A 144,179-nucleotide genomic window follows, 5' to 3' on the forward strand; every position below is an offset into this window, starting at 1 on the left:
TACTGTGAATGATGTTGCAATGAACATGGCAGTGAAAATATTGGTATAAGGTCCAGATTTCATTTCCTTTGGGTATATGCTCAGCAGAATGATGTATATGTGGCTGCAACAATTTACATTCCCACTAACAATCTATAACAATGCTCTTTTCTGTATGATTTTGAACTACATTTTCTTGATGATTAGTGATACTGGGCACATCATCCTGTAACTATTGCCCATAATAGAAAAATGTCTATTTAGGTCATTGCCCATTTTTAAATTAGGTTATTTTCTTTTCTGTTTATTTGTTTTATTTATTTATCTGCTACTAAGTTGAGTTACTTACATATTTTGATTGTAAACCCTTCCTTAGATATATTATTTGTCGGTATTTTCTCCTGATCCATAGAATGATTTTTCATTTTGTTGATTGTTGTTTGTTGATCGCAGAAGACTTTTAGTATAGCTCCCTTGGTTTACGTTTGCTTTTGTTGCCTGAGATTTTATTATGATATCTAAAAGAGTCATTGCCAAGGCCAAAATCAAGGAGCTTTCCCTCTATGTTTTCTTTCAGGAATTTTATTCTTGTAGTTCTTATGTTTAGGTCTTCAATCCATTTCAGGTTAATTTTTTGTGCAGGATCTCATTTATATATGGAATGGTGTAAAACAGACATTCAATTTGATTCTTTTGTTTGTGGATATGTAGTTTTCCCAATAACATTTTTTAAATATCCTTTCAATCTATTGTGTTTTCTTGGTGACCTTGTTGAAAATTTATTGACCATAAATGATTGGGTTTATTTTTCAGTTTTTTTTTTTATTTAAACATTTATTACATTACATTAGTCTATGTGTCTCTATTAATTTCAGTGACATTCTGTTTTGATTAGTATAGTTTTATAATATAATTTGAAATCAGTAAATATAATGTCTACAACTTTGTTTTTGTTTCTCAAAATTGCTTTGGCTATTTGGGATTCAATATAAATTTTAGAACTGTTTTTTCTATTTCTTTGAAAAATATGATTGGCATGTTGACAGACTGCATTGAGTTTGTGCTTCTGCTTTGAATAGTATGGGCATTTTAACAATATTAATTCTTCCAATCTACAAACATGGATCTTTTCCCATGTATTTGTCTTCTTCAATTTTCTTTATCAATGCTCTTTAGCTTTCAGTGTGAAGATATCTACTCTCTTGCTAAATTTGTCTTCCTAAATACATAATTCTTTTTGGTGCTATTTTATTTTATTTTTGAATATTTATTTAGTTTTTTAGTTGTAGTTGGACACAATACCTTATTTTATTTATTTATTTTTATGTGGTGCTGAGAATCGAACCCAGGGCCTCGCACGTGTTAGACAAGCGCTGTACCACTGAGCCACAACCCCAGCCGTTTGGTGCTATTTTAAATGGGGTTATTTTCTTGAATTCTTTTTCATTCAGATCATTATTGCTACAAAGAAAGACAACTGATTTTTTGTATGTTGATTTTTTTATCTTGCTACTTTAAAATACTGCATGATCTCCTTTATATATGTAAACTTTTTTAAAAATTAATGCATATACCCTAATCTTCATCATGTGGAATTAAGCCCCAACTTCTTTAGCAAGACTCCTATGGCACAAGAATTAAAACCAAGAATCAATGGAATCAAACTAAAAAGTTTCCCTAAGCAAAATAAACAATCTGTGAGGTGAATAGAGAGCCTACATCTTGGGAGCAAATTTTTACCCCTCACACATCAGCTAGAGCACTAATCTCTAGAGTATATAAAGAACTCAAAAATCTAAGCACTAAAAAAACAAATAACCCAATCAATAAATGGGCCAAGGACCTGAACAGACACTTTTCAGAAGAGGATATACAATCAATCAACAAATATATGAAAAAAATGCTCATTATGTCTAGCAATCAGAGAAATGAAAATCAAAACTACTCTAAATAGCATCTCACTCCAGTCAGAATGGCAGCTATTATGAAGACAAACAACGATAAGTGTTGGTGAGGATGTGGGGGGAAAAGGCACACTCATACATTGCTGGTGAGACTGCAAATTGGTGCAGACAATATGGAAAGCAGTATGGAGATTCCTTGGAAAACAGGGAATGGAATCACCATTTGACCCAGCTATCCCTCTCCTTGGACAAAGGACTTACCCAAAGGACTTAAAAACAGCATACTACAGGGACACAGCCACATCAATGTTTATAGCAGCACAATTCACAATAGCTAAACTGTGGAGCCAACCTAGATGCCCTTCAGTAGATGAATGGGTACCAAAAAAATGTGGCATATATACACAATGGAATTTTACTCAGCAATAAAAGAGAATAAAATCATTGCATTTGCAGGTAGATGAATGGCATTGGAGAAGATAATACTAAGTGAAGTTAGCCAATCCAAAAAAAACAAATGATGAATGTTTTCTCTGATATAAGGAGGTTGATTCATAGTTGGGTAATAAGGGAGAGCATGGGAGGAATAGACGAACTCTAATAGAGCAGAGGAGCAGGAGGGGAAGGGAGGGAGCTGGTGGTTAGCAAGGATGGTGGAATGTGATGGACATTATTATTCAAAGTACATGTATGAAGACATGAATTGGTGTGAACATACTTTATATACAACCAGAGATATGAAAAATTGTGCTGTATATGTGTAATAAGAATTATAATGCATTCTTCTGTCATTTATTAAAAAAATAAAATCAATAAAAGACAAAAAGAAAAGAAAATGTAGCATATCAAAAGGCATGAAATACTGATCCACATGAAAAAAATTTTTTTAAATAAAATAAAATCAAATGCATATAAACACAGAGTAGAATAGTGGTTACCAGGAATGGGAATAAGGAGAAAATAGGGAGATGTATGTCAAAGCGTACAAACATGGAATTGTGTAAGATGAATAAATCTACAGCTCTGTTGCACAGAGATCTAATATACTTTGACATGCAGAGTATATCAAAACATCATGTTGTGTACATAAAAATAAAGAAAAATTTAGTAACAGCATTTCTTACTTTTACCAAAATAGTTTTAGTTACCACATGTGCTGCAATTTCAATGACTTTTAAAAAATGTTTTCAAATAATGTGGGATATCATTTGGTGTTAAATTTGATTTCTGTATAAAAGGCCAGCAAAGTATTATTAATTTTTGCCAAAAGAAGGCAATTCTCATTATCCTACTCACATTCATGAACAATCATGAGAATGCTAGGCATCACCATGTCAAAACTGAATAACAGGTATTCAGTTGTGGTGTGATAATATTTTTGGTTATATTCATATAGCCTGTTTTTTAGCATTCTATTTATATTTCAACATGGATACTTAGCATTATTGTTGATGTACATTTCATTTATTAAACATACTGAAAAATCTGCCAATTTCTATGCTAATTCTCATTCTTCAGTGGACTTTTCCTATTTCTGCAAAGTTAACAATGTAGACAAAACACAGAATAGTTTGTAGTAGAGTCAAATAATCTGACTTTAGTGATTAATTTGAATATTTGGAACAATTCACATGGAAAGAGTTTTAAAATCTTTCTCTCTCTGTAATGCCTTTCAGAAGTCTAAATTTTATATTGAGGTAGTTAAATTCCCAATCACTAACATTGCATAGTATTCAAATTACACAACTATATTTGGAAAGCAGCAGAAAGTATGCTGAGTTTAATAAATTTTCTATTTTATCTTTTATGAAATTATATAACATCCCTAATAAAATATTATGCAGAACTTCAAGAATGTGAGATATCTATATGTGTTAACATGGAACAATCCCCACGATTGTTATTAAGGAAGAGAGCAAGCTGTAGAATAATATGTATAGTTTGACTCAATTTATGTAAATATATTACAGCACATAAATACACATGTGAGTGCACAAAAATCATCTCAATAGACACAGCCTGAATGGATCATTATGATTACCCCTAAGGAGAGGCCTATGGCTACAGAAAGAAAAAGCAAAAGGGGATATTAGCTTAAATTACATGATTCTATATTATTTTAATTTTGACGAAACAAAACATGATGATACAACATGCAAAATTTTAAATTCATTATATAAAATGTATGTGATCAAAAGTAAAGCCTTTGGGTAGAAGTAAATTATGGCCTCAGAATTTGAAAAACACTTTGTTACCAACAGCAGTGTCTATTAATGAATTCATGGACCTGGTTGTAATATTTTTTCAGACATACATAATTGAAAAACATATGTTTTCAGTATGTAATTCACTCATTGATGAGGCGATATTTCTTTCAAACAACTCAAAGTTCATCCTCTCCTTGCTCCAATTCCAGTACCAATCTAAAGTTTGTTGCTAGCATAAGTCGCTGCCTAACAGATTTACAAATACATATATGAATCTTAGAAGTATGTATAGTTTGGTTATATATGGATAATTTTTCTTTAGATTGTTTAGGTAGGTATCAAGCACCTGCTCACTGGGTCCTCAAACAGCAGGAAATATATTTAGCCTCTCCAACTGGTCCTCTAATAGTCTCCCATTAAAGAAACAGTCTTTAATTTTGAACTGCAAATTTTTAACCCATTTATGCTTTTGAGTTGGCTAAAAGTCTCAACTTTGTGGATGATCCAGCCCTAACTTTGGCAATGTGGAAACCACTATCCATCTATAGCCTTGGGACTTTATTCAGAACTAAAAGAATGAGTTGCATTAATTTTAACATTCAGTTTGTTAAATTCCTTAAATTAATTACTTTTAATATGTGCATCCCCTATTAAACCACTTTGCTTAGCTCTCGGATTAGTTTTAAGACTGTTCAGTTATTTCTCTTGGAATTTTAATATAATATCAATTTTGCCACAAATGATAACTTTTCAATACTTAAGTGTCTTTTTTCTTCTTGTCTTAAGTCTTTTGATCAAAATCTCTGGTACAAAGCTTAGAGTCTCCATGACAGCAAACTTCCTTGTCTTTTTTCTAACTTAAGTAGAAATATGTCTAATGTTTCAACTTAGGTATGATGTCCACTCTAGATTGATGTTCTTTATTTTTTCATTAATTTAACAGAATTCAATCTATTCTATTACTAGATGACTAAAAGTGTTTATGACTTATGGGAGATTAATTTTTTTTTGAATTTTTAGCATCTATTTGAGATGATTGCAAGAGTCTTCTTTAATCAGCCTATTAATATACTGAATTACTTTGGTTACATTTTCTTATGTTGAGTCATTGTTGTATTCCTAGGAAACACCACTTAGTCATGTGCTTTATTCTTCTAATACCACATTTTTTGTGTTCTATTTGCTGATATATATATATATATATATATAAAGTTTTGCTCTATTTTTGTAAGTAAAAATGAGCTTTATTTTCCTTTCCCATTGATTCCCTTAGCAAACTTGTGAAGTCTGGTTAAATGAGTTATAGAGCCTTCCAAATTTTGAATATTCTGGAATAACTTATGTGCCATGGAGATAAGTCTCTTTAAGGTTGGTAGAATTCATCCATAGATCTCTCTTCCTGTTAGGTGTGTTTCAGGAAACATGGGTTTTCTTCTCATGGACTTGGTGTCCCTGTATCATAACACTACAGCTTTGTTTCTGTGATGGCACAACTTTAAAAATCCTTTTTTAAAATTATTCTAGTTTGTTCCAGAAATCAACATCTTGATTAAAGAAACTGCATCCTAAGGGCGTTTAGTGTATGTGAATTTGGCCAGGTAAGTTCACTACTCTATTTCTCAGTCTAGTTTGCACCTTGGAATCACCAAGACATTTCAAGAATACTGATACTTGCTATCACTTCCCAAGGTTCTGATGTGATCACTCTTTAGGATTGTCAGGGTTTCAAAACCCTCTAGGTAATTCTCAGGTCATCCAAGGTAAAGAATCACTGAACGAGATTCCTCTGGGAATCAAATCATGCTCTATTTGCTTTTTATTTCAAATATGTACATTTAGGTAGTAAGCTTTTTGTCATATGGTGAACCCACACTTAATCTGCTTTATTTTATTCTATAAAAGTATGGAGTCAACATAGTTTAGCTTTACAAGCACCCTAAAGATAAATTTATCCAATACATAACATTTTATAAATGATGAGACTGAAGAATTCCTGCTCTCCAGAATAATAATCACTAATTTTTTTTCCTATTTCACAATTCTCACCTGCCTGCTTGTCTCTGGTGTTTGACTTAACACAGCTTCAGGTATGTTTGCATCTAGGACCTTGCACATGCCCAGCTCTCCTGGCTTCAGCCATGTCCCAGGCTCTCAAGGCCAGCTCCTCTCACTCTGTCAACAACCATTCATCCCATAATAGGGATGTATCCCCTCTTAGAAGATGAACAATTGGATGCCCTACATGAGAACTTTAGGTACATTTATGATAGTAAAATTTTCTCTTTACACCTCTTAGGTTTTATTTCCATATTAACTATATGAAATTACAGTTGTAGCTAGTTGAATTCATTATTGAGTTAAAAGAGGGATGCACTTTTATTAGATTAAAATTCAAGTGCTTTTATTCTCAGAGAGGAAATGACATAAAATCATGAAATACTCTCTCCGGTAAATGCACTTTCTGATTAGGTTGCTAACATATTTTTTGAAGACATAGATAACCTCTCTTATGATTTGAATGTACATGTCCCTCCATAACTTTATATATTAAAATATAAACCACAATGGTCTATATATGTCTACTTATGTTTTTGTTACTATTGCACTGTAGCATAGTTTAAAGTCTGGTATTGTGATGCCTCCTGCTTCACTCTTCTTGCTAAGGATTACTTTGGCTCTTCTGGGCCTCTTATTTTTCCAAATGAATTTCATGACTGCTTTTTCTAATTCTATGAAGAATGTCATTGGTATTTTAATAGGAATTGCATTAAATCTGTATAACAGTTTTGGTAGTATGGCCATTTTGACAATATTAACTCTGCCTATCCAAGAGCATGGGAGATCTTTCCATCTTCTTCAATTTCCTTCTTTAGTGTTCTGTAATTTTCATTGTAGAGGCCTTTCATCTCTTTTGTTAGATTGATTCCCAAGTATTTTATATTTTTGAGGCTCTTTTGAATGGGGACGTTTCCAAATTTACATTGGAGAAAGGATAGCCTCTTGAGCAAATGGTGCTGGGAAAAAGGGAAATCCGTATGTAAAAAAATGAAATTAAACCTCTGTCTCTCACCATGTATAATACTCAACTCAAAGTGGATCAAGGACCTAGGAATTAGACCAGAGACCCTGCACTAATAGAAGAAGAAGTAGGCCCAAATATTCATCATGTTAGATTAGGCCCTAACTTCCTTAACAAGACTCCTAAAATGCAAGAAATTAAATCAAGAATCAATAAATGGGATAGATTCAAACTAAAAAGCTTCTTCTCAGCAAAAGAAAGAATCATTGAGGTGAACAGAGAGCCTACAGTATGGTAGCAAATTTTTATCACATGTACATCAGAGCACTAATCTCCAGGATATATAAAGAACTCAAAAAACTGAATACCAAAAAAAACAAACAACCCAATCAATAAATTGGCTAAGGAACTGAACAGATACTTCTCAGGAAAAGATATACAAGTGATCAACAAATTGGCTAAGGAACTGAACAGATACTTCTCAGAAAAAGATATACAAGTGATCAACAAATATATGAAAAAGTGTTCAACATCTTTAATAATTAGAGAAATGCAAATCAAAACTAAGATTTCATCTCGTCCCAGTCAGAATGGCAGTTATCAAGAATACAAACAATAGTAAGTGTTGGAGAGGATGTGGGGGAAAAGTTACACTCATACATTGCTGGTGGGACTGCACATTAGTGTAACCACTTTGGAAAACAGTGTGGAGATTCCTCAAAAAAATCTGGAATGGAACCACCATTTGACCCAGCTCTCCCAATCCCCAGTCTATACCCAAAGGACTTAAAAATAGCATACTATTGTGACAACACCACACCAATGTTTATAGCAGCTGAATTCACAATAACTAAACTGTGGAACCAACCTAGATGACCATCAATAGATGAATGGATAAAGAAACTGTGGTATATATACACAATGGAATATTACTCAGCATTAAAAGAGAAAAAAAAATCATGGCATTTGCAGGTAAATGGATGGAGTTGGAGAAAATTATACTAAGCAAAGTAAGCTCAATCCCAAAAAACTAAAGGCTAAATGTTTTCTCTGATTAATGGATGATGATCTATGATGGGGTGGGACATGGAAAAAATGGAGGAACTTTGAATTTGGCAAAGGAGAGGGTGGGAAGGAGTCATGGGGTTAGGAAAGATGGTGGAATGAGATGGACATCATTGCCCTAGGTATATGTATGATTGCATGAATGGGGAGACTCTACATCATGAACAACCAGAAATGTTGTTCTCCATTTGTGTACAATGAATTGAAATGCATTCTGCTTTCCTGTACAACTAAGTAGAACAAATAGAAGTATTCCCTAACCCCATCACAAGGTTCAGTGTGAATGTTTTAGTCTTCTTCCTCCCTTTCCTGGAACACTTTCTTCCTTGGTATGTATGCCATTTTACTTTCCTGTTTTCCCCCTTGTTTACTTGCTATTGATTGATTGATTGATTGTGGTGCTGGGGATAGAATCCAGAGCTTGCTAGGCTTCAGCTCTACCACTGAGTGACACCCGCAGCCCTCCACCTTACTTTCTAGGCATTTCTATTTAGTCTCTTTTGCTGGTTCACTCTCCTCTTTATAACTTTAAAGTTTTATCACTCCATTAGAGCATCCTTAATTATGTCATTCACAACTGTGTCAACAATCACCTTTTATATGCTGATTTCCAGAAAACATACTGTGAACTTAGAGCCCTCTGAGCTTCAGACCCCAATACTCAACTGCCAATCTCACATTCCTTTTGGAAGTCTTAAAAGCACTTCAAACTTAATAAACTTAAATGGGATATATTGTTTCATCTCAAACAAGGTCCTCTCCTAGAGGTTTCTATTTCCGTTAAGGATTCTTGCTCGCCTCCGCACACACACCAGTCACTTTAGTCTGAATTCTGGAAGTCACCTCTAATACATTCTCCACTCCAGATCGCTACCAAGCCTGGATGACTTTGATTCCTTCATATCAGTATCACTTGAATCTGTTCATCTCTCTACATCTGCACTGCTGCCATTCTAGTCCAGATCATTATCACCTCTGACCTAGATTCCTGTAACCACCCAGTCCTCTCAGGTAACTCAATCTGCTCTATGCAATGAAGCAAAGGCTGCTAATGACCTACCACAGTTTATTTTGCCCTTCACCCTTGAAAAAAAGAATGCTAATTTTATTTGAGACCCTACAGAAAAATCACACTTCCCAACCTCTTGGAGCTACCTATGCTTTTATAGGCTGATATCCAGATAACATCCTGTCACATTTCACTAGCTAATTCCTAGCCAGTGGAAATGATTTGTGGGATGGACATAAAGGAGGATTTTTAAAAGAGAAATGTCTCAGTTGGAAAACGTATCGCCTACCATTCTCCCTTTCACCCTTCCTGATGTCTGGAACTCAGGGGAGTGCTCCATGTTCCAAAAGCATTCCTGAGATTCTGTGTCAGAATTGGTACTGAGCTGAACCCCTCAAAAAACCACGACTTATAATACAAAGTAATTGCTTTCTTTGAAGCCACTAGTTTTGGGGGTGATTTTTATTCAGCAAGAGATGACTGGAACATCCACTGATTAGATGTAGAGCATTTGTTTTTTGTTTTTTTTTTTAAGAGAGAGAGAGAATTTTTTAATGTTTATTTTTTAGTTTTCTGCAGACACAACATCTTTGTTTGTATGTGGTGCTGAGGATCGAACCGGGCCGCACGAATGCCAGGCGAGCACGCTACCGCTTGAGCCACATCCCCAGCCCAGATGTGGGGCATTTTGAACCGGCATATGTTATCCCTTCAAGAAGATCGCAATGTCATCTGCACTGGAATTCTCTCGAAACTTAGGGTACTTATTTTCCTCCTCCTTTTCAGAAATCAACAGAGGAAGAATCAAGGGGCCCAACATCGTCCCACTAATTTTAGGACCCACTAACTTTAAGCTTTCACTGCCTCCTCTCCTGATCTCTTGATCACGATGATGCTATTCCCTTTTTGCTGAAACCAATTCTTACATCACTGGGAAGGTTCATTCTAATCTATCATGAATAGAGAAACTTTGTGCTCCCTTCCTTCAGGTTTTGAGTTGATATTTCCAGGCAAAAGTCCTTTGTTTTCTCAAGTCTGTGGCCCTTTCAATTAAAAGCCATGGCTTTCCCAGCTCTCAACTCTGCTGTTTACTTACAAAAGGCAAAGCAATTAAAAATGGTTAAGATTCTAAATTTTATATGTTTCTAACCTCAATAATTAAAATAATTCGTTAGAACAATTAAAAAGTCAACACAGGGGCTCAAAAAAACAGGATCTGAAATCTTTCTTCTCTGTATATTAAACCACCAAGAAGAGGGCATATAGAAAAGTTCAAGTATAGAATAAAAAAAAAACTGAAATATAATTAGCTGTTGTTCTCTTTAAATAAATTAGCATTGCAATTAGAATGAAATTCAAAATATTTAACCTAACCTATCAAACCCTGCATGTTTATCACCTTTTTTTTTTTTTTTTTTGATCTTTGAGTTCCTTAAGGACAGTGGGCCAAGTCCGTCCTGCTTACCACTGTATTTCCAATCCCTATTACCAATATATTTTACCCAGTAACAAATGAATAGTTATAGAGCAAGTAAAGCATATTGATGAAGGAATTAGTAGGTTACTTCTTAGGTTTGGGATCATATCAGAGTTGGATTTCAGGATGTCTAACATCCATACTAATTCTAAAATCATATGTTCAGGAAATTCTATTTCTTTTGTGGTAAGGACCATCTGTCAACCAACTTAGCCCATGTGTGTAGCAGTGCCAGTTCAGGCCCAGGTAAAATTTATGTTGTATGGATGTTCTTACCAATAGTTGTTTTACAGATGCTTGATTGATGCCATGACTACAAATACAGCAAGAGATTGAGTGCAAGATTGAGATGTTCAGCCATACTGTCCAATAGGCTCCACCCCTAAGGCAACATAGTAATGGGGATCCAAAGGCCATGGGCAGGTGGGGTGGCCAAAACCTCTTTCCAAGAGTGCTATTAGAAAGCTTGGATTTATGTGACTATCAGAGTTGTGACATATTTTAGGCTTTTTTTATCAAGTAAACTGGAGACCTAAAATAGTGCCTGAAACAGAGTACTATTCAAAACTTGATGAGTGAATGAGCAGCCTGCTGCTAATGAGCATGCAACATGCAGACCAGTCAAATGTTTATAACCAATCACCCTCACTTTGCCTACCACTAAGGCTATATGATCCATGGGTCTCCGGAAATGCTGGATGCCTTGCTCAAGTGAAATTGCTTCAGGAAAATGTATTGACCCAGCTGAAAAATCTCTCCAGTTAAGAGATTTGGCAGAATTGTCAGCTATCGAGCTTAAAGGGACCCAGGGTACATAGGTGCAACATTTGTACCTGGTTAACTTCAGAAGTAGGGGGTCTAATGCTGAGCTTTTCAAAATGGGTTACTTGATGTTAAAAGAGAATCAAAGTGGAGAGGCAGTGGAAAGAAGGTTCCGGGAGATTAAGTGGCCTAGCACGTCCTCAAATTCTACCATTTGAAAATAAGCCTTAATTAGAGTCCCTTTTAGAGTGTAATTCCTAAGTGGAGTAATAATACTCTTTGAGTAGTCAATGGGGAGTGGGCTGGCAACAGCCATTTTTTTCACACAACTCAAGTAACTAGAGGGACCAAGTGCAAATTCTAACACTCAAAATATTACATGGACCATAGCCAGTTCTTCATGGATTTGATTCCATAAAAATGAGTTTTGGCAGTTCAGGACAGTGAAATATTGCTTCCTTATTCTTAAAGGAGATTATTTCAAGGGAAACCTCCTTTTCTTCTCCCACCAACTTCCTTAAATTAAAACCTCTCACATACCCAATGAAGAAATGCCTGCACAGATTTGTGCTAAAACTCAGGAGTCTCAGTTCCATGGATTTCATTTTTCTAATGGGATGACAATAAGCAACCCTGTACTTAAGCAAAAAGTTCAGGTTTTCTAAGATTGGCTGATCCATCATAATAATTATGTGGCATCCCAGAGCTCATGCCAGAAACTGAATAAATTTCAGAGGCATCTTGGGGACTCCATAATCCAGGACCTCATGGATCCTGCTGGGCTCTGGGAATGAAAAAGCAGGTGAAGACCAACTGACTTCCCTGGAGAAAGAGAGACGTTTACATAAGAGAAAAGTTGAGGCCCCAGGACATGCACTAGATGGATATGAAACATAAGATCCTGAAGACCAAAAGAGATACAAAAAGAAAAATGTAAATTAACACACAGGCCAAATTCTGAATAGAGCAGTAAGAAAAAGAGAGAGAGACTAACTGTAACTGAATAAAATGTAAAAAGTTACCAGGACCCAGAGAAATCTCTGGAAAGCCCAGATGCATTATCTCAGAAGCAGAATCTGAAACAATTCCTCCAAAGAGGGACAGAGTCCAGGTAACAGTTGTGATTCCAGGCCACAAGTAACAAGTCCAAGGTAAAAGCAACCAGAGAACTTCTGATGAAGGCCGGAAGAGCTGTATTAAGTGGTTAAAGAGAATCTAGACAGATTTCAGAAGAGGAGGAGAGGAAGACTAGTGAAGAATATTCAAAGCATGATTTGTGAGTTTCAGGGTACACAGCCATTATAGGCAGAGATAAAGGTATTGCCTAAACTCTAAGGGAAGCTTTCCCAAAAGTCATGGAGTTAGATTCTAAAGAAAAGTTTATCGGAGATGAGCCACAGAAAAGCAGAACCAGGCAGGACAATGGCAGGTCCGGACCTGACCTGGGTTGAGCATTTGTCTTGCAGTCAGGAGAATATCTCCAGTGACCCCTGTGCTCAGGGATGTCCTAAAGCTTTCATTGATTGCACATAGAGCAAAAGCCACACCCTCAGATGTGCCTACATCTGTCCACACCCCCACCTCTCTGCTTCATTTCCTACCTCACTCCGCCCTGGCATATGCCACGCCCCTCAGCCTCCTTGTATATCTGCACACTCTAAGTATAGCGTTTTCTCTTGTGGGGCCCCTTTACACTGAAGACCTTTCCCCAGATAGATATATGTAGAGCTTTTCCTTTACCTCCTGAGATCTCTTCCTAAGTGTCTCCTTTTCAGCTAGGCCTTTCTTGACCACCTGTTTTAAGGTAAAATACCTGCACATAATTCCCAGGCACTTCCTGGGTCCCTCTCTGCTTTTATTTTTCTTCGTGGCATTTTTCATGATCTAATAATACATACATTTTACCAGTAAGTAGTCTGTTTCTGGTCTATCTCCCACCAATGGGATAGAAGCTATTCAATGACATGGGGTATTTGCCTATTCACTGCATTAATTTACCCAAGACAAAGATAAATGTCTAGGACTTTGTAGATGCTCCAAATGTACTCATTGATTATATTGAAAGTTTTTTTTTTAAGTAATGGGTGCATTTATCATACCTGGAATTGATTCATACACTGCTTTCACTGTGGGAGGCTCCATCTGTCAGTATCTAAAGGAATATGGGGGGGCGGCGGGGAGCAAAGGCAAAAAAAGAAAGACATTCTCTCCCAGCACTGTGGACAGTAGAGAAGAAAAGGTTTCACTGTTAGAACTTCTATAAAGTCTTGCTAGAGAAAGAAGGGACCTACAGATGGAAAGGAAAGGTTGCAGGCATATTCCCAGGTTTCAGGAAAAGATGTGACAGAAAGTTTCCTCCAGATCTGAAATATTCAAAAGTCAAGGAAAACAAGATCATGCATGAGTTAATAATCACTGAAATCCTTTAATGGGTAGGTGAGAGATTTATTATATTCATCAACATTCTTTTATATATGTTTGAAATTTCCACCAAAGGATGACATTTTTTAAAAAGCACAGGAAGAACTAGAAGCCACCAACTTTTTAGGAACACAGTCTGCATGAACAGTGACTAGGGATGAAGTAGGCTTGACAGAATCGCCTCCCATGAGGCAGGTGTTACAGAATGAATAATCCTGTAGCACCAGCCAGGGTAGCTCTCTGGAGGGTGTGTTTGCTGAGTCACTTTGCCTGGACCTCAGAGTGTAATGCCCAACCAGGATGCAGAAACTGAGTCTTGATGAAAGCCAAAATAATAAAGAATTTTAGAATGTTGGTCAAAATACAACGGAAGAAACAATACACCACTTAAGATCTGGTGACTGGGACTGAATTCCCTGAAAACTTCTAAGCATTGATAAGGTCAGTTATGCCTCAAAGGCTACAATCTGAGAGAAGAGACCATGCCCATAGGGTAAAAGACCCTCCACCCCATGTACAGTCCTTGCCTTTCAGGAGATGTTTGCCCCATGTGCGTTGGCAGACCTAGATTCTAGATGAGTGTCTGTTGGTCTCTGAGACAGCTGAATTGTGTTTTTGTTTTTGGTTTTTGTTTGTTTGTTTGCTTTTTTCTCCAGTAACATTTCTTCTTCAATTTGCCATTAGCACTTGGTTCTGGCAACATGATTCTGCCTGGGTTAACTGGTTTGAGGACTGAAAATTATTTTGTTTCCTGACTATGGTGGGTATGAGGCCCCTGCTATGGTCAACTTGCCTGTCCTTGAATTCTTTTCAAAGGAAAGTCATGTAGAGACTTGGTGTTGAACTAGTGCAGCTTTAGAGGTCCTGAAGGAACTCTGCCTGCTCGGGGGAGAGACATCCAGCCCAGGCAGCATTTGCTGAAAGAGTTCCAGCTGAGCCCCAACCCTGCCCAGCTAGCAAATAAAAACCCCTCCTTTGAGAGCAGAATAAGAAATTGGGCAGGGTAAGTTTAAATTACTCCTTATTTGATGTTGCTCTTAATTTCTTTGAACATGAATGTTTTGGGTCTTCAACTTGCAAGAGGAATTAGTTTGAATTTAATTACTCCCAGGACAACTGATAATAAGAGAGCTTTTAATCTTAAAAATTGGGACACTTCTAACATTGTATTGTTAATATAAATTTATGCATTTTAATATTGGAGTATCTTAGTCTTTCATTTAATCCTATGGCAGGATTTATAATTGCCTATATTTTACACATGGATGGAAATAATTTGGGAAGAAAATAAGTAATGTTTTAGCCTTGAGAAGAGTGTGGCATTGACGTGCATTGAAATAATGCTCTGTTTGGATCCATTTTACAACTTTCTGAGAAAAAAAAAAATCACACTGCTCTAGAAAGATCTTTCAAAGGAGGACCATGACCTCACATTTCTATCCTCCTTTCGGGGGGGCGGGGGAAGCCACACTCTTGTCTATCACACATTCAATAGGCAAGCTCAAGGGGTAAAGAAAATTAAAACCTGGAGGAGCTTGATGAAAAAAGTTCATTCCCCACACCTCCTTTTCATGAAAAAGGATTTCCTTTAACATTCCCCACAGAGATGGAGTGAGCTCCCAGGAGACAGTCAGGCAACTGGTCACAATTCTTGACTAGTCGAGATAATCCATCCAGGATCCTGACCATGGGAAACTTGCTTTCCCCTTCTCCTTCCAGTGAGATGCAATGACCTGGCTTAGAGTGTTTGCTCTGCAGATTCCAACTTCACGTTAGGTTTTTCCAAGGTCTAGCTAGGAAACTAGAATGACTATCTGGTTATGGTTCTAAGCTACATCCACTAATATTACCCTCATCAGTAATAACTGTTATGATTTTTTACTCCAAATTTTCTCAGGCAGAGAAGTTTGCCTTACATTGGGCCCTGGGTTCTCTGGGCAAAGCATGAAATGATGCAGGTAAAGCTCCTATATTCGTGCCTGAGCACTTTTAAATGCTCAAAACTGACAGCATTTCTAACGATTCCTATGTAGTAACATCCTATGTGTCATGGTTTCTAACCTTTCGTGTGCTAAGTAACCATTTCTTGCTTTGTTTCCAATTACCTGTATTTGTGTCAGAAGTGATAACTGTCTGGAGGTCAAGGAGCATATTATTTTAGTCCCCTTTGTATCACCTCAAGCACCTACAATAAAACCTCGAATGAAGAGAGTGCTGAATAAATTATTACTAAAAAACTAGATGAGCAAAGAGTAGCCCAATGTCTAACGTTCACTATAAACCTAGGTTTTCATATTTAAATAACCTCACCAAGTACATCAGTAATTCTTTGTGTTCTGAGTTGCCTCTTAGATAAAATTCTGAACAAGAGGCAAATGTGCAGTTTAACATCTGGGTCAACCAGCCACTGAAAACAAAACCAGGTCTCCAGGGAACTGACATGGCTGTTTTCTTCAGGGAGGCAAAAGGCACTTTACAATCAGCACAATGTCCAGGCTCAGAGCAGCCTGGGGAGTAGCTATATGATCCTTTCTAGCTTCCTAAACACATTCATGCAATACATTTCCCCCTTTGAGATCTTTCCTTCAGTGCTGGAAACCATATAGATGATTAATAAATATTATTAGGAAAAACAATAATATTTATTTGAGGTCCCACAGTGAAGGTAAGAAACTGAATCCAGCTAAGGGTCATATCAGAACCTGCACTCTCCCTTGACCAAACAGGGGAACTTTTGGGCTCCATAATCACTATGCCAGGCAGTCAATAGGGTTTTCTAAGTGTTGCTCCGACGGGTAACCCTCTGCCACAGACTGGAGAAGGAATAAAGAAAAAATACTGAGAAAGATATGATTCTTGGCCTTGGATTGTTCTCTATCAAAAGGAAATAAACTCTTCCAAAAATAACACTCTATATTGTCAAAATATGTGCAGGTGCATAAAACCACTTGGTTGCATATAGTTATAAGACTATACGGTAAAGAGAGCTTTCAGGCTTAGGGAATATGTGTTTGACTGTACTCCATAAAGACGTACAATTATTATGTGTTAATTAAAACTTTTTAATATTTAAGGAAATGAAAATGTTAACTACTTGGACTTGCTTATTCCACGTTGTATACTTGTATTGAATTATCACATTGTATCCCATAAATGTGTACAATTGACATAATAATTTTAAAAAGAAAAGATGTGCGTGACCCTCACTTTGCTTTTACCTAATTAATGTAGTTTTGATGTTTCAATCGTGGCTTTATCACTTGCAGCTGTGTAATCAGAGGTTTAATCTCTTAGTATCAGTACTAGTATATGTAAAATGAGAATAAATATAATACTAATTCAATAAAATTATGTTGAGGATTAAATAAAACACCTATGTAAAATGCTCAGCACAGTACATGATATAGGAAGTTCTCAAAATTGCTATTATTTATTTCTTTTTGCATATGTCATAAATCTGTGTATCCTAGTTTGCATGCTGATTATAAAAGTATTATATAGTCATTGTAGAAATGTTAGCAAATGCAGAAAAATACAATTGGGAAAATAGGTCACCCATAATTCTACCATGGACTGATTTAAAAAAACTATTAGCATTGTAATAAGAATTCCATGTTCTAATTTCTGACGGTAGGAATCATATTGTTTCATCTGTGCAAATTGCCTGGCATATAATAAGTGCTTAATGAATACATGTTGAAAGATCCTGTCATCAGGAAAAAGTGTAGGACAGTACGGTTGTATAAACATATGTTTCATTAGCTTTATTTGTCCCTATGATCAAAATACCTGACAAGAACAACTTTGAGGAGAAAAAGTTTATTTGAGGCTCAAGGTTTTGGATGTCTCAGTCCACAGTTAGCTGGCTCCATTGCCCTGGGCCCAAGGTGAGACAGCACATAACACAGGAAGGGCCCAGCAGAGGAAAGCTGGCAGGATCTGGCAGCAGAGAGAGGGGAGGAGGAAGGGCACGGGAAAGAGGAACCCTTCCAGAGCTCACTCTGTGACCCACCTCCTCTAGCCATGCCCCACTTGCTTACAGTTACCACCCAGTTCATTCAAACTAGAATGGATCAATTAGGTTACAGTTCTCATCGTCTAATCATTTCATCTCTGAATATTCCTGCATTAACAGGAGCTTTGGGGGAACAACTCACCACCTATTCCAGACAACTGGCTTATCCTGACCGGGAAGGGATAATTTTAAATCTGGCAAAGAGTGTTGGGGACAACCCCATTTGTTATTAGTTGTTCCCACTTAAGCTCTTCCACCATATCAAAAGCATCTGTTGAGAAACTAGGTGGCTTAGGCTGAGATTCCCAAAATCCCCTTTGCTGGCTTTTGGTGACTGTTCTGTGGCAATCTGCTTCTCAATCAAGGTAGCATTAAAAAAAATGTAGCTTTTGGAGCCTCACCACCTGAATTCAAATCCAGAATCCACTGCCTACCACTTAGTGTTGAGCAAAATAACCCCTCTAAGCCTGTTTTGTCACGTGCCTGGCACATGGCACACATTAAGTGAATATAAATTACCACTGTTAGGAGTAGCAGAAGTAGTAATCAGATCAGCCCCAGTGATTGGTGACCTAGCAATGTCCCAGGCAATATCAGTACTGCCATGAATCAAAGGTTCCTTGAGTATAATTTGAACGTCTACATGTTACATATCAATTACATTCAGAGCACCATATTAAGAAGTATAGGGAACCAAGAGATGAATAAAACATACATCTTGATTTAATAGTTTCATAATGCAGTATTAGAGGCTCAAAGACTCAAATCTCCGATTGCATTAGGCGATGTCTTTTTGAATGTGTGGTGCTATTAGTTCCCATATGACGAGATATATAAAACACTGAAATCTAAAGGCTCGAGTAATCAGAAAAATGGGCTCCCTTCCACCCCTGCAGATAGTGGTCAATTTCCAAATTACTCATGTCATAAAGTCACTTCCCACAAAACTGAATGCCTAACGTGTTAAAAGCACATGTGTGCTATAAAAGAGGATACTATCAACATTGTTATTGCATTAAGAACAGACAGAACTCAGCCCTGCCACATCAAGAGGGGTTTTCAGATTTGTTTTCTTCAATAGGAGAGAAAGAGAAACTAACAACATATAGTCATGAAAAAAAACATATTTAGATATAAAAGGCAGAAACATGAAGTCAAAGGTATATAGACATGCTAAGGGTCTTAGGAAAACAGGAGGCTCTGATCTTTCAGGGACTTGAGGCTTGACAAGGATATGAGAAGGGGGTTTCTAGTAGGTGCCACCCATTCCATGGCAGGTCAAGCAAACGGCAATTTAATTATACATGGGAGACACTTAGGTGAAGATTATTCATCCAATCAACTTCATAGAAGAATAGAGTTGGATAGTGAGAAGGGAAGCCGGGAAAGAAGGTGGAAAGAAGTTAGATAAAGGGCATGAAAATACAGCTAGAGAGAAAGAATAAATCCTGGTTTTTCATAGCACAGTATGGTGACCATTGGTTACAACAAACTATGATATATTGCAAAATAAATATAAAAATACCTAGAAACTCCCAACATATAAAAATGATCAATGTTTGAAGAGATGGAAATTCTTGTTATTTTGATTTGATCATTGTACATGGTATACATGTATCCGATTATAAAGATGCATAAAGATTATGTCTCATTAAAGAATTTATCCAAAAAACAAAGTTGGGTAAGGTGCCCTCTGGGCCCATAGCCCCCTACTGAGAAGTTCTCTATACACAGGTCACCACATAGAAATTCACAGCTGAAGAGACCAATAATGAAGCTGCTATTAGACCATATGAGTCAGAGTTGCCTCCCACATGCATTTTGGTTCTCTATGCAGACCAGCCATGGGACTCCTAAATAATCTTTTCCCGACCTTGACTTCCTTATGTATTCTTATTGCATTTCCCATGAACAAAGATAGCCCCAGGAAGTCTCTTGTTTCTTGAAATATGAAAGACCTAACTAATTAGAATTACAGGTAGTGATTCAAGTTATTTAAATCCTCACACCAAGTTCTGGCATTATAGTGGTTACAAACATTGGCTTTGAAGTCAGATTCACAAGGGTTTCAACTTTGAATCTTCTCACTCCCAAGCTGCTTGAACTAGTATAAATTACTAAAGTTCTCTGAGCTTCAATCTTCTCATCTATAAAATGTAAATAAGCCTACTTTAAATAAATGTTGATAAGATTGCACAAGACCAGGTGCATGTAGGTTAAGTGCCTAAAATAGTACATAGCTCTGTTGTTCGTGGCCATTTTTGAACCCAGAATTACTGTACACTGCATTTACACCACCCTGAGGGCAGATTAGATGTGCTTGAGGGCTTTGAGTGCAAAAGGGCAACAGTTTTGCCAGGTGTCTTTTTTTGGAGTCCCCATTACTGTCTCTAATGACTGCCTGGGCTCTTCAGATTGCTATTTGGTTTCACTTCTGGATTTGAGTGTTTCATTCTCCTTGTTGTGAACACTCCTACCTGATTTTGATTCAACCTCCTAGATCCCTAACTCAGCCTTGTTCTGATGCATTAGGCCTGATGTTGACTCAGTTCCTTTGTGGATTCTTTCTCTGTCCCAACTGCTCTGCCATGTGTCCTTGTTTATTGGCAGGTTGTAAATTCCCATACCTTGAGAATAAGGGTTTCTGTGGTGTTGGATGCATCTTGACTAGAAATTCATATCTGCATCTAGAGCCACTGAAACAATTGTATGTCCTTTTTAAAGCCTTTTTGCTTCGTCTCTCTGAACTTGAGGGCCTCACCACACAAAGCGGAAGGAAGTGGTGAAGAAAGGAATATGGCCTCATTGTCGATTCCTGCTTAGACCACTGTTTGCTTTGGAAGGGAATGGCCAGAATGCTTTCCCCACTGTTTGCATGAACCTACGTACAAAGCATCTGATCCATCCAATTACATCCCATAGCAAGGGCTAATGGATATTAAAATTACATGGGTCAGGGCTCAAATACAAGTGCAGTTCTCTTGACTTGAATTAAATCAAGTATTTACTTTGAGACCAAAAGTACAAATTGTAGGCTGTTGAATCAGCTGGAGTTCTCAAAATAGAATTTGACCTGAATAGAGATAATTCCATGAAAATACTACTGGAAACCAAAATGTTTATCTAATCTGTAAGCCTGGCATCATGTACAGCATTACTGGTTGCTGGTACTGGTGAAAGAGTCTTAATTTTTATGTCTAAAGGAAATTAAGCCAAGAAAAAGTGTACCATTTTGTTCAGAGGAAAGATGTTCATACATTTTACATTTTAAATGATTCCATTTGAGCACTTGGAAAATCAAAGGGCTTTCAGCCAAAAACAGCTGTATGTCACTCGACTATGTGGAGCTTAACTAAAGCTTGGTCTTATCTAACTTCTCAGAAATACACTAACCAGAGACTCCATAAGAGTTCCAGAACTAGCATATGCCTACAGAGGATTAGAGAGAAATCAAAGTGAAGGGATGCTATTTACTCATAATGGAGAGTGTAATGGTTATACACACCAAGTATGAGAAGGGCCATTCCAGACTGTCAAAATGAGCCTCAGGCTTACCTTCACTAAAAGACCATTCCCAGTGTGAACAGAAAAGCACTCTGGTAGTTTTTAATAGAATAGAGCAATGGAATTTGTCTTGGGATGTTAAAAGCTGACTTTTCCTAGCAGCCAAAGGCATGCAGTTCTGATGAGGAAGTGAACAGCTGTTGTTTTTCACAAAATTATGCATATTCTTATCCTTGATGAATAAGAGTACTCAAGTCTAGTGTTATCAGGGTAGGCTTTTTAAGTAGTCAATTAGCTAGGAAGCTTGACTTTTGGAGTAACTGGCGTGCTCATCCTATGTCCATCACAACATAAGCTGGTTAGTTTAAGAGAAATTGCTCACAATTCTAGAGGCTAAAGTTCTGAGATCAAGTCACTTGCAGGTCTGGTGTCAGGTGAGGACCACTTCTTGGTTCGTAGCATCTTCTCGCTGTGTGCTCACATGGAAGGGGTGAGCAAGCTCCCTTGGATGTATTTTATAAAGGCATTGGATTGAGTCCTTTCAATCTATTCACCTTCAAAAAGACATCATCTTGCAATACCATCACCTTAGGGGTTAGGATTTCTACATATGAGTTTTGAGGGAACCTAAACATTCAGGGATATAACATCCTACCTATACACACCTATACTGGAGAATATATATGTACATATTCATGAATTCTTAACCCAGTCCCTAAAATCACATCACACTTTAAACAAATTTTCTTTGTCTAAATTAAGTAGGAAATTGATACAAGGAGACTCTTATCAATCTTTCTCAGTAGTTCACACTTCAATGAGGACTTCATTAGACGTTTGACAGAGCTGATGTAAGTCATGGGAAGGGGAAGCTGAAATTGAGAGTCATTGGTCACTAAAAAAACACAGGTTAGGAAGAAAAGAGAGAAAGGGGCATTCAAAAGGGAAAAACATGGATGGAAAACCAACAAGGCCTTCAGAATAATGCTGACAAATGCTACCCCTAGATACATATGCTAAAATTTTCTCTCTCTCTCACACACACACACTCCAGAGTTCAGAAAAATAAGCAACTGTAAACTCTAAACTACAAAGAAAATGGGAACAACTCCCAACTCTATTTATCAGAGGTTATTTTTTTTCCTATTGAGGTGAGATTTATCCTTTTGTTATACAATATGTAGTGTTAAATACATTGGTTCTCACCTCCTCTGCAATTGCCAGGTATACAGGTCTTTCCTCTGTATCCACAGGAGTTTAAATGTTCCAGTACTCTCCCTGACTCTAGGGTTTCAAACTCTGCAGATGCTTAAGTCTTTTATATAAAACGGCATAGTGTTTTTATGTAACCTAAGCACATCATTCCACAGACTTTAAGTTACCATTTCTATATTACTTACAACACCTAGGACAATGTAAGTGCTATGTAAATAATTGTTATACTGCATTGTTTAGGGAATGATGACAAGGAAAAGAAGTCTGCAGATGTTCAGTACAGATGCAAATGGTTTTTTTTTTTTTTAAAAAAAAAAAAAGCAAACGTATTTTCAAACCAAGCTTGGTTGAATCTATAGGGAACTTACAAGTATTGAAAACAGACTTATACACACATGTATATGCACATAGGCTTATATAGAGGTGTATAGATGAATACAGTCAATCCTCATTACTCTCAGACTCTATGTTTCTGAATTTGCATAGTCACTAAAAAAAACTTTTTTTTTTTTTTGGGTATCAGGGATTGAATACAGAGGCACTTAACCACCAAGCCACATCCCCAGCCCTTTTTTAATATTTTTATTTAGAGTCAGATTCTTGCTAAGTTGCTTAGACCTTGCTGAATTGCTGAGGTTGGCTTTTTACTTGCAGTCCTCCTGCCTCAGCCTCCTAAGCTGCTGGGATTACAGACATGAGCCGCTGCACCTTACTAAAATTTATTTGTAATCCAAAAATCAATACTCTAGGCTCTTTCACATTCATTCATGGCCACAGACAGCATACTAAAAAATTTGAGTTCCTAGATAAACACAGTCACAACTAGGGTCAATCAAGGCAATACTCTGCCTGCATGTTTAACTCTCACATTATGCTGTAAACAGGGGCTCTTTTTATAATTATTTAGTACCATTTTTTTTTGTATTTTTGCTGTTTTTGCTTGTGACTTCACTATTTTAAACGGCCCCATCCATAACACTGAAGTACTATTTAATGTTTATAGTGCAAAATGTCTGTGGAGCATCTTACTGAGAAAATTCTTGTGTTAGATAAGCTTTGGTCAGGCATCAGTTATGATGCTGTTGCTGTAAGTTCAATGTTCATGAATCAATAATAGGTGTATGTATGGATTGGTTGATGAATATTTGTATCCAGAGGCTTGCAGGAACCTAACCCAATATTTCTCCTAGGAGCAATGGTTCAGCATTCACTAATTCAACATTCACAGAGATTTTAAAGAGCATAACTACCAAATAGTGAGAGAATTTACTGTATCTATCTTTTGATTTGGAAATAGTTTAATTCATAAGAAGATGCAAAAAAAAAGCAATTTCTATGTATTCTTCACTCAGCTAATTCCAGTTGTAATATCTTATTTTCCAAATCAAAAAACTGACATTGGTATAATACTATTAACTCAAGTATGTACCTTATTCAGATTTCATCATTTTCATATGTATTTTTATATAAACATACATGTGTCTATATGCATTTTATCACACATGTAGATTCATGTAACCATCACTATAGCCAGCATATAGAACTATTCCATCATCATAAGAAAACTTCCTCATGTTACCACTTAAGAGTCAACACCCTCTCCCAACCATAGGCCCTAACACCCCTGGAAATCACTGATCTATTCTCTATCACTATACTTTTCCCTTCAGAATGCTATATGATAAAATTATATAGTATGTGATCCTTTGATTCTAGTTTTTTTTTCACTTAGATTAATACTCTGACATTGGTATAATACTATTAACTCAAGTATGTACCTTATTTAGATCTCATCATTTTCATATGTATTTTTATATAAACATACAAGTATGTTTTATATAAACATACTTGGTGTTCATCCAAGCTGTTGAGTGCATCAATGGCTGTTTTAGTAATAAATAGTATTCATTGTAAGGATATACCACATTTTGATCATCCATTCACCAATTGGGTGAACGCATTTGAATTATTTCCAACTTGGGGCTATTATAAATGAAGCTACTCACAATGTTTTTTTTTTTTTTTAAGATTTAGTTAAAATTGATTCAAACACTACACCAAGTACAATGATAAAATGCCTATATTTTCTCCTGGGGACAGTTGGCATGTGGGATTGACCAAACACTTATAGTTCTATTAGATGCCTTTATCTCCAAAATCATATTTATTTGTTGAATTTTAAAACTCAATTTGTTTTTTCACCTTTCTTGTGTGCTAGTTTTTCCCTGTTGAGTGTTGCCCTATTCAACATTACTATGGTCTTTTTACTTTCACAAGTAGTGCCTTCCAGCTGAAGGTTACACTCAAATGAGTTTGCTTAGGGCTCCAGGCAATAGAAGGGAATCACACTGTGGTGGCCTACACAACATGGTGAGCACATCCCTAGCCTTCATTGACTTGGATCATTCCTGCATGGAGGATTTTGACTGGTCTCTGCCAAGCACACTCAACCTTTCTTTTCTGTTTCCAGGAAGAACTTTTTTTCTTTGACTTCCTCCACTTTCTAATTCAGCCCAACAGCCAACATAAAGTCTCTGTCCATTTCTTATGCAGAAACAGTTTAATCATCTTTGTCTCACTTTTAATTCATTCTCAACTAGTCCTCCAAGCAAATTCATGAATCAATAATAGGTTTATGTATGGATTGGTTGAGGAATATTTGTGACCAGATGCTTGGATTAGTATTACTAATCAGATTCAATATTACTCACTCATAAAGGTATTTTGCTAAAGAACTCTCTCTTTCCAAAAGAATTTGCCGGTCAACCCTTAAACTACCTTGTTTTCCTTCTTTCCAGTACATGTATAAAGGAAATCATCAGAAGCATAGGACTTATTCTACAGAAAACTTCTGTATAGCCAGTTTAGTGTTATTTGAATGCAAGAAAAAAAATATGTATTCAGGCTTCCAGATATTACAGTTTACTTAAAGAAAGTCAAAGATGGACCAATAAATAATGGAAATATGACATTTGCAGCCATTATAGCTCCCACTGAAGGGTGTTTGCGAGTCCATCTAAACCATGAATCCTTCTGTTCAGAGTTTATGGTCACTCTCACTGTATCCTCTCCAGTTTTTACATCTTCTGCTAACTAGCTGCTTAGAAGAAAGACTAAGTTCACAGTGGGGTCAAGTCCCCCTGTCACCCTTGACAAAAAGAGGGGAGCAGTTACATAATATGGGAAAAAATCATGAGGAGCTTTGCTGTCTCCCGGGGAAGCAAAAGGAGTCCCCCTTCTCCTCCATATTCTGTCACCTTGCCCTGTGCCCCTTCCCATATCAGTTCCGTTCTACAACTCTGAGCACTTACTGTTGTGCTGGGTACTCAGGATACAAATGTGAAAAAATGCATTGCTCTTCCCCCACAATGACACTGGAGAGTGTCAAAGAAAGATAGGCAAAAGATGAATCATGTCTAAAAATGGTAGCAGTGACAAAGCACCTCTATGAGAGCAAGGCTGCAGGTATTTAAGCCCACAGAAAAATAAGCAGGAAAATAACATTATCTGCATGGAAGGCAAACTCCTCAGAGGCAAGATTGAGAGAGGACTCAAATAGGAGGAGCAGACATCAAAGAGGCTAGAAAGCAAAGGCCCGATCCAAATTAGAGATGCCAAAGGCAAAATTTAAGGAGATGAAGAAGAGAGGCCAAACACAGGTGAGAGTAGACATGGGAGGTTTTTGTGGCTGTCAGGAGGTGAGAGAGAAGAAGAAATAGAGCAACGCAAGAGGTTCCTGTTGGGCCATCTCCTAACTTAGAAAGCAACTGCTGTGCTAGTAACATGGTCCAAGAGAAGAAGAAACAAATTGGGATGTGCCACTAAGGTGGGCAGGAAAATAATATGTGTTTATTTTTTCCTTCTGATGTGAAAGATGGCTTTGAATACAGAGGTAGGGGATTCAGAAAGAAACCTGAAATCTTATAGATACATATGAGATACTAATAAGGCACTTAAAAAGTGTTAGTTCAATTAAATACTGTTTTGGGACAGTAGTCAATTCCTCTCTTCTTTTTAAAATATTTTTATTTGTTGTTGATGGACCTTTATTTTATTTATTTATATGCCATACTGAGACTCGAACCCAGTGCTTCACATATGCTAGGCAAGCACTTTGCCACTGAGCCACAACCTCAGCCCCTTAATTCCTCTCTTCTTTGGGGGAATCAGGAACCACATATCTCCCTGTCCCCTTACAAGCCCACTGCTTACCCAAGTTAGGTATAGAAGTGTTCAGTTTGACCCTAGAATAGGAAATCCCTGTTTCTCCAAATATCACTAATTGAGCTATTTGCTTAACACACATTCTCACGAAACAACCATATTTATACACTTGTTAGGTTTATTATATTATTTTATTACAACCCTATTTTTTCCTTACTTTTCCTCAGGCTCTGTTGTTTGTTATTTTATATATATATATATGTATATATATATATATATATATATATATATATATATATATATATATGTGTGTGTGTGTGTGTGTGTGTGTGTGTTAATATTAGAAATGCATAGTCTCAGTGTCTCATTGGGGACACTGATAGAGTAAAAAGTAACAACCTAAGTTTTTTTTGGGGGGGTGGTACCAGGATTGAACTCAGGGGTGCTTTACCACTGAGCCATATTCCCAGCCCCTTTTTTATATTTTATTTAGAGACAGGGTCTTGCTGAATTGCTTAGCCTCACTAAGTGGCTGAGGCTGGCTTTGAACTTGCGATCAACCTCCTCAGCCTCCAGAGATGCTGGAATTACAGGCATGCACCACCATGCCCAGCTACAACCTAAGTTTAAAAATTCAGTTAAAAACTGGTTGTATACTATGTGAACACCTAATTTTAAAATAAAGCAAAGAGTGTAGAGTGTGCATGGAAAAAGGGAGCTAATAAAACCTACTAGACCCTTAGTGGTAGTTGTCTTTGGGGAGGAGCAGGTGGTTTGGGGGCATTTTCCTTTTCCCTTCTTGCTATATCACCATTTTTCATTACTTCTTTAATGAGCATGTGCTTTCAAAGTTTCTGCCTCCCATTTGCTCAATAAGTAATGACATTCATGTGCCCTTTAGAATCTCATGTAATATTTTGGAATCTCCCCCAGTTTCCTCCAAAGCCTCATTTCTCACTGTTTTTTGAATAACATGGGAAAGCCATGATTTAGATAAAGACCTGACTCTGCTTCGTTGCTTCTGTAGTTAGGAACTAGGATGGGTGAGAGAATGAGTAACACAGTGACTGAAAAATGATAAAAGTGATTCATAAAACGTACCAGATAGCATCTCTTGCTCAGCTCTCTGCATGCCCTTCTGCATTTTAGCCTCCATGAACATCACTGTATTTTTCCCTGAGGGGATAATACTGCTGGGCGGACCCTATACATTCCAAGCCCTCAAAACCAGCTGTGTTACATCCTTAGTCCAAAAGAATACACAGTTCCATAATAGAATCTAGAGGCCTTTCAAGTCCAAATACATTGCTTTATGGTTGATTTTCTGTCCCTTCCAATGTCTTGATTCTCTTGCTAAGGAAAAGACAAAAATTCAGAAAGATATGCACAAGGCTTCTAAAGTCAGCTCCAGTGATTTCTTTAATGCATTTACTGTTTTCAGATGAGGCATAAAATATAAGATGCAACTTGTGTCTTTAATGAGTTTAAAGTTTAAGAAGGCAGGTAGATAGGAGAGCAGTATCCTCTGGAAGGTGCTATGGGGTCTATGTGGGGCTTTAATAATAGAGAGGAAGCCTCAGTCAACTAAAGAGAAGGACATAGCCAGAGAAGGTGTCCTAGAGAAGACAGAATTATGAAGGAAAACTAGGAGATCGGGTAGGGAGAGCAGAGTTAGCATTGTCAGGAAGAAGGAGTGTCATGTTCAGAGACCAGGATCAAGAGACAGGGACTGGGTATTTCGGGATGGTTCAGCCACAGAATAGAAGGGAAAGAGAAGGGGAAGTTACAGCTGGGTAGAAAGGTGTGGAGCTATCGTACTATACCAAGTGACAGCCATGGGCACAGTGCTGTAGGACTTTTAAGCAGATGAAAATTAGGATTATCTGTATTAGGATACAGCTTTAAAGGTACAAAAGATCTTAGAAATAATTTGGCAGGTTATCTTGCATATGAGGACAGAGATCCAAAATTAAGTGATGCACTGTCACACAGCTTGCTAAGTAAGGAGTTGACTCTAGAACTTCTGGAATTCTTTTCACTCTATCCTGTCTCTCCTGATAGGGCTGGTCACAGTTCTGGATTGAGTTTTGTCTCCAGAATTTTGCATAAGACTGTTGGTTCAAGAATGCAGGTTTTGCCAAGCAAGGTGGAGCACATATGTAATCCCAGCAGCTCAGGAGGCTGAGGCAGGAGGATCGTGAGTTCAAAACCAACCTCAGCAAAAGTGAGGCATGAAGCAACTCAGTGAGACCCCGTCTCTAAATAAAATACAAAATGGGGCTGGGGATGTGGCTCAGTGGTCAAGTGCCCATGAGTTCAATCCCTGGTACCAAAAAAAAAAAAAAAATGAATGGTTTCTCATGGAGCAGGTACAATGTGGGTCTCACCTAGTAGGAGAGTAGTCTTTGCTACCAAAAAGAGTTTTCCAAGCATTTCAAATAGGCCGGAAACCATCCAGCCAGCAAACCTCCTCCTGTCAGCTGCAATGTTCAAGATGGCAATAAATAGAACCTGAGAAAAGAAGGAAGAGCAGTTTCAGCAAAATAGAGGTCCTGTTTTGAAAGCACTCCCTGCTCCCTATTTTCTGTCCAAGTGACCTCAGCTCCTTCCCCCTCACATAGTTCTCTTCTGTTTTCATTCTGTTCATTTCTCTCAATTCCTCCTTTCCTATGCCGTAAATGGTGGACAGCCATGGTCACAAGTCAGACTGAAAGGATGTTCCGCATAGTGACAAGAAAGCCCCAAATATCTTTCATTCCTTTCTTTTCCCAATTCCTTCTCTCAGCTCAGTGTTCACCTTCTTCCCTTAACCTAATGGCCAACCCGCTGTCACACAGTGGGAACCCCAGCAAGCCTGGATACAACTCATGGCCAAGGCCTCTGCATCCCCAAGGCTAAGCAATCGATCCATTGGCTCCCCTGATCCTCCCACTAGAGATGAAAAGAGATCTAAACACTAAGCAGACCTGAATTCCAGCTTCTCCTGCGCCATCTAGGTGGAGTGAGTGGAGGGAAATGAGGCACTTGGAGGTCAGCCATTCCCACCCGTCAGGCTTGGAGATGGGCCTTGGCAAGCACACCGGAGAGGCCGGAGTCGCTGCCCCCATCTGAAGCCTAGCTGCATTTCTGGACCAAGCCTTGGCTGGAGAGTTGGGAGAAGAGAAGAACATCGCCTTATCCCTTTGCTCTTTTGAACTCATTTGGCCGCCAGCAGGAAGACCGCCAGGGCACCCGGGCACTGCAAGGAGGAGGAAGATGACACGCTCCTCTGGAGGGAGTAGTTCAGCCTCTGCATGATGCATCGGCCTTCGGAAGCCAATCTCACTTGCAGATAAAGTGCATTTGTTTTGTCGGTCTTGCAGCTGACAGGAGGAGGTTTGCTGGCGGGATGGTTTCCGGCCTATTCATCCTTCTTCTGGTAAAACCACTGCTTAGGGGAGGCGTCTAGGCTGTTTCCTTTCCTCTGTGACTGCTAAGCACCTGCTGGGTGTGGAACCTTCTGCTGACTCCAACCAGCCTCCACCCCACAGGGACCTCTCCCTGAAGCCACCTGAGCCACACAAGGCGTCTGGCCTCAGGCTTGTTGACAGGAAGCGAATGACTGATGAGAGAAGAGGATTGCATCCCCTTCCCAGGAAGAAGGTAAAAGCAGCATGAGGCTCGGGACCCGCAGAGGTGATTGCTGTTCTGGTTGGCAGCACCTGCTGCATCTGACGGAGGTTGGACAAGAATGACGGGAGGGAAGCCGACTAGAGAGGTTCCACTCTTATCCTGGCATCCATCCAACAACTGAAGAGTCTCTGGATCCATGGGGAAATTGGCTAGAGCCTTTTTATCTTCTGGTTTAAGTTTAAAGTATTAAAAATTAGGTATCTTGTGTGCATTGGCACCAACAAAATGAACCGATGTAAGTGCGACACTCTTTTCTAGACCATTTTGCTCCAGCTCTGTTTTGTAAGATCGCAGTTGAGGATCACTTCTCTGGTCGTGATGTTAAGTTCCAGGCTTTGGGTCACCTAAGCGACTGAGGCCAGCTTGTGTCCTTGAAGAGTTCACAGTCCAGAAGAACACGTAAATGGAAACACTGAGGCACAGTGGCACAGAGACTTTAGACGGGTATTGAGTCCAATTCTGAGAGCTCAGGGCAAATGAGACATTGTCAGAGCAGATAGTATCTGACATGGGAAGGGATTGGAGGAGGAAGAGCACATAGAGAGAGCAGTGGAGTGGAAGACACAGGCAGGAGTCCACAGCCAGGTGTGGTTTAGAACTGCAAGGAGTCCACCTGGACTGAGGCAAATGTCTCTTATGAAGCAGCATTTGGAGATGACTCTGGAGAAGAAAGTTAGGACCCCCTATCCCCCACCCAGGGCATCATGTGCTAAGAGATATTGGCATATTTATTTCATCTCTTCAATACCCAAGTGTTTGAATGTGAAGATTCTTTTTTACATATATATAAAAATTTTAGTGGGCTGGGGATGTGGCTCAAGCGGTAGTGCGCTCGCCTGGCATGCGTGCGGCCCGGGTTCGATCCTCAGCACCACGTACAAACAAGGATGTTGTGTCCGCCGAAAACTAAAAATAAATAAATAAATAAATAAATATCAAAAAATTCTCTCTCTCTCTCTCTTAAAAAAAAAAAAGACATTGTGACCACCAGTAACTAAAAAATAAAAATATATAAAAAAATTTAGCAAGTTGGGAGAAAACTGAGAACCCACAGAAGGATCATTACTTGCCTGGTTTATAGGCAAAATGACTCCCAGCAGTACATGGAGTGCATGGGACAGAAGGGACCAGGAGATGAGAGGACAGACATCTGATACTCTAAAGTTTCAGTGTGTCCACCAGCTCCGAAGAAAATTACTTAAGGATAGTTACTCTGCCTCTCTTGTTCCCTGAACCCTCAGCACCTGGAAGAGCATCCAGTACATAGTGGGCTCTCAATAAATATCTGCCAACTGACTGACTGAGTTAAGATACTTAGATTTGTTGGTCAGTTTATCTAAGTACCTTGATTAACACCAGGAATCTAGCAAGAGCTTAATAAATATTGATAGATGTGACAAAAACACTTCCCTCTCCCCAAAGCTCAAAATAGAAAGGAAAGGAGGATATATTAGTCCCTGTGGATGCAATAACAAATTACCATAAGCCAGGTGACTCTCAGAAATCTAAAATGAAGATAGCACAGTGTTAGCTTCTTCTATAGGCTCAAAGAGAGACAATTTTCTCCAAGCCTTTCTCACTATCACTTGGGTTCTAATTTAAGAATATGAATACTGGAATATTTCTTGTACCCCAGGCCACAACAGGAATTTGACAGATTTTCCAGAAATTTCTAGAGTGTTTGTAAGCTGAAATAGGATAGAAAAGGCAAAATATTACCTCTTCCTACTTAGTCCAACACCTAGAAACTACATGTAGCTGTTGAGCACTAGAAATATAACTATTCTGAATTCATAGGTATGTTAGTCAGCTTTCTGTTACTGTGACAAAATACCTGAGATAATTAACTTAATAAGGGAAATGATTAATTTTTAGATTTTTTCAGTTCATGGTCTTTCAGCCTTGCTTTGGGCCAGTGGCAGCATAGTACATCTTGGCTAGGATATGGCAGGGAAGGCTGCTCACCTCATGGCAGCCAGAAAGCGAAAGGAAAGAGGAAAAACCTGGGTCTCAATACCCGATTCAAGAACATCCCCCAATTACTTAACATCTTTCCATTAGGCCCCACCTCTCACAGGTTCCACCACTTCTCAACAGCATCAGGGTCTATGGAACAAGCCTTCAACACACAGGGCCTTGGGGGACATTCCAGATCCAACTATTACAACAGGTAATGTAAGTATAATATGCACATCAAATTTTAAATGCCTACCATGAAAAGAAGAATATAAAATATCTCATTAATAAATTTTATATTGATTACAAATTGAAATGTTATTTTTGCTATACAGGCTTTCTGAAATTTTAAAATTAAGGGTGAATTTTATATACTTCTTTTTACTTTTTAAAAGTGATTAGAAAAAAATAATTTTAAAATTACATATGTGGCTTGTATTTCTACTGGAGAGCTCTGGTCTACACCATTTTGGATTCTGAAGCTAGAACAAGGCTTCATGGGTAATCACAACTCCTGTGCCCCATCACATTCCTTCATTTCTTCCACCACTGCCCTATAGGAGGAACTTATCTCTTGCCTTGCAGCAATGGATGCATATCATTGCATAAACCTTCCAATTATTTTCTTTGACTCTACCCCTACTTTCAATCCTTGCTCCATGGCACTCTCACAGATACCTTTATAAAGCTCATCTCTTACCACACTCTAAAAACTACAAAAAAAAAAAAAAGTTCACATATAATGGCATAATTTTGCGTGAACATACTTTATAATCAGAGTTACAAAAAATTGTGCTGTGAATGGAAATTATGAATGTAATGCATTCCACTATTGTCATGTATGTAAGAAATTAATTTAAAAAAAAGTAAAAATAAAAACTACAGAACAGAAGAAACTCTGTAATTGTTCTAGTAAATAAGGCCTTCACTATCTGCCACTAGACGCATCCATGCAGGTCATGCCAAACTACTCATCTTTACCTGAATAAGAAAATAACAGTAACATATTCAGAGCATACTGTGTGCAGGGGACTCATTTAAGCATCTTAAGCAACTCTTTGCAGGTAGCCCCATTTTACAGAAAAAGAAAAAAAAGTTGAGGTACCGAGGTGGTGACTTAACTAAAGTGAAATAACTAGCGAATGACAGAGTTAAAATTTAAACCAAGCAACTGCTCCAAGTCTGTGTTCTTAACTACTGCACAAGTATCTTGTGATGTTACCCATCTCATTTTTCTGCTTTTTCTAAGCTTGTCAGTCCAGCACAAAAATATGTATACTTTAATACCCAGATCAACTACCACATCTCTTATGATGCCATCATCTTCCACAGGGACACATTTCCTAAGAGGAGATATGTCCTCCCCCAAGGAAGCATGTGCTGCACATTTATATTATTACACTATCTTGAGATATAGATAACATTTACTACTATCCCCAATTTTTCAGACAGTGGAAATTCAGGACCCTCCTCCAATATTTTCATGCATTCCCTGCAAAGAATTTCTTGTTCACAATCAACTCAACCTCTGGGCTACAACTACCTTTTGTACTGTCTTTGTTTATGACCACTCTGACCCAAACAGGAACCAAGACTGTATCTCCAGTTTTCACAAAAATAGCCATTCCTCAAAGCCTTTGTTATGTAACAATATGGGGATCATAGTGAAGTTGATTAAACTGCATAAATTTGGAAAACAAATGATATTTTTAATATATCTACCTGTACTAAAAATTCATTTTAGATACCAGAGGTCTGTTTATGAGCCCTTCACTCTATATAATATGTAGTCTTCTGCTATCTTGTTGGTGTTCCTATCCTTTGTCCCTGCTTGACCCTCTATTTTCTCACCTCAATCTCCTCCCCTTTTAGGGGGAATTCACATCTTCTCATGTAGAAGAGCTTTTGTTTGTTTATATTTTGCTTAGGTTATCTTCCTCTAAAAGGAACTTCAAGGAATTTAGAAACATAGTTCACTTCTTGAGAGAAATCTGAATAACGGCTGTGTAAAAAAATTGTGTTACTGTACTAAATTACTTCTTTACACATTTGCCTCACATGTCCAGTTTGATTGTTCAACTCCAGAACCAAAATTGACATCCAAAATCACTCATTGTTGAATAAATGGATGGTTTATTAATTAATCATTCTTCTAGACAAATAAGTGTCTCAAAAAAATCAAACCTAAAGTTTTGTGAATCTACAGAAAGAATTCCAACTGTATAGAGAGTCCTTGTGCTAGGACCAAAAAGAATCATTCCTGATGTGTTCAGCACTTCTCATCCACAAGTAGAGGTGACAAATACATTGAAGAGGAAGAAAACATCAAATGCTGGTCCTCCTTGCCACAAATTCAAAAGCTACAGTTCCTAAAGTCAGCAAATGTTAATGAAAATGAGTTTCTGTGGATCCATCTTAACAGTCAAAACATTTGTTCCTGTTGAGAATGTCTAAACAGATTTCAGCAAAAATAGATTTACTATGAAATGTTTATCAATATAGAAAATTATGAATAATGATAACTGAGGACCCCATTTAACCAAATCATATATAGTTTTAAAATATTATTTTTCCATAATTGATCCAGATTTTTTCTCAAAGGAGAACTTTACAGAAATAGATGAACTTTTGTCATATTTAGCTTTGTCTAATTATCACCATAATTATAAAAAGTATTTCTCCTTAATTTCTATATCATATAGTTTTATAAAGCCTAATGTGTGTGGTCTACAAACATATTGGGATATAATAATAACCTTTATTTTGTTTTTGGCAGTGCTGGATACGGAACCCATGGTCCCTGCATATGCTAGGTAAGTGCTTTACCACTGAGCTACATCCCAGCCCTGATTATATATTCCTTGTAACTGTTTTTCACTAAAGGTCATCCTTTCAAACTATATACATTATACATGTAGTCATAGTAGATGTTTTTTAATTTGTCTATAACAAATATTCAATTAGAATAATGTAGTATTTTATATACCCATTCTCCTAGTATTTGACATATAGACTGGTTCATGGATTTACTACTACAAAGAATATTATATATATTCATATGCATCTGTGTACATGTATGAAGTTTTTGTTCAAAGCTGTGTTCACAATTTCTTTCTTATCTGATACCAGTTTTTTCTTAAAATGCATTCACATGTCTTCTAGTGTACGACATCAATTTGAACTTTGTTAATTGCTTCCTTTCTTTTACAGAATTTTTAGTGTATGATTTTTTAATTTATCAAATTTTTTCTTTTAGGCTAGGGTTCTTTTAGGCTAGGCCCCACTCATTAGTTCCTCTGCTTCCTCCAGCACAGAGGGATAACATGCAATCTTGTGTCAAGGGTGGCTTTTCTCTACTCATTGACGATTGGTTTGTGGAGATACCTCATTGCCTAGTTTTTCATAACTTATATACATGAATTGTGTCATTACGTGCTATGCCTTTTTCATGTGGGGATTAGCCATATCCAGAGGTTATGTGTAGTCATCAAACGCTCAGCCAAGAGATTTTGATCAGCTCATATTTTCTTGATTAGCTGAAATGTATCTTCTTTTAGTATTTCCAGCATTTTGTTCATCCCAGGAATACAGTTAAAGGGTTATTTTCTGGGCTGTTTCTTATCTTGAAATTTCTTTCAGTAACAAAAAGTTACCGGGTATGGAATTCTTGATTTTCAACTATTTCCCTGGAAGTCCTGGATTCAGAGTTTATGTTAGTCATCTCTCCATCATGGTGATTAGAGTACTTGACAGGAGAATTTAGAGGAGGAAAAGTTTATTTGGTTCTTAAGGTTTCAGAGTTTCAGTCTATGATCAGCTGACTCCATTGCTTTGGGCCTGAGGTGAGACAGAACATCACAGTGGGAAGACATGGTGGAGGGAACCTGCTGAGCTCATGGCATTTGGGAAGGAAGCAGGGAGAGAGCAGGCGAACAGCCCAGGACAAGAGATAGTCTCCAAGGGCATGCCCTACCTCCCTCAGCCACACCCAGGTATCTACAAGGGCTACCCAGTAGTTCATTCAAACTATTAGTACATCAAATGGATGTATTAATATTAATACATCAAATCGGTGAATAATCCAATCTTTTTACTTCTGAACATTGCTGTGTTGCCTAACAACTAAGTTTGGGGGGGCACATTAAAGATTCAAATTATAACTGTGTTGCACATCTCTAGGTTTTAGTATTATAAAAGAGAAATTCTGCATCAGGCTACCTCCTTTGTTTATTTAAGTCTATGTTTTTGTTATTGTTGCTTAAGTGTTTTTTATTGTTTTTGCTGTTACTATTCATCTGATGGTAAGATGTTTGTGTAATTTTAAACTTTTAACAGATTGCATTTAAATCGGCTTTACCAAAACTGAATCTTACAGTGGTGATCTTCAAATTGTATTACACATACCTCTCACAGTATAGAAAGGCCTTTCAATGTGAATATGGGTACAGACAACTTTAAAGGAATTAATTTCTAGATTCTTAACCTCCATGTATAAGTTTTCCTAAAATTGATCTACATAGGAAAAGACCTGCTATCAAGATGTCATGAGGTTCATTTTTCCTATGTCCCCTTTCTCAATTGCTTTTCTGCCCCTTTCTGCATCTCTCATTCAATTCAAATATTAATGAGGTGCATCATTTCTAAAAAGTGACTTTAAGTCCTGTGACACTTTTCCACCAATAATGAAGTCCCCTTGGAACTTATAGAGTACAACAAAGGAGAGGCCATAAGACTTCTGAGGTCAGGCCATAAAGGAGCGCAGCTTCTGGTTGGCTCTGGAACACTTGCACTTGGAGTCTTGGGTCTGTTAAGAAGTCAGACTACACTGAGGCTGCAGTTTTGGAGCCCAGCCCACATGTAAAGGTCATGTGTGGGCCCTTGGATGGATAGTTTCAGTTGAGCTCAGGCTTTAAGTCATTCCAGTCCAGACACTGGTCATATAAGTAAAGGAGTCCTATGGTTTGAAGGATGGCATCCTCTCCAAATTTCTGTGATAAAATATAATTGCTAATGTAATAGTATTAGGAGGTAGGGTCTTTTAAGAGCCCTCATCGATGGAATTAGGGCCCCTTATAAAAGGGGTATAGGGAGTGGATTCTATTTTAGTCAGCTTTTATGCTGCTGTAACTAAAAGATCCAATCAGCACAATTGTAGAGGAAGAAAAGTTTATTTGCAGGCTCATGGTTTCAGTCCCTAGACAGCAGGCTCCATTCCTCAGGGCTCAAGGTGAGGCAGGACATCTTGTTTGGAGACTATGATTCAGGGAAGCAGCTCATATGATGATCACGAAGCATAGAGAGTGATTCCACTCACCAGCTACAAATATATATCCCAAAGGTACATCCCAATATCCCACCACCTCTGCCACACACAACCTGCCTTCAGCTACCCCTCAATTAATCCCATCAGATGATTGATTCACTAATTGGGTTAAGGCTCTCTTAACTCAATTATTTCTTCCCTGAACCTTCTTGCATTGTCTCACAAGTGAGCTTTTGGGTGACACCTCACATCCAAATCATAACAGGTTCCCTCTCATCTGTATTAAAACACAGCACTTGTTCCCTGTCCTTTGCCCTCTGTTTCTTCTACCTTTCATGAGAGTTCACAGGATGCAGCCTCGGAAATCTTGATCTTGGACTTCCTAGCCTCTAAAACTATAAGAAATAAACCTAAACTATGGTATTATACTACTTTTAATTAGCACATTATAGTTCTACATAGAACTCGGGTTAATTTTGACAAATCATACATGCATGGAATTCAAAGAACAGAGCTCATCCACGTTCTCCATGCCCTGGCCAGTTCCTGACCACAGAATCTGTAAATGTAACACAGCAGTTGTTTTATGCCTCTGAGTTTTGGAGCAGTTTTTTAGGCAGCAATAGTAACCAAAACAGGTGTATTGGCCCATGGCATAAAAACCTCCAGAGTGCCAAAGAAAGGGACAATTTGAAATATTTATATAGATATTGATAAAATGAAAGGCTCAAAAAGTAGATAGCACGTATTATTAAATATCACATGACTCCTAATTCTTCACTTTCAATAAAATTATAAGAATTTTTTATAGACTTATCAGATGTTAGACAAAATAAATTTGATATTTTGTAGCTATATGATTTTTGATATGCAAGTCATAAAGAATCCAATGAATATTCGACATTACTCTGATAAAACTTATAATCTCATTTATGTAAAAAAATTCTCTGCATTTTCATTTATAAAAATAAAAAATAAGAGGGGACGGGGATGTGGCTCAAGTGGTAGCGCGCTCGCCTGGCATGCGTGTTGCCCGGGTTCAATCCTCAGCACCACAAACAAACAAAGATGTTGTGTCCCCCGAAAACTAAAAATAAATAAATAAATAAATACTAAAATTCTCTCTCTCTCACTCTCTCTTAAAAAAAAAATAAAAAATAAGAATAAAATGGATATGGAATCATATCTCACTCTAACAGAAGTATTCATCCATAATCATAAGAAATAACTGACTAAAAGATAAATATCCCCAACCATCTAAATAAGAACCGTAGTCCCATCAAAATCAGACTTCTGTGGTTAATAATCGTTAATCCAAAATGTGTGAAATATTTATGATATATTATTCATCAGTTGGATAACAGCAGTTGTAATTATGGCTCAAACCAGAAGAAATCAGTGTAAAACTTAGAGCCTCTGGTTACAGAAAAAAAAATTTTCCAAGTTTATTGAGGTATTAGAAACAATTGAAAAGCACATATACTTAGCACATATATTAGTATGTTTTTATATATGTATACATTGTGAAATCTTTAATCCCATTAGCTAACATGTCCATCACCTCACTTAATTTTGGAGCTGGCGAGAGGGGCGGGAGGAAGATTGCAAACCAGCTCTGAGATGGAGACTTTAATGCACTCCATGGTAGCTATGATTAATAATAATCCATGGTATACTTGAAATTTGTTAAGAAAGTAGATTTGAAGTGTTCTCACAGACCCTTTTTAAAGGTTTAAATTTAAGGAAATGGGAATGTAAGCTAAGGAACTAGTTTAAACTTGTAACTGTTAAAGATGAGCTTATTCACCTACCTATTAAAGTAAGTAATTATAAAAATAATTAAGGTATTTAGATAACATTGGACATATTGTGATGAGGTATTTTTGTTTTAAAATATTAGAGTTCATAATACACCAAACAGTAGATCTTTTGTGATTTTTTTTTTTTTATGTGCATGTGCTGGGGATCCAACCTAGGGCCTCAAGCAGGCTAGGGTAGGGCAAGCACTCTGCCACTAAGCCACATGCCCAGCTGCCTTTGTAACTGTTTAACTATGGTGCCAACTTAAATTTCTTTACTCCCTTTATTTCACTGAGCCTTTTAAATCTCTTCCTACACCCTAAGCAACTCCATTTTAATCTTGGTCTATTATCTTATCATCTTCTCTTTCCTCTTTTGTGTGATGGAGGCCATGATTTTGAAAATTTTATTGAGAACACAAAACAGATGCTTTGGAAGATTTACTTTGGACGTCTTTAGTTAACTTTTTTCTAATGCAAGTTTTCCTTCGTATCTTTAATGAACCGTTTACCATTGCTTATATCACATGATATTTTCACAAGCCATTTGTGGATTTTTTTTTCCTTGTTGACTTATGTGCCTTCCTCCTCAGATGTTTTTGTATTATGTGTGTATATAAGCTGTGGAACCCTAATGTATTTCTCCTAATCCTGTTACGTATTTTAGGATTCTCTATATGACTAGGTTCATGCAAATCCTCCTTACATAGTAGACCCCCTTTGGCCGGTATTCCTTTTGATGTTATTAGAATTTAGCATTGTTTTTATGATGATAAAGCAAGTCAAGAAGTATTGGCCTTTCACCTTGGTGATTTATAAATTAGTGATGAGAATGTTGTATTATCTCTGTCGCAGTCATGAGAGGAGTGGAGTGTGTTGAGAATGTGACATTGGCCACACTTAAGAGGGAAACAGCCAAGAGAATGTCTCTCACAAGTGGCAGGAAGAGGTGTGTGGCAACGATTCCCCGCTCACAGTTCACTGAAAATCAGCATGCTATAAGATGCTGATCTTTGATTCAAGCATTTCCTCAGCCCAGCTGCTGCCTAAGAGCCTTCAATTAGAAGAAACACAATACTCTCCAAACCATGATGTTGGCAAACATCCATTTGCATTTGGTTCTTAGAAAGGTCAATATTCAATGCCATCAGAGTTCACTCTGGGGAGAGTGTGAGTCTAACCTCCTAGAGCCAAAAATATCCCTGAGGCACAAACACAAATGTGGGTTCCATTCCACACTAAGTTGAGGAAACATGAATTTCCTACTATCAGCAAAGTTGTAAGGAAAACAAGCACACAAAGGGCATTTCTCTAAATTGTGCTGAACTGTGTGGATGACATGTGTGGTATTTTCTGTTCAGTCCCTTCTCAATCCACAGAGTTAATGTGGGAATTCCCTTGTGAGTACAGTATGACCCCCCACACCCTCTACTCATAGCTGAGTGACTGAGAGGTTGGCATCAGATCTACATGAGGCCAATCTAGTGTCCCATCTTTCCAGTTACAGCCGATTATTCCTGGGAGTTTTCTCTTTGACTTCACTTAGGGTTAGAAAATCCTTCTTTCAAAATGGTGTCTTGTGAACACTGATTGCTCAGAGGGTTTATCTAGATAGGACTGTTTCCATACGCACAGTGTTTGATTGATAAATGCAGTAAAATATCCAACACTCATGGCTTCTACTGCCAAAATTCTCTCAGAAATAGAAACCAGAACAGGATTTTTCTTCTTATTCTTCTTCTTCTTTTAAGATAGGCCATGTGCCAAGATTTTGTTCATTTAAGAAAGAATATAGAAAGTAAAACAAATGAAAAAAAAAAGTCATGGCCCCAAGAAGAATTGTGCACTTCATAAAGCAGCTGCTATGCATGGACAGAGACCACATGGCTACCACATAGCATGAGGAGGGCTTTCCAGGAAGGCTGGGAACCACTGTCCCCACCGTAAAGGTGGAGGCCCATAGAATGTGCATCCCTCCAATGACAGAAAGAGATGGGGATGGGATGGGTGAGTGTGTGGGTTGGTATGTACATGCATGTTTATTCACAATTGATACTGTGAATAAAACAAAAATTTCCCAAGGAGATGCACTGGAGACTGGTAGAAGCTAATGAAGGTAGTGTGTGGTGGGGCGAAGAGTGGGGGCACTATTAGAGACAATTAGCTACATACAAACTTTGGCATAGTTACTCTTCACCACCCTTGCCCTAACTTTTCGGTCTCCATTCTCAACTCTATTTCAGTGTCACCCACTTGGATCCATGCTGTAGGAAAGGAATCCTCCCAGGGACTCTTTCATGTTTGAAAGAACTCCTATTAGAGATACACTTCTCTTGAAAGGCATATATTTGAATGGAATGGGGTGATCCTTTGTCACACTTGTAAAATATGACAGGTGCTAGCATTTCCACTGTATCTCACTTAAAGATAGATAAATTAAAGCTTTCCTATACTCTTGCATACACAGGTACTAGAAAACTCCTGCCTTCTGAGAGTTTCTTGTGTACAACCTGGAAATGAACACAATCACTGAACACACAGCAAAAAAGCTATGCACCAATATCTCAGACCCTGCCCCATCCTTTTCATTTCTTCTATTCATCCAGAAGATGCTGCTCTTGCTGCAGATATTGCTTGCAACTTTTAGCACATGGAATTAATTAATTGCCAATTTGGTCAAAACAAGCAGGCTTGCTGTATTTATTTTAGATTCTCCTCCTTTCTAATTATTTATAGCAGAGGAAACCCAGAAGTTAGGAATTGAGTAAGCAGTTATTCCACAAAAATGGGCAGTCACAGCAATATGTAAGACACAAGCAGGAGTCTGGCACTGCCAATTACAGAGCTAGAGGAGGTCAGAAGCCCTGTGGACCATTGAGTGTTTGGGGTAGGTTAGCAGAGGACATTGACAAATTATGCTGTGAATTTTGTTGGTCATGCTCCCTCTGTCTAGAAAGCTCCTAAATATAACACTCAGAATGAGAGGCTGCAGAGGACTGGCCTGGCAATTTTTATAGGAACTCTTCTTTTGCCAGACTCTTCAGTTCTGTTTGTTAAGTGAAAGTAAAGGTGAGTAGGACTTCCTGGTTTCCAGCCTCTCTGTAGTCTCTGGCAAAGATACAGGTATGATATGTGCCCCTACTTTGGCACTGCAGCAAAATGCACAATGTAAGATACACAGTAAGGAATCCTCGTGGGAAAGTCTTGATCATCCATTATTTTTTTAAATTACCCAATATTGATAAACATGTTAGCCTGGATGCAATTTGTTTTGAAGACCAGAATCTCCTAGGAATGAAGTCCAGTAGTGCTTTGCAAACATTCAGGGTCCAAGTTGGCATACCCAAATTCAGTTGCAGAAACTTTTCTCATGTATAAGGAGGGTAGTTCATGTGCACCACCTTCTCTGCAACAGAGGCCGCCCACAGATCATAACTGCAGGTGTGCAAGCCAGCAGCCACCCCTGGAAAACTTATCCTGACTTCAGCAACTGCAGCATGCCTGGGGTGGGGGACAGTCATAACACACAAGAACTATTCAGGGCTCCTGTAGAAAACAGCATCAGGGGCATTGAAGCAGAGCAGGAGGCTGGTCTTGGAGGCAGGCCTGTGCACAGGCCTCAGCCATGTGGTCTGGAGCACATCATTGACTCCCACACTGTTACCCTAGACATAAAAGAAAAAGTTTAAACTAAATGATCTCTAAGGGCCCTTTGGGGAGGAAAAGCCATGATTATTCTTTAACAATTTCGTGGATTTCAGAGAACTCAGTGGCATAAAAGGGTTTTTTTTTTTTTGGTGTTGTTAATTATTGCTGTGATAAATGACATACTTGGAACATTATTAGTGCAATAATCAGGTGCTAGACAGCACACAGCATTCTCCTAATATTTTCTCTTGGGTTTTACAAAGTAACAACTGATGTATCAGAGATGGTCAGTGTGTGAGGTAAGCCCCCTACTTGAATGTGACACATATAGTTTAGACACCCTTATTTATGACAAGGCACATTTTGGTCACATCTCTTACATTGGCTCTTATCCAAGGGAGAAAAAAATTTGAGCTCAAGACAGAGGATATTACGAAGATTAATAAAATATTATAGCAGCTTTAACTGATGTCAGTACCTTAGAGGTTGCAGGATGGTGGTTAAATACATGTTGTGGCCCCTGAACCATCTGTGCAGAAGGACTAAGTGCATATTGCAAGCAGACTTCTGCATATGTTTGCCAACAAAAACACAGCGCTAAGTTCACACTAAGCTTGGACTTTTGAAGGAAATTCAAGACTGATTTAGAAAAAGCTATTACTAATAATAGTTACTTTTAAAGTGGACAAAATCAGAGACAAGACATATTTTTAAAATTAGAATAGTGTACTAATTAGGTTAAATAGCTGAAGGCAAATTTGAGGAGACATTAGGCAAAAGGAAAAAAAACTTCAATAAAACTAATATTAATGGACTTTCAGAAAACAGAAGATATTAGAACCATGGAAAAAGAACAAGATGCTATAAAAAAGGAACATTACAAAGAGCAACAAATGTTCTTGGAAATCAAACATCTGAGAGCAGAAATGACATACTCAATGGAAGTTTTGAAAATCAAAGTTGGAAAATCTTACAAAAATTAGAGCAAAAAAAACAAATAAAAAATAAAAGATCAGAAAATAGAAAACAGTTCTAGGTGGTCCAATATTCAAAGAAGAGAAATGGGAGGAAAAAATTGGGTAAAAGAGAGAAAAATAAATCACTGAAAAAGTAATTTAAGAAAATTTCTTAAAATTGAAGGATGCAAGGTTCCAGATCACACAATAAAAGAGTACTGCGCCAACACATATTATCATAAAATTTTAGAAGTCTACAAAGAGATTATACAAAGTTGAGAAAGAAAGAAATTAGTTTTAAACAAGGAGTCAAGAAAAGAATGACATTGACCTTCTCAGCAATAACAGTAGAAGCTAGATGGCAGAGGACTACCACCAGGGACATTCTGAAGGAAAATGATTTACACTTTAGAATTCTATGCCCAAATCACAGGTAGAGGTAAAATTTTCAAACATGAAAAATATCCAAGCAAAAGCAAACCAATGCATCCCATGCACTCTTTCCCAGGAAGCTATTGGCAATCGTAACCCTTAGTGAAGTTTACTAACTTAGAGTCTCTCAGGTTTAGACCTCCTCCCTGCCGGCTCTGTTTGGCTTTGTAATGCCAGGTCCACACTCTGTAGAAAATTTCTGATTTCTTAGCAGACTCCATATTCACTTCTGCCAACAAGTGGCACCAGCAAGAGAGAGAGAGAGAGAGAGAGAGACTACAAAGCTGGAATAAGAAGAAGGAGTCTTCTTGTTCCTTGCTGTTTGCTTCTTGTGTCTATCAGTGTCATCCCTTAACACCAGTTAGTTCCATTGGCAGTATTTATGACCTATCCTGGTAACAGCACTAGCTGGTGCCTGCACCTCCAAGGCACAAGCCCCAGAAGTATCTCTCCTCTCTGCTCCTGAGACATCAGTCCCAGCTCAGCAATATTCCTTTGCCCATAGGCTTGGATCCCAGCTTTGGAGGGAGCCCTTCCTGAGCTTTCCCAATTGTGCATTTGTTTTCCTATTGATAGTACCGATTTCCTACAGTTACTGCCTCTGTGACACTCCGATTTTGCCCTTTAGTGCACTTTATAATTTACTATATGAAACCCTCTATGTTAATGAGTGTTGACTGCCTCCTGACTAGACCCTGATTGATAAAATGCTTTTCTAAACTAAGGAAGTAATTAAAGAGAAAGAGAAAGACATGGAGTCTAGAAATTAGATCTACATAAAACTGGAAATACAGTCATGTACTGCATAATGATGATCCCCTAAGATTCTATCATCTTTTGACATCGTCATAGCCACCTTAGTGCGTGTTAGTACACTCATGCTTAGTTTGTCTAAGTTCCCACAAAAATGATGATGAAATCATCTAGCTCATTTCTCAGAACTTATCAAATGTTGTTATTCAACTTTCCATTGCTTGAACAAAATACCTGGGATAAGCAACTTGAAAAGAGGAAAGGTTTACTTTGACTCATGGTTTCAGAGGTTTCCTTCAATTTATGGTCACTTGGCCCTATTGCTTTGGGCCTGCGTCAAGGCAGTACCTATGGCAGAAGCACACATTGGAGGAAACTGTTCACCTCATGATACTTGGGAAGCCAAAAGAGAGAGGAAGGGCTAGTATTCCAATATCCTCTTCAAGGGCATATCCTCCAATGATTTAACTTCCTGCCATGAAGCTCTTCCTCCTAGAGGTCCCACCACTTCCTAGTGGCACCATTAGCTGGGGGCAAGCCTTTAACATATGGGCCTTTGGGGTACACTTAAGATCTAAACCATAACACTGTCATTAAGCAATTCATAAATAAACTAAAGAGGATAAAGAGAGACACCAAAACATCAGCTATGTAGTTGACCTGAAGACCAACTGGTTCATTTTAGAGCATATCTAAAAGCTCCCAGGGCTTTGAGCTGTAATGTCAGGTCATTTATTTGTTGACTTTTTCTTCTTTTAATGAATGAACTCCATGCAATGAATGTTCCTCTTAGCAATGCCTTCATAGTGTCCCAGAGATTTTGATAAGTTGATTCAGAGTTCTCATTTACCTTTAAGATTTTTTTATCTTCTCTCTGATGTCTTCTGTTTTCCATATATCATTCAATAGCACATTGTTTCATCTTCAGGTGTTGGAGTAGCTTCTCTTTTTAATGTTATCATTGATTTATAATTTTATTCCATTATGGTCTTACAGAATGAAGGATAGTATCTCTATTTTTTTGTATTTGCTAAGATTTACTTTGTGGCATAACAAATGGTCTATTTTGGAGAAGGATCTATGTGCTGCTGAGAAGAAAGAGTATTCACTTGTTGATGGATAGAATATTCTATATGTCTGTTAAGTCCAAATTTTTTATTGTGTTATTGAGTTCTATAGTTTCTTAGTTTAATTTTTGTTTGGAAGGTCTATCCAGTGGTGAGAGAGGTTTATTAAAGGCACCCAATCAATGTTCATAGAAGCTCAATTCGCAATAGCTAAACTGTGGAAGCAACCTAGATGCTCTTCAACAGATGAATGGATAAAGAAACTGTGGTATTTATACACAATGGAATATTACACAGCATTAAAAGAGAATAAAATTATGGAATTTTCAGGTAAATGGATGGAGTTGGAGAATATCATGCTAAGTGAAGTAAGCCAATCCCCAAAAAAACAAAGGCCGAATGTTCTCTCTGATAAGTGGATGCTGATCCATAACAGGGAGTGGGGAGGTGTGGGAAAAATAGAGGAACTTTGATTGGGCAAAGGGAGGGGGGAGGAAGGATGCATGGGGGCAGGAAAGATGGTGGAATGAGATGGAGATCATTACCTTAAGTATATGTATGACTGCACATAGGGTGTGATGCTACATCATATACAACCATAGAAATGTCAAGTTGTGCTACAATTGTGTACAATGAATCAAAATGCGTTCTGCTGTCATATATACCTAATCAAAATTAATTAATTAATTTTTTAAAAAACCAAAACAAAAAAAGCTCCAAGAAGGAGTGAGTCCTTCATGAAAACAAAACTCAGTTTATATATACTGGGAAGAGATCTATACTGTTTAAGAAACCTGCAGGATTGAATAAACATAACAACTAAACAAAAACAAATGAATAAAGAAGGTGATTATAAATGCTGGGAAAACAAAATGTTAGGCAGCTAAGGATGAGTGTCCTTGCCATACAATATGGCTCTGCTATGAATAGCTTTTATATGGATATAATAATGTAATCACTTATTACTGATCTAACACCAAGTCAAATATAAACATATTGGGAGAACAGGGGAATATAAACCCTGTGTGTGTGCACCATGTATATCTAAGATCATATTTTCTTGTGAGAAAAAGCTAAACCCTTATTTTCATAATAGGAAAATCAGTCAACATCAAATAAATTGATTTATATTTAAAACAATGGTCCATGGTCATATTATATTTAGAACGATGGTCCATGGTCACATATATAAGCATTTGTTGAGTAGATTATCCATAGAAATAATAGGAATAAACTTTCCTTTATGCTTCCTGAAGGGCTGCAAACTGCATCATTTCCAAAGCATTTTCACTGATAGCTCAAAACAGTGCCCAAGAATTGTTTCTTTTATCTCTCCTCTTCCAGATGTCACCAAAGATGATAAAGAAGACACATGAGTCACAGGGTTCTAGAATTTTGAGGGAGACATAAGAAATAGCAGAGATGGTCCCTGGAGTAGGCCAAACTATGAGGATAAAGTCATTCTTCCAAACTGCCAATGCTGCCTACGACTTCTGACCCCAGAGGCAACAAATTAGGACCCAGTGACAAAATTAGAGGGAAGAGACCACAATGTTTTCCACACTCTGATATTAACTGAGTTCAAGGATTTCCCCGGAATCTCCCTGGAGTTTCATTAAAGCACTAGAAGACTCACAAACTCAGTGACGCCTATTATATTCACAGTCACATGTACCACACACTGAAATCAGCCAAAGGAAGAGTCACAGAGGGCAGAGCCTAGGAAAGTCTCAGACACGAAGCTTCCATTGTCCCCAGGATGCACCACCCTTCTAGTTCAACGTGTAACTACACACACAGTTTTGTCAACCTTGCCTGAGTTTCCATGTCTAGAATTTTACTGAGGCTTCAACACATAGGCAAAATTGGTTAATTGTCCGTATGGATGAAGACAGTCTCTAGGTCAACGGATCCCATATGACCCAAATTTCTCCATAAATCATAAGGTTGATTTTTCCAGTCCCCACCCTAAGACTATTGAGTATGACCATCCAAAGGAAAGAACAATGAAGGAGGAGAGGCAGGGATGTGGAGAAGAAAGAAAAGGAGAAAGCTTTCTTCTGGAAAGGAAGTGATTAATTTCCTTAGTTCATGACCACTACGCAGTAATAACTGTCATTTGTTTTGCCCTCCACATGAGCCAGAGCATTTGTATGCTTCTTATACTTCCCAACTAGAAAGAAAACACTGCAGGACTGGAAACTAGATCTTCTGTCCCCACAATACAATGCACAGTATCTGTTCTCCAGAGTTATAGCCTTCTTCTTCCTTTTACTCTGACTCTGCAAATTTTAGACTTCTGAAGTGCTCATGACAACCTTTTTTCTTCTCTGTTAACTTCACATGACTCTCGTTAAGCTTTGTGACAAATTAAGTAAAAATATTCGAATCCAATAACTTTGTAACCTGGGAACAATAATTCTGGGCCAAAATTTATTGCCATCGGGATATGTAAATGTTTGCTTTGTTCTGAATTTTGTCACAAGGAAGCAGTCATTTGTTTCTTAGACCTTTTCCTTCTCATTCCCTCCACTCCTTCCACTACCTATTGGTGGGATTGATATTTGCATCAAAGAGCTAACAAGAGATCTTCACTGAATGCAAACCAAGGATTTCTAGGCTTGGGTATCAAGGGCTGGTGAGAAGCAGGTGCAGGGCATTTGACACCAGTGTTTAGATTCTATCTGCATTTGATTCCTATGATGGCACTTTCTGTCAGCTACTCTAATAAAAACTTACTAACTAGCATCGCTTTATCTAATTATTTTTTTTAACTTTTTTTAAAGAAAGAGAGAGAGAGAGAGAATCTTTTTTTTTTTTTTTTTTTTGTAGATGGACATGACACAATGCCTTTATTTTTATTGGTGCTGAGGATAGAACCCGGGTCCTGCCCATCCTAGGCAAGCGCTCTACTGCTGAGCCACAATCCCAGCCCCTATATAATTCTTATTGAACATTACTAGAAGCAATAATCCACATAGAATAAAACCAGCACTGATTAAAACTGTAGAATTTGTTATGAATGAAAACCCAAAGAATTAGAAGTGGGAAACAGATTTTATAGAAATATTTTTTAATAGCATCTACTTTTCCTAAAATTGCACATGACTTAAAATGCTTATTAGCTGAAAGAGAATGGAATAAACAGGTCTTGATACATTTGTTTAATCTGACCTGAGAAATAAGCTTGGTAGAAATAATTTTTGTGAAAGAAAACTCAAAAATCACAAAATATATAAGTAGGTAAAAGTTGAGTCAAAATAAGTAAATTACACTAGATAATAATTGACTCTAATAATAATTAATATTAATAATAATTCTTTTATTGAAACTAAGATAAAAATGATTTATTAGAATATCATCAAAAATTGAAAAAAAGATTAGTTCTTACAAAGCTTTTTCAGTCAAAATTCATCAATTTTGATGGAATTCTTAATTAAATTATTTTATATAATATCTATGGAATCGATGTGGAAATCCAAAACAGAGGGGTCAAAACAGCAAGGTCAAAATCTTATTTATTCTTTGGTTCCTTTCTTGTGAGACTGATGTAAAACTATATAACCATTAATATTATCAGATATAAGGAGTTGCTGTTGAGAATAAGATCAATATCTACAAAAAGTTACCTATGCAAATAATTTGAATTTTATTTTTTTCACATCATCTAAAGTAGAAGTTCATTGGATTAGATAAAGGGGAATGAAGGGAAGGGGGATGGAAATAGAAAAGATAGTAGAATGAATCAGACGTAACTTTCCTATGTTCATGTATGAATACGTGACCAGTGAAACTCCACATCATTTATAATCACAAGAATGGGATCCTAATTAAAATGTTTACTCCTGTTTGTATAATATGTCAAATTACACTCTACTGTCATGTATATCTAAAAAGAACAATTTTTTAAACTTAAAAAAAGAAAGAAAGAAAAAGATGTCAAATCTTGTCTTGTGTATCTGCTTGAGTTTGCCTAGGACCTGAGACATTAAAGCAGACAAGAGCAGATGGTGAGCTCAATTGCTGGAGTCCTCCTTACCTCAAAAGTTCTTGCAATGACTTACAAGGCCCCACATGATCTAAATCCCCTCCTATGACCTCATTTCCTTCCACAGCACCCCCTAAATATTTTCCTGCCACACATGCAATAGAGGAGGGCCAGGGGAGGGAATGAAAGGAAAAGAGGAGGACTTTAAGTATTTTTGATCTAACTTGTAGAAGATTCTACATCAGCTTACCAGATTTTGAGTCCCAGTTCTCACCTTGAAATGCAGATGTGTCCACTCTTGAGCCTGCTCTTCTAGTGCCATCCCCATAAGCATCCTCTCCAGCCTCAAACTAACTTTAAACATGAAATCCCGCCCCCAACTCCAGCCTCGTGCTTAGAGCAACCACCTGCTACCAGGCTAACCTGAGCTGCCCGCTAAAATGGCTCTGTCACATAGGCCCCATCCTATATTTGTTACCTTCATCTCTGTTTGCCTGCACTGTCACCATAACGCCCCAGTAGTAGGTTTAATCTGAATGAAATAAATTTCTGTGACCCACTCTTGATTCTGACTCTACCCCAGACACCTGACCCAACCCTGTGTCCATGTCTGATTCAAACTACAAAAACTCCCTGTCTGCCACATCCCTGTTCTTTCTCAAGCCAGTCATAACAAGATGAGCTGCTCGCTTCTTTCCCATCAGCACATTCACCATCAAGCTGTTCCAGCCCTGTCAGGCAGTGTTCCAGGAGGCCCTGGAGACACGTGGTGATGCAGAAATGGCTAGGAAGTCCCTCTCAGAGGTCTCTGAGTTAAGTTGAGGACACTATAGATTCCATGAGTTGAAGAGGTCAAATTCTTTATCAAAACCCCACTGTGTCCAGACAGTGCCCCATCCCCAAATCTTTCTTCTTTAAAACAAGACAAAACTATTCTCCCTTGATCTCCCCACTCCTACCCTCCTCTCCTCCTTCTCTCCTCAGTCCAGTCAGATTCACTACAATTGGTGGCTCACTGAATTCCATTTCCATCTCTGGTTCCCACTTTGCCTGGCAATTCTAAATTCACGATTCACACTTGTTCTGTAGAGCTAGCTTTCCAAAGGAGTCTTGAGTTTCACAATTAATGGACATGTTACAAAACAAAAATAAAACAGAACATCACCCTGGGTTAAAGCCATCTCGTGGCTTTTTTTTTTTTTTTTTAACCAGAAGTGGGGATTTGTGATATAAGCAGCTGCTCCAAAACCAAACAAACGACAGCACTCAACTCAGAGTTTGAGCCTATCCAGGGGCTGAATTATGTTTGCTTTGAGGTTTTGTGAAAGGTCGTGAGGCCTAACAAAGTTCAGATGAAACTTGGCTGTTTTTCTGTTAGGCTCTGGCTCAGAACTTGTGGCGTTTCATGTGGTTTGGAGTTTTCAAACACAGCGCTTTGCACAGTGCTAATAAATGATTTTTTTTTTTTCTCAGCATGGAAAGCAATTAAATGTATGGCCTCTTGGGTTTTGGTCTTAGAATCAGTATTTATTTATTAGGAGCTGGGAGAAGAGCTAAATGGCCTAGAAGAGGGATCACACATAATGAGGTGGGTAAATTTGCTGAAGACACCACATTTTTGATGACTGGAGGCCTAAAAAGCAAGAGAGGAACTCCTGAGGAACCCATAAAGTTAGGCCACTGGGAAAGTTGCTAATGAATGGAATTTAGCATCGGTCCACAAGGAACAAGTTAGAATGGCTTGCAAAGCCCCAGGAAGGCCACATGAAAGGACCCCAGCACCATCTGTCTTCAACCTTCACCCACCACTCTAAAGGGGTCCCCTGAGCTTTCCCCGCCTTGCATCCCCCTCTTGGAGTGTCCTCTAGCAGGAGGCCTCTCACAGGCAATCAGCTTGCAGTCACCCTCAGGCTCACCCTGGGGGAGCCCCTCCCAGCAAGTCTCCCTGTAGCTGTTGTCTTTTAACAAAGAGAATGCATTCGTTTTCTAGGGCTGTAATTATAAAGTACCATAAACCAGATGAATTAAACAACAGAAATTTATTTTCTCACAGTCTGGAAGCTAGAAGTCCAAGATCAAGGTGTCATGGTGGCCTCTCTCCTTGGCTTCTTTCTGTGTCTTCACCTGGTCTTCCCTCTGTGTATATCTGTGTTCTAATCTTTTCTTATAAGGACAGCACTTGTATTAGATTAAAGCCCACTTTTAAAGCCCTCATTTAATGTCACCCCTTTAAAGACTGTCACCAAACACAGTCACATTCTGAGGTACTAGGGGTTAGGATGTTACTATGAATTTGGGGGGACACAATTCAGTCACCACAGGAGGCCTCATCCCTCCAGAATAGTAATGTACCTGTTTGAGCTGTGCCACTAAACCAACTCCCCAGCCATAGAGCAATGATGAGGTGAAATATTCCCTGATGGCAGGAGAGCTCATCTTCTCCTTGTACTTCATGCCTTCTCCTGGGCCTCAATTTGATCAAACCTAGAAAAAGGAAACGAAACATTGATACAGAGGCCTACGTAGGCAGAAGGAAAACACATCTGCAATTCATTTATTTTCAGGGAACAATTGTCTGCATACTAGAATAGATTCATAAAGACAATTCTCCAAATAATTCTTCACTGTGAGCCCAGGAGCATTCACTTATGGCTTCAGTGAAAAAACTTACAGAGCATGTATTATGTTAGATCACTGGAGGTACCGCTGGGTTCTCACAGGGCTTATGTTTCAGTAGGAAAATCTCACAATAAGCAGATAATTTGATAGATAACAAATCTTCATTGCCTGGCATAAGGCACCTAGCAATGATGAGTCAATCAATTGCATTAATTCTGCCAGTTCTTTATCTGCTCCCCTAACCATGTGTCCTTTGCCACGTGACTTTTCAGTTCCTGTCATCAAGAAGTACAAGCTATTTAGTCATGACACACTTTGACCAATAGGATGTTGATAGTTGTGACACACATCTATTTAATATATAGGCTTAGAAAAAGCCTATATATTCCATTCCTTTTCCGCTCTTGCCTCTGGGCCATTGTGCCATGAACCTGCTGCAGCAATGGAAGACACAGTAGAAGAAGAGTTTCATCAAACATGGCTTGTCCATGGGCCAATCCTCAGAACTCATCAAACATTACTTGACCATGGGCCAATCCCCAGAAGCTAACAGATTTGATGACCTTCAGATATGTGAGCAAGCCCAGCTGAGACCAGAAAATTTCCAGCCTATGTCATCAACCTAGAGACTTCTCAGCTAAATAAATGTGTCCCATTCGGAGCCCATTTAGAAGTGCCCCCATAATCTGATCCAGGCATTTAAGGCTCCTAATGAATCAAAGCATTACCTGAAAGGGGTACACAACTAGGCATTATTGGCCTTTAACCCCCTGGCTGGCAAAGAGCACCTAACATCAGCTTGTCAAGCTGTGAGAGATGGGATAAGGATTAGAGATAGAGGGTGGATAAAATCTTTACGCTAGGGGATAAAGGTGATATGAGTAATGAAATGGTAAATAGGCTTAGAGAAAAATTCAGAACCATTGATTGGCCTGCTTAAAATACTTCTGGGACTCTCTGAGGCCTTCAATATAAAATCCAGGTACTTTATTCACAGCATACAGGGAACATACAAGGCCCTCCAATCTGGTATGAACCATTTTCCATGCATATCTATTCTCTTCTGAGTCACAAAGGACTAAGTTCCAGAGACTGTATCCACCAATCTCTACTCTATGGCTTCTCATTGGGTTTGCCAATGGAAGGTTAGAGTAGAAGATCGAAAAATGGGAAGACCCACCTTTAAGTCAGAGATTGCATTCCTCTGGCTCTGTCCCTGCTGAGTTATATTTTGGCCATAGTGTCTTCTTGGTTTTATTTTATTGTAGACTGTAACTTCTAACAGGTGGTGCCCTCCCGTACGTAGTACAACCTTTCACTACCTCTCAGTGACCCTTCCCTCCCATGGCACCCAAGTCTAGGGATGATGACACTTGGTGGTCACTAGTCCTGGGAGTTTACCAGCCCTTATTGCCTTCAATTAACCCAGCTCAAAGCTGTAAATTCACACTGTGTAAAAGGTCTTTTCTACTTTGCAGCATTCTCTTTAAGAAGGCCATCTGTTTCCTCCTGGAACTTTCCCAGTGCCCACCTCTTCCAGCCTAGCTGATTATGCACCGTTCTCCCCTCTAGACCCCACATTCCAGCCACCGTTGCATCCTCTGCCATTCTGCCATACTCTTGCTTCTGTTGTACCCTTTCCCTCTTTCTTGGCCAGACTTTCACACAAACCAAAAGTATAAATTAAAATGTCACATTTTTCAGGATAATGTCCCTAACCATTGCCCCACTGTCACACTATCCCCCCTCAACTGAGTTAGGTGCCTCTCTTGTGCACTCCCAACACAGCACCCATCCTATTGTTTAAGGCTCATCTATGAGTACATCTGAATCTCCACCATGGGCAGAAAGTTGTTAGATCCTCTTTCCCAAAACTTGTGAATATGCTGGGTTAAATGGCAAAGGGTAGTCAGGGATTCCTAATCAGACTTAAAGATTGAGGGGATCGTCCTGGATAACCCAGGTGAGCCCAACATAATCACGTGGTCCTTAAAAGGGAGAAAGAGAGCATTGGGAGACTTTAGCCATTGCTCCATCCTTTGAAGATGGAAGGGACCACAAGCTAAGGAAAGTGGGGTGGTATCAAAAGCTAGAGATGGCAACAGGCTCTTCCCTAGAGGATACAGCAGGGGCCAAGCTGCTCAGCACCTTGATTTGGGTAAGATTTATTTTGGACCTCTGACCTCCAGAACTGTTGTTTAAGCCACTAAAGTATGGTAAGTTGCTACAACAGCAGTATAAAACTAAACAGATCCTTGAGGACAGGGATCACATCTTATGTTCATGTCTTCCAAGCTCCTCCCACAAAACTAGTCTTGGAGTGGCTCATGAACATCCTTGTTGAAGAAAAGATAGAATGTAAAATTATCTGGTTTGACCCATTGTTTCTGGATCCTTCTAGGTCCATTGTCCATGTAGCAACAGTTTATCTGAAAGAAGAGATCTGCATTTGTCCATAAAATTTTTAAAAATAGCTTGTAGTTATTAATCTACCATGTAATCACTGAGAAAAATAACTGAGCCAGTTGCCAAGGAGAACAAGGAGCAGGAATGTGAAGGCACTCACGATGTCCTTCCTCTCAGGAAAGCAGCTGTGGTAACAGTGGCCTGCCTCAGGACATGCCCAGCTCCCCATATGGGCAGGGAAGGAACAAATTGTTCCTGGAGCAGCTGGCCCTGGTTTTGGCTGGATCTGGATTCCTGGGCTTCATAGGCACTGGTTGCTACAGTTTGGCAAGCACCTCCAGCTCTGGCTTTTCCAGAGGCCTGTTCTATTGCTAATCTGGAGCAGACACCTCCTATCATCACCATGATCTTGTTCTTATAGCAGCGTCAACAGCAGACAATCTGCAAATCCCACAACCTGGTCATGAAATGAGAGCAAATGCCTTGGTGGAAAGTCCATGTGATTTTGCTGAAAGCTCTGGACCAGGAGCCAAGAACCCAGGGGTCCTCTCTGGTTGTGCCTCTAGCCAGCTATGTGACCTTGACTGATTTCCTCATGTAGCATATGAAAGAGGAGGACTTATGCAGTCACTGAAGTCTCCTGCAGTCTAAGTCTATGACAGTTATACAATTCCCAAACGCACTGACACTTAAAAAATACCAGTGACAAATTGTCCTCTCTAATGAGAGCATTTCACCAAGGCAGAAAATAAAGAGACTGAGAACATTGGGGAAAAAGAAGAGGGAAGGAAGGAAGGAAGGAAGGAAGGAAGGAAGGAAGGAAGGAAGGAAGGATTGAGTACCTAATAAGTACCAGCTCCTTTTGCCTATTCTAGCTCAAATATGCTCTAAGCCAGACTCTCACAAAACTGTCAAGTAGGAAAGGCCCTCCAAGTAGGAAATCTGAAGTCTCATTTTATCTTAAAATTAATGTGAATGTTGTGTTCTGCTCCATAAACAGTTTTCATTTCTTTTTTTTTCTTCCCTTTTTTATTGGTTGTTCAAAGCATTACAAAGCTCTTGACATATCATATTTCATACATTAGATTCAAGTGGGTTATGAACTCCCATTTTTACCCCAAATACAGATTGCAGAATCACATCGGTTACACAACCACATTTTTACATAATACCATATTAGTAACTATTGTATTCTGCTGCCTTTCCTATCCTCTACTATCCCCCCTCCCCTCCCCTCCCATCTTCTCTCTCCACCCCATCTACTGTAATTCATTTCTCTCCTTGTTTTTGTTTTTTTCCCATTCCCCTCACAACCTCTTATATGTAATTTTGTATAACAATGAGGGTCTCCTTCCATTTCCATGCAATTTCCCTTTTCTTCTGAGGACTAAAGCTGTTGCTGCAGGAAGACCTATCTATTAAACCTGAGGGGTACAAACCCTCAGCCCACTTCTGTTTCTCTCTAACATGGAACACTCCAATTGTGGAGGCAAGAACCTGAAAACTGAGAGGCAGGACTTATTCCTTCACCTTATCTAGGCCATGAGAGGGCTGGAGGTTATCCAGATTTTTATAGCCAGAGAAATCAAGCAAATGAGGTAAAACTCAACTAACCCAAAAATTCTGCTTTATAAAATTGTGATGAGAGGTTTATTGAGACAGTCCTGACTCCACCACAGACTGTGCCAGAATAGAGGCCATATCTGTTTATTACTTATAGTAAAGCATGCTAATAACTCTGTCTGCAGCATTGTTGGGAACTTGTAAAGGCAGGTTTGGGGGCGTTCAATCACAAATTCTGTAGAAGTTGGGACAGGGGAGCAAATGCCCCAGGAAATGGACACTGTGTGCTTAGGACTTAAGCAGGAGGCTCAGCCAACAAGAAACCTTAGTCATCAGAAGGAGGAGGACATGATGGGACTTAGTCACAGACCCAGCAGAGTAGGGAGGAAATCCCACGTGAGATTTCTGGAAGACCAATGAGGGCCAAGTCTAGATGCAAAGGAACTGTTGGTGGTGAATACAGCAAGTCCCATAAATCATCCTCAGGACTGTGAGGGGGAAATGAGGTAGTACCTGTCTGCCATATAGTCAGTGCCAGGGTTTGCTAGAAGTATCATAACTTATCAGGTCACCTGCCTTGGGGGCAAAGTCAACCATCAGGACCATAATACAAAACCGGGCAGCGGGCAGGACAAGGGAACTGGGCCTACACTTGCAAAGCTACAGGCATTCTGAGGGGGGAGGGGGAAATACAGAACAGATCCAGAGTCCAATAAGTCTGAATGGAAGAGAACTTTGTCCTGGGCTGGTAGGAGCTGAGTTGAAGGATTCCACCCAATGCTGAGTACAAAGAAAATGAGGGTCGCAAAACAAGAAGAGCAAGTAACAGGAAATGGGAAGGGCAATAGGGAAGGACACAGGCTTACAGATAGGTTTAAATCCCAACTACCACACCTGGCTGTGTGAGTTTTCTTTTGGGGGGACTGAGGGGAAACAAGCCATGTAACCTATCTGAGCCTCTGTTTCATCCTAGTTAAAATGATGGTAAATCTCTCTCCCATAGGATTCTGTGGGATACAAATGAGATAATCAATGGAATCTGAAATGCTCTATACAAGTTCATTTTCTTACAGTTAGCTGTTGTTCAATGATTGTGAAATAATTATGTTCTGTTTATATTTAAGATTCTGAGACTGAGAAGGGAAAAAAACCTGGGGGAAAGTGCTTTGTCAGAGTCTCTAGATTTTATTTTGGAAAAGTCAAGAATGAAATAAAAAGGAAAGGAAAGGAGGAGGGGTAAAACAGATAGAAAAGAAAAAATGGTGGAAGAAAAGAAGATGATGGATGAGGGAAGAGAGAGAGAGAGAAAGAAAAAAAAAGAAGAAGGCATGGAAGGCCAGTTCTGGTAATTGCCAAAAGACAATTCAGCATGAGAATATTCCAAAATAAATCACCAGTTGGCTCCCTCCTCTCAGCTTCCCTCACTCTTCCATGTCCCCCTTGCAGACTTCAGTTCTCCAGAGGCCTGCCCTTCACGGTTCCCTTCTTGCCTCACAAGATCTGGATGAGCAACGCCATCCACTCCCATGCCTTCACTTGCTACTCATTCTCTAAGCATCGAATGTTTATTTTGAACCTGGATCTCTCTCTCTTGAGCTTCAAATTTGACCTGGGTAGATCAAAGTCAACACAAAATAAATCTTTCATCTTGCCACCCACAAAAACTTATCTTTATTTTCTTTTTTTTTTTATTCCCTATTGAGGTTAATAGCACTTCCGTATAAGATAATAAGAGTCTCCTTTTCCCGGGCCCTCTGGCACTTCTCCTGCCTAAATTTTCTTTGAATCTTACTTCAGCTTCCCCTTCTTCTATTTCCTACCTCAGTTCTGATACTTCGTCTCCAACCATACCTTGGGAAGAGCTGACAATTGGTCTTTCTGATACCAGGCTTGCACCCATACAGTCCATGCTCTGTAATCCGACCAATGTGATGTGATGCATAACATTCCCTGGGAAATCTTTCAAGAATTTCAGTGTACAGGATACAAACATAAAGTCCTTATCTTAACACACAAAGCCCTTCCCCTGACACCTGCCTGCCTTTCCAGCTTCATCTGTCTTCTTCACCTCTCTTCTGCAGCCCAAATTTAGGAACACCCTCCATTCTATCTGACTAAACACTTATTTGAAGACCTCCTCTACTCTGTCTGGAGAATTTCTGATTATCCCATCTGCCTATCAAACTCCTGACCAACCTTCCTGGCTCTGCTAAAATGCCACCTCCTCTAGAAAACCTTCTTTGATATTGCTATTTACATAATTAAGCCTTCCTATAGCATAGTTTTTCTATGAACCTGCTATATTACTTAACATAATATATGATTATTTGCACATAATAGGGTCTTTCCAACTGGACTGAGTCCCAGGTGAGCAGGGGTTATGTTCTATTCATCATTATATTCCCTGTATCTAAGAAAAGGCCCATGACATGGTGGTAAACAATGTGTTACACAAATAATTGAATAAAGAGATGAATAAATAACACTTAAAAGAAAATGAATGTAGTTATATATCTATAAACCAAATACCAACTAAGCAGAATTTCAACACATGTTTTAACAAACTATCATTCAACTCTCTTACATCTACAGTAAAAAAGATAAAGAGCTCATCTAGAGAGTCAGGTGGCCTCTCATACCACCTTGGACATAGTGTCTAACAAAGTCATTATAGGTCATCTTGGATTGGCTCGGCAATCCTAGAAATTCTACTTGGTCTATGTGCTGCATGATGTTCAGGCTTGGGAGATAGTCCATTTATTAATTAGACAAAAAATATAAGTACCAACAACTTTAGTTGCCAGTTTTCTGCAGTCATAACTTCCTCACTAAGAGAATCTGTAATCTGTGGTATTGCATTATTAGCAACAGAAAACATTCCTATATAGTCAGCAACACAGAAGACTACTATCTATTGTCTTGGTTTATCAGTCAGGATAAGCTAGGTGATGCTACAGTAACAGATAGCTCCAAAACCTCAGTAGCTTAAAACAACAAGATTGACTGGTTGGTTGGTTGATGTTGCTTATCCTTTTATAGTTGGCTGAGGGCTTTGCTCCACATCATGACCACACTTATTTCAAGACCCAGAAAATGAAGCAGATTAACATTGCTTCAACATTACCAGGCAGAGAGGTGAAGGAAAATGTGACAAACACACCACCACACTTTTTCTCATCTTCCATCAATCAAAGTAAGACACACAGCTACACTTGATGCCAACTGGACAGGAATCCTGTCAGCACAATCCTGACATGTCTGGAGGGAAAGGGAGCCAGATTATTAGATTCTAGCCCTGGTGACTATTACACTGGGATAGACACCAAGGAATCTGGCCCCACTGCAGAGCCCAGCTCCAAGGCTCAGTCAAGTCAGAGAGTCCTTCACATATGCTAAAAGCACCATTCTGGTGCTGGGCAGAGAATGGACGATGGGAAGCAGGGGGCTCAGTGAGGTGTCCAGACATGGATGAGGGTGGCTTGCCCTACAATAGAGGAAACATACATGGTATGCAAAAACAAAACACATTGAACCTTAGTAGTAATCAAGAACTGTTTCTGAAATTGCTGGGTATAAGCCTCAGCTCTCCTGGTGGCTAGCAGAGTGGACACAGGAGGACCAAGCAGGTTATCATCCTCTGTGTCTCACCATAAAATGGGCCTCAAGGGCAGTTGTGAGCCCCAAGTGAGATTAGATGTGTGTGGTGGTTGATTTTATGTACCAACTTGCAGAGGCCACAGGCTAACCAGCCATCTGGCTTCTCAGAGGACAGCCAGCCCTTGATTTCTCAGCCCTTGATTGAATGTTTGCTGGGCCCAGTCAGGAGCATACTCAGGTAGACAATACTTGGGTCTTTCCTGGTCAATGCATGCTTTTCTTTTCCTTTATCTACTTTCTCCTCCTCCTCCTCCTCCTTCCTTCCTTCCTTCCTTCCTTCCATTCTTTCTTCCTTTCCTCTCCTTCCTCCTTCCATTCTCTTCCTCCTCCTCCTCCTCTTCTCCTCCTCCCTATCCTCCTTCTCCTTTCCTTTACAGCTTTACTAGGGTAAAATTCATATATCAGCAGGTGTTAAATAAATATTTGTTGAATAACTAAATGTTATTAAAAATCATCTGGAAGTGTCAACCCACATAGCTACAATGCCTTGAAAAGAAAATGAAGCCTGCAGTTTCTGTTTTGCTACAATAATAACTGTATAGATCTGAAGTGCATAAAATTAACCCGGTCTTTCAAGTGATCTAATGTTCCCATCCTCTAGAAGCTAGCCTAAATTAATGAATTTTTTTGCAAACTTACACTTCCTTCTGACTCACCAAGAGCATTTATCAACACCCAGCCCTCAGAGTTTGTGATTCAGCAGGTCTGGGGTGGGGTGCAAGCATTCGCATCTTTAACAATTTCTCAGGTGAGACAGGTCAAGGGACCACACTTGGAAAAGCACTGCTGAAAAAAATCTGCTTTAAAATGTTCTTCATGTTATAACATGGTCTGGGCTCTTTTAAAGGGCCCTCGATGATTTTCATTATCTGATAAAACTCCAGTCTTCTCCAGTTTTCTCCACATGTCAACAAAGTTGGCTTTCCAGAAACAGCAAACAGAACAAATGAATCCAAGCCAGGCCACGTCATGTCTCAGACTTGCCTCCCTGGAGGCTTTGCAAGAAGCAGTTCATTCCACTTTTCAGTCTCAGGTGGGAGCTCTGAGTCAGTGTGCCAAGCCCGACCACCCTCCTGGAGCTTTCCAGAAGTGGTGGCCAGAGTTCACAGAGACACTGCCTCCCACTGGAACAGGGCTGGCCTCTGTGCCTAATCCTGTAAATCTCACCTGCTCTTCTGCTCCCATGGCAGATAGGAAGCTTGCCTGTTTCCATTCAGAGTACTGACCACAGTCACCCTTCTAAATAAACCACACTCTGCCCATGGGCAACACCTTTCTCTCCATATTCCTGACAGGCATCAGTAAAGTGCAAGCCCAGGGTCTTCATTACAGATGAAGGGATGGGGAGTGCACCTAACTCTGAAGGCATCATCTGTCAACGTTCCTAGTAGGAACAACAAGACTTTGACAGGGATGCTGAGAAAGCTTAACTTGGGAAGATTGCTGAAAGATAAGATTGGACTCCGGTGCTGCTTTCCCACAGGTCACTTCTAGTTCCTTTGTGCTTAAATTCTCTACTTCCTCAGGAAAATAAATAAATAAATTAAAGAAGGGGGAAAAAGTATTTTGCCCTGAGTCAAACCCCCTAGGTATAATACTTAAGAAGATTTTGAGAATCTGATACACTGTTGGGGACTGGATTCAATATAATTCATATTAAGACAAAAGGAACAACAGAAAACATAAAAGACATGGAAGATGAGAAAATAGAAATCCAACACATAAAGTATAAAAGGGCCTAAAGGGTAAAATTAATAATAAAGATATCATTTTTTAATCTAGAATTTTTAAAATAACCAATTAAAAGAATAATTAATTAATTGAATTATAAGAACTATCACTGTCTCATGTTAAACAAATAAACAGAAATTAACTTTCAAAGACAATTATAAAAATTCTTTAAGAATTTTTAAACTTAAGAATGAAGATTTCATCCTTGTCAATGGGTCACAATTAAAATTTCTTCAGATTCCTTTACTGCTATCCCAAGATAGTGGAGTTAGAGCTTCAGAAATCTGAAGGAAAAAAAAAAAGCCCAGTTTAAGAATGCTTCCAGTAGCCAAGGCTTGAACTTCAAGTAAGGACAAATTTTCAAATGGTCAATCTTTTAGAAATGTATGAACACCTTCTCTGCAGATATCAAACAGGCATGAAACAGCCCAGTAAGCCCAGGGGTGGGGTTCCCGGAAGTGAAAAGCTGATTCAGAGAATGACGAGTGGTATCCTGTGAAGCCAATTCCCATTTTTTTTTCTTTTTAAAAATAAGCAAATGTTAATGGGGAAAGATAGTGAGCTAATTCTGATAGGACCAGAGTGAATAAGTAAGGAATGAAAAAGGAGACTGCTATTGCTAAAGTATCTAACTGAGTAATTGTTTAAACAAAAGTAGAACAAAATAAATCAAAAATAATGAAGGCAAAAAGAAAAAAAAAAAACTCAAGCAAATGATGAATAGAAGAAAGAGGAATCACAAAGAAAGAAAACATCTTACCTGCCATAAAGAAGAGACCGAACTAACTGTGTTTAGGCATATAGATCTGAATTAATACGACACTAAACATTTGCCAAAAGTAACTGTGGCTGATTTATAGTAATAAGTTAATGACTACTGCAATTAAGAATGTATACGCCCTGGTTAAAATTAATCATATGTAATGTCATGGTTAGGACATTGAACTTTTAAATTATTCTAACATTAAAAAAGAATTACAGTCCATCAAATCCATAATCTAAAGAAAAAAAAACATGGATGTTCTACTTTTAAAAACACAAAATAGAAAGGCAGAGGACAAAGAATATAAAATTATTTATTCACTCATCAAAGGACATATTATTTCATCATGTAAGTCCATGTATAAATTTAGGAAGCACAAAAGTATTAAATAATTTAAAATATAACATGAGAAAATATTGTTAATAAATTCTTATAGTACAAAGAGGTTACAATGTTGTGATAGCAACTATAAGTTAATTATAAAAACATTACTTTAGGGGCTGAGGTTGTAACTCAGTGGCAGAGCGCTTGCCTTGAGGCACTGGGTTCCATTCTCAGCACCACATAAAAAATAAATAAACAAAATAAATATATTTTAAAATTACTTTAAAAGAAGGTTATTATGCACTTAATAACTATAAACAAAAAATACAGATGATAAAAAATTTTAAGAAGAATTAACAAAAAAAATCTGTATTATACTTAGACATTTCCATTTTCCTAAATAAAAATCTCTAAATTTTAATTAATATTTTAACTGAAGTATAAACTGAAAAAATTTAAAAGAACACCACAACTAGTACTTACTATTCCAAAAATAAAAGTATGATATAGTATTTTTAAATCTAATAAAATGACCACTTCAAAAATATTTAAAATAAACTTAATTTGTTCATAGGAAGTCATAGAAATTTAGGAGGTAAAATAGTGATGTTTGGTATGAATTATGAAAAGTCAGTATCACTCATTTGTACTGCCTAAAACTATATAAATTATGTGTCATTTTCAGAAAAATATAGATCCAGAGTCCATTTGTAATTGGAAAAAAAAAACAACAAAACAGGAATAAACTCATGGGGAAAAAATTTGGAACTTTTGTTACTGCTATCAATATTTTTAAATTTTTAAATATAAAGAGAGATTAGTGATCTGGTTAAACAATATTCTTAAAGGTTATAAAAATTTACTTTTCTGCCCTTATTGTTTTACAATTGCAATATCAGTATAGATATGGAATCTAAGAAATGCTGATAGTTTACAAAGAAAAAGAAACATGAAAATGGTAAAAAAAAAATTTTTTTTGAACCACAATAATGGAATTTACCTCTATGGTCATTAAAACTTACCATAAAGAACCAATAACTCAAATGGGATACTTAAGTAAAATAAACACCACTCAATAAGAGTCCAGAAATAGATTCAGCCAGCTATAAAAACTCAATAGATGATAAAATGGGGTCTTTTAAATAATCACAAAATGATTTTAATAAATTATTTAAAATTCCAGTATACTGTACGCAGATTTTATAGTGAAATGCAATATAGAAATGTCTTACAGTATATACCAAAATAAACTGCAGATGAAATTAAAGAGTCAAATAGAAAATAATAAATTGAGTATGTTAAGAACTGTTAACAAAGCTCACCAGCACCACCATTACCAGGATAAAGAAATGTGAATGTTATAGACAAGATAAATTGTTATATCACAAAACATGGTGGATTATTCAAATAGCCACAATACTTTGCAATTCCTCTCATCAACATGTGATTTCTCCATTCCTTGAATCTGGATTTGCTTTGAAACGTGCTTTGGTCAATAGAATTAAGACACACTGTTCAGGTGGTGGAAGATGTGTTCAAGGCGTCTTGAGATCATTCTTGTTCTTGGAGGCCCTAACACTGGTGCCATGTGAGCAGGTCCAGCCTCACCTGCTGGATGGTAGGACACAAGGTCCAGCAGAGAACATCCATTCAAGCTGAAACACCTGAGACCAGACAACCCCCAGCTACTCAGGCAGCAACTAGCAAATGCTTGACGTGAGCTCAATCAGCCACAAGCATCCCAGCCACCCATCTGGGGCAGACCAAATTAGTGGCCCATAGAGTAAATAACTGTCGATGTTTTATGCTACCAAGTATTAAGGTGACCTATTACACAATAATAAATGTGATATTCTGAATACTCAAAAGTAATCATCAGAGAGGTGTCTCTGAGACTGATGGAATTTATTATCTATACAAAAGATCACACAGAATATGTACAACTATTCTCACAAGAGGATTCTATCACATGATGGGAAAGGCATAGTACTTCATACCCAGGCATAAGCCAGGATCAAGAAGAGGCCATGGGGCAACTGACTATGGCATTGCTTAGGGCCTTCACATGACTATAGGAAGGCGGATTAACCTCTTTACATCTTTCCTTACCCCAGGAGCTAGTAAGTAGCAAAAATAATGAATATCTCCTGATGGTAGCCATGCTTAGGGCAGAGAGACTGGGCAATAACTTATATAACTAGTTTTACCTAGAAGGAACAAGGGGCAGCCAAGACCAGAATAAAAGCAATTCAGATAGCCCTGCCCAGCAGACAACCTCATCAGTCCCCACCTTCACTAAAAACAGTGTGGAGTCCCTGAAACCACTCCACTCCCTATAGACCTCCTCTGGGAAAGAAAATATTCTGATTGGCAGAGAAGCCCTACCTGCTCTGAGGACTTTTCATGTATTATAGCACTTGATCCTCATAAGAAATATATGAATATTTTACTATTCTCAATCCTCTTCTATTAAAGATGAGAAAATCAAAGAATGGAGTGGTAAAATTAATATTTAAACATTAATTTATAGTTAATATTAAAATTTATTAATTCCAAAAAAATAATAAAATCTGAATAATAAAGGTGGTTATTATATATGGAACATAAAAATTGATTTTGAAACAGAAATGCCAGAAGAAAATGTTGTAAAATTGTTGGAATAAAAATTTAATGTTTCCTGGAACAGAGGAAGAGCAAATAAGTAGTGGAAATTTGACTAAGTAATTTGCTTATAGTGTAAAAATCAACACAGGGGTTGTCACTGGAAACAAAAAGAAAAAAAGGAGACATCATCTCATGAAATGATAGCCAAAAATCCCCAAAGTACAGAACAAAAGAGTCTTCATGTTAAAATAATCTACTAAATTCTGAACAGGATAAATTTTGTAAATCAAACATTAACCTATCACAGTAAAATTTTTGAAAGAGTTTGAAAATTAAATAGATCCAAATCAGTTGCATCTTCTTCGATACTCAAAACACCTTCCTATCAGCAACTGACAGAGCAAGCAAAAATCTCAGTAAGGACATGGTTAAATTGAATGGCACCTACAATCAACTGAATCTCGTTGCTATCTATGCACTACTTCATTGCACAGTAGCAGAACATGTGTTCTTCGGAACATTCACCAACATAAACTCCATTCTGAACCATAAAACACACCTTAACAAACTTAATAGAAGAAAGTATATGCTTTCATACCACAATAGAATTAGACTAGAAATCAATAACAGAAAGATAGAAAATATCAAAATATTTGGATATTAAAAAATACACTTCTAAATAAAACATGCATCAAAGAAAAAATCTTAAAATAAATTTGAAATTACTTAAATCTAAGAAAAATAAAAATACAATCTATCAATTTTTTGTGTTTTATTTTAATTTGTTATATATCACAGCAGAATGCATTACGATTCATATTACACATATAGAACATAATTTTTCATATCTCTGATTATACACAAAGTAGAGTCACACCATTAGTATCTTCATACCTTTAGGCTAATGATGTCCATCTCATTCTATCATCTTTCCTACCCCCATTCCCACTCCCTTCCCTTCCTTCCCCTTTGCCCTATCTACAGTTCATCTAATCCTCCCAACCACATTATGAATCAGCATCCTTAAGTCAGAGAAAACATTTGGCATTTGCTTTTTGGTATTGGCTAACTTCACTTAGCATGACATTCTCCAATTCCATCCATTTACCTGCAAATGCCATAATTTTATTGTCTTTTAATGCTGAGTAATATTCCATTGTGTATATATACCAAAGTTTCTTTATCCATTCATCTATTGATGGGCATCTAGTTTGGTTCCACAGTTTAGCTACTGAGAATTGTGCTGCTATAAACATTGATGTAGCTGTGTCCCTGTAGTATGCTGTTTTTAAGTCTTTTGAGTATATACCGAGGAGAGAGATAGCTGGATCAAATAATGGTTCCATTCCAAGGATTTTTCCAAGGATTCTCCATACTGCTTTACATATTGGCTGCACCAATTTTCAGTTCCACCAGCAGTCTATGAGTGTGCCTTTTCCCCCACATCCTTGCCAACACTTATTGTTGTTTGTATTCTTAATAGCTGCCATTCTGACTGGAGTGAGATGAAATCTTAGAGTAGTTTTGATTTGCATTTCTCTAATTGCTAGAGATGTTGAACATTTTTTTCATATCTTTGTTGATTGATTGTATATCTTCTTCTGAGAATTGATATTGTCAAAATGACCATACTATCAAAAGCACTATATAGATTTAATGCAATTCCAATCAAAATCTCAATGACATTCCTCATAGAAATAGAAAAAGCAGTCATTAAATTAATCTGGAAAAGTAAGAGATCCATAATAGCTAAGGCAATCCTTAGCAAGAAGAGTGAAGCAGGTAGCATCGATATACCAGACCTTAAACTATACTACAGAGTTTAAGTAACAAAAACGGCATGATATTGGCACCAAAATAGACTGATAGACCAATGGAACAGAATAGAGGACACAGAGACTAACCCACATAATTATAGTTATCTTATATTAAACAAAGGTGCCATAAACATACATTGGAGAAAAGATAGCCTCTTCAACAAATGGTGCTGGGAAAACTGGAAATCCATATGCAACAAAATGAAATCAAACCCCTATTTCTCACCATGAACAAAACTCAAGGATCAAGGACCTAGGAATTAAACCAGAGACACTGTGCTAATAGAAGAAAAGTAGGCCCAAATCTCCATCATGTTGGATTAGACCCCAACTTCCTTAATAAGGCTCCTATAGATTTTAATCAAACAATTAAAATCAAAAATCAATAAATGGGGACTAGAGATCCTTCAGGCTTCTGGAATCCAACACAAAGTTTGATAATGCAAGAAAGTTTTGCAGCTATCCAAATGGATGTGAGGGCGACTGAGAAGCAACATCTATTAGGATGTGTGGTCTCTGGTCCTGATTTGGAGACTAAAGTATGTGAGTATAAAGAGCCTCTGGATTATCTGAAGTCATCTAAACTTAAGGAGGACAACATTGAAGTGAGTGATAAATATCAACAATGTACTCAATGTCGAGTTGATGGTATGCTGATTCCTACAACTGTGAGAGGGCTAAGTCCAAAGTCAGTAAACCACACAAGTTAAACTTGACCTGCAGTGAGAAGCCACATCAAAGAGGACCTGTGGCTTTTGGTTCTGATTTGAAACCTGACCATAGATTCAGAATTTTAAAAGGAAGATGATATTGAAGTGCACAATGTATCAGAATTACCATACAAGGAAAAACTTGATATGCCCTCCCCAAAGTTACATTTTTTTACATAACTACCATCAAAGAGAGAGAGCTAAGATCCAAGTAGATGAATTGATCCAATGCGATCTGAGCTGTCCTAAGAAGACACGTTACATAGAATGTATGTATGTTAAACCCGATTGTGACTCAGATACACTATCAGACTACCTTGAAAACAGGGAAGAAATAGTCATGGTTGAGACAAGTTCTTCTTAGAATGTCTGTCCCCCTCCTCCCTGGCCGGCTCAGTCTAGTAGAAATTAATCAAAGCAGTCGGACAGGAGCGCCACAGAGAAGACCCCTACAGCAGATGGCTTTGAAACTGTGGAGTCGCTGAGAAGTAAAAAGACCTCAGGAAAAAAAAGAAAATGAGGAGTAGGAAGTACAAAACAGATGAAGAAATGGTCCTGAAAGGTGACATTGAGGAGGCCAATGATCACTTGACAAGTAGCCTCAAGAGTAAGAATAGCATGAAAAGCAGGGAGACAGAAGCCAATTCTCTCTCCAAATCGAAGGACAATTTGTATGTTGAAGAGAAACCCTGAGTATACATCTTACTTGAAAATTTAGAAGACAGCAAAGATGATGGTTTATATGAGGTAGAAGGCCTTTTTCAAGAAGTTCATGCGGAGGACCATCTGATTTTTAACAAGAGCAGAATTTATCGAGAGATTGGGAAAGCAAGCCCTTGAAGTCTGAGGACCCTATCCCTCCCCTTCTAGTATTCAGCTATAGTGGAAAGAAGGGTGAATTGAAACTCCCTAAGCTTCATAGAGTGAAGATAGAGGAAGGCTGTGAAACCATTGATGTTGAGTAACAGAAGAAACCAACCACAGTCAAGTTGGAGGAATCACAGTCCCAGCTAGGCTCTTCTGAATCAGACAGGTTCTTCTAAATCACTGGAAAGCTGAGCTCCTCTAAAGAAATTTTACCTAATTTGTGTCATAAAGGAAAAGAACATCTTTCAAAATAACTACTCCAATGGACCAACAAACAAGTTATAAAAAATATGAAGCCTTTTGAATAAGTCTTAAAACTGAATAAATGAAATTGTATTAAAAAAAGAATAAATGGGATGGATTCAAACTAAAAAGCATCTTCTCAGCAAAAGAAATAATCAGTGAGGTAAACAGAGAGCCTATATTTTGGGAACCAATTTTTACCACACGCACATCAGATAGAGCACTAATCTATAGGATATATAAAGAACTCAGAAATCTTAGCACCAAAAAAATACTACAAGCAACTGTATGCCCACAAGTTTGATTACCTAAATGAAAAGAATTCATAGAAGGACAAAGAGATCATATTAATAAACAAATATATGTGTTCCTAGCACAGAGAAAGGAAGAGAGACTTTTTTTCTTGGAAAAGTTTTTAAAATGTTTATAATCATTGACCCAATGATTCTTTTGGGGAAACTAACCTTCTATGAAGAAATTCAATAAAATAAAAAGCCTATGTGGTATCTCGTGTCTAAACAAGATGGTATAACAAAGCATAGGTTTCTTTCATCTTAAAAGGACCTAAAACTAGGCAAAATATATGAAAAATTTTGGACAACAGGCAGTCAGACAATAACACTGAAAAGGGGAAAACAAAGAGCCCTAGAAATGCATTGATTTACTGCCAAAGTGCATACATGTGTACTAAACAGAGCTCAATGTTCTTGCTAAATTGGGGAGACAAAAATTGGAATTTTGAGACAGCATTTAGAAATTTGTGGGGTGGAGAACTGAAGGTTGGGGATATTTTGAGAGAGAGAAAAAAAAATATTTCACAGATATATGGAGGTTCCACCTGAGTCTTTGACTCACTCAGTTTCATTCCTTATGTGAGAAGAAATCAAAACAAGCTGGAGAAAAGAAATACCACAGAGAATAAGGCTAACAAATCCTGGAATTCACACACATACACACAAAAAAAAAAATTGAAGTCTTTGTGTTTTTTCCAGAGGCATAAAAAGACCTTGAAATAGACAGAACATCATTTCAAATAGTCAGGAAAGTTTCACTTAGTACTGGAATTAAATTAGTCCTAGGATAAAGTCTTCTCTAGAAAAACACTTTAAAAAGTTCAAAACTAAGCTTCAAAATAATCCCATTAGATGACTTAACTACAAATCCAAATATATTACAGCCTTATTAAAGACATGCAACAAAGCCATCACTATATAAAGTCAGAATGTCCTGTATCACGAAAATTGCCCCACAAGCATAAAAGAAAATGACCCAGAGGGAGAAAAAAATTTACCAGTCAAAACACATAGGGAAATTAAAGAGATCATGGCATTAACCTATAAGGACCTTTAAACAAAGAAAAATATGACCAGAATGTGCTGAGAGCCATTGCCAAGTAGGAATGACACATGGCAATTTCTTTGTCAGCCTACCCAATGTTGCTTAGAGGGAGGACTCTCCATTGTGGAAATGGGCTTGCCTTGGACCCAGGTCATTTGCAGTGACATTGCATGAATGTTTGAGAAAGGTGACCCTGCTCAAGGACCAGGGTGGATCCCGGTTTAGGGAGGATCCTGCTGGATTAGGGTGGGTCCAGGTTTAAGGTGAATCCTGCTGGGAATAGGGCGTATCGTGCTGCCTCAGGCGCCCGCCCGCCTGTTCCCGTTGAGTTCTCGTGGGATTCAGAGAGTATTTTGGGATGCAGAGCCTGGTGGAGGTGTGGATTTTTCCCAGAACGTGCATGTAGAGTGCCGGTGACAGTTCGGGAATAAAGAGTTGCTGTTTGAATCTACAAGGCTGTGAGTGGCTCGAGATTTTGTGCCCAGCCAGACTGCGGCAAGAATGTAAAAGTAATGTGTGATGGTTTGATATGAGATGTTCCCCCAAAGCTCTGTGTTAGTGCAGGAATGTTCAGAGGTTAAATGATTGAATTGTGAGAGTGGTAACCTAATTAGTCCATCTTAGCTTGAATTGATCAACTGGATGACAACTGTAGGCAGGTGGGGGCATGAATGGAGGAGATGGGTCACTGAGGGGGTGCCTTGGAAAGGTGCAGTTCTCTGTGGTCCCATCCCATACATCAAAGATGAGCAGCTTTAATCTGCTGGGCCCTTCCCACATGATGTGGTGCCTCATCCTGGTCCCAGAGAAATGGAGTCAGTTATCTATGGACTGAGGCCTCTGAAACTGTGAGCCCCAAATAAATTTTTCTCCTCTAAGTTTCTTGTTGGGCATTTTGATCACAGCAACACCAACAATAACAAAACAACAACAACAACAACAAAACCTAACTAAAACAGAAGTGGGGTTGTTGCTATGATTTATTTGACCATGTGGCTCAGAAGATATTGGAGCTGGTTCGGGATGAAGGGGATGTTGAAATGTTTAGAGAAGCAAGCTGGAATAGTTTTAGAAGCAAGCAGAGCTGAATGAGAAATTTGGTGGAAGTTCAAAAGTCCAGAGTGGCATGACTAGAGTGCTCATGAGATTTCAGAAGAAAATGAGGACTCTGTTGGGAATTAGAATAGCAGCTGCTCATGTTATGAACCTGGCTACATTTTGTCCATGACATGATACTTTGTGTGAGACTGAATATGAACTAATTATTCTGATGGAAATAAATTTCAAGGAAGCACAGCTTTCAGTCAGTGTTGTGGATATTGCTGGAAGCTTTCAGTCAGGTTTACTGTGACAAATAGGGGCAGGTAACAGAGATAAAGGATTTAAAAAACTTGCAGTTTGAACAGAAAAGTACATGAAATTTGAGGACAGAAAAGATGGGCTTGTTGAAGAGATTACAGCTCCTAAAGTCATGCTAAGTACTTTGTACAAGGCAATAGGAAAATTGGCTTGAGAGCATCTCAGGAATTTGAAAGCCCACACCCATTTCAGGCTCAGGGATATATAAGGGAAAAGTTCTTTAAGAAGAGATCATGGGGGCACTCTGCTCATACAGAGAGGGTCTTAGGAAGTTGTTTTACCATGCTGAGCTCTGCAGACACTCAGAGGTTTCCACAGCAGGGACCTGACTATTCTACAAGCTAGCAGAAGACCTTGGTTCCATCCATACAGTGCTGGTTTTGCAGGACTGCAGGATGCCCAAGTTAAGGGGTCATCGAAGCTCCCACTGAGATTTCAGAGGAAAGTCTGGGAGGCCAGGCAAAGTGTAATAGGGTCAAAATTCCTGCAGGCTTCCCTGAGAAGGCAATACGTGGAGTTATAAAGATGAAGCAGGTGATGGAATGAAGACTCCTTTTCCCATGATATGCTGCCTCATCTTGGGCCCAAAGCAGTGAAGCCAGCCATCTATGGACAAAGATCTCTGAAACCACGAGCCTCAAATAACTTTCGCTCCTCTAATTTGTTCTTATCAGATATTTTGGTCACAGCAACAAAAAAAACTGACTAAAATACCCATAAATCTAATAATTTCAAGGAAATCCAATAAAAAGAAACAAACCACACTAAGACACATCATAATCAGATTATTAAAAGTGAATTAAGGAGAATATTTTTAAACGGAGAGAGGAATAAGAGATACAGTGATAAGAATGACAGCCAAAAGGAAAGACAATGGAATGAATCTGAAATAACTTTCCTATATACATATATGAATACACCACAGTTAATTTCACTGTCATGTACATCTACAAGGTGTGGGTCTTAATTAGAATAATATTTAATGCTTGTATAATTATGTGAAAATGGATACTACTGTCATGTATAACTAAAAAGAAATAATAGAATTAAAATATTAAAAATTTAAAAAGAATCACAGCCAACTTCTCATTAGAAACTATTCAAGAAAGAAGACAAATAATCAGCATATTTAGAGACTAGAAAGAAAAAAATAATAGTTGGTGTAGACTTCTTTAATGAAAATATCTTTTAAAAGTGAAGATAAAGACTTTACAGATCAAAAAATGAGCAAAACGGTCTTCTGGGATTTTAATAGAGACTGTGTTGAATACAAAGATCAGTTTGAGGAGAATTGCCTACTTGAAGTTTTGAGCTTTCAAATTCATGAACTTAAAATGTCTCTCTATTTAAATTTTCTTTTTAAGTTTTCTCAGCAGCAAGTCATGCACTTCTTTTGTTAAACTTATCCTGAAGTATTTTATTTTCTTTGATGCTATAATGAATGAAATTATCGTCAATTTCATTTTCAGATTGTTGATTGCTCATATATAGAAATGCAATTGAATTTTCAATCTTTTATCTTGTGACTTTTCTGTATTTGTTTATTGGTTCTAATAAGTTTTGTTGTTGTTTTGATTTGTTTTGCTTTTTGTATACTATGTATAAAATCATGTCTCTATAGCTTTACTTTATTTCCAAAAAGTTAAAAGAAGAAAATGCAATAAGAGATATACAAATACTAAATTAAAATAACTGTAAAACGTCATATAAGAAATATCACAACGGATAAAGATGGCTAAGTTACAATGATAACATAATAAAATACAATAATATACAATGTGTATTCTAATAATAGAATCTTAAAATACATGAATTAAAGGGAGCTGGGGATATAGCTCAGTTGGTAGAGTGCTTGCCTCACATGCACAAGGCCCTGGGTTCAATCCCCAGCACCACCAATATATATATATATATATATATATATATATATATATATATATATATATATATATATGAAAACTAATAGAATTAAAAGCAGAAGTTGGGGCTGGGGTTATGGCTCAGAGGTAGAGCGCTCACCTGGTATGTGTGAGGCACTGGGTTCGATCCTCAGCATCACATAAATATAAAATGTGTCCACCTATAACTAAGAAATAAATATTTTTTAAAAAGTAGAAGTAGACAAATTCCTAAGTATAGCTGAAAATTTCAACAATCCTATCCAAGTAATTAATAAAATGGACAGAAAATCAGTAAAGTTATGTAAGATATAAAAAAAATGTTATCAACCAACTCAACAAAACAGTTATTTATTTAACACTGTACTCAAAAACACCTTAAAGCATATTTTTGAGTGCCTGAGAAATATTCACCAAAATAGATCATATTCTGAATTACAAAGAAAAGTTCAATAACTTTTAAAGTAACTGAATTTATATAATGTATAGTCTCTGTCCACAAAGGAATAAAGCTAGAAATCAATAACGGAAAGGTTATAGGAAAATTCACCAATACTTGAACTTTTATACATACTTCTAAAACATGATGGCTTCAGGAAGAAAGCACAAGAGGAAAAAATATTTTGAAATGGATGGAAATGAAAACACATCAAATTGATTTATACAATGAAAACTACAGAACCCTAAAGAGAGAAATAGAAGAAGATCTTAGAAGATGCAAAAATATACCCTGTTCATGGATAGGCAGAACTAACATCATCAAAATGGCAATATTACCAAAAGTTCTCTATAGGTTTAATGCAATGCCAATCAAAATCCCAACGGCATTTCTTGTAGAAATAGATAAAGCAATCATGAAATTCATATGGAAAAATAAAAGACCCAGAATAGCAAAAGCAATTCTAAGCAGGAAGAGTGAATCAGGCAGTATAGCGATACCAGACTTCAAACTATACTACAGAACAATAGTAACAAAAACAGCATGGTACTGGTACCAAAACAGGAGGGTGGACCAATGGTACAGAATAAAGGACACAGAGACCAATCCACAAAATTACAACTATCTTACATTTGACAAACGGGCTAAAAGCATGCAATGGAGGAAGGATAGCATCTTCAACAAATGGTGCTGGGAAAACTGGAAATCCATATGCAACAAAATGAAACTGAATCCCTTTCTCTCGCCATGCACAAAAGTTAACTCAAAATGGATCAAGGAGCTTGATATCAAATCAGAGTCTCTGCATCTGATAGAAGAAAAATTTGGCTCCAATCTACATATTGTAGGGTCAGGCTCCAAATTCCTTAATAGGACACCCATAGCACAAGAGTTAATAACAAGAATCAACAAATGGGACTTACTCAAACTAAAAAGTTTTTTCTCAGCAAGAGAAACAATAAGAGAGGTAAATAGGGAGCCTACACCCTGGGAACAAATTTTTACTCCTCACACTTCAGATAGAGCCCTAATATCCAGAGTATACAAAGAACTCAAAAAATTAAACAATAAGAAAACAAATAACCCAATCAACAAATGGGCCAAGGACCTGAACAGACACCTCAGAGGAGGACATACAATCAATCAACAAGTACATGAAAAAATGCTCACCATCTCTAGCAGTCAGAGAAATGCAAATCAAAACCACCCTAAGATACCATCTCACTCCAGTAAGATTGGCAGCCATTATGAAGTCAAACAACAACAAGTGCTGGCGAGGATGTGGGGAAAAGGGTATACTTGTACATTGCTGGTGGGACTGCAAATTGGTGAGGCCAATTTGGAAAGCAGTATGGAGATTCCTGGGAAAGCTGGGAATGGAACCACCATTTGACCCAGCTATTGCCCTTCTCGGACTATTCCCTAAAGACCTTAAAAGAGTGTACTATAGGGATACTGCTACATCAATATTCATAGCAGCACAATTCACAATAGCTAGACTGTGGAACCAATCTAGATGCCCTTCAATAGATGAATGGATAAAAAAAAAAACGTGGCATTTATACACAATGGAGTATTACTCTGCACTAAAAAATGACAAAATCATGGCATTTGCAGGGAAATGGATGGCACTAGAGCAGATTAGGCTAAGTGAAGCTAGCCAATCCCTAAAAAACAAATGCCAAATGTCTTCTTTGATATAAGGAGGGCAACTAAGAACAGAGCAGGGAGTAAGGGTATGAGAAGAAGATTAACATTAAACAGGGTCGAGAGGTGGGAGGGAAAGGGAGAGAGAAGGGAAATTGCATGGAAATGGAAGGAGACCCTCATTGTTATACAAAATTACATATAAGAGTAAGTGAGGGGAAAGGGAAAAAAAACAAGGGAGAGAAATGAATTACAGTAGATGGGGTAGAGAGAGAAGATAGGAGGGGAGGAGAGGGGAGGGGGGATAGTAGAGGATAGGAAAGGCAGCAAAACACAACAGACACTAGTATGGCAGTATGTAAAAACGTGGATGTGTAACCAATGTGATTCTGCAATCTGTATACAGGGTAAAAATGGGAGTTCATAACCCACTTGAATCAAATGTATGAAATATGATACGTCAAGAGCTTTGTAATGTTTTGAACAACTAATAATAAAAAAATGCAAAAAAAATCTTAGTTACATAAGATTAAGCAGAATAATGACAATGGGGACAAAAAACTAAAATGAGTTAGCACTATGTTAATTAAAAACAAAAACATACACTTGATAAATGATGTATTAATCTACATATATGAGAATTGAGAATTCATGGCCTATGGTGTGTCCAACCTATAAAATATTTTTACACATAGGATTTCCTAGAATTCTTACAATCATCCCACATAGTAACTCACAAGTTGGAAGCCACTGCTCTAAAATTTGAAAAAAAGAAAGAAAGAAAGAAAGAAAACACATCAAATTTTATGGAATGAACCAAGGAAGTCCCTGGAGGAAAATGTGTATCAGTTAATACTTATACTAGAAAAGAAAAAAGGGCTTCAAGTCTATGATATAAACTAAATGATGAAAATAGAAATGAACAAACCCTAGAATAAGCAAAATTACGAACAGAAATAGTGAAGTGAAAAGAAAAACAATGCAGAAATTCAACAATGCCAAAAGATAGTTTTTTGAAAGATTAATAATGATAAACATCTAGACATAGTGACCAGGAAATGAGGGTCATCACAAGAGATCACACAGATATTAAAAAAATAATAAAGAAGTATTGTAAAGTGTTGGTGAGGATGTAGGGAAGAAATACACTCATACATGACTTGTGGGACTGCAAATTGGTGCAACCATTCTAGAAAGCAGTATGGAGGATTCCTTGGAATACTTGGAATGGAACCACCATTTAACCCAGCTATCCCACTCCTCAGTCTATAACTAAAGGACTTAAAATCAGCATAGTATAGTGACCCAGCCACATCAATTTTTAGGGCAGCTCAATTCACAATAGCTAAACTGTGGAACCAACCTAGATGCCCTTCAATAGATGAATGAATAAAGAAACTATGCTATATATACACAATGGAATATTACTCAGCATTAAAAGAGAATAAAATTATGGCATTTGCAGGTAAATGGATGGAGTTGGAGAATATCATGCTAAGTGAAATAAGACAATCCCCAAAAATCGAAGGCCAAATCTTTTCTCTGATAAGTAGATGCTGATCCATAATGGGCTTGAGGGGTGGGGAGCTGGCGGGGATGAAGGAACTTTGGATTGGGCAAAGGGGAAGGAGAAGAGGGGAGGGAGCATGGGGGTAGGAAAGATAGTGGAATGAGACAGGTATCACTATCCTAGGTACATGTATGATTACACAAATGGTGCAACTCTACATCATGTACAACCAGAGAAATGGAAAGTTTTGCTCCATTTGTGTACAATGAATTGAAATGCATTCTGTTGTCATATGTAAGTAATTAGAACAATTTTTTTTAAAAAGGAAGAGGAAGAGGCATAAATGGTACTTTCTGAATATAGCCTCTTTGCAGGTAATCAATGTATGATCAACTATTTATAAAAAAAATTTTAATTAAAAAAATTAAATAGTGTGAACTTTATTAACTGGGCAATTTGGATAAAATAGGCAAATTTATATTTTTAGGGGGGTAGGGGTACCAGGGATTGAACTCAGGGATACTTAACCATATGTCCAGCCCTATTTTGTATTTTATTTACAGTGCAGGGTCTCACTGAGTTGCTTAGAACCTTGATTTTTTGCTAAGGCTAGCTGTGAACTTGTGATCCTCCTGCCTCAGCCTCCTGAGCCACTGGGATAACAGGAGTGCACCAGTGCGAAAGGCAAAATAGGTAAATTTCTTAAAAGATATTGATTATCAAAACTGATACAAAAAGAAATAGAAAATATGAATGGTCCTCTATCTTTTAAATGATTGAATTTATTAATTCAAAGCTTTCCAAAAGATACATCCAGTTCCAGAGAGTTTCACTCTAAGTTCTATTTGCATTTGGAAGAAATAATATCAATTATACATGAAGTTTTCAGAAAATAGAAATGGATAAAAATATTTATAAGAAAAAAAAGCTATATATCAATATTCCTCATGAACATAAACATGAAAGTACTTAACAGGAATCAATGTGTGACACAATGTGTGACTACAACTGAAACAAACAGGATGCTGCCCTCAAAGACTTTGATTTTGACAAGAGTTGACAAATAAAGCAAAGATAATTAGAGAATGTCCATCCAACCACAGAGAAGTGGCATAGGCAGCAAAGACCTAATTACAGTGCTGCTGGTGATACCCAGTCCTTGAGGGAAGCATTGGCTATTTTCTGTGAACAAGTTTTCCTTGACCCTAGCCAATTGTCTACTCTTGGGGGTCCTAGTTTTCTAACAGCTCTGTAAGCTATCAAACATCTTTCCACAAATGCATTTCTGCTAAATTTAGCAACCAAGAGCATGAGTAATATGTCTATCCCTAATTAATGCTCTTGCAACCAAGACCTGAACTTGTTTAGAAGTCAGTACCCCAAACTGGTTTGCTCTGGCCCCCAAAGAAATAGAATTTAGGAAAGTAAATCTGACTTCATGGAAATGAAGACTTTGAGAATTCCATTAGTATTTAGGTATAATAATCTGGCATAACACCTAATAATTTATCAATTATCATCATCAGAAAAGTTCATCAAATTTAAGGCATTGAGAAGATTGTTCAAAAAGTGTTTCCCAGATTCCCTTTATTCATCTCTCAGTCCTTATTTCCCGTTATTAGGATCTATCACGTACATTTACACATACATTTAGCTTTGATCCTATACAGTTTGAGAACTTTCAGAGTTTAAAAGAAAGAGATTGTGTGTGTGTGTGTGTGTGTGTGCACGCGCGCGCACGCGTGCCTGCCTCTCTGTCCCTCTCCTGGAATTTATACAAATCTCTGTTAAAAGAGACTCTGGTGATGCCTGGAACCTATGATACACTGGAAATACTATCCATGGCGTCAAAAGATAAAGGATAGGGGCTGGGGTTCTGGCTGAGTAGCAGAGCGCTTGCCTTGCACATGTGAAGCACTGGGTTTGACCCTCAGCACCATATAAAAATAAAAAAAATAAAGATATTGTGTCCATATATAACTTAAAAAATATTTTTTAAAAAAGGTAAAGGATATTCTGATTGGCTACCCTATACTACATGTCCATTCTTGCAGCAGAGAAGACAGGCCACAGGATTTGATTGGCAGCCCCACATAATTTATATGGAGTAGGTGAGAAACCATTTTTAAAATAAAGGGATATTGAGGAAATAAAAAAGTTCACAGTTGACCACTACAGAGGAAAAAAGATAAATATGAAGAAGAAATGTGAGATGATCTATTGATGTGAGTCCCCTTTGAGAAAGCTGAAGTGGATGAATTCAAGAGCAAGGGTGGAGGAACTGACTTCAGATCCCAGGAGGAATAAATGCTGTTTTATAATGCATTTATGTACTAAGCTGCCTCAAATCCTTAACAAATTAGAGTTTTATATATATATATATATATATATATATATATATATATATATATATAAATGAAATGAGGGTACAAGGACATTATATCCTTGAAAATAGACCACTTTAAGCATCTAACACCTTAGCTATTTGAACATTTGCTGATGAATATTAATATGATCATTATTAATATCACTAATGAAATTTCTGACATAAAACACGAACCCGTAGGTTGCCCATTTTTCATAATAGTTTATGTTGAGTAATCCTATGTGAGAGGATTGTAACTTATAATGAAATACATTTCTAAATTGATCACAGGGGTTATATTCTAATGGTTAAGAATACAGATTTGGAAATAGCCTGATCTGAGTTTAAATCCTGACTACTACAATATTTGTACCTATGTGATCCTAGAAAAGTTATTTACTGCTTACTTCATATAAAACATTCCACAAAGGGCCCAAAATCTAGTGAGAGTTCAATAGTATGTATTGTCTGTGGTTATAATTATGATTCTAGAACTTGAAAGCCAACATTTAATACATTTTCCTCAATTTCTCATCGTTCTGATTCTTTTATAATTCAATTGGAATTAGTGAGGTTTGACTGTGCATTATACAGTATGGTACATAAACATGGAAGTACACAAGATCACATCAGTAACCAATCACTTTGCCTTATTTTCCCCCTTAAGGAAAAATTCTCTAAATTTTCCTCACCCAGAAATCCTTCCCAGACAGCTCCTTTAAGAACTGTAGCTCTTTCAAGATTCCCCACTATACTGAAAGAATTCAACCATATTTATGTTGTCCAGTCAAATACTTGGTAGTTTCCACTTTTAAGAGCATGTTTTCTAAACATCTCTGGTAAATGGAGATTTTGACTTTATGCCCAGATCACCCTGAGAGCTGCTCCTACAGAAAAAACTAATAGGATAATAAATCCTAAGTCCGTCCTTTCCTTTCTCTCTCTCTCTCTCTTCTCTTCTCTCTCTCTCTCTCTCTCTCTCTCTCTCTCTCTCTCTCTCTCTCTCTCTCTCTCTCAGCAAGAGTTGCTTTAGTGTTCAGCTTGCATTCGCTTCTCTCTGCAGGCTGTCCCCCTCTCTTCTCAGACCATTGTGTTTAATACAGGACTTTTGACTTGGCCATCATTACTCACACTTTACTGATTTTACTTTAAACACTGTTGGCTAAAGCGACAATTTATCAAGCCTGTTTTGCCTAGCAGTTGGGGATAATTTATTTTCCCGTTGAAGGGTTTGATATTTATTAGTGCAGCAGCGAGCTGGTCAACGGAGATTCACACCCCAGGAGACTGGATGGGTTCTGAGTGAGCCTCACAGGGCCTGCTCCACCCTCTTCTGCTGTGGAGGCAGAAACCCTGGGGCTCTGTGTCTTGGGAAAAGGAAGCTCAGGGTGCTGGACCCGCAGCTGTGAGTGCAGGAAGCCAGCGATCCCTGTGATGTGCCCCCAAAGCCTCTCCCTGGTGGTGGGGAGAGTCAGCAAGACCCTAGCAGCATGCAGATGAGGACTCACCACAATATGCTGCATCAACAAGGAGACCACCTTCGCCCCCAGCCGCCAAAGAGCACCTGGTTGGCAAGAGATTACTCAGGTAAGCTTGGGTGTGTTTAAGAAGTGGAGAGTCCCAGGCTTCTACAGCAAGGGGGGAACAATTCTTACACAGAGCCGTCCACATCTTCAAAGTATACTCACAGTGCCTGACAAGAGTAGGCTTTAAGACTAGATTGCTATAGTAGCAAAGGAATAACTAGAAGAAAAGAAAGGAACTTAGATTTATGATGTGCCTGGCACTGTGCTAGACTTATATACATCATTTCATTTAATCTTTGCAATAACCCCAAGGATGGGCATTTCCAGCGGACTCTGGGAGGTTATGTAAATTGCTTTCTATTCCACACATAGGAAGAAGAGGAGCCAGGAACAAGCCCAGATCTTTCTGACCACATGCTCTTCTGATGTTCCCATACTCTTTCTGTACTGAATAAGAGCCTTGGAAGGTGTCTCCAGCCCCAGGGCCTCAGCTGGTGCCTGGAGGTCCCACCACTTGGAGTCACTTCTTGAATTAGGACTTTATGTAATGGAAGTAAGCTATCTGGGAGACACAGCTAAGAGATCCATTAGCACTTAAGCTACATTAGTGGGAAAATATGGAACATGTTTCCCACCCCACCCCACCCCCAGAACAGAGGGAATGGGACATATTAAATGAAGAGATGGCACAGTCAACCTGTGATGTTTCAAGTTCTCATACTTCTGTGGGTGAGTGTATAAGGAAGAGCTGCCTTTTGGAACACCGTTGTGTGGGGTCTACCGACCCACAGGAGCATGAGCATATGAACCCATTATTTGTGGTGAACCCATAAAATGCTGACACTAAGATTATAAAACCAGATTGCACACAGTCCTCATGCCTGAAGAGTTTATGATATCTTTCCCCTGAGAAGAGAAGCCTTCAGGATGCAAAATCCATTGGCTGAATAAGCCTTGCTTATTCCCTACGAGCCCATTTGGAGGTGAGGAAGAATAGATCCAATAGACTACTAGGGAATAAGGAGTAGAAAGAGACTCTACTGGTCTTCATCCTGCTGGGATGACACCAGCATTAATACTGCCCAGATCCACCCCTTTGTCACTTTCTCCTTTGTAATTCCTGCTGGGTGTCCACCGCCCCCTCCTGTTTGTTGCCTGCCACCACTACCACCATACCCCAGTTGGGATTGTATAATACTGCCTTAAAGAAATGAGGCGGGGAAGCATTCTCCACCACAGAGTAAACTCTTCAGAAAACAAATTCACTGAGGAATAACTCAGCTTTGAGAATGTCAGTGGAGGCTCATTTGGTACTTGCAGAGCTGGGAGATTGACAGCAGCCTACAGGCCAACCAATAGACAGTGCCCAAGTTCCACCAGGATTGAGTCAATATGGAAACGGTTGAGGCAGAGGCTCACCCAAATTGACCAGCAGCAGTTCATCAGGCCCCCAGGCCTCCCTCTCCAGCCAATCACTGCACGTCCCAGCTCATTGTTTTGTTGAGTCCACCGTGAAATGAAATTCTTTCCAGAGCCTTGATTAACCTTATTAGAGCTCATAAAACTCGAAGTATTTCAGTATGTCTGAATGTCTTCATTTTATTGTAGATATTTGTGGTTGGGGGTTATTTTTGCTGTCAGTTTTCAATTAGTAAAGAGATGTGGCAAAAAGAAAAGAACAAATTAGAATTCAGGGCACCCAGACCCCAGGAGAGGGACAAGGTGCAGAGAATACCTCCAACCTTCCAATATCCCACGTTCGAGTCAAGTGCTGGCATGTGGGATGCATGTCGTGCCATTCCATGACATAACATTTCATTCTTGTCACAAACTGAAAACTTTGCTGATGAGTACCCATATTTATTAGAATTACTTTTGTTCCAGGGCTTGTGTGTGGTCATATTATCCATTAATGATGGAACATTGACCTGGGCCATATTCTGGGTTCAACAAAGAGTTCTGTAGGATCTGGCAGAGCCCAAGGCATTTTTGCCAAACCTTTGTCTGCAACCCCTTGTCACCCCCTTCATTTTAAAGCCCATGTGTATTTTAACAAAAATATCATCCATCTGTTTCTGATTCATTTACACTCAACTCATAAAATTTCCTTTTGTCAGGGATGACATGTCCTGCTTTGGTGTGACATGTTGAACCCTTCTGTCCTGAATATCAGGTAGTCTTGCTTAGCCCAGAGATGACATGCTCCACTCCCTGGACTAGAGGGGGATAGTTGGAGCAAAGGTTCAAGGAGGAAGAAGCTCCAAATTCCAAATCCCTAGTGCTTCAGTCCACAATGGGCTTGGCAAAATGTCTGCATCCATTCACAGTGCTGACTTAATTGAGCTGTTATTACTATGGTGTGTGAGTGTGTGTATGTGTGTGTGTATGTATAATTGTCTGTGATTAAACATATCTTCTGGCATTAATTCAGACTGGAGGTGAGCTCCATTTCTGTTTAGTCCAACCACCTGATTCCCTTTGACAGTGTGGGACTGGACTGAATTCCTTCTATGACTTGCTGTGCTGAGTTTTATCTGCCTGTCAACCCAAAGCAGAAAAATGAAAGGCAAGAGTGCTCAGAAACAGGGGGAAGAACTCAAGTTCTGGAAGCTCTCCTAGCACTGTATTCCCATTCAGGGCGAAGTATGTTGGCAACCACAAGGGCAGGTTTACTGACAATGTGAACAAGGGAGGAAAGTAATCACTGCCACTGCAGTGTGGCAGACATTGGCATAATGCAAGGCCATGCAGAGCCTCCCCAAATTGGAACCCACATACACCTCTGGGCCACCTAAATCTGCCCTGGTAGCCCAGATAAGAGTTGCCATGCCAAATGGTAACTACTTTGCCCTGCCCATTACTCAAGAAACTATAGAGCTATCTAAATCTGAATTGAAACTCAAAACTAGCTTTACAAAGAAAAAAAAAGTCTATTGAAATCTTAGTTGTTCAGCATCCTGCCACTTCTCACAATGTTTAACATGGTGGAATCAATTGTATCTACATGCCCACTTTTCCATGATAAATTTTCTTTTCCCATAGACTCAGACTAACCCATTTCTTCATAGCTTTGTATAAAGACCTGAAACATATAAATAGGTGGGGGAAAGTAACACAAAGTTACATGTGTAGAGTGACATGAGATTATTGGGCTAACATGTTAGAGTTCCTAAGGAAAAGACTTCAAACCAAGCATAGCACTGTCAACTTCACAGACAATGGGGTGACATAAGCCACAACAGCATCCCTGAAAGACCAGAGTCCTGAGTACATGTTAGAGTGACAGTTCTCACCATGGTGATGGTACAGGGACATACCTGAATTCTGTGACATATCTGATTTGTTATTAATAATAAAAGCTTACGGGTGGCTCACTTTTTTAAATAACATGAGTTTCAATCCCCAGCACCACAAAAACAAATAAATTTCAGAAGTAGTATATATAATATATAATAATAATAATAATATTGTTTTAAACCACTGCATTCCCTGATATGCCTTATTGGGTTGGAGTGAAAGGGTTCGTATTACTCGATGACTCCTAGAATCACAGATAGAGACCCAATGGGTACATTTGTGGAAATGTGTTCTGCCTGTGAACATCATCCATCATGCACACTGTAGCAGAAAACAGTTGGAGATCTCTACACCCCAGGTCTCAGTACATATCATTGAGGTGCTCTTTGTCACTTTTTAATGTAGAGGGATTCTATTTTACTGTTCTTTTTTCTTTCGTTTTGCTATTCTTCTATTTTAACTGTTCATATTATGTAAAGCAGACTCACAGAAAAGGATAATTAAGAGTTTGAGTGGCCAGAGTGGCCAAAGTGGCCTTTCTATACAGCAGGATCTTTTAATAAGGCACACTGAGACAGCACCGACATTATGGTAGTTCTCTTCTCTTTGCCTCTCCCTCCCTTCATCCGCATATGTGTGTGTCTGTGTGTGTGGTTGATCGTGTATATGGTTGATCGGTCAGTTGGTTGTAGAAAATGAGTTACTGGTTCTGTGAGGCATTGCCACAACTGTGTCTGAGAAGAGATCTGGGAAAACACCCAAGACTTTGCAGATGGCACTCAGCATAGTGCTAATGAGGCAGCAACATGGCTCCATGTTCAATCTATGTACTCAGATTACTCAGACCTACAATACCTCATTACCACAACCTGGGGGGTTTCTTAAATCCACCCCCACTCCATACTCATACAGTATCTTGCAAATACATGTTATGGTCATGATCTGGACCCAAAGATCAAACATGACAGTCAATATGGAGAACTGAGAGTTCAATGCTCCCCAAATTCCACTTATAACCCAAAATACTTATCTTCAAGAGAGATAAGGAAGAGCTCTCTGCACGGACATTTTTAAAATTTTTGAAACTCCCATTCTCAGCCAGGAGTGGTGGCACACACCTGTAATCCCAGCGGCTCAGGACCCTGAGGCAGGAGGATCGTGAGTTCAAAGCCAGCCTCAGCAGTGGTGAGATTTTAAGCAATTCAGTGAGACCCTGTCTCTAAGTAAAATACAAAATAGGGCTGGGGATGTGGATCAGTGGCCGAGTGCCCTGATTTCAATTTCTGGTACCCAAAAACAAAAACAAAAACCCCCTTCTCTGGATAGCTATGCAAATCTGCATTGCAGACTGAGGCTTCATTACACATCCAAATGAGGGGGATGCCTCATAACTGTCCAGGCCGACAGGCAGGGCCATTTCTTCTGTCTTCTTCCAGCATGTGCTCATCACCTCTGTTTCTTACCACCATCTGACCTTGACACAGAGGCTGTACTTCTACACTTGGAAAAATCTTTGGCTATGATCCATTGAGCAAAAGAACTTTGACGCCTGTCATTCTTCCTTTCACTTATATCCACTAATAAATAAAAATATAAGGTAAGGTGGATACAAACCCCAAATGACCTAGCCACGCTATTCAAGGTGAAGTTTGCCTTATCTGTCACTTCCCCAGGTAATTGCTAACTACCATTTTTCTCCACTCTCCTACCTCCCCTCATTTTTAGGATTTATCAGTCCAAAAGCTTTTAACTGCAAGGAGCAGAAATGCAACTCAAACTACCTAAAACATCAAGGATTTGTATTGGCCAAGTAGCTGCAAATCCAGAGGGCAATGGACTCTGTTCCTGGTTCATTCCGAGCTCCATTTCTCTGTGAATCTCTGGTGTCTTTCATTTGTTTGTTGCATCCTGAATCTGAATCCCCCTCTGGCCATAAGGTGGCAGCCAGCAGCCAAAGGTAGGGAATCACTCTTCCTTATTCCCATTCCTTGAAAGGAGACACTGACTTCAGACCTTTTCTCTTAAAGACAAGGAAGAACTAGTCCCGAGGTCTCCAGCAACCCTCTCCTCCACCACAATCAGGCCAGATGCCCATTCCTGAAACATCCACTGACACAAAGACTAGATTCCCATGGTTAGCTTGGATTAATTAAGTCCCACCTCTGAAACAAGAAATTGGGCAACTTCCCCTAAATCATACCAAGAAAACTGAAATATCATTGTGAAGGAAGAAGAGAATGAATGCTGGATAGGCAGTCAATGCTATCTAATAGAAAGATCTGGTAGGTTTCTTTTGTCTTTTTATATGATACCCTGTTGTAAGCAATGAATAAGAAACAATTCATTGTGAAGCTCCACTCCATTACCTGTTTGGATTGTGGAAGATCAGAGAGCTTTATTGATCTATGGGACCACAGCTGAAAGGTACTATGGTTCAGGGGTTCATTTCTTATCAATGGACAGAACTTACACCAGGAAGCATCCACCAGACTGCAAGCTCTCTGAACCTAAGCTCCCTGCCTGAAGAAGTGGCCAACTGCACATTCCCATGGCACATAGCATTCAGGGTCTGCATGCAAACTCCTCACTTCTACTCTTTCAAAGAGCAGGCCATTCCTCAGATGGGGAAGGCCACTGGGCAGGGCATAGGCACATGGCTCACATTTTCCTTCTCACGATATTTTTTCCATCAACTCAAGCAGCAGCTGCTTTTTGGAGGGCCACGTTTACTTATGATGACACAAACTGTTTCCAAACTCTGAAGTGGTCATCTTCAGATTGACTGATGTGATATAATCCCCTTGGATTCAGACTTCTGTTGCCCTGACTGCCCTTGTAATTCTAAAATAGGATCTAGGATGGAAGAATTATCCATTAACATGTAGCCCATAGCAGTTTTCTCCAAGCAAAAGAAGAAAGAAACCAAGATTGTTATCACTGATCCATTGACATTGGCTGGTCCAGAGTCGCCCTTACTCAGCTAATTCATTCCTTATGTTCTACCCTGAAGGTCCCAGAACACCCCCACCCTCCCACCAGCATACCTCATCCACACCCTAGGGCTCCTATTAGAGGTTCAAGGCTGCCCCAGGGAGACTTCCTGCCTCTTCACATCCATACCTGGATGGTCCTAATCTCTAACCTCAGTCAACTCAAAACCTCTTTCTTCTACTCTGCCAAAAATCAGTATTTCAGTACTACTATTTTTGGATTCCTGGCTTACACCTAGGCAAGTCTAGCTCCAGTTTTGCCATTTTAATATATTTGGAGTATATTGGTTTGCATAATTGAAAGCAGTACACAAAGTGTATATGTATTAGTGTGGCCTCAATCAACTACTATGTGAATTGAAGCACATGTTTTACCTCTGTCATATAGTCAACATGTATTTATTAAAGGTAAGCTATGGGCCAGGCACTGTGCTAAGTTCTAAAACTCAATTCCTTCATCTATTAAAAAAAATGAAGAAGCTAATAATAGAAAACATCTCAGAGTTGTTCTCATGTATTAAATGAGACAATACATGTCAAGCTGAGCACAAGATGCAAAGGGGGCATCCGTAAGTGCAAAGAACATCTGTAAATGGTGGTTCATCTGACTCTTCCTTCAGTGTGATCCGAGTTCAGGAGTTCCTCGATTCCTTCTTCTGAATTCATTCCAACTTCTCATGTTTCCTGGATATCCTACAGCTTTAGACTCGGCAGCTACTTAAAGTAGGTGCCTCATGGTAATGTCAACCCAACTGTGTCCCCACATGTGGAACTTGGTGCAGGCAAAGGTTCAGTGGCCCCAGGTTCAAGTCCCAAGTGCTGTGTCCCTAGTCTACCCTGGAATGTGAGAGTGCTATGCCTGTATAAGAAGTACAAAGATCTTTTTAAAATACATATATTTATTTTTTTAGTTTTAAGTGGATACAATATCTTTAGTTTATTTTTATGTGGGTGCTAAGGATCAAACCCAGTGCCTCATGCATGCTAGGTGAGCACTCTACTACTGAGCCACAAACACAGACCCAAATGTTGCATATGTCTTTAACCATAAATGTGGTGAGACTGTTATAAACCATGAGGTCTGGTAACACTACAGCAGCTTATCAGTTTTCAAATGTGCCACATTCTTCAGGCTTCCAGATATTCTTTATCTCCCCTCCCACCCTCTCTTCTCTCTCTCTCTCTCTCTCCACCCCCACTCTCCCTATCCTCACTTTAAAGTGTCTTGATTACTTACTTCAATCCAACATTTTTAAATTAAGTCAAAACTTGAGGAGGGGAAAATACAGCTGGAAGTTTATATTTAAGGAGAAACAGGAGTGGAAATTTACCACATGCCTCACTGTGCCATGAAGTTCTCACGGACCATTCATTGCACACAGAATGTGTGAATGTGAAGATGGCCCAGTGCTCTCCAACCAAGGGGAAGGAAATGATGCGAGGAGCTGGCTTAGTGTCACCCAAATTTTCAACTTATGTGAAGCTCCTTGAAGGAAAGGTGAACATTCACAAGTATAAGGTCTATTCTGTTAACAAAGAACAACCCCTTAAGAGGGTGTGCTTACTAGAAGCCACATATGATTTCAAGACTGCAAGGGAGAGCCCTTCCTATAAAATTCAAAACTCTGTTTTGGCAAAAGCAGCATTACTAATAAGAGAGAGAATTTGGGTAAGTGGCTTTTTCTTCCCTGACTTATCTTCTTATTTATAAAATAGAAACAAAAACCTAGGACTAAGTCTGTATCAAAAAGGATCTTCAGCACCTCCCAATAATCTCCTCCCCGCTGTCCTATCACAGAGTTTTAGAGACTCTATTTATACTTCCTAAGAAAATTCCTAAGAAGATATTTGTTTTAAGGTAGAGCAACCCTTGGAAGGAATAGCAGAGAAGTCAACCCACTAGGAATTTTATTTTTCCTATTAGTGATTGCTACTCATTGGCAGGGAGCCAGTGTGTGATGAAATCAGACACAGGGCTAGGAGCCCTTGGTGGAGACAGGAAGCTAGGAGTCAGAGCACCTTAGCCTAGAGTGGAAATGTCCCTCTCAGAGTGCCAGCCGCAGAGAGTAGGAAAGAGCATCATGAGATGCTAAGGGGAAAAGAGCAGACAGAGGGAGATGTGTTTAAAGGATGGAAGAACATGATCTACAGAATTCTCTTGGGCTTTCTGATCCCTAAGATACAGTTCCACCTCAGAAAAACTCAAGACACCCAGTTTGTGGCACTTTGTTACCATAGCCCTAGGAAATTAATACAGGTTTTGGTACCAGAAGTGGGGTGCCTGAAAACAACAGAATGTATTGCCTCATATTCTAGATGCTAAGTTGGAAATCAAGGTATCTACAGGATCAAAGCCTCTCTTAGAAACCTGTGGAGGAAAAGTTTTTCTTGTTTCTTTCTCACTTCTCAAGGTGGCTATCAATGCATGGCATTTCTTGCAAGTGTATCACTCCAGTCTCTGCTTCTACCATTAATGGTGTTCTCCTTGTGTGCTGTGTCAAATTTTCCCTCTTCTTAATGATGACACTGGTCATGCTGGATTAGGGCCCACCCTAATGACCTCACCTTAGCTTAATTTCATATTCAAAGATCCTATTTCCAAATAAGGTCACATTCACAGGCCCTGATAGTAAGGAATTCAACATATTTGGTGGGGTGAGAGGAGCAGGACACTATTTGACCTCCAATCAATTCAGTGGACCATGTCATAGGACCTCTAATTAGCTACAGTTATCAAGTGGCCACTGAGAGTGAACCGGGCTGAACTGTAAAGGCTAACTTGTGAGTAGATGTGCGATCACAGAAGGTGGAAATGGACGCTGAATATGAAGGATACTCATGACTTGGGCAAGTTCTCCTTTTTATTTACTCAATAGCTCTCCAAACTCTCATGAAAGCCTGGAGAACTCTAAGAGGAGCCAGAGACCGTTGGCTCTTGGTAAAATGGAAGTTGTAAAGAAGTGGTACAAGGTACCAAGTGGTTTCACAGGACACTGGATGCTGTCTTCCCAGCAAGCAGGCAGATCTTCTCTGGAACTCAAAACACTGAATTTCTCAAGACACTGGACAGAAATAATCATAACTTTCAGATATACAAATCATTCTGGCAATAGATTTTCCAAAAGCAAAGGATCCAGGATTCTTTCTTGGTTAGGCAAATCTAAGTGATGACACAGAGAAGCACCAGGACGTCTGTGTCTGTCATGGTAGAGGGTTACACTTGCACTTCTTGGTCCAAGTGTTTTCAGGTGCAGTTGAAGCTCAGAGCTTGATTATTTCCTCTCCACAAACAGAGGCACTTTCGGCATCTGGCAACATGGATTTCATGACCACAAAGTAAAAAATGAAATAATGCACATACCAAAACATAAACACATTGTAAAGTGCATTCAGCCTCAGATTCCAAACCCAGCGACCCTGCATGATTTAACAAAGGGGAAAGCCAGACTCCTGTCCCAGTGGGGAGAAGCTAGGCCTCCAAACTGACAGCTGCTATCATTCCAAAACAAGTCATTGTTTATAAATGAATATTCTTTGTGATAAATTATTGAATTACATGAAAATTCTATGATTGCCTGCCACTGCCAAATTTGGTTTTGTCTCAGAAGCCAGCATGGAATGTACTACAAACAGAGAGCAAAATTAAAAACTGATGGTCTTTTCTAAGGAAATTCTCCTCTGGACTCTGTTCCCCTCCCAAACCTGTAATACTGGTCCTGGCTTTGAATACCAGAAGACTCTTCAGAGCATTTATAATATAGAGAGCTTTAGGTTAGAGACACTTTGACTTATTCTGAGAAAAAAAATGTTGGTATTAATTGCAGCTCAGGAAATACTTTATGATTAGGACTCAAGGTCTAAAAGCCAAAGGTACATGACTTTGCATAAGTATTTTTTTGTTACGTTCCTTACACATTTATCTTATTTAATCCTCATAATAACCCTGAGAGGTCATTATTATACCCATTTTATGGTGAAAACCTAATGCACACAGAGGTGAAGTGATTTGCCTTAATTCATACAGCAGTAAAACAAGAATGCCAAATTTGGCACCAGGCATTTCATTCCAAAACTCCTAGCGTTTCCTCAGTAGCAAACTGGTTCCTACAATGCTTAAAAATAATGCAGTTCTGTGCTAGAAATTACAGAATAGTACTGTACTATTTTCTAAGCTCTCAAATTTATTCCTTGTATACTATCTTTTAAGTGGCCTGCTTTAGAAAAAAAAAGTCACATTGAAGATGAAAAAAATATCACTCTCTTCTTTTGTTTTGGAACTGGATTCTCCTAATCTTTACCATCCTGTGTTCCCAGGGAAAATCAATTAATTCTACTCTAATTATCAGGACTCAGAAACAGTAACATTGACTTTTGACCCCCATTTCACTCCTCATTCATTTATATATATATAAATTTCAGCCCCTTCGTGTGCAAGGGGGATAATAAGACTTGCCCCAGCTGTTGTTGAAATGCTCAAATGATAAAATGTCAGGAAAAGCATTTGTAGCTCAGAAAACTCATATCTATATAATTATTATGTCCCAGACTTTTGATAGTTCAATGAGAAAGAGGAAGATTTTTTAGAAATAATAGTCTATTATTAGCCAGTGATCTACTAGTAGGCAGGATCTCTTTTAAAAACAGTGACAAATGACAACAGATTTTTAGCATTTGCCAATTTCCATAGTATGTACTCCCATCAAGGTGAATTTCAAACTACTGACATGTCATCACTGAGCACTGAGGTGGGAAGAGACCACAATCAACTCCCATAATCTAGTACAAACCAGATCTAGCACACTAGGCACCCTAACTGAATTTTAAAAGAGGAGAATCTTTTTTTAAAGCACTAGCGAACCTAGAGCAAGGACTGTGAAATGCCCAAAGTGTACTTCCCCTCTTTGTGCATTCTTTTAGTGGTAACAAGACCATGCCTCTGGACTAGTATGGAAAGCCCAGATCCCTATGGACCCTTGTACAGAATCCAATCAAACAAACCCTGCCATTTGTCACTTTGACCCCAGTCTGAGGAGTGTCTGCCTCATATAGAATTGGTGTGTTGCCCAGTAGGGGAAAAAAATGTGCTCCAAGGAAATGTCAGACACTAGGTGCCAAGAACTCAATCCACCCACTCTTTCCTTGTTTACAGTATAACTGTTAGCATTCAATTTGGCTACGTATAACACAGACACAGTGGCTTAAACAAGATGAATTAGCTCTCATGTAAAAGAAGACTGGAAAGATGTCAGCCAGATCTGACCTATATCGAGGACTCAGACTCCAAGTTTTCCTCCTTCTAGTCCTTATGGCCTAAAACATTTGCTGCAGCCCCAGCCACCACATGTGAGTTCCAGGCAACAGAATGAAGAAAGGGGGGAAAATAAAGGCACATTCTCTCACCTTTAAGGAAACTTCCTAGAAGTCTCAAAAATGCTTTGCTTGTTGACTAAAAACTAATTGTTAGACCATATATAGCTACAAACATTTATGAAAATATACCAGTTTATCTTGGAGTCAATATACCTACCTAAATATCACATTCTTTTATTAAGATGGAAGAGAGAACAGATGTTGGGATGGGCAACAAACAGTCTCTGATACATGTTTACTCACACTGGCATACTAATTCATCAGAGGGTAGAGAAAGAAAAGTACTCTTCTTTCTTCTACCTAAAGCTGAGCAGTCTCTTCTTCCCATTCATCTGCTGTGGGTAGGATGAAAAGTTAGCAGTCTATGGGTAATTCAAACTGCATATTCACTGAGGGCCAACTTAAGAGGAACTATATTTCTGGAATGGAAGTGTCAAAGGCTTATAATGCTCTGATTCTCATTAATTGGAAGATAACAGTCATATGTCATTACTAATGTTATGGAAGGTGATGGTAGATGGAATTTCCTGTCTCCCTAAGTAAATTGTCTAAATGTAGCTATATAATTTAGCTACTTTGATGAAAGTGAGATATGTATCTGACTTTAGCTAATGCTGCATAAATGGGGGGAAAGTCTTCCTTCCACATATCACTCATATAGATTCTTTGAAGCATAGAAGTTTATTGTAGGCATTCCATTAAAAAAAAAATCTTATTTGGGCATGAAATCTTCTACCTGTACAACTCACATCTTGCTCCTATTGGAACTTATAACGAACTAGTCAGACATCAAGGACACTTGCCCCAACTCCTCTAAGGAAGAAATGTCATCCAGCTAAACAAGGCTCTTCATCTCTCTTTTTCCCAAAATGATATGGGTGCAAGAGCAAAGACATGTCATTCAACAGAAAAGCTTTCCAGTGACAAATGCAAAAGCCACATAAGCATACAAAGGCACACATGAGAACAGAGATGCCCATCCTATTGAGCCTAAGTACATTTGCAGATTATCAAACCCTGTGCAGAGATGAAGTGTGTCCTGACAACATCTGCCCGCTCCTATACCCATTTATCTTGGAGTCAACATCCCTACCTAAATATTTTAGACCAGAAGAAAAATAAGTGCTAGTAGACATTGAACTTAAATATCCAATTTTCACTTTGTTTTAATTGTATTCAATGTATTGTTCCATGACCAGTCAGATACACCAATTCCTTTCATCTGCATTCAGTCCTAACAAGCTTAAGTCTTTAACTTTCTAGATTTTAGCCGTCTATTAGATAACAGAAGGCAGGGACCCAGTCCTGAAATTGATTTAGTCATTACTTGATTCTTGGCCTTTGGCCCTGCAGTTATTCTTTCATTTATTCATTTCTTCTACTCAGCAAACCCAGGACCACACTAGGGCTACCTCAGTGAGCAAGTTATTCCCAGACTCTGCTCTCAGGAAAGTGTGGCATGAGAGGAAAGACCACCACTGAACAAAGTGGCAACAGAGATAGTGGGGACCAGAAAGAGAGGAAAGGAAAGGGAAGGACTCCATTAAGCAGAACTTAAAGTCCATCACAGGAATTTTGGAATTTGGGGCTTTACCCAGAGGGCAATGGGAAGCTATTTAAATGTTCCTTTTTATTTTTCTTACTTTCTTTTTCTTTTTTTTTTTTTTGGTACCGAGGATTGAACCCAGGGGTGCTTAACCATCGAGCCACATCCCCAGCCCTATTTTGTATTTTATTTAGAGACAGGGTCTTGCTGAGTCGCTTAGGACCTTGATAAGTTGCTGAGGCTGGCTTTGAACTCATAATATCCTGCCTCAGCCTCCCGAGCTGCTGGGGCTTTAAGTGTTTTAAAGAAAGATGTTATATGATCAGATTTGCAACCTAGAAAGATTATCTGACACCAGAATAAAGAAAGTATTTGGACAGAAATAAGGACAGATATTAGGGACGAATTATGAGATTATTGTGACTTTTCAGGTTAGAGGTGATGGAGATTTTAGTAAGCATAGTGTCCACAGAAATAGAACTGAATCAATGTATGGTGATGTTGAATATGGACGGAGTCAAGCACAGAAAGGTCACAGTGCATGAGCATCCTCATCTTCAGCAGCACCAGCTAAGCGCAGCCTAGTACAGGTGAAAATCTCAGGAAAGGTATTGAACCTCTTGTACATACTCTTTCTAGACTAAAAGAATTCCAGTGGCACCCAAGATCAAACTGCCAATCTTGCAGAAATAAGCATTCAGAGGAAGTTTGAAACTCAGGAACAGAGATACAAAAATCATATGCCCCAGGACCCTTCCTGCTGTGATTGACTCTGGGTAAGTGACTCACTGTGAGCCCACAGACTGAAGACAGAGAGCTACTTACTCTGTTTCAAAAGACAGTGTTTTTTAGTTGCATCAAAGATCACTTTCTTCCGCCTGCCAGGGCTGTGAGTCCGGAGGCAATGTCAGCCTTGGGTGATACTTTTCTCTCCCCAGACCAGGTTCCCCACTTTAATCACTGCTGCTCAGAGAAACCCCACCTGGGATGACCCTGTCCGTCAGATGTTTCTGGATGGAATATTAGAATCCTTTTGATGTTTTTCCTTCAAGTCATTTGGATACATCACCTCTTGGTGAGTTGGAGTTTAAGAAAAAAACTTACCAGCTTTCCCTGAAATGGGCAACGGGTTCCAAAGAAGTAGCTTAGATTCTGGTGGGAGGACTGGGCTGTGTTCAGTGTAGGTTTTTCAGACCAGGAGCAACAGGGAGTTTCAGGTCTCACTCAGACACTAAAATTGAGAAATGGAGTTTAGCTTTTAGCCTTGACTGATCAGTTCATAAGAACCTTCCCACCTAGAGAAGACTTTTCCTTTGCATTACATACAGAAACCATCTTTGGACCAGGAAAATCTGCCCAGTTAATATCAAAGAAAATATAGATAACCTCTACTTGTCTAAAATACAACACAAACTACAACATAACACACGCATCACTAAAGACACAGGCCACCACCACCACCACCCCCAAAAAGGTGTTCTCACTTCAAATTTTCTATGTAGGTTGGCTAAAGCCAGGCCCTGGAATGTTAATCAGGATCTGATCACAACTAATGAACCAGAAATTATGAAATGCTTCATGTTACCAGTCATTTAAACTAGATAGTTAAAAGTCCAGTTATGGTTAGGTTCAAAACTGAGTCTTCAATCTAATATATTTATTGCAAGTAACACTGAACATTCAAGTATCCTTATTTTAAATCTAAATGACACCATGTTTTGTATGCATTTCCTGGATCTTTGAGTCATGCAGCAGCTGAATCTGTCATCTCTCTTCCTCATGTGGGCATATTCAAAGTGACACCTCCTACTATGTCACCATACCTGGGAGAAAATAGGGAGTTTGGTTGCCACCCACTGTTTCACATTAGAAGAATTTAGTCTGAGAATCTGATACAGAGCCGGTGACCCAGCGGCCTGGGCTGTAAGAGGGTAGAATCCCAGGGTCACGGTTGTTCCTGTTTTGTTCAGTTTTGATCTGTTTTCTTCATAAAACCATTTTATTTTCCTTGGTCCATAATTACGCTACTTCTTTTTTCCTAGAAGTACCCACTGGGGAATGTGCACAAAACATGGAGATACAAACACAAACCAGAGCTAAGAAGGGCCCATGTCCCTTGACATCAAAGTTTTTATAAAGAAAAATACACAAAGGCAGTCACGCCTCACTCTGGCTTCCTGGTAACCCCAGAAAAAAATTCCAGAAATGCATTTTAATTCTTCAGTCTGAGTGACAAAAAAGGTTAAATTGTTTCCCAAAGTCCACTTAAGAATAATCCTGACCTTGGGAAAATGGATTTTGTTACCCCCCCCCAACCTATTAAGATTAATGGCAAGAGGGGCTCATTATTCTGCCAGAAAAATCTACTTACAAATCTAAGAGGGGATTTTATTCTGTCCATTTCAAAGAGCAGGGAACTTAGAGTGACCAGCCAGCGCCCACTAGAATGAGGTACACTGCATGCAGACTGCAGGGGTCCATGACCAGCTGGGATCCACACTTAGAGCGGTATTGTGTAGGTCAAGAAGAGAGTTCTTAGATGGGATTTCTTACATAAATAGTTCACCCTGCTCTCAGCTATGAAAACCACCACCCTGGTCACATAACCATATTTAGAAAACAAATCCTCATTTAAGAGAGAAACAACTGTTGACTTTGCGGTCTCTTGGCAGCCCAGAACCACTGCTCCCATTCAAGTGGTCAGTCATTACAGTGACCCCACCACATCTCAACTCCTACTGCCCCTGCTTCTGCCACTGCTGATCAACTGCTTTCTCATAAGCCTAGAATGGACAGTCAAAGTGAGGATCCAGCAATCTGCTCCCTCAAAATGCCCAGTCCTCTCTAGGGCAGCAGTCCTGGGTTGGCTGCCCTTCAGGAGAGCATTCAATGGGTGGGTGAATTTTGGCCAAGTGTCCATCCCTGGCTATCTTGGCAGTGTAGAGCAGAGCACTGAAGCCTGTTGCTAAGAGACAGGAATTCCCAGACTCAGAGATGGCTAGACAAGAACTCTGGCTTTGATTATCAACTCATGGAATTGATGGAGGAAAATAGACAGGAGCCTTCTAAGTTCTTAAGGAATTTGATTCAGCCTAAGAAACCCAAGCCTAGCTGAGAACAGCCTGTGATTACTCAACCCCTGAGGCACTTCCCAGGCCCCCAAATTTGCACCAAAAAAAAAAAAAAAAAATACTGGGCTCCAAATAAATACAGATTTCAGAAAGGGCTTATGCACCAATTCCATCTCAGATGGCCAAGGACAACGGACAAAGGAGATCCTTCCAGAAAGTACAACTAGGATTTGACTGGCTAAAGAATTCATTCCCATTGCATTGCCATGACAAGGACACTTGACTGTTCTTGTCAAGCAGGATGTGACATATGCAGTCAAACAATGGCCAATGTGTATTAACTCACTGTTCATTTTTTCGAACAAAATTTCCTTGAAGTTCTCCTCCACCATTCTATCATTCTATATTTACAGGTTTTTTAATAGAAAGTGGTACAGGCTTGTCCACTGCAATGGAAAGATCTAAAAACACAGTGGCTCAAAGTCAGGAGTTTCTCTTTCATGTAACAGTCTAGAGCAACACTCTGCTAAAGAAATGTAAATTCGAGTGTAATTTCAAATTCTCTAGTATCCACATTCAAAAATAGATGAGATTAATTTAACAATACATCTCATTTAAATTAGTATGTCCCAAATATCATTTCAACATGCAATTAATATAAAATATTATTGAAGTATTTTACTTTTTTTGTACTAATCTATAGCCCATCTCAATTCAAATTAGCCACTGCAAGCGCTCAATGACCATATGTGGCTGGTGGCTGCCATTTTGGAGGACAGACCAAGACAAGTGGACAGTTCTCTATAGATTGGCCAGGGAATCCAGATGTATTTCATTATCCCACCAGCCCTTAGATATGGATTTTTGAAACTGAACATTATTTACTTCTGAGATCATGTAAATCTTATCATAGGGGGGCTATATAATGCCTTGTAGAATATTTCAGTGTACTGATCCCCTCCTCCCTTGATGCCCACAGCACCACTTCCCCTCCAGTTACATTGTGACAACTGAAAATACTGCCAAATGTTGAGAGGTATGAAGCAACAAGTCACCCCTGAAAGTGGTTCTCTAACTGAACTATGTATTAGAATGTCCTGGAGATTTTGTTGAAACAGAGGTTTCTGGGCTCCCAATGCTATAGTTTCTAACTCAGTAGGTCTGGGTGGGACCCAAAATATGCATTGCTAATACTTTCCCTGAGCTTCTGGTCCAAGACCACTCTGAGAACCACTGCCCTGGTTAATGTGATCCTCTGTCTGGCAAGCTCAGCACCACAAGGCAAGGGCATTCTCACTCCCCGGGAGTGGGACAGAGAGGAAATAAAGGACAAATAATATATTTTAAGGGTGCAATTGGGAGGTTGCATGTGTGCCTTTTGGTCACCTCCCTTTGTTGAGAATTCAATCATGGCCACAACTACTTAAGGAGCAGATGCAAAGGAGGGTGACACATGTAGCATCTAACTGGGTAGCATATGCCCAGCTACACCTCAGGAGTTCTACTATGAAAGAAAGAATGGATAATGAGGCATAATTTTCAGGCTCTTCCAAGCAGTGGGTAATAATATTTAGTTCTAACTTACCAGATTGTGAACAGCTACATCTGGAAACTTAACTAGAGGAAGACAGATCAGCCACAATCCCTTGAAGAAGAGATGTATGAGGTTCAGGTAAGTATGAACTTTTAAAGATATGTGTTTGGCAAGAAGGCAGTATGTGGTATGGTAAGATACCAGAGGAGTAGCTTTTCCAGTGGATTGTCTCCTCAGTTTTCATTCCTCCCCCCATTTCTAATAAGACAAGAAATTCCCCAGCTTTGTGATTTGAGAAATTTTAACTCCACTCTCTAGCCACAAAGGTTAGCCCTGATAGGCCTAAGCCAACCAAGGAATCAGATTTCTCTAGTCATAGTGATGGGTTTAAGGATGAGCCCATGACCTCAAATGGTTCAACCAGAGGGGACTCCATAGTGATTGTTGGGCATCTGGGGCAGGAGAAACTATCTTCCCTGCAGTGTGTCAGTGAGGAAACCATGGCCCTGGAGCAGATGGCAATCACATGACAAAAAAAAAAGCCAACCCAAGGATGAAGCCAAAACCAGAAGGGCAGAACCAAGAGAATCCCAGCAAAGTGGACCTGCAACCTCGATGACATTCTGAACCCCTGGATGGAACCACCCTGATGTCTCACTTCTGGGATTTTTAAATAAGCCAAAACATTTATCATCTTACAAATCAACATAAGATTTAAGATTTCATCACTTTTAACCAGAAGTAATCCCAAGAACAGTTTGACCTGAATGTGTTTTCCTTTTTGGTACCTAAAGGCATTTAATAAAGGCAAGAGCAAGTTCATCTCCTGAGCGCCTACCATAAGCACCTCACTGTGTAAGCCCTTGGCCTGCATTAACTCACCAACATTTCACAATAACCCTGAGGGTAACTATAAATCAGAGAATTGAGACTCAACAAGATTAACCAACCTTCCCAGTATCACTCTGAGAATGTGACTGAACCAAAAAGTGAGCCCTTCTGACTCTAAGTCCAAAGCCTTTTCTACAACTTTGGCCTCATGTGTTATTTTTTGAACCATGTATATAAATAACAAAGGTTTATATGTTTACTCAAACTCCACGTGGAAAACTATCCTGACTTTTGAAAATCTGATTCAATGATCAAAAACACATGTAGAATATTAGTTAGAAGGTGGTGTAGACTGTAGTAGGGTTTTATAGGCATCTTGGGTAGGTCCTTCAGAGTAATTGGGATGTGGAATGTGGAAGTCATTTTTATGGGAAAGTTGGGGCATGGCCTCCTGTAGGCAGCCTCAGGCAAAAGAGTGAGTATATCAAGAAAAAAAACCACATTGAACCTGGTGATAAGGTTCACGAGGATGTTAATTAAAGGAATTCTCATATTTCAAGGCTATATTGGTGATATCTTTTCAGGCAATGGCATGTGACTAGTACACGACAGAACTACAAGCTTTTACCCCAAGATGTCAGTATTCTTTTGAAAATAGTATGTATGGTTTAAAAACTCTCCACAGAATTCCTCTCTTGCTCACTTACCTTATTATAATGCTCATGCTTCTTCTCAAATACTCTCGCTTCACTACCAATGTGGGGAGATATCTGGACAGTGGTCACTCCAACCCACAGTTTCAGTTACCTGTAGGCAACTGTGATCTAAAAAAAATAATATTTGTCTTGACTCAGACTTGTCTTAAAGATCAAAAGAGAGACCACATGTGATACTTCAACTTTAGTATAATTGTTCTATTGTCTTATTAACTATTGTTGTTGATCTCTTATTGTGCCTAATTTATAAATTAAACTTTATCATAGGCATGTATGTATAGGAAAAACATAATATGTACAGGGTTTGATACTTGGAACTTATTTCCTATGGATAAGGGGAGACTACTATATTATATTGCTTGAGGAAAACAAAGTTTGACTAACCATGCTATGTTTGCAAATTCAAAAGCCTATTATCTGCATGTTATTCACAATGACTGCTGTTGGATTAAAAATAAGAATTATTTCCAGGCACAGTGGTGCATGCCCATAGTCCCAGCAATTCAGGAGGCTGACACAGGAGGATAACAGGTTTGAGGGCAGACTTAGCAACTTAGCAAGACCCTCAGCAACTTAGTGAGACCCTGTCTCAAAATAAAAAATGCAAAGGTCTTGGGATGCAGCTCAATGGAAAAGTGCCCCTGGGTTCAGGCTTCAGTAGCAAAAAAAAAAAAAAAAAAAAGAAATTATTTATTTTATATCCAATTACTAACACTGGGTTTGTCCTTTGAATTGAAATAAACAGTTGATCCATTCCCTAAAAATCAGAGAAAACAACATGCCTTTTGCCTCACTTTCTATTTTTACATCCATAGGTCCCATTTTCCTTAAAACAGTTTACATGAAAAGGGTCCCCAGAACTTCCAAAAGTGGCTTACAGAGCTGCTGCTTCCCTGATGTTCTCCTGATGATAAATTCAATTCAGACTCGACTTGGGCAAGAAGCCCTTTGAAGATGCTGCTTTTACCACCAAAACATGCACATAATGATGTCATAAATAAGTGCTAAATGTTAGTGGAAGTGGGATTCTTTCACATCAAGCACTATCTGTAAAGTAGATTTAATGCCTTTGCCATCTCATTTGTGTTCTTAATTTTCTCTTATGAAATGAAATGTATTAAAGTGTTTTTTCAGGCACCCTGATTTTGACATTCAATTTAAAAAGTTTCCTATATAATTATGCTACTTTCCCCCTCCTGGCCTATTGCAGGGGTTATTTAAAATTTAAATGCTTAGGGGAGAGAGGGAAGGAGGAGGGACATGGGGGCAGGAAAGACAATGGAATGAGATGGACATTATTACCCTAGGTACATGTTTGACTGCACATATGGTGCAATGCTACATTGTGCACAACCAGAGAAATGAAAAGTTGTGCTGCAACTATGTACAATGAATCAAAATGCATTCCGCTATCATATATACCTAATTAAAATAAATAAATTAATTTTACATAAATAAAAAAATCTAAATGCTTACTAGCCCAGTTTCCCTTCATGAGTTCTCAGCTAAACCACATTTTTCCCACCTCCCTTATCCCAAAATGATGCCATATGAACAATCTTTACCACTGACATTATGTGTGCAAGTAGCATGCCACTACTGAATGGAGGCTACTATGATCATGGCCTTCCTTTCTACCTACTCTTTCTTTGTTTGTTGGACAATCAGATGTGGCATATTCAGCAAAGGGTCTGAGATCTGAGGGGATAGGAAGCCACTAGAATCAAGAAGCCTGGATCCCTAAATGACAGTGTGGAACACAGCATCCCTCCCTCCAACCCCACTGATCCACATTAGTTTTAACCATGAACAAGAAAGGAATCCTTGTTAGAATAGCATCTGAAATTTGGGGGCTGTTTGCTGTAGCTTACCTACATAGAATAATTTGTTGTCCTATTGAGAAAGTACTTTATTATTGTACAGTGCCCATGGAAGCGCAAAAGCATGCCAGTCATCAATTAACTAAGCAAGCCATAGCTTTAATCATCTCAACCATTCCACTTAGCCTTTGAGTTCATCCTGTCTTGCATTAGCTTTTTCACCCCATCTCAACTATTCTGTACCGTATCTAGCACCACTTCAAGAAGTTTATCATAGTGGTTAATGAATAATCTGTTTTGAGAGTCATTTTTACATTTGGTTGGAAAAGGGCTAGATTAGAGGAGTGAAAGGAACATTTGCTGAGAGTTCTTTCAATTCCTGATATTATGGTTTAGATATGAGGTGTCCTGCAAAATCTCATGTGTGAGACGATGCAAGAAAGCTCAAAGGTGAAATGATTGGGTTATGAGAGCTTTAAACTAATCTTTGTGCATTAATCCCTGATAGAGATTAACTGAGTAGTAACTGTAGACAGGCAGGGAATACCTAGAGGAGGTGAGCCATTGGGGATGTGCCGTTGGAGTTTATATTTTGTCCCTGGTCTGCAGATCTCTTTCTGCTTCCTGGTGGCCATGTTCTGAGCTGCTTTCTTCCACCATGATATTCTGCCTCACCTCACCTCATGCCCAGAGCAATGTAGTAGTCAGCTGTCTATCAACTGATACCTCTGAAACTGTGAACCAAAATAAACTTTTCCTCTTCTATGTTGTTCTTCTCGGGTTTGGGGGGTCATGGCAGTGAAAAAGCTACCTAAAATACTGATGCCTTCCTACTTTCAAAGTTGTAACCCTGATGTTTCTGGATACTATCATCTAGATAAGATCACCTGAAGCCTCCACTCAACACTGGAGAAACACAAACCCCCTCTGCAAATGTCCAGGGAGATTAACACTCCCATGACCATTTACAGGTCAAAATTCTTGTTCCTGCTGCTTTCAGTTCATTTACATATCATCCTTCCATCCCAGACATTCTCCACCTGGTCTATCGCACATCAACTCAAGCATGGCATTCAACTCATCCCTCAGTTTCTACTCCTCCCCAAAAATCACACTTAGAAAAGCTATTGGTGCATGTGATACACTTGATGGAAGAGTTAGCCAAAGTGAGATGATTTCATCCTAGCAATTCACTACACTGTGGTTCAGATGTTGAACGCTCCCAAAGGCCCATATGTTAAGGCTTGGTCCCCAGTGTGGCAATATTGTGAAGCAGTAAGACCTTTAAGAGGCAGGGTCCAGTGGGAGAACTTGGGGCATACCTTGAAGGGGATAGTGGGGCCCCAGGCCCCAACTTACTCTCTTTGCTCTCTGGCTCATGATGGGTGAGTTGTTTTGTGCTACCATGTGTTCTCACAACGATATACTGCCTCATCGGGACCAAAAGCAAAGGGGCCAACTGATCATATATTGCAACCTCTAAAACAATGAGTCAAAATAAATCTTTTCTCTTTGTAAGTTGATTATCTCAGGTATTTACAGTACCTAATATACCCTGTCCTTCAAGTCTCTTTGGCCCTAACCATTAGGCATTTTTCTTACAACCCCCAGATCATTTCAATAACCTCTTGTACTCCTTTTCTTTTCATCCTCTTCCTCATTTCTTTCTGTTTAGGCTACACAAACTGCCCAAACCAAATTCTTTTCACTCCATCATGGAAAGGGTCCAGCTGACCTCAGATGCTACTGCCTCCGGCTCCAGGTATACTTTTGAACATAGTCACCCAGAATCAGCTGACCCAAAGGGACTCCCCTTCAGTGAAAGGCAGCCTTCCTAGAAAGTTATTATGGCTTACATATATTTCCTCCATTGCCCACATAAATGCATATAATAAGAAAACCACAAGCCTCTGCACTACTAAACCCAATGATGCATTCTCACGTCTCGTCCTCCTTGACTTTCCAATAGCACTCGACCCTAGTCAGTCCCTCCCTCCTCTCTGAACACTTTCCTCGTTTGGCTTCCTGGATATTGTACTCACCCCATCTTCTTCCTGCCTCCTCTGCTTGCATTCCCTACCACTCTTAACTCTACATTTCAATTCTTGGATCTAATCTCTGTTTTTAAATTGAATTTATCAACATTACACTGGATATTGTTCTTGTCTGTTCTCATGGCTTTAAATACCATCTTTTTGCAAACAATTCCCAAATTCATATCTCCATGTCAGACCTCTCCCCTAAACTCCACACTCATATCTAACAGCCATTGGATATCTTTCCTTGGCATCTTAAATTTAAGAGTCCAAACATGAAGTTCTGATTTCCACTCCATGTGACAAGTTCTCCCCAAACTTTCCCCAACTCAGTAAATGCTAGCTCCTTCCCTTCTTCCTGTTGTTCCTTCTCCTTTGAATCTTTTTTTCTAATACCTCACAACCAAGTTGTTAGCAAATCAGCTTTACCTTAAAAATACAGAGAGAACCTAACCACCCCTTACCACTTCTGTTGCTGCCACCCTGATTCAAGCCACCAGCATCTCTCTTCTGGCTCTTCTCCCCATTTCTTCCTTTGGCCCTGTCCATCCTACTCTGAACACAGCAGCCAGAGTGAGCCTATTCACATATTGAAATGCATAGCCCTTCCTGATCCAAAACCCTCCCAATTTAAAGTACCTATAGTGGTCCATAACTAAAGTACTTAATCAAAGCACTTATAGTAACCCATAAAACCCTATGTGACCTGGCCTCTGTCACCTCTCAGACCTCTCTGATTATAACCCTTCTCTCCAGCCAAGGAAACAGGCTACTCTATTACTTAACTATGCCAAGTACACTCCTGCTCAGGAGTGTACTTTGTTCTTATCTCCCCTCTGCCTAAAATGCTCTTACACTCTTCACTTCGTCATTTAGATACAGCTTTCTCAAATTGCACACCTCTCTTCCCCTTGCTGCTGCATTTCCTCCTTCATACCATAGGAGATATTTGTTTGCCTTATTTATTTCCTGTCTTCCCCACTACAATATGAGCAACTACTTTTATTGATAAAGTTCCCAGTTCTATTTCCAGAGGACAAAGTAGCCTTTGTCCCTGAGCAATGGGGAGCCACAGAAGGGTTTTGATCTGAATTAAGACCCAATCCAATTGTTCTGAACATCAATATTTGCCAAAAACAACAAATCCTTTAGGAAGATATTACTAGATCCATTTCCTTAAAAAGGAAACTTAATCTTCTAAATTCTAAAAGGCCTGGCATGTAGAAGGCACTCCAAAAATATTTATAAAAACCAGAATAGCCTTGGGACAGATTTATTGCCCCATTCTGCAGATGAAGCAATGGGAAATGAGAGTGACGACAAAACTTGTTCAGGTAGTAAGCTAACCTGGTATTCAAACTGTTTTTGCACAAGTTCAAAGACAACATTAATTTCATAAAGGAATATTGTCTTCCAGAGGGCCCCAGAGCTTTACAGACATGAGAGGTGTCTGGCACAATTCTTGGGTCTATGAAATCAACTGAAATTAATCAAGCGTTTCTGATGGTCAAGAATTTTGCATACATTATCTCATCCATTTGGTTAATGAACAAGTATGGAGAATTTACTCTGTGACAAGCTACCTGCCTTAAATTTCAAAGTTAACAAAAACATAGTTCTATTTTTCCCAACCATAAATCAAAAAACTGTACAATTCAATAAGAAAAAAAAATCACACCTATTCTAAGCACAGAGAAAAAAGGATGGGGTAAATTCATCTACAAATCAGAGAAGACTTCTCTGGAGTAGGAACATATAAACTGAATTCTTAAAGGTGAGTAGAGCCAGGCATGGTGGTGCACACCTGTAATCCCAGCAGCTCAGGAGACTGAGGCAGGAGGATCACAAGTTCACAGTCAGCCTCAGCAACTTACCAAGGCCCTAAGCAACTCAATGAGACCCTATCTCTATGTAAAATACAAAAAAAGGGGGGGGGGGGGCTGGAGCTGTGACAGTTGTTAAGCACCCCTGGGTTCAATTCCTGGTACCAAAGAAAAAAAAGTGAGTAGAAGTTAAACTGCCAAGGAGGAGAGGAGGATAGAGAGAGGAGTCAATAGATGAGATGCAAAGGCCTGTGGTTACAGGGTGCATGGTAAGTAGCAGGAACAGGAAAAAGGCTAAGGACTGGCAATCCATGATGTAGAAAGAGGCTGAAAGGTAGAGGCTGAGCCTCTCCAGGAGCTTCAGCCCAGTTGAGGTAAAGTAACCTTTGTTCCAGAACAATGGAGAGCCACAGAGGGGTTTTAATCTGAATTAAGACTCAATCAAATTTTTCCTGAGCATCAATATTTGCCAAAAACAACACATCCTTTAGGAAGATATTACTAGCCTCATTTTCTGAAAAAGGAAACTAAATCTTCTAAGAGTTCAGTGACAAGCCCAAAGTCACTTTGCTGGCAAGTAGCAAAACCAGAATGTAAATTCAGAGAAGCCCAATTTAGGCTTAGGCTCTCTCATCCGGTGAAAGAGAACAGGCAGAAATTCTAAAGATATCAACTGTTGTCCCTCACCTAGGGCAAGATGAGGGCAGAAAAATCCCAACTACTTACAGGACACCTGCAAGAACCTCTGTGTTGCACCCTTCTCTACTCACCTGCCCTGAGAAAGGGAGCCTATTCTTCAACTCTGACCCCTCAAGGTTAATCTTCCTGGTCCCCTGGGCCAAGGCAAAGATGACCAAAAAAGATTTCCAGCCTGGGTGCAATTGAAAGGATACTAATGTGTATTTGCTCCAAGAATCTCAATGGGTTCTATAGTCCCAAAAATTACAGAAAGAGGTTACCTCAAGTCTGCATTTCACTTAGTTTTTGTTTTATTTTGTTTGTTTTTTTCCAAAAGCCAAATACAGGAGGGAGAAAACTGGATTTGTAAGAGAAAGACCTGGTTTCAAGTCTTAGCTCTGCCATGTGAAACCAGAGCTTCAGTGTAAATTGCTGAAGAACCCTTTACAGGATTGCATGAATGTAGATAATGAGTATGAATGTGTTGTAACACTTCAAATATGAGATCATCCTTGTGGATAAATTCCAATTTTCACATAAGACAAGACAGTTTTCTTGCTTCTCCTTTCCAGTTCCTCCTCCTGCAGGCTGACCCATGAGTGTTGGAGTTGGGAGGCTGCAGAGTGCTGCCTCAATATTCTCTCCCACTACCTAGGAAACACTCTGTAGGTGATCATATCTGATTCTATAACCTATATATGGCAATCTCAAAGCCTCTCACTGGAATTCCAGAGCCATTTCCCAACAAGATATCACACTTAATGTCCTGCAAGTATCTCAAATTCAGTTCAAAATGCAACTTGCTGTCTTTCTTCTATCCTTAACACCATGAGGTCCTCTTGGTGAATAGTACCATAAACCATTCTCTCTCATCCTCCCTATAAACTTTGAGTCATCATAATAGAAGTAACATTTATTGAGAACTTACTGTCAGGCACTGTGCTATGTATTTTATATACATTTTCTGGTTTAAGCACTAGAACAGCCATATGAGATTATACATTCATTCATTAGCAGCTTTATTTCATAGAGAGGGAAAGTGAGGTCTTTTTTAGCAGGGGAGGGTACCGGGGATTGAACTGAGGGGCACTCGACCACTGAGCTACATCCCCAGCCCTATTTTGTATTTTATTTAGAGACATGGTCTCACTGAGTTGCTTAGCACCTTGCTTTTGCTGTGTCTGGCTTTGAACTTGCAATCCTCCTATCTCAGCCTACCAAGCCACTGGGATTACAGGCATGCACCACTGTGCCTGGCAGGAAAGTGAGTTTTTGAGTGATATTGAATATCCTCTCATGGAGACTGGGGCCGTATTACTTCAGAGTCTAGCTTGTTCACATCTTCATTTCACATCCAACTGACTGGTCATCAAAACCTCTTAAATTTTGCCTGGAAAATAAACATCTCAATTCTAGCCAGCCCTTCCTTTCTGTTGCTACTGCCAATTACTTAGTCTTGACTTTCAGTATCTGTTACTCAGAATTATTATTTTAATTAGCAATTAGTTGCAATACACTTACTATGCATGAGGCATTGTCTTAAGCACTTTATAAATATTAACTTTTAATTCTCCTAGAAACTCCATGAGGTGGACTTTTATTATCTCTGATTTATAGATGGGGAAATAAGTAACCTTCTCAAGATCACATAGCTAATAAATGATGAAGTTGGGACTTGAGCCCAAGACCCTGGCTCGGGCTGTGATCTTAACGAAAACATCATGGTGTCCCTTCAATGTCATTATATAGGATCCTTGGTGTCTTCCCTACAACCAGCCCTCTACCCAGCCTCAATTCTAGAATCTGTTTTATGAAAGTGTAACTTGGTACCTTTCTCCTACTTATAGCCTCATTGGTTTTCTCTTCTTGGACCCTGTCTTCTTCAGTAGAGCCTTTTATGATCCAGGTGTGAAGGAACATCTGGTCTTCTTTCCCATTGTGCACTCCACCAATCTCTGCTCTTCTCTGTGTCCTTTCCTGCCTCCTATCCCCTCTGAAAGAAGTCCACTCACCCTTCAAGACTCAAATGTCATCTCCTCTTAAGGGGATACATTCCTTTGTTTTAAGAACTTATTGCACTACATTTATTAAAATTTCAACCTTCTCCTCGGCACACCATCTCACCCTGCAGCCCCACACCTCAAACAGTGCTCCAGAGCCGAGACCTGTCATAGGTATCATTTCAGCACTTGCAGTAGTTCTCAGGACATAGTGGGTACAAAGTCCATAATTGCTGGATGACACATAATGCCTATATGATTTGTCCAGAACCTCCAAGAAAGATATTGGAATACTAGTGCTCTGAAATTGTAATGTGAGTAGAGTAGATGTAAGTAGTTTTAAAAAACGTAAGGAAAAGATTAAAAGCTTGCATTATTTTTATGGACAAATCAAAGTTCAATGCAGATACACACAACTGGAGAAAATAATTAGAGCCATCCTTTGGGGGAGTTTTCTTGTTTGACATTCACTACATGACCGCAGCACGCCGCCTGGTAGCAAGAGCACACACGTGACTTCCCCACCTTCCTGGGGCTTATGTTTCTGGGGAGAGTAGAACATCTGCATGGAATTCATGCTCACAGATACTCCACAAACATTCACGGGTGCCTTTTCATGGTCACTTAGTCTTCGGTTCTGATTTTCCCTGTTTTGTTTTGTTTTGTTGTTATTGTGTTGTTTTTACTTCTCGATTCAGTTTGCCAATGACAGTGACAGTAAGCATTCACTGAGCTGTGAACCTGGCACTGTGCTAAGACTTCTGTCAAAATCAGATTTCTCTCTTGCAAGCCGTCAGAGTGAAATAAAATTGCTGGATCTGAAGGTCAAACTGACAGTAAACATCTTTGAAATTGTATTCCTTGAAAAGCGCCCATCTCTGGTGTTATTATCACATGTGCTATGATTCCACATGGGAGCTGCAGCATCAAGAGGCTAAGCAGCCCTGATTTTGAAACACACTACTGAGTTACAACATATGCTCCCACCTACTAGACCTTGTTCTTTACAATACATGTTGACAAGCCTTTTCAGTGTTTATCAACCTAAGGAATAAAAAGAATGCAGCAAATTATTTCCATTTGCATATTGGTGACCCCAGAGAGTTGATCATCTCTTTATTTATCTTTTGCTTTTTTTTTTTTTTTTTTTATTGTTGGTTGTTCAAAACATTACATAGTTCTTGATATATCATCTTTCACTGAGAGCCACAGCCAAGTAGGAATGACGCATGGCATTTTTGGTTGAAAGGTGACCCCAGCAAGCCATTGAGATGATAATGATTATGTTAAGATTTGCATTCAATTGGAGATTAGACCCCTGCTGTCCACCTAGGCCTGCTACTTTCTCCTGGAGAGTTCCCATTGGTTGGGGAAGTGTGGTAGGAGAGATTTCCGGAGGAGGGATTTCCTGTTGGTGTAGTGTGTCCCAAGAGAACCCCGCATGCATGGTTCATAGGGGAGAATTCCCAGGGAGCATGTGTGGAGTGTGCTGGTGGAGTTCAGAAATAAAGTTTGTTCCTGCTTCAGTGGCTTGTGATTTGTGCCCAGCCACACTGTGGCAATGTTTGGACATTTTCCTTCCCTACTCTGTGAATTATCTGTTTATAAATTTTGCCCATTCACCACTGGATTTTCTGATCCTGATCAATTTGAGGATGTTCTTCACACTTCAGAACTTATAACCTCATGGAGGCACAGCACTGGAAATGACATAATGTACCCCACAGGGGAATGCTCAGATATATTGTGACATCGACATGCTATTGAATATGGTATTGAAAAGCAGAATTAGGTTTATTTGTATTCCCTGGAGAGAAGTCCAGGACTTATTGTCAGTGAAAGGAAGCAAGTTGTAGGTAATTAATTCAGTTTGAAAGCATATTTTTTTATTTCTAGGAATTGGAAAATAAATCCTACTGTATGCTTTATGTATATGTGTGTATACATACATATATGTATATATATGTATATGCACATACATATACAATATATTTATATAAATCCACATTTAATAGGTCTGTTTGTAAGAACACAGAGAAAACTATGAAAGGCTACATGCCAAACTAATATCTCTAGAAGAAGAGAGTGCCTCTGTAGTCCATGATTTGCATCAATGAGCTTGTATTACTAATATTTTTCAAAACACATTAAAAACTATAAATTTTTAAATATAAACTCTGACCATCTTTACCCAATCTTTCTTATATAGGGGTGTTCAGTTCCTTTTTAAAAATGCCAGAAACTAGAAAATGTACAGGCCATTTAATTTTACCTGACCTTCAAAAAAATGTTTCAGTCTCCTTAAATTAATTTAGAGGACCCTATTCCTTTCTTCTGAGTTATCAATGACATACATGTAAACCAAATTTCTCTCCTTCACCCAAATTCAAGGACATATTAAACCTGAAATATGAGAATGTAAACCAAAGGAGGAGGAAAGGTAGAAGCCTTGGAGGGTGAGTCCTGTCACTCCCAAGCTGGCCTCTTCCTCACTGTGGTTACCTTGGCAAACTGAAGGGTGTCAAGTGCTCTGCAGAGCCACAGAAAACTTCCCCAGGTGAAAATGGTGGAAATGCACCTCAATTGCCCAACTGCCCACTGATTACAACAGCTGTTCCCTGAAAGGATTTTTTTTTTTCTGTTTAATGTCTTTTCTTCCTCCTTTTAACAAAGAAAATGCCTCTGGAAAAGGCATTAGGACTAGAACTGATGCACAATTGGCACCTTTCTGAGAATGAGTTTATTTGTTTCTCCCTCTGGAGTAGGGCTTAATAAGAGGGAAAGGGCCAAGAGTCACCTACATTGGAGGAAGTTATAAGGACAGCACTGGAGGAAGAAATCAGAAGCCACAAGCATGAACAGAAAACCTTGGCATAAATCACCCCTTTGCTTGAAGTGAAATAACTATCTTTGACACAAAACTGTCATGGTAGGAGTAGGAAAGGGAGAACATTAAAAAAGAGAGGGGCTCCTGTAATCTAACTCACTGATCCGCTGATAGGTTTGGATCCTGAATGGAGAACTGCTTACGTCAACAAAGGCCACCCTTCCCCTCAACGCCCCGCCATCTCAATCTTTCAGCACCATCTAACATCCTTTGTGGAAGAGATAAGGGATGTAAAAATAAATAAATATAATCCAGTCTCAATCAAGTTATTTAATACATCTCAACTACAGTTCTTTCAAGAGTAACATGAGTGTAAGAATACTTACCTTTCTGAATTAGGGGAGGATTAAATAAAATCATGCAGGTCTGACTCAATGTCTTGTCTTTGGTAGAAGTTAGCACCCTTCCTGTTGAGCAGGGGACAGTACAGTCAGGGCAATCCAAGGGAAGGTCAGGGCTTGGGACAGCTGCCCTGCTCTTCTATTAAGGCCAGAGTATTTTTGGATGCACAATCTATGTTAATTTGCGTAATCTCCCGCCTACTCTGTGCTTACTCTGGGGATAAATAGATGACTTCAGCCGTCAGCACTGTCACTCCATCCTTCTCCAGAGTGCCAGGAACATGTTTCAAAGAGAGAAGGGAAGAAAGAAAGGATGAAAGAAGGAGGGGTGCACAGGAGAAATTGGTCTGTCAAACAAGCTAGCAAGCTAATGTTCTTAGTAACTGGCACATTTACCCAACCAGGAACCCTGGGAATATGGCAGAAATTCAAAGGGTTCCACAGCACATCTAAATAGGAGCTCTCTCACTTCTCCTTGCCTTTTGCCATGAGTGTTGGGCTGGCATTAAACCAAGGAAATCCTATTTGTTTCCTGTTTAGATGGTCCTCCATCTTCCTCACCAAGTACCACGAGACCTTCATGTGGTGTAGAAGATATCGTTCCACACCCAGCTGGAGTTATTTTTCAAGATCCTCTATCCAGGCATGAGTCAGACTTAGAATGAAGAATTCATCCTACTGGGAGAAAAGATTACAAACTGAAAGAAGAAAGAACCACCATATCCTAAATAAATCTGCCCCCAAATCAACTTTTTTAATTGTCATTTGTTGGGTGAGGGGGTGAGTAGAAAAGAGAATTAGAAAGTTTAAACTAATTTTTCCTCTGTTTAGTTTGCTTCTTGTGCACTATCTAGATTTGATCCTCTCTTATACTGGTCCTTGCTCTTGCTGTGTCTCAGGTATCAGGGGCCAACCCCTGCCACTTCCAGCAACATGGAAGCATTCTGAAGCATAACACACACACAGGTGCCCCTCTTATTCTAGCATCCTCTGTTTTCTTTTGCAGCAAAAGTCTTAAGGAGTTGCCTACCCAGCCTGTCTCCTCTTCCCCATGTCTCATTTATTCTTGTTCTCTATGGTTTCATCCATCGTTTCCCAAAATCTCCTCCTAAACAAATCCAACAGTTTGGACATAACAACTCTCTCCTACCCTCCTCCATCCTGGGTACCACACTCATCTTATTTCTCTTCGCTTCTGCCCAGCCCAGCCAGCTTCTCCCCGCTGTGGATGTAACTTTCCTTTTCTCTTCTTCCATTCTTCAATTCTTTATTTTGTCCTGTCTTTGAGGCATGTTCTTGGAACTTACGGAAAGAAATGGAGTGATGGTATTCATGGCTGAAGTCATATATTTACCTCCAGGATAAATTCAGGATCCCCAGGGTTCTTTGCTCCTTCATGTTCATGTCAGGAGCCAGTCATGGGCTATGAGTGTGAGCTGAGAACATTTGAGCACATGAGGGGACTGGACTGACATTGCTTCTCTAACTGGGCTGTGCGACAACGTATGTCCTTTTGGCTTGCTCTGCTTTTGATCCCACATAGCACCTGAGATGGGCGTGGCTTTCCGAGATGTCAGTCAAATCTGCTGACCACAAGACATCACCAAGCAAACCCCTGAAACCTAATCCCTTGCCTTATTTGGGTTGAACTTTCTTGAATGTCTTTCTCCCCAGTAAATAGAGGGTTTTCAGGTGTCACTCTTTCCAACAGGCCCTTCAGGTTGAGAGCTGTCCCTGATTTCTGCAAGCAAAAGGTATTTCTGTGTGTTGCATGCTTCTTTCATCATTTTCTTAGTTATTGAGATAGTCAGCACCTGTGAACCCAGTTCAGGTCACCAGCCTGGCTAGCTGGTGATAATGAGACACCAAGATTTGTGATTTGTCCACAGCCACCCTTATGTTATAAGAGCTGCTGTTCCAGCCCTGGGCTCCCTATTTCAACCCTGGTATCATTTGTCCTGCACACACTGACCTCTTATCAGTCACCCAAAGAGCACTCTAGTGTGTGAGTTTCTGCACAACATGGAGCATGTTGGCATCCTGAGGCAGCTACCACCTGCCTATCCAAAGTGAAGCTAATCACCATTATCACAGAGCACAGAGGAGCACAGAACTGTTCATTCCTCTTTAAAGTGGGAATGACAGTGTATTGCAGGACTCTTCTTTATATTTCTATTTTAGTAAGCTTTTTCACTGCTGTGACTAAAAGATCTGACAAGAACAATTTTAGGGGAGGAAAAGTTTATTTAGGGGCTCACAGTTTCAGAGTTCTCAGTCCATAGGCAGCCAGCTCCATTCCTCAGGGCTTGAGGTGAGGCAGAACATCATGGCGGGAAAATGTGGCAGAAGGAAGCAGTTTGCATGATGATCAGGAAGCAGAGAAAGGGATACTCCATTCATCAGATACAAAATATATACCCAAAAGGCATGCCCCCCAATGCCCTACCTTCTCCAGCCATACCCTACCTGCCTTCAGTTACCACTCAGTTAATCCCATCAAGAAATTCATTCACTGATTTATTTGGTTAAGATTCTCATAACCCAACATTTCTCCTCTAAATCTTGCATTGTCTCAAACATGAGCTTTTGGCAACACCTCATATCCAAACCACAACCCCTTCCAAAACAATATAAACATGTTTAATGGTCTGCAGGCCCCAATTTTAAATAAATTACCAAGTTTCAAACTCTGCAAAGACTTTTAAAAGTAGATATTCACTTCAATTGCTAGATGAACATTAATTTGAATTACAATATGCTCTTGAGTTTCTAGAGTGATTAACCCCTGCAGATTCTCTGCAGTCCTTCTCTGTCCTGAGCAATGAGTCCTGGGTTGGTGCAGGTGAGGAAGAACCCATGTCTGGCTGAAATTAAGCACCAGTGATCTAGAAAAGAGTTCACCACTAAGTGAGAATATATATTTTTGTGTGCCACTTTTTAGGCAACCACAATCCAATTGCAAGGGATGAAAAATATTTCAAATACATATATTAAATTAATTTGTTTTTTAAAATTTCATTTAAAAGTTTTTAGCATCATATTATTCTAATAATTTTGAATTACCATTTCTCATGGTCCTGAGAGAAAAACCTGATCGAAGATAGAATGATTTCAGCCAAATTAGGGTCCAAGATTTGCTTGAAGAGCATTCTTGGGCTTGTTGCCTCTGATTCATCACATGTAAAATGGGGATAACAGGATTCCTAATTCATAGAGTTGTTATTGTGAGGACCAAATAAGATCAAATAAGTGGTTGAAAGAGTGCCTGGTATACAGTAATCATTCCATAACTCTCACCCATTAATATTACTCTGTTATTGTTTTATTTTTCTTATCATCGGATTTTCCACATCTTTGCTTCCCCATAATAGCAAAAAATAGCAAAAAAATACATTTTAAAAATATATTTTCTGCATGTGGGATCCACTCGGAGGACAGACATGCATATACCTTCTCCCAGTTATTTTCTCCTTTAAGACTATTCAAAGCAAATCATTTCTCTTTCTTCATTCACACCCTGAACAAAAACATTATTTAAGAAGGCTCTTGGAGAGAGTCCCGGATGGTGTTCCCAGTTGCACCCCTGCCTTCCTATGTCATTTTGTTCAAGTCATGTCTCTAATCTTCTGCCGCCAGAATATTTCATGATCCCTGGCAGTCAAGCAAAAAGTTGAGAGTGATTACAGGAGAGAAGCCCTGTCAAATGATTTGGGTCTTTGTTTGAGAGGTAGTGGGTCTAAAACTTGGTTTTACTCTTATTTTGTGCCCTGAGGGTAGAAAGGGGTAAGGGAGCTAAGCATTCTTTGCCCAGATGTCTCCAATCAGGATTAGGTTCCCTGAGTCATTTCTAAGATAAAATCTAGATTGCCTTACTCACACACCTTGAGATAAGAGGGAATATCTGTAAAACAATAGAAATTTTGGAGCTGGTTCCCTGATGTGGTCATTTATGTGACAAATTTCCCCCTCCTCCCTATATTTTTCTCCCCATGATTTCCTCTCAGGAAAGCAATATTTTCAGTTGTTCTGGACAGATAGCAGCTTGACTGATCGACTGACAGATGATAGACTCTCATTAAAGGATCATTAATGCCACATATTAGTAAATTCATTTTCACCCTTAATAGAAATAAAAAAAATTTTCATTTGCTAATGAAAGAAATTTTGTAGACATAAATTTTAGACATACTATAGGAAGCCTCTGTACCTCCAACATAACCATAATCAATACAGTTCAAAAAAGCTTTTTTAGGTATCTTTATCAGAGCAGGATTTTTATTCCAAATAGTCTAACTGTATGGCCTGTATTTTAAAACTCTGCTATACTATGTGCTATTCTGGTAGATGACAGCTGTCACCTCTTTGTCAATGCCTTATAATTCTCTAGCTGTAGCTACAAACTCTCTCAAGCCCCAGGAACATATTCCTAATGAACTAAAAAGTATCTTTACTTTAGCATCTGACTACATATCACAAACTAAACTGCTAATCAATCACTTTTGCCCCCATGTTTCCATGACACTCGGAATAGATCGCCATTATGGTCCTTGTCACACTACAGTTTAACAAGCTACCTATGTATCAATCCTACTTTCTCAAATGTGAGTTCCCACAAGACAGAGATCTTTGGAAAAGATCTGTTTAGCGCACAATCACTTTGACAAATAGGTATTGAAGGTGATTATCAGATGTGGTAACTGCTTTTATGACTAAGGTTAATCAGAACTAGGACTATCAAACAAAAAGTGGGGAGACCCTGACTATGTTGGGGTAAGAAAAGGATAAAAAAGTTCAAAGGGCAGAGGACAGAGGACAGAAGAAATCCTGTGAAGCTCCAAAGTGTCCCTGACTGCCTTTGCCACTTACATGACAGTTCTCTTACCAATGGATTTTGCCACTGTGGGGGAATTTCATGTTCAAAGTCTCAGGGAAACCTGATACTTCTTCCTTTTCAAGAGGGTCAAATGTCAAGCAATCACAGAGGGTGGATCAGATTCATAAAACTTCACCAAGATGGTTTGGTCCCTTGGAGTCTCATTCCAGTCAAAAACATCCTAGCATGTTGAGGAAATCAAGGCTGTCACCTCCCAGAGCTGTGAAACTCACCTCTCCCCCATGGCTCTCAGGTGTTTCTGAAGACCTACCCAGGAAAAGGGGTTCTCATGGTGGAAAGAGGTACTATTCCAAAATAACAGAATCTCCCACTTTGAGAAGGGCCTGTAGATGAAGCAACATTGTTGTAAAAGGTGCCATAATTAGGGCAATCATATAACTTATTTTTCAAACAGAGATACTTTTGAAATGAGACACTAATAATAATTACACAGAGGCAACAGCATAAACCAGAACTGTCCTAAGCAGACCAGGACAAAGTTACCCAAGCTACAGAGAAAAAATGAGGGTTAGGAATGTGTGTACAACTCTGTTCTTGTCCAATCCCAGTGCTGATGAGTAAACACAGAATATTCTCAGTTAACTGGATCCTATTGTTGCAAGAATTTGTGCCAAATGCCGATACTTTAGATGATCTTCAATCTATACTGATTACTTCATACATCAATAATTGGAATATCTGGGGATAGAGGCATAATGGATTTTGACTGTCTATATAAATCTTCTCTATCCAATTATTCTCTCCATCTTTCAGCAAACTTTTGTTGAGCATCAGGTACAATTTGGGAACTAATTAGAGCTCTGGGTAGGGCAATTACAAATATGAATGGCACATACCTTCCCTCCAAGAGCTGGCATGCTAGTAGGTGAGATACATGAAACCAAATAATTACATTGCAATATATTTAAATGTCAAAAGCACATATTTCCCAAGAGGGCATACATGGCTAGTTAAAATTCTTGAGGCTGCTGGGATCTCTCATTATACTATGCCATCTTTTTGTGATGTGAAACGCAGGTAAATTGTCATTCTTCTTTGCCTCATTTTTCTTACTGAGGTCTATTTGTATCTTAGTTCGCAACATGTACTTAAGATTTATAAAATTACATGTATTTAAATATCTTCCATAATTCAGGTTGTTAACTAAAAAAGAACTCTCCTCTTTCCTCTCTTTCTTCTAGCTTTAAATTACATGGTTCTCTGATTCTCCTTTGCCTTTTATTCCACATGAGTAAAGGTTTGCTTTGCAGGAGTACTTATTAAGAAAATACGGCCATCTCAGCCAAATTGCAAAATACACCACACAGATTTGAGTGGGAAGCCTGATGAATGAATACTCTGAAATTCCCCTTCACATCAGAACTGCTGGAATATCTCAGCTTCAAAGCAGGGTTTTCTTTCTTTCTTTCTTTCTTTCTTTTTTGGTTGGCATTTTGTTTGTTTGTTTGGAGTATCAGAGATTGAACTCGGGGTGCTCAACCACCATACCACATCCCCAGTCCCTATATATTTTGAGACAGGATTTTGCTGAGTTGCTTAGGGCCTTACTAAGTTGCTGAGGCAGGCTTTGAACTTGTGATCCTCCTGCCTCAGCCTCCCAAAACACTGAGATTACAGCCATATGCCACCACCATACCATTTTGGCTTTTTGTCTGTTTTGTTTTTAATGACCTTCTCTTTTGAAGAATTTAGAATTCTATAATGTACGATAGATTAACTCCCTTCTGAGAGTTGCTTCATGTGCTTGTTTTCCCAACTGGTTTTTAGATGCAAATATCATTTTCAGGTTTTGTGTTTACAGCCGTCTAAGAATTGGAAGACATATTACATACATTGGTTCACTTATTTACATTTCCTTTCAAAGCAAGAAAGCCTTTCAAATGGGTATGTTTATTTAAGAAAGATGGACAGTGAAATCAATTTATGCCTTCCTCTATCTGATGTCTTGGATTATTTCCTTAGTTTTACATGTGGTAAGATGCAATTTGATGAACATCTGTGACATTATCCACCCAGCAACTCCCTCCAAATTCTCCTGAGATCTAATTCCTTGAGCCCTTCTCCATGTACCCTAGCCTCCCAAGCTACCCTGGCAGTCACAGAGTCTTGCCTGACCCAACTCCTTGCTGTAGGGATGGGTTCAGAGTGGATATCTAACCAGGATGTACCCTGCTCCCTGCCTAGTCTTCAGCTTCACCATTGACAGTCTTGAGCCAACAGAAATGCCTCAGGATTTTTTGAAAAGTGCTATGACAGACATTCCTATCTGGCAAAAGGATAAGTCATAATATGTAAAATCTATCGGTATTTATACTCAGAGGTCTTGAGAATTCCACACTCTTTCTACCTGTGAATTACCAACCCTCTTCTTAATAAAAAGATTAGTCCTATTTTTTAGCTATTCTTATTTGCATAAGATGATTTTATTGTTAATTTAATTGCATTCTCTGAATATTAATGAGGTTGTTTATTGGCCATTTGATTTTCATTTTATTTTTATTTTATTGTATTTGTACCAGGGATTGAACTCAAGGGCACTCAACCCCTGAGCCACATCCCCAGCTCCATTTTGTATTTTATTTAGAGACAGGGTCTCACTGAGTTCCTTTTTTGGGGTCTGTTTTGTTTTTAATGACCTTCTCTTTGAGTTCCTTAGCACCTCGACATTGCTAAGGCTGATTTTGACCTTGTGATCCTCTTGCCTCAGACTCCCAAGCTGCTAGGTTGACAGGTGTTTGCCACTGCACCATTTTCTGTAAATTCTTCATTCATTTTCTTTACATTTTATATTAGGATGTTGCCCTTTTTCCTATTGATTTGTAAAAGTTCTTAAAGTTTGTGAATATTAATTTTTATCAGATCTATATGTCAAAATTCTAGAATTACAAAATAGAGAGTTTAATAGTCAGAATTCAGCTATGTATTACTAATAAGAGGTACACACAAACCAAATGACAGAGAAAGGTTAAAAATATAAAGATGGACAAACACACCAAGAGAGCACTAACAATCAGAGGAAATTTGACAAAATAAAATTCATTTAAAACAGAATTCAAAACAAAATATAAAAAATAAGCAGCCAAAATTTTTGACCTTTAATAGAAATAACAAATCTACATAGAAAATATAAGGACAAAAGACAACAAGGCTATATGTCAATGGCTGTTCACTCAACAGCATAGTTTTGAAATACAGAGAACAGATACTATAGAACATGTAAAACATAATTATTCCAGGAGACCTTAAAATACTTGCTCTGAAATCAACAGACCATTTAGATGCTCACAGGGATATTCATAACATTTTGCACATGCAAAGGAAGAAAATTATATGTTTTCCAAAAGTCATTACATACTTCTTGAAGAAAATTAATCATCAAGCTAGAAAGCTAAATTTTATTAAATTTTATAAATAAGAACGTATGCTGAGTACAATTCTGTGTATAGTAAAATCAAAATAAAAGTAAATAATAATATCAAAAAGTAAATAAAAATAATGCCTATTTGGAAATTTTAAAACATTCTTCTAAATAATTATTGGATGAAAAAAGAAACCAAAATGGAAATGACAGATTTATGAAATGTTTGACAAAGAGAACAACATATCAAAATCTTTGGACTGCAGCTCACATGCTTTTTTAGTACACAAATTTGCTTTAAATAATAAAAAAAAAGAGGGGCTGAGGTTGTGGCTTAGAAGTAGAGCACTTGCCTCACACATGTGAGACCTTGGGTTCAATCCTCATCACCACATAAAAAAATAAATAAATAAACAAAATAAAGGTATTGTGTCCTTTACAATGAAACAAAAAATTAAACTAAAAACAATTTTTAAAAAAGCTTAAAAGCCTAATAAGGATTTAAAGTATTGATTAATGCTTTCAACCAATATGTCCAGGGATTATGAACAAATCAAACATAAAGAAAATTTAATAAAGAGAAAGGAAAATAATAAATAAAATAAAAAGCAAAGCTTCCTTTTAAAAGCCAATGTAAAGCATGAACTTTTATAAGCAAAATATAGAAAAGACGCAAACACCATTAGAAAAAACTAGCCATTATACGTATGCAAAATTTAAGATATAAATTCAAAGGATCCTTTTCTAGGAAGATATAAATCATCAAAATCAAATCAAGAAAAGTAAAAAAGCATGAGTAAATCCATGCCCACAGAAGGAAGAACTTAATCAACAGACGAAACTTTATGCCACACCCAGGTGATTTTTATATACAAATTTTACAAAACATCTATCGAAGAGATTCTATTATGAAAACTATTTTTGAGGGCATAGAAAAAAATGGTAGAAAGCTCCTCCTCAACTCATCTGTGGAGACAAATACTAACAAAAAAAATTATAACACAAAGCAGAAAACTATCAATGATTCTCCGCAATGCAAAAACATTAAATAAAACAGATCAAGTCCAAATCAGCAATGTATAAAAAGGTTATTCATCAAGACCAATGAGAGTTTATGAAGGAAACTAAAAATGGCCACACATTCATTTAAATATGAATTAATAGTAACAGAATTAAGGAACAAAACACATACACTTGGAACCAAGCACTCTTTTAGGCAACAGGGATGCAGCAGTGAACAAAACAGGTGACATCCCTCCCCTCATGGAGCTGATAGTGTAGTGGAAGATAAAAAACAAGCAAGGAAATAAAATATAGATATGTCAGAGGCTAATAAAAGCTGTAAAGAAAAACTAGACAGCAAAGCAGGACTGAGAGAAAATATTTTTAATGGAGAGGTCAGGGAAGAGTTACTGAAAATATGACATTAGGCAAAACCCTTAAAGAGATGCGAGAGTGATAGAGCATGAACATGTCACAGAGGTAACAAGGAAGGCTGATCATGTGGGGCCTCAGACGACACTAAGGATTTTAGTTTTGCTCTAAATAAGCTGGAAAAAAACTGTGGATGGATGTTAGCAGAGACATGATCTGAGTTACAAATTTACATCATTTTACCTTGTTGTTATGTTGAGAATAGATGACCGAGGCAGAATTAAGGAGACCAGATGGGAGGCTAATGCAATAATACACTATGAAGCAGTGATGGCTTGAATCAGTATGGAAATAGTAGAACAGATGGAGGTAGTGAAGTGATTCTGCATGTATTTGGAAGGTAGAACCAATAGGAGTTTCACATTATTAAGAGTAAGACTTTACAGTCAAAAATAACACTCGAGACTTTTGCCAGAGGATCTAAAAATTTGGAGGTACCATTTACTGAGACAGGAAAGCTGAATTGGGGTAGGGGGAGCATGTTGGGGAGGAGGGGAGATCAGCTCCTATACATATCACAATCAAAAGTTTGAAGCAGTCCAAAAAGAAAGAGAGAGAAGAAAAGAACACTCCCAGCTGTGGCTATTAATTCAACATTGTTTTCAAGTTCCTAACCAATGCAATAAGATTATATATTACATATACATATATTACATATGATGAAGTATTCATTTTAAAAATGAACATATCATTGGCATTATTTGAAGACACTGTAATTTGCTACTTAAAAAAACAAAAATATTAAGGACTAAAAGTTCAGCAAGTAAATGGATATTAGATCAATGTGCAAATATCAATAGCTTTCTTATAGTCCAATAATAATCTATTTAAAATGAGATTATTTGCAATAGCAATTGTTATGGTTTGGATATTGAAGCATCTATGTTAATGCAGGAATGTTTGGAGGTGAAATGATCAGATTGAGAGCTGAACTCTAATCAGTCCATCCTAGTTTGAATGGACTAAATGGATGGTAACTGTAGGCAAGTGGGGAGTAGCTGGAGGAGGTAGGTCATTGAGGGCTGCACTGGAAGGGTTCATCCTCCTTGGGGCTCCTTCCCCTCACTCTCTCTCTACTTCCAAGACACCAGGAACACAGCAGGGCTCCTCCACCATGTCTTCTGCCATGATGTTCTGCCTCACCTTGGGCCCAGAGCAATGGAGTTGGCCCACCATGCACTAAACCTCTGGCACCATGAGCCAAGATAAACTTTTCCTCCTCCAAGCTCTCCTTGTCAGGTATTTTGGTCCCAGTGATAAAAAGTTGACTAGTACATAGCAACAAAATTATAAAATGCCTAAGAATAATCTAACAAAAAATAAACACACTCTGTAGGAATAAAACTATAGACTAAATATAAAGAAATAGCTAGAGGAAAATCGTGAAATCATACAAGTGTCGATTATTTTCCAAATGGATCCATAAATTCATTGAAATTCTCACCAACATTCTAACAGCATATTTTTATAAAACTTGGCAAGCTACTTTTAAACTCCCCTAGAAAAGAAAATATGCAAGAGGAAACAACAACTTTGAAAAAGAAGAAATTATATCATATAGCTCAGTTGATAGAGTGCTTGCCTGAGATGCACAAGGTTCTGGGTTCAATCCCCAGAACTGCAAAAAAAAAAAAAAAAAGACAAAGGAAATGCCTTACCAATGAAATAAATAATTACTTAAAATATGATATATTGTCCTAAAGATGAACAAATACATCAATGAAACAGATTGGAATGCAAAAATATTTTATTTAGGTGGAAATTTGGCATATGACAAAAGTAACTTTTCAAATCAATGGAAAAAAATAAGGAGAATTAAAAAAAAACTGTTAGGATAACTGAATATTTATATAGGGAAAATCTCTATCCAACAATGCACATAAAAACAAATTTCAGAGAGATTGAAGATCTATCTGTGTGGTTCAATACATGCCACTACTCACCTACAGCTATTCAAATTAAATTATAACTAATTGAAATTAGATAAAATTGAAACTTCAGTTTTCAGTTGTTCTAGCCACATTTCAAGTGTTCAATAGCCACGTGTAGCTAGTAACACCACAGTGGGCAACGTAGATTAAGAGTAAGTCTATCACTGCAGAAAGGTCAATTGGCACTGAAATATTTTAAATAGAATACAGTTGTTAGAAAAAAAAATATTCAAAAATCTTTATCATGTTTGGGTGGGACAGCCTTTTCTAAAATACAACCAAACCCCAGAATTCTTAAGAGGGAAGACTGCCAGTTTGACTACTCCAAAAAATGCAAATTTGTGTTTCAAGAAAGGCATCATAAAGTTAAAGGACAAGAAAGGGACAGGATGATGATATTTGCAAAATATGTTTTTTAAAAAGGCATGTAAGAGCTGGGTGCGGTGGCACACACACACACAATCCCAACAGTTTGGGAGACTGAGGCAGGAAGATCACAAGTTCAAAGTGAGCCTCAGCAATTTGGTGAGGCCCTGAGTAACTTAGTGAGACCCTGACTCAAAATTCAACATAAAAAAAGGGCTGGGGTTGTGACTCAGTGATTAAGTACTCCTGAGTTCAATCCCTAAGGGGAGGGGGAGGGAAGAAAGAGAGAAGGAGAAGGGAGGGCAAGAGGGAAGGAAGGAGGAAAGAAGGGAGGGATGGAGGGAGGGAGGAGAAGGAAAAGGCGTGTGAGGAAATGACCACAAGCCCAATAGAAATATAGGTAAAGGATATAATAAGCATTAAAAAATAAAAAGAAGGCTGGGTTGTTGTTTGGTGGTAGAGTGCTCGCACAGCATGTGCTAGGCACTGGGTTCGATCCTCAGCACCACATAAATGTAAAATAAAGATATTATGTCCACCTAAAACTAAAATATAAATATTTAAAAAATAAAAAGATGAAAAAGATGTTTAGCAGTATCACTAGCTAAAAGAAGACTACAAATCAAAACACCAATGAAATGGCAAAGTTTGTTCATCAGACAAGGCCCTCTTGGAGCATCAGAGCAGTCCTGTAAATTAATTTCAATTTATTTATCCCACTGTGTCTCAAGTTTATTTATGGAAGTCCCCCCTACCTCCACTGCTTCAGTAAACACAGCTGTAGTATTAAAAAGATGGCCAAGCAGAGGTTCATAGTCATTCTATTTTAACAAAATAGAATTCTTTCTATGTAAAGGAAATACCAATATGCTTGTAAATGATTAAGGCTCTCTAATAGATGGAATAAAATACTTTTTACTGTAGTCAGTTACTTAATAAACTTTTCCCATAACAGATATAGAGATAATTCTTAATCCTTGATAAAATTATTATAAATTCTGAGTGTGATTCAAATAAAAAGATTTTTCTGTGTTATCTAATAGCCAAAATCTTCTTGTTAAGAGCACTGTTTATTTTCCTTTGTTTGGTCTCAACTGGGGAGAGAGCTATCCATACTCACCATATACCAGGAGGACAAATCAAAACCTTGGGGAGGGATTATGGGAGGGTACTACAGAGGACTTATAATTTGAAAGGGCCTCAGTGGAGTTGCATTGGTTAAGAAGATCTACTTTTGATCAAAACAAATTTTATCTTCTATTTTCTACTAACACAGAATTCTCTCATGTGTTTATTTGACCAGCCTATTTTACATGCATGAGCAGATTGAAATTTTAAAGTAGAGATTTCTGTTATTCATAAATCTACCCCAAAATAGTAGAAAGTAGTCTCCACCATCAGCCTGTTTCTACAAAAAAAAAAAAAAAATGTTTTAAAAATTTGTTTTTATCTATTAAAAAGTTGTTTGGTAGTTTCCAGAACAATTTCTAACATTTCTATTCAAATGTTCTCCAAACATCATCCCTGTAATTTGACAAAATGCATATTTTAAACTCCATCTGCTCTTCTTCAGAATTAAAGTTGAAAATGCCTTAGTAGTACTAACTGTAAAGCTGGTTAATAATCTGTGCCTTCACAGAATAGAAATATATTATTTATTTGAAGACAGCATCACAGAAGTACAGAGGAATATTCTGGCATATCAATACTGAAATTATTTAATATTTGTTAGATATGATTGAATCCATGGAATGAAAAATACTCCCTTCCCCCTTAGAGTTCTATCCCCTTATCTTTTTTAAAAATTACCACTTCAGGTACTGGAGATCATTGATTTGTACACGTTAAAATAGTCAAAATGGCTTTATAATTTTAGTTGTGTGAATATTAGCTCAATTTTTTTAAATGATTACTTCATTGTCAGCCTGATCTTTTAAAATTAACTTAAGATGCTGAGGACAAATCATCCCTCCTTAATAACCGGTTCTTGAACCGCAGACCATCCCTTTGAAGTACCAACCTCTGCCGCTTAAGCTCTGCTCACTGGAGTTCTGTAAATTACAGGCTGTTTACTGTGCATCAAACTCTTCCCACAAACACTGTTATGCCTGGTACTGTAAAACCGGCATTCCTCACTGCTGATGGCAAAACCACTGTCCTCATCTGCCGTTCAGGTTAAAATCTGATAATCATGGTTACTTTACCTCAAGAGAAATCCTACAGGCAAACATGTCATGAGTGGCCCAGTTTGACTGAGAACAGATCCGTGCCACTGGTCATAAAGGGTAAACACTTCAGACATTTAACCCGGCCCAGCGGTACTAAATGGAAGGGGATGGTCATCTGGATTATGAATCACCTAATTGACATGTCAGAAAATACGCATTTTATTGACAGAAGGTGATTGTAGGGGAGAGTCATTTTTCATGTAAATAGCCAGATACCTTCCCGCTCTTTCTTTGTATTCTTACTTCTGTGTGTGGCTGGAGGAGGGGGGGTGAGAAAAAATGTAATCCTCTGTTACAGTTTGGTATCACTTGATGCCTAAGAGTTTATTTCTTGCTTTGCTTTTTGTTTCAACAGCTCTCCAGAAATTTGTAATTGTTCACCATTTCTAAACAAATCTCAATTGTTTATGAGGGATCTTTAACTGTCTCTGTTCATCCTATCAGTGGTTGAATAAACTGGTCCCTTGTCCATCTCTTTCTCAGTTGGACACTTTGCACTAGCAAATAGCATTATAAATGCATACCCACACCACCGCCACAAGCACACACTGCCCCCCCACACACACACCCCTACATGCCACCCACACACACATTTGCCACCATAACAGGGTAGAATTCACTACAAAAGAGCCTAATCTGCAAGATGCTTCAGGTTAGGTACCTGCTATTACCCACCTTTGTAGCTCCTCCTAACTCTGCTCTCTTCAGCCTATATTTAAAACAATAGCTTATACATTATGTTATTAATTTTAATTTGTTAATTGAATGTTTGCTAATTTAATTGGTTGATGCATTGGTTCCAGAAAACAGATTCTCATAAAAGGATTAATAAGTTTTAACTGAAAGAGAATTCTAATTTTAATATAGGTAGTAGAAGTAAATGTAACTGAATTCTCTTACATGATCAGGTTTTCAACCAGCTCTCTGACCTCCAAAAAGTATCTCATTCTCTACTGCATGCTGATGTAGTTCCCACTTTTAAAACCCTTTTCTAAGAAGATAACAGCTTTAACCTAATATATTTCTTTACTAGTGAGATTTTCAGTGAATAAGCTCTTTAACATATCTACTTACCTTATAGAAACAATAGGTTGTAGCACTTTTACAAGTGAATAAGTCAAAAACTCAAAGCTGAAACTTCAGATCTGATACACGAATAATAACATAAAGTGGGGAAGCCCACTGTGTAAACCTCAAGTCAATAAGTAATAAATAAAGAATTACATATATAGAATCAGAGAAGAGCATTATATTTATAGGGAAAACTAACAGTAGTTTTGAAATACTAAGATGTCAATTTTCTAATGATGTTCACGACAAACCACATTTTCATTTTATTTCTTTTAGAATTTCTAGAAATTTTTGGATTATGGATTTGTCTGCCCTCACACCCAGGTGAGGGTGCCCAGCAGTTTCTACTCCTGTGTGTGTGTGTATGTGTGTGTGTGCAAGTGCATACACACATGCATGCAAAGGAAATAACATAAATACATCCCACAAAATCTATTTCCGTTCAGAACTACAAATTCTGGATTTTGTCCAGAAACATATCTCTTAGAACAGGTCCTCTTTAGAAAATAAACCAATCCTCAATCTAGCCCAACAAGGAAAAAAATACAATGGGGAAAATGTAGTTGAGATGTAAAAGCCATTATGAAACGAAAGCATAAAACAATTTCAGAATCTTGTGCAAGTAACACCAGATAATTATTAAATTCTATAATTTAATAATTGGTTCTATTAAGAAGCTTGTGAATGTTTTAATGTCACAGGTATTTGTTAGGTATTTGTTATTAACTTCAAGAATGATTTCCAGGATCTGGAAGTAGCCTAGAAAAAGCCCCAAGTCCACCAGATCACAGTGGGAGGTAAGGCCCCTGTTCCTAAATCACTGAGTTCCTTTACAAAAGGGATTTTGTGATTCAGGGATCAAACTGAGGCTTTAATCACCTCTAAGGAAGTATAACATCATGAATTTCTTGATTTTCCAGTCTACAGTTTCGTTTAGAGGACTAGTACAAGATAAATAAATAGTCAGTATTAATGATTTGGAAAATGGAGAACATCCAAAGGATTCTCAGAATTGGGAATAGAAGAAGCCTATTGTCTAAGACTGGAGTAAGCGAATGCTACTTATATCAACAACAATAAAAACCTAGAACCTCCAGAAATGGCACTGGAAGGAAAATCTGGAAGTTGGGAATATGGACTTTTTGAGCTGTATCCTTCTTTGTTGTGGGGCTGCTCTGTGCATTGCAGGGTGTTTAGCAGTATCCCAAGTCATCCGCCAAATGGTTCCAGCATACCCCCAACCTCCAGTTCTGTCAGCCAGAAATGTCTTCCCACATTGCCAAACATCCCCCGGGAGGCATAATATCCCCCAGATAAAACCACGATTTTAGGCATCCCCTTGATTATCTCTGGCATCCAGAGAGCATTGTTCACTTCTTTAAAACTGGCCTAAATACGTACAAAATACTTTGCTTCTGGGATATAATAAAAGGAAAGTAAATTCAAAGAGGACCATGAATCTGAATAATCTGGTTTCAAGTTATAGCTGACTGAAGCTCAGAGAAATAACTGATATTTTGAGATTGCTTCCCAATTTCTGGTTTGTATCCTCTTAAGGGAGGCCACCTCTAAACCTTCCTCAGGACAATCTTCCCAGACACATGAAATCCTCCAAGACTCCATCAAGACTAACTTCCTGACCTACATCTCAATTCCTGTTCCCCATCTGTATACATTTCCCTTCCTTGAGGTAACTGAAACAGAGGTGATATCACCAGGATAACCATATCGTGATAAGATAAAGTCACTAAGGCATTCATTCAATGAAAAGAACACAACTCTAGCTTCAGGGCAACTGTTTCCTTGTAGAGTCACATTCCACATCCTGATCTAATGATCTTAAAAGTCACATATGCATTCACATTATTTTTCTGAGAATATCTACTGCCTCCTACTGATCTCTGAGAACCACCATGGTAGACACGGTGAAGAAGGGAATGAGAAGAATCCAGTTGGGGATGCTCAGTTGGCTGTCACTTACCCTGCACATCTGCATTGGCATGCTGTGATGAACGTGTTAGATGATCAGAGAGGGGCACTTCTGCTGTAAAGGCTTTCATTTGTTTTTCATCACAGTGACACACAATTTCCTGCATTCTCTGCCCCTGGGGTGTTTTCTACAAAGAGAAAACATTACTTTTTACTTTTAGCATATCTGCCCTAAATTAGCCTCATAAGTTCTCTGTGTTCTCCAAAACCAAGGGAGGGAAAAGTAACAGAACAAAATCTAAAATTAAGTAGAACCAACAAATGCTGTGTTTCCAGGAGGGTGGGGGCAGGGAATCTTTGAGGAGAACAGTTCAACTGGGCTGGGTGCAATCCTCCAAGCAAAAGCCATGAGTGTCCTCCAGGCAGACCCAATTGAGAATGAATTCATGGAGAATTTAGGAAACATGCTGAAGTTTCCAAAAACAGTTGTATGTTTACTTGGGCTCCAAGAGGCACATATTCCAATTGATAAAGAAACCAGAACCAAAAGTGCGTTTATTTTTGAAGAAGAACATTTATTTCACAGCATCACCTTGAACATCACTCAAGGCACTAGGTCCTTAGCCATTTATTTGCTGTTTGGCGTTAGTCATTAACTTCTTCTGATCTGAATGCCCCCCAATCTGTATAACAAGATCTAGGTGATTTCTTTTAGTTCCAGGATCTTATGTGTTGGGCGGGGTGGGAGGTGTTGTTTGTTTTTTTAAAATGGGAAGTTCTCATTAACACTTTTAATCAAATATGAGAATGCTGTCATGCCAATTCCTTTTCAAAATATTTCCTGATCTGAATTCTCTTGCCTTGCATGCGATATTATATTCATAGGTCTAACACTGTCAACTCTGCCTAAACTATCCTTCCAATCACTTACTTCTGTTTCACCTGCTCCCACCATCTTTGCCTGGCTACTCATTTGTTAGGTCTTGGTTTGAGAATTACCTCTTTCAAACACATTATTCTATTTGTCTAAGCAGAAGGGGGTTTCCTTTCTGGACTTTCTGCAGCATATTGTGCATGCATCTGTCGTTATACTTCCTGCATGATATTACAATAATCTAAGTTCAAGAACCCCATCTTTGTTTTAGCTTTTTTTTTTTACACATAGTCATAGATTTTATTTGATACATGCCTCAAAGAATACATTTGGAATAATGATAATGACAAAATTATAGATGAAATTTTTTCCATCAAATGTAATAATTTAATTAAACCTACAGTTGCTTTTTCTACCAGTATTCCACATATTTATGATATAGTAGGACAATATACATTAAAACAGATTTTATGGGGCTCGGGATGTGGCTCAAGTGGTAGCGCGCTCACCTGGCATGCGTGAGGCGCTGGGTTCGATCCTCAGCACCACATAAAAATAAAATAAAGATATTGTGTCCTCCTAAAACTAAAAAATAAATATTAAAAAAAACAGATTTTACACAGTTTAAGTGAGGTCACTTGTTTAAAAAAATACTACTACCTTAATAATAGTTATCTAAGGTACCTAAGCAGCCATACAATTCTGATCCAAAGACTTGAAATGATCTTGAAGCTGCTGCCTGGATTACTATTGCTCTAATTTCCAAATCTACAATTTGGAATTTACTTAAAAGGAACCACACCACTTTTATTTTTGTGAATGCAGTGCCTAAGCTAGTGACTAGTCATTATAGATCATGGGAAATATATATATTTGGTGACTCGTGTTGAATGTATCCATGAATGTAGTACCTACCCTTTTAGAAACAAGAACTCGAAAACATTTGTTTTTATTTAAAAGGGTTATTCTACCTATTTTATATTGTGTTCTAAACTAAGAAAGAAAGAACATGGGAAATTTTGGAAAGTGAGGTACTAATCAACTTTAAAAAAAAAATTAAGTTAATAGAAACTATGTAGTCAACGTAAAAGATAAAATCCCTATAGGGCCTGGAGGCTTGCATAGTCTGGCTTGATCTGTACCCTCTACCTCTGTGACTTCTTCCACTGCAGATTCTGTCTAGTCCAACCAAAGAGACACAATCACCCTCCAGTCTCAAGGTATTAACATTTAGTATTCATTCAGCCTAAATCCTCACTCCTATCAGCCACATGCCTGGTCTTCATCTCCTTTAGAATCTTTGCTCAGAAGTTAACTTCTTAGTGAGGTCTTCCCTGGCCACCCTGTTTAAAGTTGCAAAAGCCAAAATAAATAAATAAATAAAATAAAATAAAGTTGCAAAAGCCATTCCACTTCACTTCCTATTTCCCTTCTCTGTTTATTTTTCTCTAGACCATATCCCTATCCAACATAATATATATTTCACTTATTATTTATTTATCTTGCTTACTGTTTGTCTAATTTCCAGTAGAATAAAAACTCTGAACTTATTGTCTGTTTTTTGTAGAGGTATTTGCCCTGAGCTTGGAATAATACTTGGAACATAGCAAATACTTAGTAAATATTTAATTAATTGATTAAAACGAGGCAAATACAAATCAATATGTATAACCTGAGTTGCCCTAATTATCTACATATTTTAAGGTGGTTTATATATATAGCCAAAACCTGAACACAGCATTTGAGTATTGATCTCATTACCTGTTATCTCCATCTGGAAGGTTGGTAGGTCTTAGAAACTTAGCATATCTAAAACCAATTACTTGATCTCTGTCTTAGTCCATTTGGGCTACTATAAGAAATTCCCATTGACTGGGTAGTTTATAAAGAGAAATGTTTTACTCACAATTCTGGAGAATAGAAGTCCAAGCTCAAGGTACTGGCAGATTCAGCATCTCATTATGACCAGTTTCCTGATAGGTCTTCCCCATTTCCTCACATCATAAAAAGGGAAAACAGACTCCCTCAAGCCTCTTTTATAGAAGCCTTTATTCCATTCATGTGGGCCTCATTCTCATGATCTAATCACCTCTTAATTATTATTTATAATATTAATGTCATACCTCTTAATACCATCATTTTGGGGGCAGAACCTCAACATGTGAATTTGGGGGGAACACAGCATTCAGACCACAATAATCTCCTCCCACAAACTAATTCCTCCTCCAGTCCACCCCAACCTGCTGTACAGATAGTGTCAACACCATCCAGGCAGCCAAAACCAGGCAGTCATTTAGGGTAGGGATGATGATGTGTGTTCACAAACCTATTTGATTTTCTTCCTGAAACATACAGCAAGATTTTCCAGCCCCACAAGGTTACATAATTATGTTATTGTACCCTGGTCAAGGAAACAAGATGAAAGTGCCCATCAGCCTAGCTTCTAAAATGTTCTCTGTGATCCTCCATGGTCTCCTTCCATTCCTGGTGATCTTAGAGGTCACCTGTAGAAAATGGAAGTTCCACAACATGAAAGGATCTACATGTGGGGGCTCCTGCTGACTCACAATGAACAATGATGTGACCTCAAAGATAGCTTTGAGTGGGTTAAGTCATTGAGATTTAGAAAGGGTTGTTTCTTATAACACTTACCACCTTGACTGATACATGATTTTGTTACCTCCTTCTGCTTCCCACATCCAATCCTGTTATGGTTTGAGTCTTACATGTTCTCCAAAGGCCATATATGAAAGGTTTGGTTGCTGGCCTGTGGTACTATTGGGAGACGTTGGAAACTTAAGGACGTGGGACTTTGTGGAAGGAAGTTAGATCAGTGGCGATGTGCCCATATAAGGGATACTGGGACTCTGCCCCTACTTTTCCTGCTTCCCAGATGCTATAAGGTGAGTTGTGTCCCCTGCCATGCATTCCTCACCATGATGAACCGACTTGCCACAGGCCCAAAGGCAACGTGGTCAGGAAGCACTGAACTGAAACCTCTGAAGCCATGAGCCAATATAAATCTTTTCTCCTTTGAAATTGTTTACCTCAGGTATTTCTTCACAGTGATAGAAAGCTGGCTAACAGAAATCCCTTATCCAAATTCTGAGAATTCCCTTATTACACTTTATCTTCAATTTTTCCTCTCTTCTCCTTTCTCATTGCCAACACTCTAGTCCAAAGGTCTACCATGTCTTGCTTGGACATCTACAATAGCCCTACATGCAGTCGTGTAATCCTCCGGCTTATTGTCCCAACAGCCAGAAGGATCTTCAGTAATTTCCAAGACACTTATAATGAAGTCCTCTATTCTTGCATGAACTATACCTCATCCCTTGCCTATCTTATTTCCCTCTTCATTCCCTAAACTCAAGGCTTTTCAACCTTTTCTTCACTATCTCAGGGTTCTTACAAGTCCTCTTGTTCCCTCCACCTGAAGTATACTTTCAGTGATTTCTAGCATATCCAATCCCTTCTCTTCCTTCAGGTTTTATCTTAAGCCTCACTTCATCAAGAAGACCTACTTTGAATGATCAGTTGAGAGTAGATCCACAGATAATTCAGGGCACCTTGCTTTTTTTCATATTTTTTTTTTACCAATTCAACAATGGATAATTACAAGTTTATGTTTACTTGTTTACAGTCCACTGATTATATAGTAAACTCCAAGAGTATAGAGACCTTATTCATTGTGGTCACTACTGGATACCTGGCATGAGCACAGTGCCTGGCACATTATTTGTTCAGTGAATGGATGGATATAGATTGAGTAATGGCTGTCTTCAATTCATCATTTTCTTTTTCTCCCAGCATACCTGATCACCCCAAAAGCACCTCTTTCATAATTATGAGCACATTTTATTTTCACTTGCAGACTTGTACCCAATTTTACTTTATTTACATTTCTAACAGTATTAATAGATTAATACTTTATGAGAAATATTTCAAATAAGAGAAAATGATCAACATAGTCTCACTAGCATAACAAAATAACTATTTTTACTCTGGCTTCTTAAATCACAGTAAGGTGTATCAGTCTGTGGTTCAAGCAGCCAGAGAGAGCTGGATAGCATGCATCACTAAAAGATTTCCCCAAGAACCTTCCCAGAAGTTTTGAGTTTGGGAAATGGCATTTAGTTAGAAGCATTATTATCTTTTTGTCAACATTTCAAACTTGTGATTATTTTTTTCTTTTAACCCACATAGGACCATTGGCCTTGGTTGGTTTTTCCTTATCTCTCTCAATATTTATCTATACTACATATATGTTATACAGTTTAAATCACAATGTCATGAAATTTAATTTCTATGTTGCCTTATAGTCTACCACTGCAAAGACTGAACAATGGTACACTACATGGACTTGCTACTCCTCAATGCACAAAGCAGTGTAGCACAAAGGTTAAAGACCCATACTTAGGAGCCACGTTGCCTGGGGTCAAACACCAGTTCCACTACTCTTTATGACCTTGGAAAATTACATGTTGTCTTTATAATCTTTTCCCCCAATCTGCAAAATGGGACCAATAATACTACTATTTCACAGGATCACAGGATTCAAATTGAGCCATCAGACATAAAATATTTAGATCAGTACTATGTAAATGTAGCTATTTTTATTGTTGGACATTTAAAATTCCCTGATGTTTTTTTAGAATTACAAATAAAAACCACAATAAATAGCTTAATGTATGAAATTATTTTCTTCATTAACTATTTCCCTAAGTTCTTTTCTTTTCCATGGTTCATCCAAAAGACTAGACTAGAGTAACTGTATTACCTTTAAACAGTTGACAACTGGAAACCAAAGTATGAACAAGTTTCCATTGGCCAGTGTTAAGTAGCAGGAAAGCGCCCATTTAGGCTGGCGTTTGAATTTGGAGGTTGCACTCAAAGTAAACAGGCAGGTGAAGAGGTTGGAATGATGAAAGACAATAGACCATTACCCACGACTAATGGTGTTGTAAAAGAGATAAATGTCTTTGAAGTAGCACCCTTAAAACCTGTGACCTTTAGGTTGACCTTTCACATTATGGTATGCAGGTTGTTTTGGAGTCTGTGCAAAGTCAGCAATTAAAAAGATGGACCTTAAGAGAAAGCGGTCTTTAAGGAAGGTGACTACCTCTAGAGGTAGGTCTCTATTTCTCCTACCAGCTACCAACTGGTTTCCACATTCTCAGCCACTTTCAAAATGTTGAGGCTCTGTAGCTCACCCTCTCACAGGTGCACTTTCTCCTAGACAGAAAATGCACTTAGTTCAGCCCCATTGTTAGAAGTCCAGGCTGTGAGCACAGAAAAAAAAGCAACTGTGGAATTTGGACAAATTGCCCTTTCCTAGTGAAGAGAAAGGTAAATGGAACAGATGGTTAATAACATTAAACATTAAACACTGGTCACCTGAAAAGAAAATGGTATCTATAAGAATTATTCATTTTACAAAAAAAAAAAAAAAACAGAGGATGGATGACTTCCCTAGAAGGCACCAGAAACCATACTCCTTTGATCAGAATGAATAGTTTAGTAGATGATAAAGTACTTTGGAGGTTATTTGAAACAACTCACATCTTTGTAGTATGTTAACGTTTTCAAAAAACTGTCTCTTCTGATAATAGTTAATCTTCACACAGCAATGGAAAATGTGAAAGCAGATGCGATTATTAATCTCTCAGTCCCTAGAATACTATTTGTAAGTTAAGTGGTGCCACCCTGGGCCATATTGGATCTATAGACAAAAGACAATAGTAATACTGGTCCTGTCTTTATTTAACATTTTGATATTTTACTTATAGTGGACTGTTTGCATTCATTAAGTTTTAATTTTAAAATATCACATTAAAATTTTATTTATCTGGACTATTGAGGGTTTTTTGGTGCCCCTCCCCTTGTCTGTTAATTGTCCATTACAATGTTATTGTCCTTACAACGCCCTAGTACTCATTAGTAAACTCAAATGCTGCAGAAGCATGTCTAAATTTTGTACCTAGGACATATTCTGCTTTACCTGCTACGTCTAGGTGTCAGTGGGTCAACTCTAAGGAATTGACTATCTTCTCTTATACCGTCCTCAGTAGAAGTAGAGAGTAAAGGAGGTGTGGCTGGTTTCTGTTAAATACCTATAAGAGCTCATGATGAAGAATGCCAATTCCCTGCTCCACTCTCTGTCCCTTCCAGATGCAATGATGCTTTTAATTTTCAAGGACCATTTCTCCTGGCATTTTTTTCCATTATATTAAATAAGTATAGTTCTACCTATTGATTTTTCAAATAGATGCATTGTTTACTGCTCTTTTCATAGTCAAATTCTCTTGCTCCAACATTCTTTTTCCTTCCTTTCACCTTCACCTTCCCAGTGTAATATGGGCTGTGTTTTCCTTTTTTTTTTTTTTTTCTGCAGGTTCAGTCATTTTTTCTTGGATGCCAGAGATGGTCAAGTTTACCTTTTCAGGTGCTAGCTATTTTTGATTCCTTATAAAAATTCTTAAGTTTTATTCTAGAAGTTATTTAAAAAACAGTTTGATCCTTTGGGATGTTGCCTTTAATGTTTGATAAGTAAGATCAGAGCAGCATTTAATTTAGGGCTAATTATTTCCACTAATAAGCAGAGATCTTTCTGAATACTCCACCCAAAGATTGGAAAACAAGATGGTGGTGACAAGAACTATTCCCAGATCTGTGTGAGCTCAAGGTTACTGTTCACTTTTATTATTTTTTAAAATATATTTATTGGTGCATTATAATTATACATAATAGTGGGATTTGTTGTTACATTTCGCTCTGGTTCTTTTATGTGGTTTCTTCCCCAGCCTCAGCCAGAATGCCAATCAGCATTGAGGGGCTGGCTTGTCTGCAGATCTCTGGAGTCCTTCCTCTGTGCAGCCTTGTTCTCTTCAGCACTCTGCTCTGTAAACTCCAGTTGCCTTAGTCTCTCCAGACTCTTAGCTTAATCTCCTTAACCCTTAGCTTAATCTCCTTAAACTCATTTGGATGGCCTGAAAACTTTCTCAAGACAGTGAGCTGAAGCAACCATGTTTGTTTTCCATCTCTCAGGGATCACTGTCCCTGGCTGCCTGGTATCTTGAAAACATTGTTTTACATATTTTGCTTGTTTTGTTGTTGTTGTTATTTTAAGAAGGAGGAAAAATCCAATCCCAACTGTGCCATCTTAGACAGAAACAGAAGTCTCTCCACTGCCTTTTAGCGTTTAAGGTTGGTTGAAGAGTACAAAACTTTTCTCACTTGTGTCTCTTCATATGTAAATGGTTTTAAGGGATCTTCTCTTAATTACTGGTGTCTGAAACTTCTGAGTTCTCATGATGTGGGGTCTATTTTCATTTTTTATGCTCGATTCTCTGTGGGCCCTCTCACATTGAAGAGTTGTAGTTTTAATACTGGGCTACTTGGAGGGGATCTTTTTAGGGAATTTGCTTCCTCTGGCTTTTCTATTTTCTTCTGGTGTTTACAATTTGTTGAATGATGAACTTAAGTGTTATCGTTTTTTCCATTTGATTTTCTTTTTTATTTTTCCCCATGAATATTTCTTTCCTTTATTTTCCATCCTGGGGTATTTTGGAAGGTTTCTATGGTTTTCTGCATTTTCTTTGTTTCTTTGGGGGTTTCTTTTTTTTTTAATTTTTCTCCTTCACTTCATACCCTTTTCCCCAATGATTATGTTTTAAAGAAGAAAATGCCAAAGCCAACCTGAGCCATCTTGTCACTACAGATAGCAAAGAAGCTATCAATGATTACTGACATCCTGTCAGAAGCAAACCCTCTGATCAAAAGTGGGACCATTTAAGATTCAGTAATAAAATAATAGAATTGAACACACTAAATATGTTTAAATCCTTGGGTTCATAAAAACTGTGAAGCAAAATTCCCAATTATCACCCTATGAAAGTATTTTCTCTGGAGCTGCTCAGCTTCTGCAAAAAGGTTCTTTTTGTCTCCTCGGTGAAAAGCATATTTCTGGATATTGATGTTTTCAGGTGAAATTTGGTGTAAATGCCTCATGCTTTAATATTTCTTTCTTCCTTTAGGGGCTTCAACAGGTAGAAGGATAGGAAAAAAAACACATGAAGCCAAGCATCAACTAAACCGGAAGACGGGTTAAGACTCTGACTTAATATAAAAGCTGCTTCACAGGAGAAACTGTTGATCTTGTTTACCATCGTGTCTAATACAAGGTCCTGTGCAGAAACAATTCTGAATTAACACTGACAGCAGTCACAATGTTTTTTAATCATAATGTGTGGTAGGAGGTCAAAGGCGCAAGAGCAGATGAAAACTATTCTGCTCTACAAAGAAAAGAGGAAGATGTCCAGAGCTCAGAAATCAATCAGTGATGTATGTGCCATCATCCTTTTTAAAGCTACATTTGAAATATTTTTGGCTTTAACTTTCCTTCCCTTATACCAATCATCTCAGTTGTTAAGTTTGTTTGGAAAGTAATTTTTAAAAGATTACACTGATAACCTTAAACCAGTTCGAGGCAGGGCGAGTCTCCCTATGTTGAACACTTAAAATGTCCATTAGTACACCTCTCTCATCACTTATCACCCAGGGTCAAGCCTTCGGTATGAAAGTTGTTTATAAACTGGTAGCTTTATTTTTTTTTTAAATGGAAGGGAAGGGCTGAGGTGGAGCTGGGCAGAAGACTGTACAATTAATGTTTTTAGAGATCTGTACACATTATACAGCAGCCCTGGGTTTGTGAGTATTTTATAATTCAACCATTAACCACTAATCTTCTCTTGGAACTTGATGCAAAAAGTCTCAATCTCTTTATAAAACCATAAGGTATTGTTGGGAAGCCAAATTTTTTTCTATATAATCCTTCAATAAAAGGATATAATAATAACTTTTATTTAGATGACACAATTTCATGAAGGTTATGATTATCTATTTCATAATTATTCTGGCATTATGAAAATCTGTGATGCTTTCTATGTTTTGGAGATGTGGTTGAAGAGCTTGAATAGATCTAATTCAACCAGCCTTCAAAAACCATACATTCTTTAAAATAATAACTTCCCTCCTTGCTCCAGTGGGTATGTGAGTGTTCTTTAAGGACATGGCACCCACTCATCCCTCTATGATATTCATTTGTACTGCTCAAATTTTCAACTAGAAGCTGATTCCCCAACTTCCACATTGGTTGATGTAAAGCAATCTGTGTATTTTACTTCCCTGGCCATTGCTATTGGTTGGGAATGGGCATGTGACTTATGTAACAGGTGCTGGACCAATCAGATTGGACCTGAGAACTCTTTCTTGGGATATTGAAGCACTACACTTTCTTGGGATATTGAAGTACTATAAACACACTTTTGTCACCATGAGGTACTTCAACCTGAGAGCTAGGCGGTTATCTGATGGAGAACGAAATCATCAATATCATGTGGTTGTGATTATTCATTCACTTTTTAAAAAATAGACCTGCTTTGGCCATTTTCTGGGTTAGGTTTCAGTCATAGGGAATTGTGCAAACTCTTGAATTCTGCATCTCCAGAGATACCATTCATAGTAAATTTAACTTCTTTTCATGTGTGGCAAAAACACACATGAGGTTAAATAATTGGGAAGATTGTAGAGTCCAAAAAATGAACTTAATCTCTTAATGGCTTCTTAGGTGCACACATGTGGGCTCAGGCTCTTACACACGCAGAGGCTTCTTATGTGTGTTAATGAATGACTTCCACTCTTTCATCACACTCCTCTACATCATGGATGTTCCAAAAATTTATGTAAAATATTTAGATGTCTTTCTCATACCAAGCAAGCAAAGTACTCTCAGAAGAAGGGAAGAGGTAATATCTTCATTAGCCAGCTGTGCTAGCCCCTCTGCCACAAGCCTTCTAGGAGTACATGGTCAACAATGTACTCCCCGTCCACCTCCCTGCAGTGATGTCCACATACTAATCCTTAGAGCCAGTGGCTATGTTAAGGTATTTTATAAAGGAGAGTTAAGTCCATCAGTCAGCTGACCAGACAGGAGATTATACTGTATTATCTAAGTGGGCCCAGCTAATCACAAAAATCCTTAGAAGTAAAAGAGAGGAGAAGATCAAAAGCCAAAGAGATGCCACAGGAGGACACAGCCTGAGGTTCCTAGCTTTGCTGATAGAGGATGGAGACATATATTGAAAAAGGATAGCAGCCTCCAGAAGCTGGAAAAGGCAAGGACCTCTTGTCCTGGAGAATCCAGGAGGGACAGTCACGCCAAAACCTTGAGTTTAGCCCAGTGAGACCATTCAGACTTATGATCTCCATAATTATGAGAAAATAAATGTGTGTCATTTTAAGTCTGTTGTACCTAGTGACTAATACAGACTGCAAGCATGTTTTTTAAAACATTTCTCTCCACTAATAGAAAATTTAATCAATGGGATAAATGCAGAGAAGGTTAACAGGAAGTCGAAGCTTGCTTGAACTAGAAGCAAGTCCTCAGTGTGACAAACCCTCTACATCTCTTCTGAACATGGTTCAACAACGGAAACAGGCAGTATTGATTTTTTTTTAATGATCAGAAACAACTTATGTAAGTTGGTCTGAATGTTCTCCCCCACTTAATGCTTAATACATGTCTGATCTTCTATAGGAACATGTTACTATACATTTTTTCTTTTTTATATGCTCTCTGGTTCCATCACATAATTAATATAAACTGAAATATTTTTATTTTTTTGTATGAAGCATTATTATTGATAGTCTTTCAAAAAATCCATTATCGTGTTTTTATAAACAAATAATGCTTAATGCAATTTAGTTTTTGACATTTAGATGTAATGGTCCTAAATATTTACTTCCACTGTCAAAAGATTGTTAAGAATAACTAAGGTACGTGAAGCACTCACCCCATACTCAGCATTATGCAAAGCCCTTACAGGTATTGTCTTTTTTTTTTTAAACAGCTGCATTGAAGTATACAATTGATATATGAAAACCGTGCATATTCAATGCATATAATTGACGTATTCAGACATATGCAAACAGACATATTCTCTAAATTAGAAGTCACTTCCAACAATTCCCTTGTGTCTCATTTTGAAAGGTGGGGAAGTAGGAACACAGCTGTGCTTTACTGTGTTCAGTATTTAAGAGCACATTACAGTCTTGTTAACTATAGACTAATTGAAGTTTAACTTTTTGAATGCAAAGAGTAATTGCCGTTTGCAAATGAAGCCTCAACCAGTCTGAGTATTTGAGGCAGCATCAGCCAGGATGATGCGCCTGATGAGGATCAGTTGCTGTAGGAGGTGGAAAATAAATACACTCAACCTAATTCTATCATGTTGCATGGTTTCCATGGGTCACCTGATGTGTCTGTCAAATGAACAGAGCTAGTTTCCTCAAGGATCTATGCTCCAAGAACACCCCTAGCCACCTGTCAATTTGAGTCACTCACTGTGTGAGTAGCTGGGTCACTCCACAGACCTGGTTTGAGAGTCTGTTGGTGGCTTGGAACAGAAAGCCCTTGTTTCACTCTTCTATAATTCTCAGCCACAAACACAACACAGCCTCCTGTGCCACGCGGTCACTGTACTTCCATTTGTAAGAACAAGAGCAATTTTTCATCAAGCTCCTTTTACTGGCAGGGAAACCAGACCATGGTCTAGTGACTCCGTGGATCAAATGAAGAAGACCTTATTCTCTTAATCCCCACAGAACCTGCAAGTCCCATTTTGCAGATGAGGAAATTGAAGTTCAGAAAAAAATTAAATAGCTTTCATTAATTCAGTCCACAAATAAGTGTTGACTACTTAGTACTCTGCTAGGCATTTCATAAGGCTCTGAGGATACAGAGATGGAGCACCATCATCTCAGGGTACCCAAGGCCAAGTAGGAGTTCAGGCACAGAAACAGATCATTAGGACTGGGATGTAGCTCAGTGGTGGAGCACTTGCCTAGCATGCGCAAAGTCTTGGGTTCCATCCCAGTGTCACCAAAGAAAAAAAGAGAGAGAGAGAGAATTATATATTACAAGAAATAAAATAATAACAGAGGGGAAGAGCACAAGATGGTAGAAAAAGAAAATTCAGGGGCGGTTTCCTGGGGGAAGTGACTTCTGAGTTGAATCTTCAAATTTGCATAGGAATTACTTAGAGGTTGAGAGGAGGGAAAGAAATTCCTGGAAGAGCAAAGTAAGTAGAATTTTATGCATGTAGGAAACCCAATAGAGTTTAATAAAATTGGATCATAAAGGGAAAGAAGATGAGCTGCATTGAAGTATATAGTTGATATATGAAAACCGTGCATATTCAATGCATATAATTGACGTATTCAGACATATGCAAACAGACATATTCTCTAAATTAGAGAATATGTCTGTTTGCATACAGACAGACAGAACACGGATTTGGCGAACTTCACATCCTGCATCAGGGGTACAGACAGAACACGGATTTGGTGAACTTCACATCCTGTATCAGGGATCTTTGACTTTTTCCCGAAGTTTTAAAGCAACATGCAGTAGGTGTTAGCAAGCACTCTGTGTATCAAAGGAAGAAGACCTCATCTTCTAAAAGTTAAATTTCAGGTTAAAACATCTTTCCACAATGATAGAGATAACTCTTAGGAATGTGTTCTTCATATTTTCTAACTTCTTCAGACTTTCATGGAATCTAAGGAAAAACTAAACTATTTGGTCATAGGACAGCAAGTCTCTTTTGTAAAATATATTCATGCCTAGTTTCCTGCATTTGCTGCTGTTGAAAATCTTGCCTGAGAACAGTGTTGGGTCTTGTACCGATTCTTCTTAGTCTTGCTTTTCATTGCTGCAGTTTCCACCTCTGTTCCATCCACAAAGAGATCCTATAAGACAATCTGACAACACAGGAGTCCTAGGAAATTTGCCCAGTTTGATACCTACGTGCCTCATATACGGGAGAAAATATTTGACCTTTGTGTTTCTGAGTTGGCTTATTTCACTTGACATAATGTTCTCCATTTCTCCATTTGCCATAACTATAAAGCTCTAGTAAATATTAATTAATTAAAATAAATAAAATAGTTATAAATAAAATGAATCAGAAAAGGCAAAACCCAGTGACACACTTTTCTGAATCACTTTAGCAGAACAGCTGTCAAAGGATGTCACAGAAGAAAATATTGATGGCATAAGAAAATGAATGCTAAATCTATGGTGGCTATAAAACAGCTGGCTCCTGATAATATAATCCAGTTATGTGGCTGTGCTTTAATAGACAGGGTGCTGTTTATTGAGTATCCTCACGTGTATAATATGTTCTGAAGACAAAATATATATCTCGATTTTTTAAAGTTTTTGTACTATCCAGTACACATCTTTAAGGTAGAATGAAACATATAGCAGAGAGCAAATGAATGAATGAATGTTGCAAAAGATATTGCAAAAAAGAAAAGAGAAAAACTGTAAAACTCAATTCCAGAGATAAATTTGTGCAACCCCCTCCTTTACCAGCTTAGGAAATAGATGTCATTAAAGCATTTTTTTTATTATTCTTATCTATAAAAAT

The 144,179-nt window shown here is 38.4% G+C and overlaps 1 long non-coding RNA gene and 1 other non-coding gene across 2 annotated transcripts; one reads left to right on the forward strand and one right to left on the reverse strand.

Moving 5' to 3' along the window:
• Positions 1 to 52,295: 52,295 nt before the first annotated feature.
• Positions 52,296 to 112,705, reverse strand: LOC124106804 (uncharacterized). Its single transcript, XR_006856170.2, has 4 exons — positions 112,587 to 112,705; positions 101,008 to 101,124; positions 95,969 to 96,095; positions 52,296 to 52,759 (listed from the first exon to the last, which is right to left on the reverse strand). It is a non-coding gene; the product is annotated as an uncharacterized LOC124106804 (long non-coding RNA).
• On the forward strand, positions 74,102 to 74,174 carry Trnav-cac (transfer RNA valine (anticodon CAC)). The gene has a single exon. It is a non-coding gene; the product is annotated as a tRNA-Val (tRNA).
• Positions 112,706 to 144,179: the final 31,474 nt, after the last annotated feature.

Source organism: Marmota monax, unplaced genomic scaffold, assembly GCF_021218885.2.
Source record: "Marmota monax isolate L192 unplaced genomic scaffold, Marmota_monax_Labrador192_F-V1.1 WCK01_AAM20220418_F8-fsc00003, whole genome shotgun sequence".
Lineage (NCBI taxonomy): Eukaryota > Metazoa > Chordata > Mammalia > Rodentia > Sciuridae > Marmota > Marmota monax.